The 137304-nt window shown below is 44.3% G+C and overlaps 4 protein-coding genes and 2 long non-coding RNA genes across 18 annotated transcripts; 2 read left to right on the top strand and 4 right to left on the bottom strand.

Annotated features, from left to right (window-relative positions):
* Positions 1–7066: 7066 nt before the first annotated feature.
* Positions 7067–14423, bottom strand: LOC108506108. Its single transcript, XR_001877677.1, has 3 exons — positions 14257–14423; positions 10139–10353; positions 7067–8653 (listed from the first exon to the last, which is right to left on the bottom strand). It is a non-coding gene; the product is annotated as an uncharacterized LOC108506108 (long non-coding RNA).
* A 2313-nt stretch (positions 14424–16736) lies between these two features.
* RAF1 (Raf-1 proto-oncogene, serine/threonine kinase) lies at positions 16737–84115 on the top strand. 6 transcript variants are annotated; one of them, XM_017832776.1, is made up of 19 exons: positions 16737–16915; positions 46017–46102; positions 63570–63785; positions 64664–64773; positions 65788–65890; positions 67384–67541; positions 68433–68531; positions 69949–70102; positions 71575–71634; positions 73422–73449; positions 73541–73668; positions 74630–74747; positions 75259–75343; positions 76343–76519; positions 77783–77829; positions 79266–79384; positions 80451–80582; positions 82037–82171; positions 83076–84115. In XM_017832776.1, exons 3-19 carry the CDS (start codon positions 63579–63581, stop codon positions 83214–83216), a joined length of 2001 nt encoding a protein of 666 aa, XP_017688265.1. In that variant the 5' UTR covers positions 16737–16915; positions 46017–46102; positions 63570–63578; the 3' UTR covers positions 83217–84115. The 6 variants fall into 6 exon arrangements, with proteins under 6 accessions (XP_017688265.1, XP_017688261.1, XP_017688262.1 ...); XM_017832773.1 differs by lacking the exon at positions 46017–46102 and adding an exon at positions 55806–55861 and having other exon boundaries at positions 16897–16915; XM_017832770.1 differs by lacking the exons at positions 16737–16915; positions 46017–46102 and adding exons at positions 46829–46909; positions 55806–55861.
* Positions 84116–86031: 1916 nt separating this feature from the next.
* MKRN2 (makorin ring finger protein 2) lies at positions 86032–96692 on the bottom strand. Its single transcript, XM_017832795.1, has 8 exons — positions 96598–96692; positions 95797–95925; positions 94346–94491; positions 93305–93609; positions 91764–91978; positions 90615–90725; positions 88502–88646; positions 86032–87984 (listed from the first exon to the last, which is right to left on the bottom strand). The coding sequence occupies exons 1-8, from the start codon at positions 96621–96623 to the stop codon at positions 87844–87846; spliced, it is 1218 nt and encodes a 405-aa protein (XP_017688284.1). The 5' UTR covers positions 96624–96692; the 3' UTR covers positions 86032–87843.
* Positions 96693–96764: 72 nt separating this feature from the next.
* Positions 96765–101168, top strand: MKRN2OS (MKRN2 opposite strand). The gene is made up of 4 exons (XM_017832783.1): positions 96765–96961; positions 97256–97305; positions 98032–98194; positions 100468–101168. Exons 1-4 carry the CDS (start codon positions 96765–96767, stop codon positions 100712–100714), a joined length of 657 nt encoding a protein of 218 aa, XP_017688272.1. The 3' UTR covers positions 100715–101168.
* A 2386-nt stretch (positions 101169–103554) lies between these two features.
* Positions 103555–114735, bottom strand: TSEN2 (tRNA splicing endonuclease subunit 2). Of its 8 annotated transcripts, none has more exons than XR_001877683.1 (12): positions 114654–114697; positions 113578–113773; positions 112663–112744; positions 111996–112032; positions 109422–109935; positions 109227–109304; positions 108639–108689; positions 107884–108049; positions 106196–106232; positions 104839–104979; positions 104336–104425; positions 103555–103886 (listed from the first exon to the last, which is right to left on the bottom strand). XR_001877683.1 is itself a non-coding variant. In XM_017832779.1 (12 exons), exons 2-12 carry the CDS (start codon positions 113749–113751, stop codon positions 103827–103829), a joined length of 1401 nt encoding a protein of 466 aa, XP_017688268.1. In that variant the 5' UTR covers positions 113752–113773; positions 114712–114735; the 3' UTR covers positions 103555–103826. The 8 variants fall into 8 exon arrangements, 6 of the variants coding, with proteins under 6 accessions (XP_017688268.1, XP_017688266.1, XP_017688269.1 ...); XM_017832779.1 differs by lacking the exon at positions 114654–114697 and adding an exon at positions 114712–114735 and having other exon boundaries at positions 104839–104950; XM_017832777.1 differs by having other exon boundaries at positions 104839–104950.
* Positions 114736–119142: 4407 nt separating this feature from the next.
* On the bottom strand, positions 119143–128752 carry LOC108506106. The gene is made up of 6 exons (XR_001877676.1): positions 128644–128752; positions 122503–122650; positions 121732–121809; positions 120941–121069; positions 120512–120621; positions 119143–119442 (listed from the first exon to the last, which is right to left on the bottom strand). It is a non-coding gene; the product is annotated as an uncharacterized LOC108506106 (long non-coding RNA).
* Positions 128753–137304: the final 8552 nt, after the last annotated feature.

The following is a 137304-nucleotide window of genomic DNA, read 5'->3' as shown; positions in this document are numbered from 1 at the left end:
CAGCTTAAGCCCATTCCCCTTGTCCTGTCACGCCAGGCCCTTGTAAATAGTCTCTTCCCTCTTTCCTGTAGTTTCCCTTCAGGTGCTGGAAGGCCCCAATTTGGCCACCTCGGAGCCTTCTTTTTTCCAGGCTGAACAATCCCAGTTCTCTCAGCCTTTCCTTGTAGCAGAGGGGCTTCATCCCTCTGATCATCTCACTGTCCTTGACTGTAAGACACGGCTTTACCCTGGCAGGGTGAAGCTTGAGAGAAGAGGACTCATCTGGCACCAAATCTTTTTAGGCAACATTTCGAAGGAGAACACCTTCTAGTAGTGTCAGTAAAGTAATACCAGCTATTACATTAATCTGGGAATGCTGGACTTAGGCCCTTATGGCAGCTCCAAGCCTCCCCTGAGCATGTTGGCAATCACCTGTGGGTTGCTCAGGTGATCCATGGGGCAAGCAGCAGATAAAGGCAGGGATGGACGTTGTGTAGCTGTGCTTCCCCTGCAGCCTTAGGCAGCTGTTTCCCATCTGTGAGAGGCACAGCTCCCTCCCCTGCAGGCCCTGGGTGGTGTTTCCATCCTCAGTATCCAAAGGAGCAGGGCTGGGAAGGCCACATGGATCACTGTGATCCTGTGCCTCAGCACTGCCGTGGGGTAAAGGCCTGGATGCTCAGTGTCTCCTTGGCATCCAGCTGTCCAGGAGTTTCTCTGCCAAGGGACACTCAGTTTGGAAATGTAGTTTCTGGACTGTCTCAAATCTGCAAACCTCATTCCTCTGGATCTTCTCTCCTCATCCCCACCTCAACCAAGCCCCCCCCAATTCCCGATCACCCACCCTTGCCAGCTTTCCTTTCCTGGTACCCTCCCAGAGCACAGGCTGTGCCAGCAGTGGTAGTGTACCCATAGTAATAGATGGTGTTAGGAGACTGTACTTCCCAGCACTGGAAGGGTGTGGGGCTGCTGGAGCAGGTCCAGAGGAGGCCACGGGGATCCCCCTGAGCTGGAGCCCTTCTGCCCTGGAGCCAGGCTGGGAGAGCTGGGGGGGTTCACCTGGAGAAGAGAAGGCTCCAGGGAGACCTGAGAGCCCCTTGCAGGGCCTAAAGGGGCTCCAGGAGAGCTGGAGAGGGACTGGGGACAAGGGATGGAGGGACAGGACACAGGGAATGGCTTCCCACTGCCAGAGGGCAGGGATAGATGGGATATTGGGAAGGAATTCATAACTGCAAGGGTGGGGAGGCCCTGGCACAGGTTGCCCACAGAAGCTGTGGCTGCCTCTGGATCCCTGGAAGTGTCCAAGGCCAGGCTGGATGGGGCTTGGAGCAACCTGGGCTAGTGGAAGGTGTCCCTGTCCATGGCAGGGGATGGAATGGGATGGGATTTAAGGTCCCTTCCAAGCCAAACCCGTCTGTGACTCTGTGATTCTATACTAGTAGTCTAGTACATTATTATTAATATATTATTAATAAAGTGATTTTACCAGCAATGTTTACTGATAATTTAGTAGTAACTTTATTCCAAAATGATTATAAATTCTATTTTTCGAAGTACCAACTTTAGTATTTTGCAATTCTCTTTTTCTAAAGCTGTGTTCATTTACCTTTAAATACCAAATTAAGGGCCGGTTTACTGTCCCTGCTGCCAGTCCGTGGCTCAGGGCAGCCCAATTAATCCATTTTAGGGCTTTCTCGTGCACTCCCGACACTGCGAATCTCCGCGTCTGCCACGAGAGGGAGGACGTGCCATGCGGGACACTGGGATCGCACCAGAGAAGGTTCCAGTTTACGGGGAAGTTGCATTAGTTTATGCAGAGATTCTATTTTAAATCAATTCAGCCAAAATCGGTGCAAGATGTTGGCTGACATTTGTAGACAAGTGTAAGAATAGCTTATTTTGGGTTGCCATAAACAGATTCCAAGTTGACATAAACTAAACTAAGAGTCTTTACAGAAGTGTTTATACCAGTTTAACTGGGTTGGTTGAAACCTCCGTGGAAGATTAACCAAGTGGGACCTTTGTGTTTGGATAAACACTGAGCTTGAAATGCACTAATTTAGCTTGGAATAGGAATGAAAACCTCTGGTTTATCTTCAAAAGTAAACTATGCACTATATTCATCATCAGCTTCACAGAAAGTCCCTCTTAAAGAAGAGACTCCTCATCTGTATTTGATTGTTGCTATTTGAATATTTTGCCTTTATTTTTGGTGCTGATTCTGCTTCATCCAGACAATCTCTTACCACTGGGGCATTCTGGGAATGCAGGGACACATCTGAAGACAAGGGAAAAAAGATGTTCTAGCACTTGGCTGCTTGAGAACTTTGCATTTAAAGCCCAATTTGTAGCAATTTCTGGTGTCTCTCTATAAAAAATATCCTCAGGATTTGTTTCAATGAGGTGCTGAGGTGTTGCTGTTTGTTTGCTCAGAGACAGGGGGAAATCACTTTTTGGAGTGGCTCAGTTTTGAAAGGTCTGGATCTGTACCACGTCTTGTGAGCGTTGTTTCCATCCCTTGCTCCTCTCAGTTAAGATCACCGTGTTCCTCCCTTTCCCACACTTCCTCCTAGGCTTTGTAATCTGCATTGCCCCAAGGAAATGCAGCTGTCACGATGGTTCAGAGATCAAAATTCAGCCTTTAATGTAGCTAAGGCTTGATCCATTAACTACTTTGAAGATTATGACCAAAGCCTTAAACTGGCATCTGAAATATGAAACTTCAGCAGGAGTTAATGAGGCCCAGGAAAGCTGCTCGGGAGGCAGCTCTTGTGTCCCACACGGTGCCAGAGAGACAAAAGAACCAGCACTGCAGCAGGAGTGAGGAGAGGGGCAAAGCAGAGCCTGAGACACTCCAAAGCAAGGTTAAAAATTAGTAATTTTAACAGTAAGAAGGGGAGTTTTGGCTACAATATTAGACAGACATAGAGGATAGCAAAGTCTGAAGACAAGAGTGACTGCCCGAGCTCAGATTCACAAGAAATCAGGCAGCAGCATTCCTTGTGTTCAGGAGTTACTCTGAGCAATGAAAAATACAGAGGGAGGTTGCCCTGGAAGCAAAAGGATGGACAGTGTCATTCCCAGGCTGCACAGGAGACACGTGGCAAAGGGAGACTCTAATGATGTGAGTGATGATAATTCAATTTATACTCTATGGGTCATGTCAGCCAAGAGTAAATGGAGGAAAATAACCCAGACTGTGACAACCATGTGTTCAGATCTGCAAGTTTCTTTTGAGGGGAAAAAAAAAGAACTTCAGTACTTAAAACTACTGTTAAAAATAAGTTGTACCTCCATGTTGACCAGTGCAGCACTGAAGAGCCAAAGGTGCACTTACTGTTTTGCTGAGCTGCAGGAGAAAATGAGCAAGAAGGAGCCATCCACAGTATCAGTTAAACAGGAGTCACTTCACATCAGCATAAAGAGTTGCTAAGATTAAGGATTGACCAGAAATAGTCCAGTAAGTTTCCACTGAATCAACATTTTCTGATGGAAAACTGTCCTGGCTGGAAAAATTTCAGCAAGCGTGACTTGTTACATTTAAAGTACCAGCTATCACTTCTCCATTCTAGAAATACCAAATGCTCAGGACTCCCAGCTTTTCAAGTTTGTTATCATTTGAAATGTAATTATGTTGTGACTCATTGGAACAGACCAAATGGCAGCAAATGTAAAGAGACAAAACTTGGAGATTTAGGTATTAGAATTGTCCCATTCAGCCTATACTTCATGGAGACTCCCATTGCAAAAATACCTTAAAATTTGGTTTTCAAACACTTACCACTACTTGTGCAATTCACATAAAGTCACCACATCTTGGTTGTACTCTCACCCTCTGAGTGAACATACTTCCATCTGAATGTTAAAGAGGACATCCTGAAAAGAAAGACAATTAGTATACATTTTGTATTTATTCATGAATAAACAAGTTTTTACCAGCTGACACAGTGAAAATGGTGATGGCCTCGTTCATACAACTACTCCTAAATTATCCTTCAGTCTTCCCCACCAAGTCAGGCAGGATTCAAAAAACAATGAATTGGAGGTGGCGGGTCATCACCCCATTGATAATGAGAATTTCTTTGTGATAGGAGGAGCACTGGACCTGAGGTCCAAGGAATTTCTTTCTAGTTCTGTGCCCTAATCTGGGCAACACTATAGATTCACTCAATCTCTGAGTTATAATGAACTAATCCTAGCAGAGTTAGTTCTCAGCAGGTTGTCAGTGCCAGAACAATTACATCATACCCAGGCACTCTGTAACCTTCTGTGAGGGGACAGCTCACAGATGACTTCCAAGAAATGAAGCTCTAATTTAGAATTAGATATTAACTGCTTGCTCTGGTACTTTTGTTTTGAGCAGGTATCCATTTGGCCTTGTTGTTTGGCAGCTCTGCCAGGCTTCACTCCCTGCAGCTGGAAGCGAAATGTGAAATGCAGCTTGATTTTTTATAGTGACTTTTGGGGGGTTTTGTTGCTTTCCTCTGGCTGAGGTTTAGGTAAAAGGTATAAAGCTCTGTGCTTGTTTCCCAGGCCTCGTCCCACAGCTCATTACAAACACACATCCTTTGGGCCATGGACTCCACAGCTCAATAAGCACAACTGTGACAATGTCCTTGATGCACAGCACCAGAGCAGCACAGCTGGTTGTGCCATGGCCATGGCTCAGCCAGGGCACAGTCACACAGGCTCCAGGAACACCCCAAACTGTCCTCCTTCATCCCCACGTGCAGCTATGCTCACTGATGAACTGCAGCACTTCCCATCCCTGCAAGCCAGAGACAGTTTGTGGTTTATGGATTGCAAGCACTTGGCTGCAGGAACTTCCACATGTTCTTTATGTCCTTGTAGTTGGAATTTTTAGTCTAGAGCCATGACATGCCAGCTCCAGCACAGCCTCAGTACCAGTGTACTCACCATTGAGACAAGTAGGAGTTAATGTTGTTAAAACGTTCTGAAAACACTTGTGATCCAGGATTTGAATAAAGTAATCTGAAAGAGTGGCTATGGATATCCAGCCCCTTAACCCCTCCATCCCGCTCCCCACAGCCAACATTAACCTCAAATACAGCCAGCAGAGGAATTTGCTGCTGCCTGTGTGCAGCTGCAGAGCTGCTCAGATGCCCCCATGCTCCTGGATCTCTAGATGTTTGTTTCCAGCTACTTGCAGATATTTTGCAGGAGAATTTGCTGCAGGGCAGGAGGGAAATTATTGTTAACTCTTTCCAGGCCAGTCTGTAATCTGACAGTGAGCCAGAAATCCTGGATTAATACCAGGATATCAGGGATTTGTTTAGGAGCTCTCACAACCAAACCCAGGTTGTTGTCCTATGGCACCAAACAAGGCTCTTGGCCTTGGGAGGGTTCAGTGTTCACGTGGCAAGTTGGCCCTTGTTTTGACTCATGAGGAGGGAGGGCAGGATTTACCCTCACTGGTCCCCTGGTTGAGCTCAAGTCTGAAAGTTTGCCACTGGAAAAGATGCTGGTGCATGCAGGATGCATGTTTTGAGGGAGACAGTGGTTCCAAGTGACACGGTTATCCTCAGGATACAGGTAGTGCCCATCAGTTTGATCCTGAGCCTCTGTGGATCCCAGCTCAGGGTCCATTCCTGGAGGGATCCAGGGCTAGCAAATGCCCTCCCCAGCCTGGATGTGCAGTGCAGCTTTCCCCAGACAAGCTGTGGACACTTGAACTAACATTTACAGATTGTTATTGATGTGCATAGGAAAGGAAATCTGGCAACAATGAGAACATGATGCGAGATCCCAGACTGACTTGTTCTGTCTTCGACAGAAGCCTGGTTCACTTCTCGAGGGAGAAAAACTTTGAGTCTGTTCACCAGGGAGTGAGTGAAACATCTATAAAAATAATCTTGGGAGAAATTTGAGTGTACTGGGTGGTACTGACATATCAGCACAGCATCCTATTTGTTCTGTTGGACAAGAAAACAGAAACATTTGTATTTTAACTTTATTACAGCTTTGCAGTTAGCAGAAGGCAATGTGTTCTTAGCTGTACAGCCTCATAAAAGCCATCTGCAGCTACACAGATGTGTGTTTTGCTAAAAAAAAAATCTCAAGTTTATCCATATTGGATCCTTGTGATTGGAAGGTCTTTTTCAGTTACTATTTCTGACCTCTAGTGATGATTCTGGGTGTTAGAAGTACCCCTTCACTGCCAAGCCCTGCACCATAGACAGGCTTCAAACCTGTATTAGACAACAAAGGAAAACACAAAGCTGTCCCCCCGTTCTATGTAAGTTCAAGTGGAGCAGTGTCCCCGAATGCATCATTTATCTGTTAAAGACATTTGATGGGTTTATTGTGGCTGACAGGCAGAGCATGAAGCTGAAGAGAGTGTTGGTAGGTACCACTGTCATTGAGGACATGCCCCACAACCTATTCAGAGAGGCTCCTTCTGTTCCCTTGGGATACTCCAGGAGTCACATCTGGCTGTGCATTCTCATGGAAACTCTTTCAAGAGCAATACAAAGTTCTTAGTCCACTGAAATTCTAGGGCTAAACTAGTGCAGCTTTACAAGTCAGAGGGTTTTATTTCTCCCTGCTGTGCAGCACTGCCCTGCTCCCGGGGACTGTTTGTGGTGTTCTGCACAACCTTTGGGAATAAGGGGGACAGCAGGTGATTTGGAGAATGGAGACCACAACTTCAGGGAGTTGTTACTGATTTTTCTGGCTCTCTGTGCATTCAGACAGAATGAGCGAAGGGCACAAATCCTGTTAGACCAGCCAATCAGTAAAAAATGGACTCAGACCAAGACACCAGTTTCAGAAGGTGAGCCCTGAGCAACAGAACCCCTCTCTGATCCTCAGTGCTGCCGAGTGCAGAGCTGTGCCCTGTGCTGCTCCACATTCTTCACAGGGAGATCCAGAGAAACTCCAACACATTGTGCCAGGTGCTTCCAGCTGCTGGAGATGCTGCCTTTATGGACCAAAAGCATCCAAGTTCCCTGCCCAGCTGGTGCAGTCAGGCTCAAGTCCACATTGCACAGCTCTGATTGTCCTGAGACTTCAGTGGTTGTTGGTTCATTTTTTCCCTCATCTGGAAATATATGAAATAACAGTTGTCTGTGTTGCAATCTCCGACAGTAGTGTCTTTATAGGATGACACCAAAGGTACAGATCTCCTTTAGGCATCTGAAGATGTAAGAATTACTAGGGCAGTATTGGAAAAAACTTGGTACAGTTTCATATCCTTCTCTGAAGGTTGAAAATGTCCCTTGGTTTCTTTTCAATGCTGGAAGGAACCCAGAAGTAAAGTAACCTGACTGGGGCTCTGGAATGAAAGAGTGGTTGAGCCACATTGAATTTGTACATTCACAGCACTGAATCACAGTGGATTTAATGATGATCTGTCTCAAACATTTCCCTTGAAGCTTTCTTCTGTATAGGAACCCCTGTCTCCTGGGGAAGAGCTCTCAGGTACTAATGATAGAATGCAGGGGCTGGAAAGTTTCTCGGTTTCAGTCCTTGGCTCTCTGTGTCCTGGGACACTTCTCTACCAGGTACAGAACTCCCCCTGGCAAGGGGAGAAAAGGGGCTCAAAATGTGTTAATAACGTAAAACTGTTGGAATACCTAAGTCTTGATTTGGTGAAGAACTGCACAGAAGAAATAGCTCCAATAAATACAATATTTTATATTTTATCCATTGGCTGAAGTGTTATACACAACCTCAGCAAACTCAGGCAGTAGCCTCTGAAAATGCAGGGTTGGTACTCAGTTTAAACCCTTGTTTCTATTGTTTCTAGCTTCAATAAATACATTCCTCTCGGGTCAAAGCTTTCTGTGCTTAGTTCTAGATCAAAGGCCAACTTTCATGTTTGAAAGACCAAGTGAAATGAGTTTTCAACTGTGAATTATTCAAAAGTGGGAGTAGAAAGGAAAGAGACTTAAATGTTGTGATAAAAAATTTTGCCCTCTGGTTACCAAAAATTCCTAATCAACCCCAGCCATCTTTCCAAAGTCTGGACTGAGGGGAACCAGCTCTCCAGTGACTCTTAATTGGCCTGGACTGGCTTAAGTTGCTTTGGGTGACTTTCTCTCCAGACATGGATCAGCTCTAATGGGGTTGGTGCAAACGTGGCACAAAGAGGTGGGTATTGGATTTGCCATGGTCAGCACCCCTGCACTGAGCTCATCTGCACAGAAGAGAATCTGGATGTATAAACCAAATAGCTCCTTCCTCCAGATGGTGCAAAAGCTCTCCTATCTGAGTGTCTCTACAGGAGGGGCATGGGACGAACAGGAATGATCCCAAACCAAACCTCTGAGAATGCAAAAATGAGTGGATTTGTAAAAGTCACGTTGCTCTCACTCACTCTACCTTGGCTCTGACTATGCACTTCCCCCTGCAAGGTAAACCTCAGCTGGTGCTGTTGTTTGCTCTTTGCACACACCATAAAGTATCCAGGATATGAAACCTGGAAATCCAGAGATGCAGGAACACCTCTCCGTTGAAGAGTTTTCTGATTTCATACTGCACTAAAGCTGGAATTTCACTCTGGTTTGGTAGCTGACCTCAGTACTTCCCAGTGCCTCTTTCACCAGTGAATGACCCTCTGTCTCTTCTCGATACTTGGCTGGAGACACAGAACTCCCCCAAATTGCCAGAGATGCTGGGCCTGAGTCAGCAGATGCCTTTGGCCGCGTCAGACTGCCTGAAAAGCAGAAAAATATGCAAAGCAGATCAGCACATTGCCGTATCTGCAAGGGCCCGGTTACCTTTATATCAAAAGCCTTAGGGGTAGGTGTCATTTGGAATTTAGACCCAGTCTGGAATAGCTCGGGCCGTTTAGGCACTAGAATGAGTCCCGGCAGTGCCTTTGGGGCAGCCCTGCCGGGAGCACGTGTGGAGGGCGGAGGCGCTCGGTGCCCGGTACCGGTGCCTTCACCGGACTGACATTGCCTTCACCCCCTGAACGCGGGGTGGGACCCTGAGCCGTGCCCAACAAAGGCTCAGCCCCCACGGCAGCCGCGGGCTCGGCACTGGGCGTGTTCCAGCAGCCTTTGGCACAGGAACCCCCGTGGGGAGGGCAGAGCGAGCGGCCAGCACTGCCCAGAGATGGGATGTGCGGGAAACCGGCTGGAGAGCCCTGGCCGAGCTCAGGGGACACCGTGGGGTCTCTGTCCGAGCTCAGGGGACACCGTGGGGTCTCTGTCCGAGCTCAGGGGACACCGTGGGGTCTCTACCTGAGCTCAGGGGACACCGTGGGGTCTCTGCCTGAGCTCAGGGGTCACTGAGGAGCACTGCTCTACTCTGCCTGGCTTTGGTTCCTTCACTAACAAGTCTTTCCTTGAGCTGCCAAGTCGGCCTGTTCCCCAGAGAGGTGGGAGGCAGGCAGGGTTCTCCTGACTCATCCTTCATAGACAGCGTTTAGAGATGTGTGACTGTAGCTCCTTTAACCCGTGACAGAAAGCAGCAGCCCTTGCCTTACTAGAAAGTCACCCCCACGGCTGAACACACGTGCTGCTGTTCCCTGGGCACCTTCCTTCTGTCTGAGGAACTTCAGGAATGGTTTGAGGTGACTGAAGTCCTGCAGAGAGACCCAGAATGTCCCCATTAGAGCAGAAGTCAGGTTTTACAGTTGTAGCCACCGTTAGAAATAACAGGCTGGCACTACCACGGAATAATCTAAACACTAAAATTGACCAGAGGCTTTTCATATCACAACTTGTTTTTCTGCTCTGTTCTTTGAGCTTAGAGAAATCTTAACTCAGAAGTTGCAGAAGGTTCCTTTTCTCATCTGTGCACTACTTTTGCAGTGGCTGTACAACCCGCCCATCCCACAATTTTTCATCACTGGAAGGCTTCACTTCCCACCTCCCGGTGTCTTTAAGGAAAGTACTGAGCAAGACCCAGAACCTCCCTAAAGTCACATTAAAAACCTAAAGGGTCAGTGGCTTTGTGTCGAATTGTCTGGCTCTGAATCTGCCTAAGAAGCACCGTGTGAGATGTCAGGTGTGGCCCTGATTGTCTTGTAATTCAAACAAAGGTCTGTCTGTGGTTGTATACCTAGAATATATGATTCCAATAAATAAAGTTCTTATTTTTACTAAGTTGTTAAATTCTTAGATCTGAAATTTAACAGCTGTTTTAATTTTGACTAGAGTTTCCTTCAGAGTCCTCCACAAAGCAGACTCACTGGAGAAGCTTTTGTAGCCCTCTGTACAAGTGGGAGTGAGCCCCATCTGGAGTCAGCCTCCATCCACCAGGAGAGAAACTCCAGCACTTGCTCCCAGCTGATAACAGGAGGAGATGGAGCCACATAAAACAACTGCACATCAAGGATCCAGTTTCAACCACAAAAAGTCGTTATCAGCACCAAGGAGTGTCTTTGTTCTCATCCTGGCTCTTGACCTGTATCATGAAGGCAAATATGCTTTAGAGCTGCTTTCCCTGCGTCTGTGGCCTGGGATAAGGAAGAAGGAACAGCTGGGAAAGTCTAAAGTCCTTGTTCTGAGCACGTCAGTTGAAAGCCTGGCCTGATCTCAGCAGGTGTGCCACACAGCCTGGTCTGGACTGAAACCTCTGGAACTGTAACATTTCACAACTACAGGTTTCTCAGAATCCCAGTTCTCCGTGTGTGTTTCCTGCTGCCCCATGCACTTGGGATGGTGTGTTGGCCGTGGTGACAGTGTAACATCCAATACTGTGTTATTTGATTAGGTTTATTAATGGCATCACAGCGAATTCATCAGTGGTCTCATGGTGGTGGAGAGAATAAAACCTACAATTCTTTCCCATGAATCCTCACTATAACTCAGATGTAACTGTGGACTCTGGAATCTTCTCCCTGATTTTGCCTCTACTGAGCTGCTGAATTGCTATTAGGGCAGTTTATGAAACCTAACAGTTTAGTGCTTCCTGCTGCACTCAGGAATGAGCTCTTGACACCCAAAACTATCAGAATCATCAGACTTATTCTGAGCCATCAGTTTTATGAGGTAAAAAACAGAAGGAAAAAAAAGAGTTCTTTCTCTCCACACTGATTTTACTTCTGCATTGTCTCAGGCTATCATTTTCAGATGCAGCCTTGTCCCAGACATGCAAAAAATGTAGTTTTCCGTGTAGCAATATGGTGTGATTGTTCTCTTCTAAGAAAGAGAGAGGCTGCTGATACTTCTCAATGATGTAATAGTCATGTGGGAGTTCACTGCCCTGCTCAGATTTGGTTCCTGGTTTTCAGTGTCCCCACTACAAACAATACATATTACATGGAGATTTCAAGGGCGTTGAGAGCCTGCGTGAGAAAGGCAAACAAAATGTTAACTATTGGATCGTCTCAGAACATCCAAGTGACCAGGTACAGAAATTTTTGTAAGAAATCCAGGATTTTGTTAATGTTATTTCACTTTGATTTTTGTTCAGTATTATACCTACAAGAATAAGGGCATATTTTAGTCAATAGGGTTTGCAGTTGTCCATCAGAAGATGAGATGCAAAAAGGGCTAGATAGAATAGCCTACTTTGGTTCTGAAAAAACCCAAAACTTCTTTAAGCACTGTAATAAATCAGCTAAAATTACTTTATTTGGCATAACATATTTGCTCATTTAGTAGTGACATATGGAGCCAGGATTCTTATTTGCTACAGATATCCAGGCATTTGCTTATCTGCCCTGCCCCACTCTTGTACCTGCACCTCTGAAAGCACTTGCCTCCTTCAGGCTTCTGATCTGCATAAACAACCATAAATCAATCCCCAAAATAGAGAAACCAAGTAAAACCACTGTAACAACACTCAAGAAGCAAGTCCAAATCAATAGCAGAGCTCCTTGGAAATATTCTTTGTATACATAATGCTTTTTCACCACTGAACTGATTCAGATAGTTTCCCTTCACACAAAAAATGAGATCAAAGGTAGTAGAAAGTACATGTTATAAATGAATGTTCAGTCTATTGGTGCATTCAGTTCATAAGAAATGAGGAGTACACTTCTTTCCCTCTGTGACGGAAATACTTAGGAAAGTAGATATTGAAGCATTTTGGATGATGGCATAAAGGACAGGCATGTTATAGCTGTGATGTGGAACTGCATTTAAAAATGTGTCAATGAAAACCATGTATTGAGCAAAACAGCTCAGGGAACTGGGTCTGGTTAACATTTGACAGATGAGTAATTTTTCTCTCCCAGTGAAACAAGAGAGAGGAGATCCCAACCTTCAGTCTCCAGCAAATTCCTCATATTGAAGGAATTAATGTGAAATGGTTTGGCTCTGCTCATCCTGGCACACTCTGTACTCAAAAAAAGAGAGACAAGATCTTCCAGAAAGTAACTTGAATAAAAAATGAGAGTCCACTTCTTTCCTTGGAGACCCCACATGTAGGTACTGCAAGTCAGACTGTGTGGATACTCTCATCCTCTCTCAACAACATAATTAAAATTGCTGTCTTTGAAGTTACAGGACTGAATAAAAACCTTTGTGGAAGGCATAGATAACCAAGTTCAAATTCAATTATCTCCATGTCATTGGTTTTAAACCCTGCCTTCTCCCCAGTACAGATTCCTACATTAAAGGTTTTTACCATGTCCAAAAACTAGAATAAGCCAGGGAAGCAAAGAGCAAAGTTCCTGCAGGGAACATGTCAGGGTAGGTAGGAAACAATCTTTCTCTAGAGATTAATTGTAAAGAAACTGTTTATTAGTGGCAGCTACACAGCACACAGATTAGGGCTTGAATAAAATAGCCTTGCATTTGAGAATACAAGAGCAGAACTGATGTTTACCCTAATGCATAGGACTCACTGGCTGCTTCACAAATATTTACATGCCAGGAGCTTAAGGCTTCTTGTGTGTCCTGCACTCAGGGACTTGCTGCTCCATATTTCTCGGAGACAGGAATGCAAAAAGCGGATGAATTATGACCAGAAGTGGTAACTCAGCCCTTACTGCTCAGTCAGCTAAGCAGCACCCCATTTTCTTTCTAAAACTGCCTTAAGCTGCCCTGGAGGCTTTCTAGAATATCTGGCATTCCCTGCCCAGCACAAACCCTTCTGCACATCCATCACACAGAAAGCACTGCCGTGTCCATGCAAAGCTGGACATAAACCCAGACCACACCGACATCTCTGTTACTGAGGTCATGTGTTAAACAAGTTGTAATACCTCAGAATCACACTCTGGGTCTTGCATTGTGGCCATCCATGCTTTCTCATGGAATATTCCTCCCAAGCAGGGCAGAGCCCCACTGGCTAAGCTGAGGGTCCCACATTTTCTGTCCTGTTGGTCACATCTGCTTGGGAGGAGGCACCAAGATGATCAGAGGGATGGAGCCCCTCCAGGGGGAGAGAGCTGGGATTGTTCAGCCTGGAAAAGAGAAGACTTTGGGGTGACCTAGTTGAGGCCTTCCAGCACCTGAAGGGAAACTACAGGAAAGAGGGAAGAGACTATTTACAAGGGCCTGGCGTGACAGGACAAGGGGAATGGGCTTAAGCTGAAGGAGGGCAGGTTTAGATTAGATATTAGGAAGAAATTCCTCCCTCTGAGGATGGTGAGGCCCTGGCACAGGTTGCCCAGAGAAGCTGTGGCTGCCCCTGGATCCCTGGAAGTGTCCAAGGCCAGGTTGGACGGGGCTTGGAGCAACCTGGGACAGTGGAAGGTGTCCCTGGGGTGGCACTGGATGGGCTTTAAGGTCCCGTCCAACCCAGAGCAGTCTGTGATTCCATGATTTGCCCATTCCATATTGTGTGCATTTCCAAGTGCAAGCTGGAATCCGGCATCTCTCAGTTCCTTCTTAGCAGAGATGCCTCAATCCTATCTTTTCCATGAGAGCACGGTGCTCTCAGAGACTGAGGAATGACTGAGGAATGGAACCAAGTTTCTCCAGAGGCAGAAACATTCAGGACACGGGAAGGGAAGAGGAAAAGCACCACCTAACACTTGTGCAGTGGGGAAGAGGGCTGCTGTGCCCCTAAGTCTGGATGGGCTTTGCATCTCACATCATCCCTAGAAAGGTATTTGGGGAAAAGACAAAGGTGGTGGCACAGGAAGCAGCTCTCAAGGAGAGAATGGGACTAACAGAATAATCACTGCAGGATAAAGGACTCCTGGTTTGCATCAGAGCTGCTGGAATAATCAGAGTTCTGAAATCATTATTACTGAAGATTTTGTCAAGTTTGTTTTCAGTTCTGTTGTCAGGTGTCCCTGCCCATGGCAGGGGGTGGAATGGATGGTCTTCAAGGTCCCTTCCAACCCAAACCATTCTATAATTCCATGATTCTATGCTTTCCAATGCCAATCACACCTCAGGCTGTGCTCACCTCAGGGGGCTCCGTGGTGGTGGATAGTCCAGAGCTGCTCCCAGTTGTCCAGAGACCAATCAACTCTCAGCATTCACTGAACTTTCTGCCTGGAGCACCTTCTCCAAACCCTGTGGATCAACCACAGAGGTTTCTCAGACTCCTGAGCTCACACTCCCTGACATAATCTGTGCACATCCAAAGTGTTGCAAAATTGAAAAAAAAATAACAGATCAGAAACTCCCTTAAAAAAAATCACTGTTACTGTTTTATCAATTAAAAAAACAGAGTAAGGTAGCGGGCAACAGGCAAATTGCCAACGGGAAAACCTTTGACTCAGCATTAAACCAGGACCTGAAGCACTTTCAAGTAGGTGCCTCAGACTACCAGCCAAGCAGCAGGGAGAGAAAGAGAAGGGTTTGGGTCACTTAAGGAAAAATTTGAATGAAAAGAACAATTCTATGGAAAAGTTGCATCGACGTGGGAGACTATGAAGTTTTCCACTTCAGCTATGCTTGAGGTGATGAGACACTGCAGCATCACAGTGGCAACAGCAGCTCCTAAACTGTGATATTCAGAATTGGGGGTAAATAATATCAGTTTTCTTTTGGTTCCTTTTAAGAGTTTGCTAATTGGGACAATGAAAATGAAGGGTTAACCCTGAACGAGGAGGACCAAGGAGAAACAAGGAAATGTGATACAAAGAGTGTCTGAAAAATGAGAGGAGGAGGATACAGGAGAATATAGGGTGTGTTTTTACAGTCTCTTCCCAGTTCATGCTCAGCAGACCAGTGAAGGAGAACACTTCCTGCCTCTGTGTGAAGTGTCATCACGTACAGCTGGCACAACTACCTCCAGTTAGGTGAGCAAATATGAAATACTGAATACCATCTTTGCCAAGGAAACATGCTCATGTTACATTATTTGCCTAAACCTCTTTTAAGTATGCCAGGAATAAAAATAAACCCCATAACCTTCCTTAGGCAGAGGAGAAAACTGACAGATAAAGTTGGTTGCTCCGTTCAGGATCTCTGCTTTACAGTTCCTTTACTCTGCAGTTGTTACTCATGCAGAGACAGACAAGCTGCCTTGTAAAAAATTCATTTTCAAGCAATGTCAGCGTTACACACAATGTATATATTCAGTGTCCTGGCTGCCCAGTTCTTCTCTGCAAGTGGAGCTCTGCTGTGGGGGTGTCTGTTGTTCCATGGCAAGCTCGATGCTTTCTGTTTTCCTTGATTTACACTGTCCTGGCAACAAACAATGAACTCTGCCAAAACATGGATAAACACCAAGGTGCAGTGTGAGGGCAGGGGCTGAGCGTTTCCCACCCAGCCACATGACCTTTATTCCCTGGAGGTGCTGCAGGAGCAGTGGAGCTGCACTGGGATGGGCAGGCTGAACTCTCCCTTCTAATCTGGGCTCTGCTGCTGACTCACCATGTCACCTTTGGGACAGAACTGCCTCCAAATTCGTTCTCCTTCCTTCAAGAGGCCGCATTCTGTTGGAGACATTAGTTACCATAGTTACAGATCCTAGAATAGTTAGGATGAAGGACTTCTCAATCAGATAACTTGGCAATCCTTCCTTTTGTTCTCTGCTACAGGGCCAGAAATGACAGAAGACTAAAAAGTAAGTTCAAGCAAGGTAATTAAAACAGATTTATTCCAGTGGCACAGCGTGGAAGAGTAAGGTAAAAACCTGAGAGCTGCTCACCAAAGGCTGGGTGGAAGATGTGGCCCAAACAGAACTGGGAGTTGCAGTTCTGTATTTATCAAACAAGCTATCATAACTTGGAAAATGTGAGATAAGTGCCAGCAGTGTCCTGCTGCCAGGCAGCCTATTCTTATTTATCCACTGAAGTCAACCTTGCTGACAGAAGCCCTTTTTAAAGGCAATCTGCTCTGTGCATGCCTGGCCTGTTACTGGGTTACCTCAGGGTTTTTTGTAAACCCCTGGTCTTGCATTTGAAATTCAGCTCACACAAATCTGTTGTAGGACAGACCTATTTGCATCTTTGATTTCTATTGACTTACTCCTAACCTTTCCCAGCTATTCTTTACATTTTGATGAACTCTTCTTGCTTCCTTTCCCAAGCCCTGCCGAAGATAAATAGAGGATTGAGACTCTTTGAGGCTGCCCAGCGCCAAGGTTTTGCTCTGGGCAGCGTGCTGATCATGGCTGCAATTCCTGGCTTGCAGGCACTTGGGATCCAGTTACATTTGCTGGCGTCAGGCAGACTCTGCAGACCACTGTGAAATACTGAATCTAAAAATAAAAGAATGAAAAAGTACAAACCCAAAGAGAGAGGGATATTAAAATTCCAGAAAAACTGTAGAAAAGTTTGGAAGAGGCACACAGGCAGTCCTGGGGGAAAACACTGACATACTGGGGGAGTTTAAATTAAGCCCATGGGTTTGCCTTTTTTAGCTCTGACACCCATGTGACACTCCAGGGCTCAGCCTGTGGGTCCAGGTATTTCTGCTCACACAGAGAATGCGTTGGAGCCTCTGGGAAAGCCAAACCATTCCCACTGTCTCAGCTCCTTGTGCCTCTCTCCCTATGAACTGGTAACCCCAGGTGCACTTGGCTGGGGAGTCTCAGTCCTCTGGATTTCTCCTTTGGATCAAACCCACCCTGGATGGTGCTGACTGGGAGAGGGAAGAGGTTCCGGGCTCTGGTGAGTCTCAGCAGGGACAGGAGGGGGAATGTGACAGCTTTTGCAGCACTTTTAATTGTACATATGGAAAATAATGGATCTGTGAATCCAGCCAAAGGGTCAGGATTAAATACGTGCTCAACCTGCTTCAAAAGATTAAATTAATGAGTCTGAGATCAGATAGAGAAGCCTCAGTGCTATTTCTAAAGGGGATTTCATGAATCTCATATGAAGAATTTGGTGGAAATTTCCTTATTTTTTGATGAAAAAAAATCTAGTAATCTTTGAAATTGTCTTTTTTCCATTTAAATATTAAACCAGCACAAGGTTTAATGTTTGCCAAGTACAAAGTTGCGTTTTGAAGTGCAAGACTTGTGCCTGCCCGTTCCTGAGCGGCCCCGTTCCATTTCAGGGCTTCGGACCGCCTGCCTTTGATTTGTTTGTGAAAATTCTTTCTAGATTTAATCGAAGCCTATTTGCAGGAGACTTTATTTCTGCCTCCTTTTTGACGCTTTAAAATGAATGACCGCGGAGCTGAGGTTGAGAGCGGCCGTGTTTGCAGAACAAAGTGTTATAAACACACCCACACCCACAGGCCGCGGGGCTGCCCCGCACCGCGGGCACGGGGCGGCCGCGCTGGGGCCGCGGGGAGGCCGCGGGCAGGGCAGGAGTTCCCAAACGGTGGCTGAGATTGTGTGTGTTAAGGATTGTGTGTGTTAAGGATTGTCTGTGTTAAGGATTGCGTGTGTTAAGGATTGCGTGTTCCGAGCGTGCCACGGTGCAGCCCTGGGGCTCCTCGGCGCTGAAAGCTCTGCCCTCCAGCCGCGCTGAGGGCTCAGCCCGAGCTCCAGCCCCGTCCCTCAGCTCAGGGCCCAGAGGCCGTGCCAGGGTTTGAAGCCTTAGGACTGAGCACCTCGGCCTGGGGTGTTCTGCAATTTTTAGTTTTCTTTCATTCCTGATCTGAGGAACAGCAGCTCACGCTGTGCTTTCTAAAGAAACCTTGAAGGGGTCTCCTGCCAGCATGAAGTGGGTGTTTAAAACTGCACGGGTGGTTTTTTTGGGGGTTCCTCCTAAGGACTGTAAGACAAAACCTCTATTGTCCCAGCTGTGTGACCCTGGAAGTATTTCACATGCAGCATTTTATACTATTTAATAGTACAGCTACAATGAAATGTCAATATCACAGAATCACAGAATATCCTGAGCTAGAAGGGACCCACAAGGGTCACCGAGTCCAAGCCCTGGCCCTGCCCAGGACACCCCAACAATCCCACCCTGTCCCTCAGAGCATTGTCCAAACCCTCCTGGAGCTCTGGCAGCCTTGGGGCTGTGCCCACTGCCCTGGGGAGCCTGGGCAGTGCTTTGGGGGAAGAACCTTTCCCTGAGATCCACCCTGATCCTGCCCTGGCACAGCTTTGTGCTGTTCCCTCGATATTTTAAAAACTGTAATGTTAGTTTATATTTCTTAATTTGCCTCACTAACTTTGTAGAAGAAATTTGGACCTATATATTTTAATTTACAGCAGACAAAAAGCTGAAGGAAGCATCAGGCAGGAATGTGAAGCTGTTTCCCCGTGTCTCAGGCTGCGTTTGTTCTAAACAAAAACCAACTGAAAATGAATATGCAAAATGCCTGTTACTTATGTATATGAACTTGGCAGATTCATTTATAGTTTTGCAGCACATCAGGTTTGCAGCTAAACAGTTGATTAAGTGCAGCTCACAGTGAGAGATTCTGAGGGTACAAAGAACATCCATCCACATCCTCTGATGGAATACAAAACTCCCAAGCTTTCTAATGACCATCCATGGTTGGACAATATCTGGCAGCAGGTCAGAAACTGCAAGAAAATCAAAAATATCCTTCCTTATCAAAGCCTATGTTAACCAGGACATTCCGCACAGGAAGGTCTGGAGTTTCTGCCTGACTCAGAATCATAACTTCTCTTAACTCTCTGTCTTGTGTGTGTCCAGGTTCTCCTTCTGTGTGTCCAGTTCTGGTGAAATCCTTTCTCTCACTGCTCAGTAAAAAGAAGTTGTTACTTGTGTTGGGTCACCCTACCCTGCCTGTTCCTGTACCTGACACAGAGGTCAAGGCAAAAGGTAGGAGACATGAAACACGGTTCCCCTTTTCCAAAATGGGAAACTGAGGCAGGGGCTCAGTAAGTTGCTCGAGGACACAGTTTCCACTAGTGGGAATCCAAACAAACTCACTGAGGCTCATGGAAGCTGTGAGAGAAAGGCAGACTTTTGTACCAGGAAGATCCAGTGTAACTGCAGGACAAAATGGTATCAAAGTAAAAAGATGTTTAGGAGCAGCAGAAAGGGGAAGTTCTAAAGTTCAGCAAAAAAGAATTGTAGAAACCTGGAAGGTGCTTGGCACAGTCCCAGAGCTGTTCCTATGCAGTGAGGAAACTGAGTGATAGGAATATACTTTAGCTGCTTTCTTGATCTTATCTTTTTTCTGCTGTACCTTCTAAGTAAAGATTGTTGTGCTAAAAGTCCCCTGCAAAGCCTGGGCATTGTGCTCTGCCTTTGTCACATGTCTCTGACAGCACAAACTGTGATCATGGGGCAGGATTTGGGGAACAGGCAGAAGTTGCTTCAGAGGTTTAACACAGATGCTTCAGGTTTCAGGGCTACAGCACTCAAGCTCTCTGTCCAGCATGAGAAAGGACAGTGGGTGCAGTCTTGGCCCCTCACAGCCCATGCTCTTAATTATTGTGGTTTGCCGGGGCTGCAAATGAACCAGTGATTCAGCTTGGAAGTAAAACCAGTGGTATCCAGCAAGTGGAAGTGTATTTATCTACTAGATGTCACAGACACATCCTTAACCAAAGCAACTGATTCACCAAATTTGAAGCACTTGCTTGAAAGGCTGGGCACAATACAGCTTCAAAGAAATACCTGGAAAATGCTTAACAGAGTAAAATCTACTATTTTGCTTTCTTAATTCCTCTTTTATCCATATGGATGGACAGACACACACAGAATCACCTTAGGGAAGAGACCCAGCATGAAAAGTCACAGCTCAAATAATCTGCTGGAAAATAATAAGCAAGAGAAATAGGGATTTTATGTTTGAAAACGTCAAGTGGGCGTGGTTGTACCTCTTGGATATATAGTGGATATTGTGTGTCACGTTCTCAAGAAGCTTTCAAAGCTGGCTCACTGTCTTGACATGCTTCCTGCAGCTCCAGCTGTTATCCTGGACTTTTCCTTTTGGTTGTAGCTAGAACTGCTCTACAGAAGTCAGCGTAGTTTTTGTTTACAAATATATATAACCCAGGTTACATATATGTAAATATGTATAACCCAGGTGTCTGTGCATTCATTTTCACTATTAGCAGCAGGTGTTGGGGACAACTTCAGCATGTGCTCAGACTGCAGTCCACGTGCTGCCAAAATTCCTTGGGTTTGGATGGTCATAGAAACACTGGTAATTCAAAACCTGCAGTATTTCCTGACCTCAGTACTGACCCTGCCCCCTTTACCTGTGCCTGTATTTCAGGCTCACATCACCAGTCTAGCAGAGTTAGAACTTGCCCTCCAAAGATCTGGGTCACAGCTCACTTTTACTGCTTCCTGAGGTCATGAACTAAGGTGGCAGCAGTGTTAATTTTGTGATGTCCTTTATTTTTTGCTGTATTTTAAAGAATAATTGCTGGAGCAAGTGGAATGTGTTGCATCTTGAATATTATTGAGGCTGGAAAGCAGCCAGAACAACCAAGGAGCAAAACTTCTAGGCAGTTTTCCATATCTACAGCAAAACTGAGGCTCCAGTGAAGTTATCTAAGGAATTCAGCCTGAGAAAAACAAATGGAAAAGGAATGACACAGATATAAGGGAAAAAAAGTGAAGCATTTTATGATTTTGGACAGTTTCCCGCAGAGTTATATCACTGCACTGCTATTATTCCTCAGCAAAATTGGAGTCAACATATTGTACTCCAGCAGCTGCACTCCCGCTTCATTCCCTGGAAACCTGGGGAATCAAAGTGATCTGGGAGAGGTGGATCAGACGTTATTCCCCACCCTTGCCCATTCCTACCACGGTGAAATGAACTCCAGCCAAGGACCAGAATGTTGTGGATACTTCCAGCCAGTATTTTAATTCCTTGGTGCCTCTTGTATGGTACAATTTGCTTCTTTAAGAACAAGGAGACTGAGTTTATTTAGGATGTTAGAAAAACTCCATTGCTCTATGAGCAGCAAACTAAAGCAGATTCACTGCACATTCATATGGCCTCATCCCTAAAGCACCTTTGCTCCCCACTATAATAAATAAGGATATCTTGACTGTGTTTCTCATTTCAGTGTCACCCCCATGGGCAAGGCCTTCATATCTTGTTGCTAATTCAGCTTTAGGTACATGGGGACTGGCCAGCCTGGAAAGCAAGCAGGAGAGTTGGTGCCTGGGTCCTTTCTTTCCTTCAGCTGAGGAATGAACATGGTTCCTTTTTCTGTCTTCAGTTGCTGACTTCCAAGAAACTGTAGAAATTTAATTATTTTTGAGACTTTGAGTCATGTGTCAAATATGTATGAAATTTGGAGCAAGAGATAGACTGAACCATTACATAAGCTTCCTCTCCTTAGGAAAGCACCTAATCAAGCTTGTTCCATGAAAACTCCCCACCCAAATGACTGGAAATGGATGTTTTTTACAAACACAGACCTGTGCAAAACAATAGCCACCAGAAGCCCTTTGCCCAGTGTCCTTTTTCCTGGCAGAGGTACGTGCTTGTGTTGGACCATGGAGCACACATTGTCCTCTGGTTTGAAGGAGTTTACAAGTTGATAGTAATGGCAAGTTATATTCCCAACTTCAATTCTACTGCATCCAAATCATTAACAGATGACCAATAATCAGGCTGTAGAAGAAAGAATAACAAAGTGCAAATGTAGTAAGGTTTCTTTTTCCCCAAAAAGTTATGTTACTGGGTTTTTCCCCTCTAAGCTCCAAAGCTATACTGCATTTCAGTTCACTGGCAGATATCTCACACTTCCTCAAAATCTGAAGCAGAAAGACTGGGATGAGTATTTGGGGCATTGTATGTTGGATTCCTGTGCCTGTAGTTTGGATTGTGCTGGGGTGTTCTGAGCTCCTTCCTCTGTCCAGGTGGGGGAACATCAGAACATTGCCTGTATTTCCTTCTAAGGACTCCATCATCCTCCTGGGAAAGCTGAAGGAGGGTGGTGGTGCCTTACAAACCTACAGTCAGGAGCAGCAGCTGCTGCAAAGCCAAAGGATGGGATGAGCCTTCCCAGGATGAACTGTGCTGCCTTTCCACTGCACTGCCCCATGTACGGACCTCCACTGCAGTCACACAGTTCTCCCACACAAGATGTGCTGGGCTTTATTTCCTTGTTAATCATTCTGCACAGGAGGTTTAATTGAGGAGCTGTTCATTTTGATACTCAGGCCGATATTAACTTTTGCAATCACTGAATACAGCACATTCAGCTTGACACTCCAGTTTAATACTTGCTCATTTTGATCCCAGAAGGTGTACAGTAGTCCCTGCTTAAAGAACCTCATGTCTGAGGATCCTTGGCTTGTTCCATCCTTGAATATTTCAAACCAGAAATCACTCTTTCCCCTTGCCTCGAATCTTTTTGCTACCCTGGAGTTATCAGTAGCAGGAAGTGTCAGGGGGTTAAGATAGAAACTTTCTTAGTTTGGAGGCTGCAGATAAAAATTCCAGAATTCTGTGGAAAGGTTTTATTCCATTCTATCTTTCCCCTTATTCATTTGCAGTACAAGAACAAAGTATAAGTAGTCCCATAAAGAATGTGGACTTTTATTGAGAGGGAAGAATACATCCCTGTGGTGCCTAAACACTCTGGTATGTGAAATGATTGTTTGGTTAGGAGAAGAAAAACAAAAAATGCAAAGTTTTGGCAAGCCCTGGCTTTTGCATGCCCCAAACCCCAAGTAGGCACCTGCACAAATATTGTTTGCATATAAATAAAACTGTGTACACAGGGGTGGAGAAAAAAAATCTAAGAGTTGAACCACTCTATAGAAATCAAGCCCCAACTCTCCCACTTTTACAGTATGTCGGTATTGAAATAATTTTTAAAGTAGCTGCATTAAAGGAAAAAAATAAACATTTTTGCTAAATGTTGACAGGTTCACACTCTGACACTGGGACTTTACAAGCACTTTTAACCAGTTGACTGAATTTTAAGCAGAGGTATTTTTAGCTGCACCTGTAGGTTGCTTTTGCTTTTATGAAGTGTCTACACACACCTCCAGCCTTCCAGCCACTGCATCCACATGTGATCAAAGCACCACTCGCAGAGAATCATCTCCCACAGCTCCTTGCCAACCAGCTGCGTGGAACAGATGATACCCACAAGATTTACAGTGTCCTTTTGTGTTCTAAAAGCAGGGAAGCTACAGGTGGGCGATGCAGGGCTCCTGCTGTTCCTCAGCAGAGCTCCCAGCCGTGTCCTCTGGGGCTGGCAAGGGATGTGGGGCTGTTCCTGAGCCCACCCTGCTTCCCACTGCTCACCAGGGTGTGTCATTTCCAACCCCACGGTGAACTGCAATGAGGGAAAAGTGCTTGAACTAAAAACATGTATTTATGCATACCAGGACAATGTTGTCTTAAGCTGAACTGAAATTGTCTTCCTGACCTCCAGCTCATTTTTTCTCACTTTTACTTCTTACCACATACATGGGAATAATTTTACTTTTTTTTACTAGGAAACTAGAACTTAATCTGTTTGTCTGCCAATTCACCAATACCTAAAACACCTGGCTAAAACTGAGTATCCTTCAGTAACTTTCATATGGAGAAGTATTTAACCTATTTTGTAGAAAATCTGTAGTGGATTTGAAATGAACCTGGTAGTTTTGAGAACTAAATGACATGGAACAGCTTTGGATACAGAAGTTTGAAACCTCAGGCAAAGGAAACAGTGCTGCTGTCCAGAGTAAAGGCCTTCTGTTATAAATCCCATCCTTTCTGTGCATTCCCAAAGCCAAACTTCAGGTACTTGGGATTGATTGTTTTTCTGGTGTCTTGTCTCCTTTCCCACCTGTGGGAGAAGGCAGAGGCCACGATGAAGGAATGGGCACCGGAACAGGAGCCAGAAGGAAGGAGAGCGTTTCTCCAAACGAGAAAAGGGAAAGAAGAGCTGGTAGTTTGGGAGTTTGTTAGTTTGTTATTTAGGTATTTTGGTAGTTTGGTATTTTAGTTCAACCCTTTTTTTGACCCATTGTCACTCCATGCTAATCTGCATTTAATACTGCAGCCTCTTCCCCACTTTCCCACGGGCTACACTTCTGAACAGCAGAATCTTTCCAAAGTGAGACAGTGGAAGACACTTTATTGTAATGCATTTGTCTGTGTGCAAAGTGCCAAATGCAAGAATAACCCCGATTTTGCACAATAGGGAAGAAAAAGTGGGTCAAGCTAAAGCTGCTGTACTGAATTGCTGAGCACCTGGAGCCAGTGGGGAGCAGCAGCAACTGCAGACTGAGGCTCTTGCCTTATTAAGTCAAGTCAACACTTGCTCAATGATCAGAATCTCTCCCAGTTTCAGTCTTGTGTTGGAGCTCAGAGGAGATTTCATGCAGACCTCACTGTTCTTATAAGAGCTAATAAACAGTATAAAAATGGAAGCATGAGAGATCTGTCTTGCCTGGGGATATTATTGAAACCTGGTTACATGTAAATTCATTCTTATTTGGTGATGGCAACTCCCAATCTGAAGTCACCTGTAGCAGGTGAAGAATTCCTTGTGTGTATCAGATATTTCATTTACCTTTGGGCAGATAGGAAGAAAAATTACAGGTTAGTTTGCTAGTTCAAAAGGGGGAAAAATGCATTGCAATTAGAGAGCCCATTACAGGCAGGAGATTAATACCTGCCAAGCTGCATTCTGGGATGCTGGGATCAGTTCCCAAGCCATCAGATGACATGCAGAAGATGCAGTAAGTGCAAGGCTTTGATTTAGAAATTATATACATAAATATATATACACACATATATTTTATCTGAGGGGAGATTGTAATCACCATTTAATCAAAGGTGCAGAAGCAACTCTGGTCTTCAGATTATATATTAAAGTTGGATACACGTTTATAAATCTTGTTTGTTGTTTTAAATGGTGGATATGGTTTTACCAAAATATATGGTTACTATCCCAAGAGAGCTGATGTCTTTACTGTCTGATAAATTGGTACCATGGTAGTTGTGAAAAGCATTTAAATACCACAGTTAATTTTACACACGGGCTGGAGACAGCTCTAACTCTTTGTGTGGAAACACAAGGTATATAAGAGACCCCTGTGACAGTTTTGTGTGCTCTTTGAACATATTGAGCTCATCCATTAAATAAACACAGCTTAGAAATAAGTAGGCAGATCTCGAAGCTTATGTGGCAGCTCTGACTCGAGCAACCAGAACCCAGGAACTTACCCAGTTCCTGCAGTAAATTTTCAAGCTGGGGGATGTACAGTCTCATGGCCATTTTATCTCTTCCTCTGCTCAGATGAACTCCTTCCACCCCTGTACTGAGTGGTAGGTGATGCTTTGAGAGTGTATGGGCACGTAAAAGAGGAGATTCCTGGAGCAATTTTATTCCTGAGAAAATACTACTAGATTGCATTACAGAAGTCAATGATCTTATGTACCGAGATTAAAAAAAATACAATTTGATAACTGCTTCTTTCTCCTACTGCAATTGAGGGATGCTCAAATTCATGATATGCTACTTTATTATTAAATTATTATTTTAAAATTTGTACAAGATTCAATTTATAAGATTCAAATCTGTCTAGAACCCAGATCAGTGTAGTTTTGTGTCTGTGAATGAATGCAGGGGGAATTTTCTCTAAAACTTTCTCTATGCTATCAATAAAAACCTTTCTCTGAGCACCCTCTGATACACAGGGCTCTGAGCTCATGTTGGGGGAGTTAAAGTAACCTGGTGCTCTGTTGTTTCCACATTGCTGCCCCTTTCTCCTGCACATCAGGAACAGCCAAGGGATGAGAGAGTGCAGCTGAACCATCTGAGACCTGAGCAGCTGCTGTACCAAGTGCTGCAGTCTAAAGGAAGTGTTTCTTCTGGCTCCAGAGGCCAGGGATGGCAGGAGAGCTCTGCAGCCAGGCAGCCCTCAGGTTCCAAATGCAGTTTGCAGTGCCCTGCCTGGCTGGTTAATGCCATTCCCACCTGCCAAATGAACCTGGGAGCACTAGCTGGGTGTGGAGCTGTGAGAACACCCCCAAACCTGGCTGAGTTCCCCCTAAACCACCCTTTCAGTCTCCCTGGCAGCTCCCTGGGTTTGATGGCTCTCCCACCTTGCCAGGGAGTGGCTCCCACGGTGTTTTCCAGCACCTTTCTGAACCTGCTTTCTCTCACAGGCTTTGTGTTGGATTCCTTCACTTACTGCCAAAAGCTCACAGGCCTTTCCTCAAAGTCTCAAAATCCCAAAGGAATGATTTGCCTGCCTTTTCTGTTCTTGCTTTGACCCGCTTCTCCTTGCAGACACAAAGCTGAGAGAAGGCAGTGCCAACCCCAGTTCCACCAGGATGTGCAAGCAAGCAATATTGGTTCGAGGGCTGGAGAATCTGTGCATTTCTGACTCACACCAGCAGATGCTACTCCTATTCAAAGCTGATTTGCTAACAAGGGCTTGTGGAAAGTTTGTTATTCACCAAAGAATTACTCAAATTCTTGAGTGCAGGCTAATGAAGAAGTACTGGTACATAAAGTTTTACATATTTAGGTCTTAATCAGAAACTCGTGCAATGTTGTCCAGATTCCAATGTGGTTGTTATACCACTTTTGTTAAGACTAAATAGATGCCATGGCACTGATATTCTGATCAGGATCATTGAAAATTGAAGGGATTACTGACTATAGTATTTATTTAGGGTCAAAGATATTACAGATGAACCATGGGGTCAGCAGGACCATCATTCTTTGATACAAGTGGTGAAATGTTTTGTGCTTCAAGTACCAGTGTAGCCTTCACACTAATACTTCTCATCCAGTGGCTGCCTCTTTTTCTGTCTTTTACACTCACCACACCTTACATGATTAACTATCAATTTATAAGAAAAATGTCACTTAATTCTATTGCACCCTGCCCGTTTGACTACGACAAACTGCACCATTCCCACCTTCCTGTATCCTGTGTCTCCAAATGTGAGTGGATGCATCCTCAGTAGAGATATTCTGCCTTCAAAAGACAGTTTTTTATTCTCCTGGTTTCAATTACACACTAAATTCTGAGATTATAAAAAGATATGATCTCATTGCTTAAGTGTCTCTGACCACTAGTGAATTAAAATTGGTTTTGCTTATTCAACAAGCAAAATGCAGCGTTTCACAGCTCTTTCGAACACACTTGTGGAATTCTTAATGCCATATTGGTAGCTGGTTGTGCTGGTTTTCCAAAAGGCCAGATGGGAAATGAAAACATACTGGCCATGTTACCAGAGCTGTGCTGGCCCCTCTTCTCTGCTACAGTAATCAGACAGAATATTCAAGTCAGTCTTTCAGCGTGTGTGTGGGAATTGTTGAGAAACTGGGAATTTACAGTGATGCTTGTCTTGTTTACAGCAACCCTTGTGCAAATGGTGACAAGAGACTGTCCAAGAAAAATGTATTTCACAAATCTGAGGGCAAATCCCTCTGCCCAGAGATGGAAATAGCCAGTAAATTCTGTGAGCAGTGGCTTCCTGACCAGTTTGTACATCACAAGCATCAAACCTCTTCCAGCATTATGTGTAGAGGGTGTATTGAACTCCCAGCAAAGGCTGTGTTAGAGGGACGTCTGCCTTTAATATTGTTACTTGTCTAGAGGTCAGTAAACCCAGCTGGAGTCATCTTAACCATGAATACCTGCAGTAGCCCCAGGGAATATGTACATATTAAAGCTGCTCTCCAGGATGACATTCATAATATCTATAATTTTAACTTGATCTACCTATACTAAAACTGACAGGGAGATGATGTGATCATGGCTTTCTTTGCATATATTGTAAGTATTCACATGAAAAAAGACTTATTTTGTGTCTGGTTTGAAGTAAGCACAAAGATAATACAAAACATTCAGATTTTCTTGTGTTCATATAATTTAACTGTTCAGAGTCACATAAGTTATCACTTGATGGGCCTTAAGATTCTGCTTCAGTGGAATTTATTAGACAATATCAAAAGCAAGAGAGCAAGTTAAGAATGAAACACAGCTTCCAATCTAAGTGCAGTGTTCAATGCTGAATTGTCCACAGAAATTGAAATTGCTTTCTAACGGGAAGTAGAAGATGTTAAATCTCATTCAGAAGTAGAAATTAGCCATTCACAGATCAAAATCTATTCATATGCAAAGACTATTCATCAGTAAATTGCAGCTGCTTTCAGATCAGTGTTAATTACTCACTATACCCTGAAAATAACTGCAAACCAGCAGGGGATGCTTATTTACATTTGTCAAGTTAATTACTTCTGTAAAAATGCATCTGTTGAATGACACTGATGAAGCTCATGATTTTCAAATTCCCTTGTCCTATACAGTTATTACTCAGAATATCTCCCTTCAGAAAAAGAACTCATCAAGAATCTTTTGACAAAATGCTTTTCCCTTGGAAAATGAGATTCAAACCCAAACGTTTTGCGTGGAAATCAATTTATTTTGGTGAAGCTTTTGTCAAGAAAGGTCTCAGTGTTCCAAGACAGTTTCTGGTTTAGATGAGACATCCCTTCGTTTCCAATTAGCAAATAGTTTAGGCCAACAGCTTGGGACAAAGTAAGTTCCAGGATTTTTCTCCTATTTCTGTGTATTTAAACCGAGTAAACCGGTTCCATCAGGAGAGACTGAAAGACTGATAAAAACCCAAACCCAGCCACCAAAGCTGGGTTAGGCTGTCCCACTTACTTCTGGCATAACCTGAGGACACAGCTTGTAGATTAGGACACAGCTTTACCCTTAATGTTTGTGCTGTTTTATTGACAAGCTTCAAAAGTGGTCTTGGCTTTATCCTCTAAAACTGCTTAGGGGGCTCTTCCTGCTTCCACCCTGTGATTAAGTAACTTCTAACCCAGAAAGAACTGTTCCAAATGCAGGTGAACTGTTACAGGACTCGAGCTGAGAAATAAGAGATATTCTATCATTACAGCTTAAATAAGTCTGGATTTCTCCTTTCAGAGAAAAGTAGTAAAAGAAATAAAATTTCCTTTAAAGCAGAAGCATCCTATTGAGCCTTTTGTATCCAGCACCACAGCAATCCTCATTTCTCAAGGGCTCTCAATTAGGTCTTTCTCTTCTAGCATTGTCCCCTTTTGTACTAAGCACGATCCAAAAGACCAGATTCCTCCTCTCTAGTATGCTTAGGGATAGGAAAACAAGTGGATCATAATTCATTTTCTCATTTCCTCTCATGGTCTACTCTTGGAGACATCATTAAAAAGAAGAAATTAAATCTCTTTTTTTATTTTTGGTGCATAGCATTCTGCCAGCTGTGTGTAGGCTCTCAGTGCTGAATAGCAGCAGAATACCCTCAACTATAAATCTGGTGCTAGTATTGCAAAATTAACCTCAGAAAGCACAGGCTGGGTCCCAGAATATCCTGAGGAAGAAAACGTCCACCACAGCAACAACAAAACCGAGAGAAGCCTACGGAGGGTGTGAGTGTGTATGTATTTATTTGATGATGTTGTGTCTGCACTGTTACCTGTTCCCCTAAATGTATGGAATGCCACTTGCCTCGGGCTACAGGCACTTCTGAAGCTGCCTGACCATACAGGCTGCCAGTCCCACTCCCTGCAGTCCCCTCTGAGCACACCCCTCACAGCACGGGGGAGCAGCTCTCACTTCTGCCCTGATTTACTCTTGCCCTTATTTCCATTCCTGGTCCTTGAGGGTTGCAATGAGCACCTGCTTTTACCACAGGCTTGAGCTGGTTTCTAGGCTGGAGTTCTCCAGGAATGCCTGGTGTTCTTCAGTCCAGGTCCATGCTGAGAGGGAGAGCAAAGCCCAGCTGACTGCAGGAATGACAGGGAGAAGGGCTGAGGGGGTGGCCTGCACTTCTGGGTACTTTCTGCTTCTTTTTTTCCTATAAAGGCTGTATTCATGATTCTGTTTCCCATTTAAAATCAGCTGAAAAAAAAATCATATCTAGTACTGAAAGCAAGCAAGGTCCATCTGCCTTGTGAATGATGACCTGTATCCCAGCAGATGGGGATAGCAGGGAGTCAAAGGAGATTTCCACAGACAGGGCTCAAAATGGTGTGAGCTGGAGCTGCTGGATTTCCAAAAGACAGGCTGGATCACAGAGCAGAATCATTCTCTGCCCAGTACAATCATGAGAATTAACACCACTTACTGTCAAAGTTCAAAGGAATTGGTCAGGGAATATCGTCTGTTCCTCAAGCGAGACAAGGTTATATTGTGGATGAGTCACATTGCTAAGGATACATGGAAGAATTTCCCTTTGCAGGATTAAACACGAAGTTGTTGTTATATGACTGGCTTCAGGAGATCAGAGCTTAATGGCAAGAAAAACTTGTATGTGGCCAGAGAATTCAAGATACATTCAAGATATATGTAACCTTTTATTTTGAACTTGCCACTGGAAATCTTCATACGCTTTCAAAAATAGATTTGGAAGCAATACTACTTGGTATTCTCCATGGTTCCTGGAATGTTGTACCTCAGTGGTGTTTAATTGTCTTTCCCATTAAAGATGAGTCCAAGTAAAAGAAAACTGCCTGTCACAGGACAGCTTGGAACTGAAGTGACCATCGCCTTTTTCTCTGGGGAACTTGCTGCTTTGTCATGGCATTTGCATTTCATACTTTTCAGACACTCACAATTTTGGATCAAATAGCCTCTATAAAATAATGTCAGAGGGTCTCCAACTACTGCAACATGACCTGAGTGTTCATTTCCCTTCTTTCACAGGCCATGGAGAAGACAGGGCTGCCAGCCAGGGAAGTGCAATGTTCATAGCATTGTAAGGCCATCTCAGTATGCTGAGAAGTGAGGAACTCCTAATTTTGGTTCTGTTTATGTTTTGGACAACAAAAGCAGACTGTTTATGCTACAAGTGAAACTTTTCCTAGGTAGACATGTGAGATTTTACAGATGTCTGGAACAAATGTACAAATGCTACAAGTGGTAAGGATGTGAAGAAAAAAAAACCTAAACTGAAATCAGAAGCAGCTTTTCCTAGTGGAAAAGGATATGCAAGTCTATGCTTTTGGAGAGCATGTCCTCCTCTGAGAAGTTTCTCTACTGGTTACTGAGCGTCTTTTTCCCCTCTTCATTCCCCATGGCAAAGAAGGGAGGCAGATGCCTCAGGTGCAGGAGCATGTTTCTGCAGGTGAGATGTTCTCCCACAGGTGTGAGGTTTCCTGGGCCTGCCTTCCATGCACACTTTGCCTCCGTGCCCAGCAGTGGAACAACACTTGTAGAGCTGGCTAGTGGCTGAAGGGAGAACTTTGTGCAACAAATCGTTCTGCTGTGGAGTAAATAGCTCTGTTTTCTATCTAGCGTGCTCTTTAATCCTTCCTCCTGTTCAAAGGGGGGGGTTTGTTGTTTTCTCACTCTTCATTAAGAGTTTCCAGTGTTAGTAAGCGTTGGAGATCTTTTCCTTGTCAGTATTCCAGTTACATCCAATGCTAGCAGGAATTCTGGCTTGTGAATGAGTGCATCCTTCACATAACCAGTGAACTGTGCCTCATACACAGTTGGAAGTGTTGAAAGACCAAGGGAAACGTGCCTGTTTCCACTTCAAGGACAGAGAATTGATGCATCAGGAACCTATGGACCCCTACTGAAGAAAGCATTTTCCAAATATGTTCCAAAATATTTGACCTGAGTTCTCATTACAGCAATACCCAGATGTCTTACGATGTTTAACTTATCTTTGCTTCCTCCTTTCTCACTGAGCATGGAAGTGTAAAGCAAGAACAAGGAGCCAGGGTGAAATTTGGAGGCTTTAACTGTCTCTAATGTCTCACAAGACAACCCCCGAGAGATTGCCTTTGCAGCTTGACTGCCCTTCCAGAGGCTCCAAAGCTCTCGGTGCTGCTTTGGGCATGGCCGGGGCATGTTCTGACCAGGGGTGGGTGGGCAGCCCCCAGAAGGGCAGCAGGGCTGGGGGCTCATGTGTGGGAGCTGCTCTGGAGTGGGCTCTTTCAGAGCCCTTCCCACACAGCCAAGCACATGGAATGTGCAAAACTGCAATTCCCCCCCAGTGTCACCGAGTCCTGTGACTTCCTTGAGTCATGTGAGGACGGGCATCATCTTGTGAGGATCTGAGAAGTTCCAGCCCCACTCTGGATGTCAGCCTCCGACAGGACAGGGTGCTCTGAAGTGCTGGTTCCCTCCTTGCTGTACCTTTAGGAGCAGCAGACACGGTAAGGCTGGGACAGGACACAGCTAACCCAGAGTGAGGGGTGGGGCTGAGAGAGCTCTGGAATTCCAGGGCAAGGAACCTTGAGAATGGTGGAAATTATGTGACAAATCCCCTTATCTCCTGGGGATAGAGAGGGAGAAGAAACAAATGAGCCTCCCCAGGGGACAGGGCTAATCCTTACACTTATTTCAGTGTAATCTCACAAGTTTGGTTTGATGCTTTTGAAGCTGCAGGTGTGGCTAAAGAAAGATGTTCCCTGTTACTGCTTCACACTTTTTTCTAACTGATTCCCACTATCACCAACAAGGTAATTTTGGCATTCTTGAAAATATCTCTCTTGCATTTTACTTAGAGCCAGTAAAGCATTTAAAATCTGCTTACATATATTTCAGTTACTCACCTGAGTGACTTGAGTCTTTCCTGTATTTGAGCCCTTCACTGCTTTAAACCCAAAGCCTTTCTAATCGTTGCTCATTATCATCTAAAATTTGCCATGATGTTGTTGTATGTATTTTTATTGTGCATTTTATCTTAAACCCACATGATTTCCTTATTAACACATAGATCTTTGAAGAGAATTAAATGGCATAAAGCATCACACTTGAATATTCAGGCACTCTAGAAGAGAAAGCTGGAATTAATGGAGCTGGATAATGAGTAACTTCAACAACCAGGAGCTACGACAGGCTCCAAAGCCAAATGAGGCCGTTGCTGAGCTCCTCACTGGAGGATGATGTGGTAGAAAGACAAAATAATTCAGAATCAATTTCTGGGCTCATTTAAACTCGAGAGCAGTTCTAAAAGATGGACCTGGTGACTCATGTGCAGCTCATAGCAGGGCCACTTTTTTGTTTGTTTTTTCCTAAAGGAGATTCTAAAACTTTTTTTTCTTTCCTTTTCTGGCCATAATCCATGCTGGCAGGAGCAATAGTTCTCTCCTGTGGTTTGAAATATCCCCTTGGCCCATGATCTCATGCACCAGGGCACACGGAGTGATGCTCTTTGCTGCCATCAGTGTGTACAGCTACTAATTTTCTTTAACCATTCACAGCTCAGCACTGGGGTGTTTTCCAGTATTTTCTAATGGAAGTCTCTGAAGTTGTTGTATTTTTTTTCTGGCTTCCTTAGAATTATTTTAGGATTATATTTTTATACTTCAGACTTTGGAAAACATTATCCTGGAGCGTATTGCTGTGGGAATGGGAGTGCAGGCTGGCAAAACTGCAATGCCAGCCACTGCCCTTTGCTGCACCCCAGATTTCCTGGGGGCCTTTTTTTGACAAGAACATGTGGTAGAAAAGCAACAGAGCAAAAATCCTTCATGTTTGGGAAGTCGTGAGGACAGAAGCTCCCGGTGGGATTGCTGAGCACTCCCCTGCCTGTCCTGTCCTCAGACAGGAGCAATGCAGTGGCTCTGTGATGGTGCATCTCATCAGAGGAACTTTTCCAGGACTGAAGGTCTTCCCTCCCCTCACACCTCTGGGATGCTCTGCCATGTTATGCCAAGGTCGGATTTTCCTGCCGTGGGATAGTCTTGGAGCATCAGGAGTGTAGGGATAAGTGCTGCCCCTGCCCTGAGCCCCTGCACTAGAGCTGCCCTTTAGGTTGTTTTGTGGGGTTTTTTTTCCTAGAGTTTTGCTGAATATAATTTTTTCAGGTTAAAAAAAATAAGGATTTATTCCATGTTGTCATTACATCACTCCATGTGACTCCTTCCTTTGGGGGCTATTTTTGTAGCCTGTGGTGATATCACTGAGTTCCTAGAATCAAGATGATGATAAATTTTAACACACAACATTTATTTATTTAGGGAACTTCTGTATTTTTTGACTGCAGAGTTCCTCATTTTACTTCTCTTTTGAGCCTGGCTTTCTGTAAGCTGTCTGTTTACCATGTTGGGTGGAGTCTGCTCTAATTTCCAGAATACCTGCATGGGAAAATATTATTTCTCTTTCCTCTCCCCATTCCCATTCTGTTTTTTTCCCCTCACGTATTTATTTATTTACTTACTTACCTATTTGTGAGAAGTCTGGGATGTGTGCTTTAAACTTGCTTTTTAAAAACATGTTGCACACTTCCATGGTGCTTTGTTTTGCCAAGTAAAGTGCTATATGTAAACAAAAGCTCTGAGTCCACCATCCTTTTATATATTCTATGTACTTTTACTCACCTTATAACACCCCAGATGTTTCTTTAATCCTTTAATACCTGTCAAGGATTTTCAAGTTATTTGCAGGATTTTTGTAAATACTGAACAGCTTTTTAACCCTGCAAATTAAACTAGATGCTTTTTCTGCTTCACTGTAAAAACTTATTCTAAGTATTTTAATGTCACATTGCTATTTTTTCCCCTCTGGTTTCTGGTGTTGGAGAAACAACCGTGTATTTATCCTACCTAATCAAACAAAGCTCAAGCACAGCAATACATCACTCTGCAGAGTTTTGTGAAGGAACAAGAGCAGCACTAAAGCTGAGCCATAACAGTTCTGAAAAACCCAGGCTGTCCTGGATTAGCAGATCAGGGTTCTGATAACTGGGGAACATCTGGAGAATAGATCTGGATCTAAATCTCGTGTCCTAAATACTTTTCAGATTAGAAGATGCACATGATTTAGACTGTAAGTAATGTATATCAGTGCTGGATTACTCATTCTGCTTGGTCAGACTGAGATTAGTCAGACCCTGCACTTAGGGCACATTTTGGAGACTGACAATCTGCCCAGTGGGTGTTGGACTAAGGAAAGGGGTCAACTATACTGTCAGGATGGGAATCAAGCACAGTCAGATCAGCACAGATCAGAAATAGGATAGGGATGAAAATGTCCTGAAATTACTTAACTAAGATGCTGTCACTTAAAAGTGACAAACTGTGATAATATTTTTGTCATATTGGCTGCATTTTGTAAAAGTAGAAATTAATTTAAAAACAACTGTCTATGTACCTTTTTGGTGGAAATTTGCTGCATATTTCTATAACACTTCATGTACTTGCTGCATGTAGTAAAACATTAAGATCAGTGTTTTAATATTTCAGAGATGCTTGTAAATTGAAATCTGGTTTAGAGCTTAAAGATGCTATTTTAGAGGCTCAACATAATCTACTGACTTTAATTTAAAAAAAAGGCTCTGGTGTTTCAAATATAAAATCATAGCAAGGTGAACACAAATCCCAAAAGGCATAGAATGCACAGAAAATGCACAGAAACAGAAAATTTGCCTCTAATTCAGGAAAACCTTTCATTGACTGCTACAACATTGGGGGGTCATAGCAGGGGAAAACACTTTCCAGTTTATTTACAGCACTTTTCCTAATCATCCATCCCTGGATTTGTGGTGCTTTGATAGGAAATGCCCACGAATGCCCAGCAGAGTTCCTACTTCCTGAGTTTGCCTAATTCTTACTCAAATCTTTTTAGTCCCTATGAGATGACTATCTAGACATGAGAGAGGTATTTGTCCTATGAAAATAACTTTATTTTTTCTGTCATCCTCTCCCCAGCTGAAGAGTCCTAATGCAGTGAGTTGCTCATCATGGTTTATATCTCTACAAATCCCTGCTGCTCTTTGCTGTTCCTCTTGATTTTGTTCCATCCATATTGTGGCACAGGAACAGACCTGTGTGCTGTGTTCCAAATGTGGGCACATCCTTCCTTTATACAGTGCAGCAAACACTCTCCTCTGCTTTGTTCTCATCTCTCAGCCTGAATTCCTGACATTGTTTCTTGTTTTAACCATTGCTGAGCACTGAGCTGGTGTTTTTAGGGAGCTGTTCCCTGTAAATCCCACATCTCTTTATCTGGTTGTCAAGAGCTGAAGCAGAACCCCTGACTGATAACACACCACATAGGCTGTCTTTGGCTAGACTGTTGCTTTGCATCCACTTGCATAAGATGTAACCTACTATTTCATAAGCTAATATTGTGCTTTTTCAATGTCGGTGTTTTAGTCTCAAGTATCTTGAAAAATGGTGTTTATCAGCAAACTTTCTTGCCTTCCTATTTAGTCCTGTTGTTGTTTTTTTATAACCTTTTGAAGAAGTCATATGGGCTTTCTTCAAACCAGGTAACACCTGTAGAGTAAGAGGTAAATTCATTATAATGTATGTGGAATTTATGAACAATAGACCAAAAAAACCATTTAACAGCTTCAGATCTGAACGTGTATAATAATATTGCTCATGTCAGCGCCATAAACAGCTAAGTCAGGAGGAATGGCTTTGGAGATATATTTTGCATATGCAAAAGATACTCTTTCTGGGATCACAGAGTTTCCAACTGCTCCGGCTGCAGTTTCACACAGCAAATAACTGGCTCTGTAGGCTGCTGCCAAACGGGGAGATTCCAGTCCCTGCACTACCCAGCCTTCCTGCTCCTTCCCTGGCCTTGCTCAAGGAGCTCTGGGGTTGTGAGATTAGTCATGAAAACATCAAACCCTGACTCACCCTGCGGTGTCATGACTCGATCAGTGTGAGAGGGGGCAGAAACGTGCAGCTGGGGCTCCAAGGGAAAAGGGAAAAGGCAGCAGGATATAATTAGGCTGTTCCAGGGACTGTGCCATTGCACCTCAGCCTGAAAGCACAGCAGTGCTCCTGCTTCTTGTTTAGAGAGGAGAACACGGAGGGTCACAGAACTTGGTTTCTCCCTGTAGCAAATGCTTTGATGCAGGGAGGAACTGGAACCTTTGACAAAACCCCTGAACTGCTTGTCTGCACTATCAGAGCTGTGACTTGCTTGGAGCACATCATCTGTGACGAGGTGGGTGCTCACACTGCTCCTGCTGGAAGTGAAAGCGTCTGGAAATTCAGCCAAAAAACGAAAGTTCTCTAATGAAATATGAAGTCTGACTCAGTCAATCTGTCTGACAGTGTTTAATTCTAGCAAGAATAATTTGCCAAACCTTTTTAGCTTAATTCCGGAGCTTCCATGAATCACAAACCCCCCTGCAATCTCCTAATCATGAGTGGCTGAGTGGAGCTGGCATTCCCGGCGGGAAGGCTCCCTGCCTGGCTGGCATTCCGGGTGGGAAGCTCCCCGGGTGGCACACACGGCAGGAGCGCAGGGCTGGCACAGCCCCGGGAGGGCAGGGCAGCGGCACAAGGCACACGGGGGTTGGGGCTCCCGATGGAATATCCATGAGAAATCACAATAACAAGTTCAGGGGTAAGCTTAAAAATAAAGCAGTTTAGGCTGTTGGAAGAGAGATGTTAATGTAACTGAAAGCAACCGAGTAGCATCAACAGCTTCCACGCTGACATCCCTAATGACAGCCATTGATTTTCAAGTGCTAATGAAGACCAAGGCTGCTACTGCCTTGTAGTAAATAGTTGTGGCAAGAATAGTATTTATATGGTTTATTGCTTTGAAAGTTTTCTACTGCATTAAGTTATTGTGAAAGAATAATTGCATATTCTCTCCTTCTGTGATGAAAGTTTTCTTGGAACTGCTATTCCTTGGATGAGGAATGCAGTATTCAATGTGAAAACTACCTATTTTTATAGGTAGTAGAAAATAACTGCTAATTTTAATAGCCTGCATAAAGGATTATTTATAATACTGCTCAACTTTGGCTACCTAGGATTTTATACCCTTGTCAAGTCTTCCTTTATAAACATTAGTTTAAGTATTTTTTTCAAAGCCTGCACAGGTTTCTGCCCCAGCAGAACAATCCCATTTACTCAGGATTAGTAAATTATACAGTTCTAGCTACTTCCAAGTGGTGCTTTCTTACCAAGAATTGAACTGCAAAGTAAAGGTAATTAGGGCACATTGGCTTCTTGCCAAATTCCAAGGCAGGCTCCCTTGGCAAAGCATCATCCCAAAGGTTTCGTGGGAGTTCTTCTGCAGCAGTTCCACTTTCCTCTAGGAAAAGCTATTTTATGGCAAAGGAGCCTTGGTGATTCCTCCCTCTTGCCTGTTCCATGATTTATTGTTGCATATCACTGCCCAGCAGTGGCACATTTTGTGTAAATTCCTTCCATTAGTCACAAAGCCACATAAACAGCTTGGAGCTTTCCTTAGAGAATTCTGAACTTCCTGCAAAAACAAGCATCAAAAAGCTACCAGGAAAACTAACCAAAGACTTTTAATCACTTGAGTATATTTCCTATCCCTAAGAGAAACCAGGATTTTCCAAGTGTTTAAGTTAAATAATCAAGCGAATTACATGGCCTGTATTAAACTAAATAAATCTATGACTATATTATATGGGCTGTATTGTGTCAAATATGAGAACAAATCTCATTTCTTACCCATACTCAAAGACTTCCTAGGATTGCTCCAGAAATGGGAATTCTTCTTTTATCTTTGGATGACTTAGATGTGAGATTTCATTGTGGTTTTCAAATGCAGGAACTCGCTGCCATCCCTCTTTTTGATGAGTGGCAGCTTCTCAGCTCCCATGTTTTAAACATAAAGCACTGGCTAACACATGTGCACAGTAACTCTTGAACTTCTGCTTGGTTTTTATCCTCCATCTCCAAATTCCATGCCAGATCTCGCCTTCCTACATCTCTGAGCTCTGTGAAGATGGGTAGAATAGCACAATTGTAGGAGTTAAAGGGGGAAGTGAGTGATTATACACAGAGTTATAAAAGAAAACGTTCTCAGGAATATGCTTTACTATGAAAGCACTAAAAGTCTGAGGTTAGACCTTTGTTTTTAATGGAAATATCCTGAACTCTACCAGACATGAACAAAGCAGGTGCGAAATATTATTTTACCTTATAATATATTTCATTTATGATAATATATAAGGCATCATATTTGAAATAGTATGGAAATTTGCTTATAAAAATGCCATTTTTATTTTGATCAAACTATGTTTATAATCCTCAATACTTATTTAAGAATAAGTGTAGTCGACCATATGTTATTCAATGCTAAACAAAGCCTTGGGAGAGGGGGGAAAAAGGCAAATAAGTTTGCTTGATTCTTGTCAGCCAAGAGCGTGACCCTACTCGAAAACTTGATAAATCAAAATCCTTTACTTGAGGAAATAGTTTGTTGCTTTCTACTGAATGTTTCAACCAAGTATTTAGTTACAATAGCTAATTTTGAAGTCCCTTACCCTGAAAGCTACAAAAAGTCAAATAATTTACCCACAGAGCGCTGGGTCAAACCATCTGAAGACCTCATGCACCAACATAAGATCTCTTTGGTCATACTGGTCCTTATTCTCAAGAGTAAGGCTTTCACAAGGGGAGGAAAAATCCCCCTTGGTTTGTTTTCCAAAGACAGCCTTAAAAGAGGTGTCTCTGTCGGGGTGTCCTGGGGAGATGTCTCAGCGGTTGATCCTCCTCCGATGCCTTGGAGTTCCACCCTCCTTGCCCCAGGAAAGGTTTGGCTTTACTGCAATTCCAGAACCCTCAGAGAGCACCCCTGCCTGTAACACTGCAAGGAACACTCTGGCTGGAATTAAGGTAATAGTATGGCACGTATGTAAGAATTAACAGGGGGTGTGTTGTGGTCATCACACCGCCATTGGAATTCTAAGTAAATACACATTACATACTGGCCACAAAAAAATCCTTATTCCTTTCCCTCCATCCAACGTTGTACGTGTTAAGGGAAAAAATACCCTTCTTTTCACTTGCTGTCTAGAAGCTGGTATGTGAGCACAGAACCAGTTACTCTAACTCACCAAGATGTTAGCAGTGCTCACTTTGTGAAAAACAAGGCTTTAGCGTGCCTTAGACTTTGCTTTTTTTGGTATTTATTTGGCCTTACTATCAAATGAAATGGATGTCTCAGCAATAATGTTTCAGCAGTTACTGAAGTTCTTATGTCACTGTTCCATTCCTGTGAAAGGCAGAAGAAAGGCTTACATAATCTGCTGCCAATGCAAGGCTTCTGTCTCCATCAGAAATAGGTTTGAAGTTAAGGAATGTCTGAATAAATTAAGCTGAACACATCTGAGTATTAGATATATATCTCCAAAGTATTAAAAATACGCAGGTACAGCCAGACATGTCAACACTCATTTCTCTGCAATTGCTGAGAGATTTAACAAATCTCCTAACGCAGCACACTGGGGTTCTGATGAGCTACAGCAAGAGACCTGTATGTTTGCATTCCTTTGACCTGATGTCTTGGCTAATTACTGCTCAGGTAATTTACTTGTTTTGCTCATAGCATTGTTTTGGGTTTTTATTATCTTGCAGAAAGAAATTAAAAAAAGTTCTTACAAAAATAAGACCAAAACGAACATCATCCTGGATTAGCAGCTTTATTCATAGTTGAGTTTTCTATTGTAGCAAAAGCAGACCCTGATGCATATTATCAGCCTGATTACCACTGTCCAGTCTGAGAAATGAATGTGCAACAACAGAAAAGCCTTAACAATTGACATGGAACATCTGACAGAAACATCCCCCACCTTTATAATCAGAGGCCAAATGAGCCATATACATATGCAATTGTTGTTAAAAATAGCACAGCTTCACTGGTGTATCAGCCCAGAGCTGCACTGGGGAACCCCCCCTGCCTCTGCTGGGGGCAGAGCTGTGCCCATGAGCCCAGGCTGGATTTCCCCCAGCACCTCAGGCTGGCCCTGATGCTCTGTACCAGCCTGCTTGGGACAACTCACACTGGCACGGACACCGAGCTCAGCTCAGTGACAGAACTCTTCCCTGCTGTCACGTTAGCACACTGCTTCTGAAGCTCTGTGCTTGCAACATGATTTTTAATTGTCAGGCCCCTCCAAGCACAAATTGCTGCCTAGCACATGGAGGTACAAAGTATCCCAGGCTGGCTCAAGCACGGCTGTATTGCCAAAGGGAATGCAGCCTTTGATCACCTATCTTTGTTTAGCTGAATGCCTGAGATGAACTTGAAAGACAATGGATAAATAGGCTTGTGCTGAAAGCCAGAGACCTTTTGTCTTTCTTTGCACAGATTTTTCTAACAGAACCCAGAACGTGAGAGTTCCATTTCTCTCAGTGCATGAATGTGTGCACATGGCTAAAATGGACTTTTCATTTGTCCTCTTGCTCCCTCCGTTGAACTCTTGAATGGTGCAGGTATTTATAACCTTAGACCTACACGCTAATTAGCCTGGTGTTACCTGGGAATAGCAGTTGGACAGATTCACTGGCTGGGCTGCTTCGGGCTCCCTTGTCTCCAAAATCTCCCTTGGATAAAAGCCCTGTAACTTCAGGGAGAATGAGTGTTTCTGTGCACAGTGCAAACACATGACAACGGGAGCAGAGCTATAAAAAAACCAGTTTGTCTTTTTTTATGAAGAAACATAACAAATGTGATTTAAGAAAGATAAAGTTTATATATTTTTCAGATATAGTCTGATACACATGTGCACATACTCACAGCCTCCCGTTTTACCTCCTGCTGATCCAGCACTCATGATTCCTCACAGAAAAGTGACATTTTCCTGTCATCCTGGGGTACATTATTGCAGTGAGCAACTTGTAGACAATCTAAGTATTGAACACAGCTCAGTTACCACACTAGAAGCTGTCCGTGCACAGGAAAAATCCTGCATAGCTGAAGGTCCCACCAAATCTGGCGATCAGTCCTTCCTGAGGCTCTGTATCAGGTGTAATTGCTTTGCTGCAGAAGATGTTTTTACTATATATTCAGCTCAGGTTCTTAAAATGTTTGTCAGGAAAGAGTTGTTTCTGCTTTGCTATTTTTAAACTGTAGTACCTAGCTCTGAATAGATTTTATTGTGGTTAGACTTTTTCAGAAAGTCAAAATAAACCCAATAAACCAGTCTGGTTAGGTTTCAAAAATAGAATACATGTATAAATCAAAGTGCTGTATTTATTGTCTCTACAGTAGGAATGACTGCTCAAGTATACACAAATTGTAGCCTAGATTTTTAATTTTTTAAATTGTTTTCTCCCCCTGTTGAAGCTCCAAGAGAGCTTGTTCAGGCTGAGTTTTTATTCACTGTGCAGGTGGCACCCATCAGGTCAGCATCTCCACATTGAATTTATAAAACATTCATCTAAAATTATTTTCGTGCTGTGACACTCTCAGTACACAGTGCTATAGCAACTGCCTTGGTGCGTTTGTCCTGTGCTCCTCTTTGAAGCTTCCTAAATTCTGTGTGTGACGAAAGGAATGTCGCCCAGATTCTCAATCCCTCCGTCGGGAATGTAACTGCAGCCCCTCCAACATATTTCCAGCTCTGGGGAAAACCACCGCGCCGGTGGCCTAAGAAAATACACCTTTCCCTCTATTGTCAGACACGATTTCACAGAGGCCACTTGGAGCCCCCGTGGCTTTGGGGATGTTTTCTGTCGGGTTGTTGTGGTTGCCAAACCAAGGGCCCTCAGGGTGTGGAGCAGCACGGGGGCAGTGCCCGTGGCTGGGCTCGGGGACAGCTGGGTGCGGGCAGGGCACAGCTCCGGCCACGGCACAGCTCCTTCGGACACCGGGAGAGAGGGAAATCCCGGGAGGGAGTCCCGCCAAGGAGTATCCGCAGTTCAGGAAAGGCACTGGGCTGCCTTGCTGGAGAGGAGTGGGAGGGAAGGGGCCGGGAAGGCAGTGCCCCTGGGTGTTCCTAGAAGCAAAGGGCAGGGCACTGAAAGTGAAGCAGCAGGACAGCTCTGCTGCCCCTGGATAACCGGGCACACACCGGATAGCTGTGATACCGGGAACTACCGGCTGGACACTGGGACAGGGCTTCTTGGAAGTTGTAAGAATGTTTCACGTAAGATTATCATGACATTATTTTTTTTTTCAGTAAGAGATTATTGTTTGCTGTTTATAGAGCTGCACTCCCAGAATAATTTAATTAGTGCAAGGCTTAATGAAAAGCTGTTTCAATTTTACTCTGAAGTGTTCCCACACAAACTGGTATTGAAAAGCTATATAACTGATGCTTTCATCAAACATTTTTATTGTTAATTTTGTAGAAAGACAGCCAAGAACCATGTAGGGATGAACACCTAATAGATTATAGTACTAGAGATGAAACTAGTTTTGGAAGAATATGCAATAGAGGATAATATTCCTCTATGGAATAGTGTAACTTTTTTAGATAAATATATTTCTTAAATGAAAAGAGTTAAAGCAGTGAAAAGGAAGAAGAGGAAAAATGAAGATAGTAACTTTAACTTAGATATAGAATGAAGCAGTGATCAGGTGAGGCACGTACTGCAGCCAGCCCAACAGCAACCACTTTTAGCTGGATATGGATAAAATCAAAAGTTGAGAATTTTTTTCAGGACAAACCAGCAAAAATAATTAATGTGAACAGACTGTGCTATGGTTTTTATTCCAGCAAAACAAATTTACTTATTCTTAACAGCTTTATATGTCCTGTTGTTATAAAGTAATTTATGCAATTTGAATTCTCAATGCATGAAAAAACCCAAACTATAAATTATATTTCCAACCCTCTTCTTTGAACACTTCAGTGACACAGGCAAATAATAAAGTCTTTCAGCCGAATGATAAAGTATAAATAGTTTATGCACGATCATAACAAACTAGAGATTCCTTATTTGGCTTTTCTTTTAGGTTGCAAATGCTTATGTTCAAGGCCATTTTCTTCATGGCCTCTGTACACTGGACTTCTTTTGTATCTAACTTGACTTAAACTAAGCAATGTTCTCTTAATCAAAAAAGAAAATCTCATGGGAGAATAAGAGAATGACTTGCAGCACATATCAACCTGGCATGCAGAGGGACAAAGCTTGGACTGTGGCTCAGGGGGAAGAACCCTGGATAAAGTGGCAAAGTTTCTCTATAGTAATCCTTGGCTTGAGGAGTCAGGGAGTAAGATTTGATACCCCAAATTCCACAATGAACTGTGTATATACATTTCTCCTTTCCTCCAGCCAGCATTCCACTCCTAATTCTTGCTACTCATTCTTCTGAGGCTCACAGCTATGTCATGTAATGAGGAGACAACTAAGTTACACCATGCCACTTCAAATATTTGATACTCTTGGAGAATCCCCAGGTAACGACAGTTAAGTGGGCTGGGAATTCAGGAATATTGCACGGAGCAAACTGAACCACCACAAATGAGGAAAGGTTTAACTTTTACGGCTCCTTTTCAGCAGCCAGAATTGAAACTCTGCTCCAAGATGCTCACGGGGGATCATCCCTCTCGTTTTCAGCTGCGAGCAAACCGGGGTCTGGGGAGCTGGGATGGCTCTGCCTGGGTGAGATACCCACTGGAGGAAAGGGAATGAATTCCCAGGCTACAGCCACCAGGCAGATTGCTCAAGATAATGGTTGCTGTCCCTAACTCAGCCTGGCCCAGCCCCCATGGTTCTCATTCCCCTTCAAATCACTCCTCAAGCTGCTTTTTGTACAGGCAGAAAACCCCTCAGAGGGTGCAAATGTCAGATGGGATTGTGTGCCTGGACAAATGGAAGTCCAATACCTGGACATTCACACCCCAGACATCTAAGCACAAGCACAAACCAGGTCAGACTCAGGAAGAATGGTGAGAATTTTCAGTTTATTTTGGAAAGTTTGTTCCATTTTTGTTTTCCTTCTACATTAGAGCTGCCTTGTTTCAGTCTCTTTGATTGGTTTCCTTGTTTGCTTTTCTTCTTATTTCTTGTAATTATTGTATTTCTTTGCATGTGCCACATTGTTTAACTCTCTGAAATTTGGCTTGCTTTCCTCCCGACCAGTGTTTATTTGTTCCAGATACAATCCTTGATCCTTCTACCCTTTTCAAAGAAACTTTATGAAAAGTCTTTATCAAAACCACCTCTTCTTGAGGTGGATGTCCCTCCTTCTTTTACCTCTTTCTTTTTAAGCTCCTCAGGGCAGGTACTTATATTTTACATTACAATATTTTAAGATCCTTTTGCATGTTTTTCTAAAGTCTGTACTACTTTCTACCACGTTACAGGGATTTGCTTAGTCCAAAACCATACGAATATTTATTGTACCCACTGCCTCCAGTTTATTTGTTTCTCAGATACATGGCTATGACTCCTGTTAAAGTCAGATAAATAAACAGTGTCTGTGCATCACAGGACTTCTTCAGTATAAACGAGACACTTAAAAGGAAAGTTACTCTATAGGAATTTGAAAAGGATGATTCACATGTTTAAATGTTGTCCTTGGTAGGCACTGTCTTGGTCTGGATTTGGTTTTCTGGGTTTTTTTGGTAGGTCTGAGCCCAGAGCAATGGGGAAGAGGAAAACAAGAGAAGGAGCTCTTTTTTTAAGAGCAAGGCTGAAATCTCCATGTGGTCTGTCTTGTGAAAGAGTGCTACAAAAAGCTTAAATATTTATTTTATAAATATCCTCTAAATTGAAGGCTTTATTACACTGGAATAAGTGGTAACTTTTAGAACATATGGGGATAAAACACTGAATCACAGCATCCTAAAGACACGGAAACTTGTGTTTCAGCCTTCCAGAGCTCCTGGCTGTCACCCCCATTTCAATCTCCTATTACTTGGCACCCACATTTCTTCCTGCAGGGCACCAGTATCTAAAGATTCTGTATGTTTGGAGATTTTTTTCTCATTTCGTGCTTAGGAGAGGCAAACCCAACAGTGCTGTTTTTTTCCTTGCCCTTGCCATGCCTCTGTGAGGTTAATGTGACTTTAGCTGGACTCAAGTCTTAGTTTATATCAGAATAAACCTTCTGCTGTAGAGAAATCCCAACTAAGGCTGAGAGAAGTTTGCTGGAGGCTCTTTTTAGAGAAATGCTTATTTAATTACCAATTAATGGAACTGACATGACTGTAAATGCAAACATGCATGCTCCTTAAGAACAGTTCTAGGAGAGATGTTCTCCTTTGCAGTGGCTGTCCTTGGGAGCTGCGTTTTGGGGTGATAAATCCCCCGTTCACCACTTGATGTGCCGTGCTGGACGTTTTCAAAGCTAAAAGTGAGTTCGTGGAGCACTGGGAGTTCCAGCCAGAGCCCTTTGGTATCCCAACTTTTCCATGGAGCCTGTCCCGAGTTACACGAGGATCGCTGCCTGACGGCTGTTCCCTGTCTCCTCCAGGAAAAGAGCTCGCACGCTGGTTTTTTTATTATTTTTTTTTTTTTAAATTTCTCCTGCGATCCCTTTCCCAGCAGCGCACACCCCACCCCTCGGATCGCACCGCCCCTTGGGGCGCGCTGCCCGTTCCCCGCAGAGCCGGGCTCTGCCCTGCACAGGTAGGACGAGGTGTGTGCCCTGCAGGACTGGGGGCTGTCCCGGGCCCACACCGCGGCTCAGGCGCTGCCGATGGCCCCGGTTAGTTAATTAATTCATTAATTAATTGTCAAATTCCTGAGGGGCTCAGCCGAGGCAGGGCTAAGTGGGAGGCCGGTCAGGGAGCTGAGGGGGACGCTCTGAGGGGAGCGAGGGGAGGCGGCACGGCTCGGGCCCGCTCCATCCCCCGGCAGCGCTCATCCCCCGCGCCAGGTCGGTTCCTGGGGCAGGCTGGAGGCGCGGCGGCGGCGAGATCCCCTCAGAATCCCCCCCATCCCCTCGGGATCCCGTCCCTCCATCCCCTCCCTCTGCCGCTCCCAAATGGCGGCGGCGCCGATCGAGCGCTCGGCGCTCCCCGGCGGGCCGGGGCGGAGCGGGCGGGCCGGGCGGCGCAGGACGGCGCGCCGAGCGCCGAGCGGGCGGGGCGGGGATAAATGTCTGCGGGGCGCGGGGCCGCCATTTTCTGTGAGCGCCGAGCGAGCGGCGCCGGCGCAGGTACGGCGAGGCCGGGCACGGCCGGGGGGCGCCGGGCCGGGTGCGGGCGGGGAGCGCCGCGGCCGGCACAGGTACGGCCTGGCGGGGCCGGGCAGGGGCGGGGAGCGCCAGGCCGGGTATGCGTACGGGCGGGGAGCGCCGGGGCCGAGCGGGGCACAGCGCCCGCGCTCCCTCTGTCTGCGGGTCCCCTTCCCGCGGGGCCGCCGCTCCGCGCTCGGCCCCGGGCGCGCTGAGCCGGCCGTGAGGGCGGGCAGGCGCTCGGCCCCGACAGGCGCCTGGGGAGGAGCGGCAGGAGCGAACGGGGCGCGGAGCCCGTGGCGGCAGGGTCGGCCGGAGCGAGGGGCCGGGCCGGGCCGGGCCGGGCCAGGGGAACGGGGCTGCGGCCGGGCCGCCGCCTGTCAGCGAAGCGGAGGGGCTCGGGCGGAACATCCGCAGCCCTGGAGCTGTGCCCGGACTAGGGCATGAGCGGGGGGAAGCTGGAACACCTGGAGCCGTGCCTTGTCCAGGGGAGATGAGCATCCCGCAGACCGGGAGCCCTGTCCTGTCCCTGAGAGGGAGAGCAGTGGGCATCCCTCGCACCGGGATCTGTGCCCTGTCCAGGGGGAAGAGCAGGACGATGAGTATCCCGCCCCCCTGGAGCCGTGCCCTGTGCAGAGGGGATGGGCAGGGGGCACCTGGAACAGCCGGAGCCGTGCCCTGTCAGGGGGATGGGCAGGGGGATGAGCATCCCGCCCCCCGGAGCCGTGCCCTGCCCACAGCGGTGGCTGTGCTGGCCCGGCCTGCTCGTGTCCAGCTGCAGCTTTGTCCCTCCTGCGCTTCCAGGGGGCTCCCTGACCCTCCTGTCACTGCGATCCACAGGCTGCTGTAGGTTGTCATAGGTGAGCAAAACAAGGATCTGTAGTGGAGCAAAACTCAGATTCCTCCAAAACCAAACCAGCTTAAAATATATGAAAACAGTTTTGTACAAAAGACTTATAAGATGTCTTCTAATGCTTCTGGAAAAGTCAGCTCTAGATACTGCCTAAAGGATCACTGCATAGTGTCAAACCAGGGTGTAATTTGAAGGGTATTCTTGTTCTTTAGGATATGTCTGCAGTGTTGGTGCAGAAGGAAAGACTGACATGGGGAATGCGAGAGTTAATTTGAGGCAGTTCAGTTAAATCTCTTCTGTGGTCACCCATTCAGAATGGAAGTGGCTTTAATTTGGTTTGTCTTAATGAACATTTTCTGTAGGCAATCCCTAGGGCTACAATTTATCTTGAAAGAGGTATGGATCTGGATGTGTGTTCATGACATGGATAGTTAATGTAGTAAGCAATTTAATGTTAGATTATTAAATCAGAAGTGAACCAGCATAGTTGAGTTGGAGCAGCAGTGCTTTCAGAAACCTGAAATGTGTTTTTCATATGGTTTGTTGCCATACTTAATATCTTCAGGACTGGACAACTTATTGTGCAACACTGCTGACTAACCTGCTTTGAAAGAAAATCTGGAAGTAGCAGAAAAAATAGCTATTTTTTTTTAAAGAAGATCTAAAACTTATTTTCAGTTGAATCTCTTTCCCATTTTTTATTCTTACCACCACCGCATTGTTCAAATTACATATGAAGTCATTGCTGTCTCAGGGCCTGAACTTACTATGACTTATTAAAATAGCTCATATTTTATAAACCACAGACATGACCCACAGAAATCATTGGTCAGCACTTCTTGGTAAGCTAAATCAGCACTAGTTTCTTCTGGAACATATACTGCCCTCCTCCCCCCACATTATTTATGTGGCTCCTTCTTTACTGTTGGGAAACCGGGAGCTGAGGAAAAAAGCCCAAGTTTTCCTTATTTGAAAACACGTTCGGTTCAGAGCTGTTGGTTGCAAAGCTTCTGTAGGAGATGGGAACCAAGAGCTGCTGGGTTGGATTACTGTCTTTAAATTGCTTCCCCGTCTTTGCTGTTGCCTCACTTAAACACCCCCCGGATTTTTCTCCTCCTCCCTCAGTTCTGAAGTTGCTTGTCCTGCCTCCTTGGCCAGCTTGGCCAGAGGGAGGGGTTTCCTTGGCCTTGACCTGGGCTCCTCAGGTGGGAACGTGCTCCTGCAGCACACCAGGGGTTTGTGCGGTGGTGCCCTGGCTGATGGAGAGCAAAGAATTCTTCCATCCTTTGGCTTCCTTAGCCTGTGGGAATTTCCTGTTCTTCCTACCTGTGCCTCACTGTTCACTTGGAATGAGGTGATAACATCCCAGAGCTGCTGGAGGAGAGGCAGGACCGTGGTCACCCAACACCAGCTGAACGTGGCTTTGTGCAGGTGGATTTCCAAAACTTCTGTACAAATTCAGCTTGAAACAAGTGATGGAAAAGGATTATTGTTTTGTATGAAACAAGTTTCTGGACCACCCACGTTATACAAATGTGTAACGTATGTGAAGAGAAACAGAAGTCAGCCTTCTATTTCTCAAAGAAACATCAAATTGCATAAGTCAAAATTACCTTTACTTGGGGAAGTAACAAAAAAATCTTCAAAACAAGGTTGAAGCTTGTGGTTTGCCAAATTTCAAGACTGGTAATTTAAGCATGAAAGTTTCACATAAGTTTAATTTGTGAACAGATAGGCTTACATCTACATTGTACCAATTTTGATTGATTTTGTGTAATTACTTATGCAAAACCCTTCAGTATGTTCTGATCTGAAATACACCCACTGTGTGTTGAATGAGGTGGTGGAAACACTTGGTCAGCTCTAGAAATTAAGGGAAAGAGGAGTTGATACAATCCTGGGAAATCAGGTAACTATGACAAACTAACAAGGTGTTTTAGCAGTGAGCTCATGGCTTTTAAGACAGCATGAAGCAGATACAGCTTATTCTGTATGGGTAGTCCATGCTTAGCGATGTTCTTATTTTTTCTGGAAAGAAACTCTGTTTTGGCCCCAGTTCTGTGAATAATTCTCAGAGCTGTGCTGGCTCTCGCTGCATGCACTGGGTTTTTGTAAACAAAGATTTTGCTTTGAAAAGCAGCTGGCGCACGTTTATTCCCTGAGTGACTTGAATATTGTGTTTGTACTATAAATGTCATCTGTTTTACACAAAGTTGATTTTATTGCAGCAGTGTGTACTGACCTTTTACAGTTTAATAGAATATGGTCATCTTGTGTACCAAAATGGTGCAGTGCAACAGCACATGAGGGTAAACAAAGCGCCGTTCTTGAGGCACTGGGAAAGGAGAAAAGTGTAGACTTCAGAGCTAAGAATGAGAACTGACAATTAATAAGTAGAATGCATACATAAGCAAGTATATTTTTTTCAGGGTTTTAAGTGACACAGTCCATATGATTGAATTGTGTATTTTGCAGTGGGTTTTGCTTGCTTATGGGGGATGCCAACCTTTCTAGAGGTAAAATTTTATCGTGCAGAAGCTGGATTTGTGCAGAGCCAGCGCGGTGGGTTTGTTTGCAGGTGCAGCTGTGCCTGCCCTGTCTCTCCGTGCCTGCCCTGCCCCTCTCCGTGCCTGCCCTGCCCCTCTCCGTGCCTGCCCTGCCCCTCTCCGTGCCTGCCCTGCCTCTCTCCGTGCCTGCCCTGCCCCTCTCCGTACCTGCCCTGCCTCTCTCCGTGCCTGCCCTGCCTCTCTGTGCCTGCCCTGCCTCTCTCCGTGCCTGCCCTGCCTCTCTCCGTGCCTGCCTTCCCTCTCCGTGCCTGCCCTGCCTCTCCGTGCCTGCCTTCCCTCTCCGTGCCTGCCCTGCCTCTCTGTGTCTACCCTGCCCCTCTCCGTGCCTGCCTTCCCTCTCCGTGCCTGCCATGCCTCTCTGCTGTGCACACTCTAAATGTGTCCTGAGTGCAGAAGGGAACAGAGCACAGTTAAATCACAGCTCAGTGCCTCTGACTTCAGGCAGAGCAGTTCTGGAGTTGCCTCGCAGCAGTGTGTGCCTGTGTGAGTGTGTCAGTGTGTGCTCTCTCTGCTGTCTGGGGTGTGCAGGCGGGCCCTGGCTCTGCCCCTCCCTGCTGGAGCCCCTTTCCCGCTGTGGGTGCTCAGGTTGGGTGCCCGGTGCCGTGCTGCGGCTCTGCCGATGCCGCGGTGATTGCGGGCCTGTTCTCCCTCTCTCTTCCATTGTTCCCTTCACGTTCAGCGTTCACTGCATATACGCTGCATACCTGCTCTTGGTCTGACCCCCCAGTGCTTCAGTTGTGACAAACAGCTGCCAAGAGGGCGGTCATTCCTGGGGCATTCCGATGGAAACACGTAGGATCGGGGCAGAGCAGTGCAGCCCTTGGTGTATTTTTAGTTCCCAGGCAGAGGGAGATTGCTTCAGTAACTCCAGCTGGGTGTGGCGTGGGGTTAACCAGATTAATCAAAGCTGGCTCAGGGCTTCAGCCTTTAAAAAATGGCTCAGAGCCCCCATTAGAGTTTTCTGTTACATACATTTTTTTTTTCCCTACAGACCAAGCTGGAGTTTTGAAAGCAGGGGTTTTAGGAGCCTCGAGCTGAGGGATCAGCAGGAGGGAGATGCAGGGTAGTGCACAGCTAGAAGAAAGATGTCTCTAATGCCTTCAGATAATGGGAAAGCATTTAAGGTGTAAGTTCCTTCCAGCCCAGGATATTCTATGATTGTATAGATTGAAAAACTTTTAACATGACTAATGTTCCCTTTTCTGTAATGTCTTTTATTTTGCCAGTCATTGATTCCAGTGTATGTCCCTGTCAGCTCTGTCAGTAACTGGTGCCAGTTTTTGGATATTCTGCTTTCTTGTTCTATTCTCAATCATTTCAGAGTGTTTGCTCAAAGTCTAGTCATACTTTCAGTATTTTCCAGTGGTCTTTTCAGTTTATTAGCACACTACAAAAGGCACTGCTCTCTCTTTATTCACTTGCTTGTGTAGAATAAACTATGTGTGGGATTTTACATAAGAGTTTCTTGGTGAAACTGAAGGAGTGTAATGAGACAGGTGAAGGTGCAGGTACTCCCTTTGGTTTGCACGGAATTTTTACACAAATGTACGAATACAGAGGGACAGTCTTGCAAGATAATACAGCAAATGTAGGGAGGACCATTAGATTGGAAGCTTCAGTGGTGGAAATGTTGCTCAGAAGAAAAAACACTGATTAATCATATTTTAATTTAAAAAAAATTCCTAATTTATTGTTCCCCCAGAAATGCTAGTTACATTATTTCCAAGGGATTTTCATAGAAAGTACCATAGTTAAAAAGTTTCTCGTAGAAGAAAAAGATGGATTTTTATTCCACTTAATGTGAAGCTGAGAGAACCTGCAATCACCTCTCAAGCTTTCAGTTCAAAAGGTGTATTTTGATACATAGCAATTTGGTGGTTTTTAAGCTTTGGTATAGAAAGTGTGCTAAGTTTCTATGAAAGTTGATCATATTTGGTACATAGGATATAACCCCAGCTTCACATTCTAAAAAAAAACTTTTTTTTTTTTTTATTCCTGAAGTTCAGAATTTATCTAGCAGTTGTTAATTCCAAGGTTACTGTTGGGTTAATATTTTCTTCATTTCAATAATTTCTGATAGAATTTGAATTCCTTCAGATGTAATCTACTGTGTAACCCCATTAAAATATTTTTAGTTTATTAATTTATTTATTAGGAAAATATTCTCACGCATTTCTGTTGTAATTTAATGTATTTGGGTTTTTTTTTTGTAAAACCTGTGTTGTAAAACTCATGCATTAAATATGGCAAAAGCGTCTCAACTCTCCTACTTTTGAATTTGCATGAGACCTGTCTATAGTTCTTCATAGAGACAAACAGTACAGGGGCCATTCTGTGCAAATAGAAACATCTCTTGATTATTCCAGCACTTTCGGGTCTGAAGACCTCTTAGATGAGGGAGAAGAGTGTCAGAGCACCTGTGCAAGCAGAGTGATGCCCTGCTGTTTCCTAGCTTTGCCCTCCCTGTCTCAGTGTGCAGTGGCTTTGGGAAGCTGTGTCAGTCACTGCCCGGGCTGAGCGGGCACAGACTAGTGGTGGGCAGGGTCCTGCTGTCCTTGGGCCTGATGGCACAGTCTGGCTCAGTGGGAGTCAGGCTGCGGGGCAGGGATCTCTGGGAACCAGCAGTGCTGCTGCTGTGCCCCTGCTCGGGGTGTTCCTGCTGGGATAGCTGCTGTGGGTATTGGGAAGGAGCCCCTGCGGAGCTGAGCTGTGCTCGCTCAGGGGAGTTGGGGTTTGGGCCATCTCTGGAGGATGTTTGGACTCCAGGGAGTAGCTCCCAGTGTGTTGCAGCCAGAAGAGGCAGCAGAGTGTGCAAGGCTTCAGTTCCACGCTGACGTTTGACAAAACTGAAGCATGTCCCCGTGCCATCAGCCCCGTGTGCTGGGTGCTGCAGAGCAGGTGTGCACTGGGCAGGCAGTGACTGCTGCACCAGTGCCCACGGCAGGGATACCCCGATGGATTTGGGCACAGAGACAGGGCACCGCTCACTCTGAGCTTTCTCAAACCTTTGCAGTGACTGTGACTTGTTCACTGGCAATCAAGAGGTTACAAAAAGAGAGCCAGCTGATGTTGCAATCTAAGCACTGGCCCTGCAGTGGAAAGACTTTGGCATGTTCACTAGTGCTATTTTTACCTATTCCAGTAAGATCTGCCCTTGTGATGTTGAATTACAGGACAGTACCTGCAATAATTTTGTTTTACAGAACTGCTGTATGTTCTGAAGAAAATTTTCAATAACACTGTTGGGCAGATTGAGCCTATAATTGTCTTACATTGAACATATTTTTTCTTTCGTCACCATAAATAATACTGCCACTGTGACTGCAAGAGATTCTTTCACTTTTGTTTGCATATTTTATGTCTGGCAGAGGAATTTTTTTTTAAATTTTGTGTTCCTTTGTATATTGATTGTTTAGTCTTTCTCAGTTTCTCATGTGGAGACTCTAAATAGGCAATGTGGTTTTTAAAGGTGGGGATTAACAGTGTAGCCCAGGAATAAGTGTAGTAGGAGGTTTTTGTCACAACTTCTAAAAGGCCTGTCTGATTTTGATAAATTTCTAAGTTGATGATTCCTTCACCCAATAGGAAATCAATGTGTTTTTTTCTGGGAATAGGCTTTCAGCACTGCCAGTGACAAAGTGGTGTATTTACCAAACTATCTGTAGTGAAAACTGGAGGAAGCAGCAGGAGTGCCCTAACAGTGTAACAGTGGGCTCAGCTGTAGAGGGATCACATACAGATGTTAGATGTATTAAATACAGTGTTGTTAGGTGTGTTTTCTAAAACCATCGGCATCTCGTTCAAAAGTGATCGGCAACCCTGAAGCACAAACCCCAGGCTTTTGTTCTGCCTGGGGTGTTATTTGTTATTCAGGTGTGTATTTGTAGCAGAATTTTTCAGAAGCCATGGTTTGAGCCCGGAGTGGGATCAGCGATAACCTGTGTGAGTTCAGCATTCCCCTCCCAGGACACCTGCTTCCCTTGCTCCTCCTGCTGCTCCACAGTGCATCTCAGGTGGAAATCCTGCAAGTAGGCAAACTTCCTCCAGACCAGAGTCATTTCTGCTCCCTTGGCTTTGCTATTGTCTTTGCTGAACAATTGTCCATCTCAGGTTTAATTGAATCTCACATCTGCTGTAACAGCTGGTGTTTTTGACAACTCTTTCACTTAAACCCTCCTTGTTGCCAGTTCTGTTAACAGGTGTCCTTACTGATTGTTTTTGTCGTGTGTCTCATCTGTCAAGAAAAACCTGTGATTTTTCCTCCCTCGTGACTATTGCTTTGGTTGCAGGTAAAAACATTGTACCTGCTGCTTCTTTAGCCCATCACACTTGTTTTATGCTGTACCTTCTCTTCTTGATTTGTGTATGAGATTCTTTTTTCTTCTGGCTGATTTTACAATAAAAAATGCTTTGTCTTCTCATTCTGTAAACTCTGTACCCTTCCCCATCAGTTTTTTATCCTCTCTTTCATGCACCATTATCTGTCATACTGACTGGATTCATTTGCTTCTTTTGTATTCAGTTACAACTAAAGATTTCAGCTTTTCCTCTGGTGTGCAAAAGACAGAATTCCTTCCTCCCTTCTCTGCAGTCTCCCTGGTTTTCCAGGGTGGAAATCATATTCACAATATTTTGTGTGTCACATTCCAAAATGTTGGAGAGAGGTGCAGAGGTGGTAAGCAAGACAAATGCACAGTTCAGACTGCAGGTAGTTTTTAATTTTTAGATGGCCAAGTGGCTCAAGGTGAAGGTCCCAAAGCATTCTTCTGCTTTCTTGTTAGTCTTAGGGAGTTTACTGTCTTGGGTAAAAGCAGTACAGCTTGTTTTTATTCTTTTTAATTTTTTTCCCATCTGCTCTATCCAGAAGGGAGGGTTCTTCTAACCAAAAGTGAGCTACAGTATAAGATCTGTTGATTTTTTTGTTACATGTGCTTTCTTTGATTTCATCCAAAGGCAGATGTGAGGAAGCTGGGACTGCTCTCACAGTGGTGCTTATGTGCACCAGAGAGCCTTCAGAGGCTCAGCTGCTCACTGCTGTTTGTTTGCTTTGTATCCAAGGGGTGTCCCCGTTTGTGAGTCAGCAAGGTGTTTCTGTGGGAATGAGGAATTGATGGGTGATAAGACAGTTTTCAGCTTAATTTTTACTTTGGTTAGTTTTGAGTTGTAAATGATCTTTACAGTGTTCTTCAATGAGAATGGCATTCTGTTGAACTGGGTGGCCTTTGGTTGTCCTGCAGTCTGGCCTTGGACATTGTGTCTCCTTGCAGTGAAATGTGGTGTAAAACACTGAAAGGCTGGAAGGCCCTGAGAACTCTGACATAAGAAGGATGATAATTTAACTGTCATTGATGTAATTCACAAAGTAGTTTTTTTGTTATTAATTTGATCTGTAGTGCATGTGTATAAGTTTGTCTGTGAAAATAGTAAATATGTTCTGTTTTTGTGTTACCTTCCACAGATGATGTGCTTCGTCCTTTTGTTATAGGACTTCATTCACTTAAAGGAAAACTAAAGGTATAAATAACTTTCTCTTGTTTTCTTTCCCTTCCTCCTTATCTTGCCCCATTATTTATTCTGAGGTGCCTGGACCTTTCTTGGGGGCAGGGAAACTTAGCCAAGCTCTGTGCATGTATTCCTGCACTGCAGCTAAAATTTCCTTTTTGGTTTTTTTTTTTTGAAAAATACCACAAAATTGATATGGTACCTACAGTTGTTTCAGTGTTTGCTTTATCAGAAGTGTATATTTAACTTCAGCTCTTACTTTAGTCAGTCTCCATGGATATTTTCTTTGCAGGGGAAGAGCCCTTAGTTTAGAACTTTAGATCTTGATATTTGCCTGTCTTCTCCAAACAGCATTTGCCTTTCCACACAACTGCAGATCTATTGGGAATAATCCAGACCTAATGTAAATCATGTCTGTGGCATTATCTTAGAACTCTTATCTACGAAACTAAAAGTCTGTTATGGCACTTTGTTAAATAAATAAAAGCCCACCCAAACCAGAGTTGTAATTTCTTGGATGTATTTAGTAAGATAATGTAAGATGGAGTTAAAATGGAGCATAGTTTCTTTTTGGAGGCTTTCAGAACATAGTAATTTAGTAAATATTTGACATAGTCTAAGTAAGTTTACTTGTATACGGTCTTTAATTTTTAGGTACATCCAGTTTTTATTTGCCATTTTATGCAGGTTTCTTTGCAAAATCAGGTGTATACAAACCAATAAAATAAAGTTATTAGAACTGTCCAGGCAGTTTGTAGCTAAAATACTCAAGTTAGTATCACGTTAAATTTAGTTCCTATTGCAGAAAGATATATTCAGCTATTCCTTGGTGCACTTTATTTTAAAATATAAGGGAATGATCTGTTTTATCTTCTCAGGAAGATATCTCAGGGCCTTTTCAAACTTTTCTTGATGTTCTTGCCCCTCTGCTGCCTTCTCCTCTCATCCCTACATTGTTTCCATGCCCAGGCTCTTGGAATCCCAGTGTTGACCTCCATGTAGCACTGCTGGTTCTGGCCCGTAGCCCATATTTAATAAACTAAATTCATCAGCTTAAAGCTGCCCTGAACCAGCTGCATCACTGCATCCTCTGCTGCCTGTCCAGGTCACTTAGCACTGGCTGTGTTTTGCAGTGGTATTTAACATGCAGGGAACTGTTGAGTTCTGCCCTGGCCGGAGCTCCCCCTTCAATGATTCCCAGGAGGAGCTGAGGTTGTGGAAGGACTGGTGTGTTCTCAGGGCTGGTGTCCCCAGTGTTGCCTCATTTTCTACACAAGGCCAGGAATTCTTTGTGCTGGGGTTCTCAGTCCCTTGTTCAGTCCTTGAGAACTCGTGTGGGAAGGGCATTTGGATTGCTGACCTTTGAGTAACTTTTTCGTCTTTGCTGTAAAGTGGACGAGTTCCAGGCGACTGCAAACGCAGTTTGGGGCTTTCAGCCTTGAAACAATTGGAGCATGAGCAAGGTCAGAATGCAAATGGCATGGGGCCGAGAATGTATGTGCAGGTGATGGAGAGACTTGGGGCCAGAAATGCTTGTCCAAAATGTCTTCTCTGTGTAAAGACAGAACACTCAGAGCCCCACTTCTGCAGTGCTTTAAAGGGCTGTCTTTGTAAATCTGTCTTTGGAGGATTCCCGTGGGAAGAATTTAACATGGTGAAGAAACAAGAAGTCTAAGAGTGTCATATAATGTGATTCTGATAGATCAGATCTAAGAAAGCAGTACTCGGAATGCTTTTTGTTTCTAGCAGTGTGTTTGAGTTTATGAAATTAATAAAGGAGGATGTTTTAAGTATCACTTCAGTGTTAATAGTTTTCATGTTAAGGGCACATTAGGTAAAAAATTACAAAATATTATATAAAGAAAAAGCAGAGGTTTTACTCTTTGACATAGAGTTCTGGTGCTTTGTTAGCAAAACTTCTACAAAATGCTTGCGCAACACTGGTGTACTTTCCTTGCTTCCTTTTTCCTTTTAAAGGTGTTTCTGTGGCAGTTTTATACACTTCTTTGTGAATATACATGATCTCAGCAGCTGTACTTAACTACAGTTTAAAAGCAGTCTAATTGCTTGGAAAAAGCTGTTGCATTTTTCTTTTTACCTGGGATTGCTTTTTTGCCTTGGGAAAGGGAAGGATTTGGATTCTCTGTCTCTCTTTTAGATAAGGGTGTTCAGAGCTCCTGTTTCTCTAAAGCAGGAATTCAGGGTTTGTAGGGAAACTCAGAGCTCCACATTTGACCTTCATACAAATGTCACATGGTAAGAAATGGGTGACTGAAATGGGAATAATTTGTGTGGAAAGGATAAACCAAACAGATCTTCCTGAAAAGTGCTTGGAAAAAGTAGCCTGGGGTTGTTACAGTCAACAGAGAGAGCAGGCATGGGGTGGCCAAAGGTGCAGATAGTTTGGTGGCAGAGCCCAAAGTACAGCCTGCTAGAGCCAGGTTTGCTTTGGGCTCTGCTTGTTAGCCAGAGTTCTACTCTGAAAGTTATTTTACATACAAAAAGACATTAATCTTGCGAATCAATCAGTCTGAAAGCATGTCAGGCTGAGAGTTGTATTGCTTGTGCCCTCCCTTCCAGAGAGCCCAATTGTTGGAAAACCAGTGTTATTTTTTCCTTAAATACTTCAAAGTTACATTGGCAACATGTAAGTAGTGACTAAGAGGGGAATGGTTGTGAGAAATAAAGAGAAAGATGAGAAAAATACTTCCAAGATCAGAATAGCTGAGGCTGAAATTGTATGTGTTTCTGTACTGGTTGGTTTTGTCTTGTTTTGAGTTTATGATTTTTTTCCTGAACACTAACATTTCCTCCTGTTAATTTTTAATTTCTGTCAGTTGTGCTAGGGAGGAGTTTGCTTTTTTGGCATCCGTCTCCTAAAATGAAGGACACACAAGGGAAAAACACCAGCCTTGGAGATGTAGGACAGTTGGGCTTGGGTTGTTAAACTGATCCCAACTCATGCCCTGCGTTTATGTTAACATGGATCACAGCTTTATTTATTAATATAGGAATGTGTCCATGTTTATCTTCTACTGCTCTAAAAAGCTACTTAAAAAAAAAACACCTGCTATATATCATGATAGATGTTTGGTGTGGGTTTCTCTTTCTCCCCAGACAATGGGTCACCCAAGCAATATTAAATCAGTCAGTAATTACTATATGGGAGGAGAAAAGGCCACAGTTAAATGTATTATCTTTTTGTGTGTGATGTTTTTGTGTCAGAGAACACGGCTTATAAGCAACTTTCCAAGCTTATATTTACTGACAGAAATGTTAAGTTTTAAATGGATTCTGGGCTGTGTTCTGTGACGTTTTGCCTTCGTAGATGTATTTCATTAAACATGAGTGTGACTTAATTGTGTGGATAAAAATGGCAGCACGTGTGTATGTTGGAACTGTTCTTACATTTTTGGAAAAGCTTTTGGTGTTCGTTTCAGAATAAAAAGAAAGGGCAAGGTACCTAAGAGAGGAGTTTAGCTCTGTAGCCTGTGAACTTTCAAGTTTTGGCATTTCTTAGGGAGGAAGACTGAAATTTTTAACAGTTCAGACTAAATACTTTTTCCTAGTCATGGAATATGTTAAAGTAACTGAAAGTACCTTTTGAATTTGATGAGTGACGAGCATGTTGAGTGGGTTGAGGGACTGATCTCCAGGAATTTGTTCCTGTCAGATGTGCACATTCTGTAGCCCTTCTGTGCATTTGGTTTTAATGCTTATTCAAAGAATTAATTATCAGGATCTGTAATTACACAAAAAGCACTAATGAAAAGTGCTATCTTGGTCACAGTGTGCAGTATTCCTGTAGGACTTGGAGGAATATATGACATTACTTTCCTCCTCAGACTGAACATTTAATATGAAACTACTCAGTATCAGCTTCCTGCAGTCCTGGATCTACAAGAGGACTCACATGCTGCAATATCTTCAAATACTCTTTGAATGCTGCAGTTGCAGTTTCCAGTTGTGGACAGGCTGGTTGAAGTCATTGTTGTGATAGTGAAGAGCTGCAGGAAGAAAAGTTTTAAAGGAAAATTTTTAGAGAGATGCATGAAAGCATTCGACTGGCATTGGATTATTTGAGCATGGCATAAACATTAATATCTGGTAATGATTATGTTTCAGAAACGTGCTGGCAACTCATTTAAAGGAAGGAAATATAGTTTTTCTGGAATAGACAAGCTAAGAATAATGTATTTATAAAGGCATCATTGTAAAATCTTTCCTCCTTTAAATGAAATTATCTCTAAAACATACCACACAACTTTTCACTGGTGTGCATCTTGGGGGATTTGGAGTAAATGAATGTAGTTTCAGTAAAAATGCCTTTAATCAATGACTGCTTGGAGCAAAATACCCAAAGTAAATGGACAAGTTGATGCCAGGGCACAGGTTCCAGGGCTCTGAAAGGTGAGCTGTGCTCTGCCCAGGAATTCTCTGTTAAGGTGGACTAAAACCTGTGTCCTGTGGCATAGACTGTTGTGTTCTGCAGTTGTGCTTGGTTCAGTGTTCAGTGAACCAACTAGAAATGGTGTGTGAATGTGCAATATTCTGTTGTGTCATTAAATGTTATTTTTTAGTCTGTTCAAAGCTGGCCGTGCTAATTCTCTTACCTCACACCCATGTATACTGTTGTTCCAAATGGATGGGTTTGTCTGTATCCATATAACCTTTAAGCTTGCTTTCTACCAGAGGGCAGGGAAAGGTGTAATTCATGTGTGAATTACTCCCTGAGAAGCAGCTTTTGTGACTGTCTCTGTTGTACCGTGCTAATAATTTGGAAGAAGGTTGGAGCAGCGCCCATGAGCACTGTGGGCACTGCAGTGTGCTCAGCCAGGCTGTTCCTGCAGAGTGCAGAGGTGCTGGAGAGGCCCTGGCAGCTCCTGTTTCCCCTGGGAGGTTATCCCTGAGCTGCTGTGGAGCTCAGCAGCAGGACAGTTGGGCAGTGCTGTTTCCTATCCAGCTCCACTTTCCAAGTGCAGGCCCCTTCCTGTGGGTGCCAGGGGCAGGTTTAGCACCTCTCCATCAGAAATTCCCTGTCTATCCCATATGAATATCTGGCAAACTTCCCTTTCTTTTCCCTTACTCTCCACCACGTGCAGGTTTGTGTGCGCTCCAGGTCTGAGCTGGTTCTCCTCTCCTCCCCTCAGCAGGCTGTGTCTGTGTGCGGTGGGCCTTCTGTGTTTGGGAGAAGGAAGTACCTTCTTGGGTACCAAACTTACCTTTGGTCAAAGCACAAGTTTGAACTTCTTGTTATTTCCTGTTCTCTCAGGAATTTTTAAGGAAATGTTGGCAGCATGTCAAAATATTAAATAGGCTGTAACATTGGGGCGTTGTCAACTTGCATCAGCAGTGACAACAAGGAGGATTTGATGGCTGCCCTGCCAGTCCTTATCTCAACTTCCCAGTTTTGTCTCTTCTTATTTTGTCGCATGTGTTACCTGGAAAGGTGAAAAAAAGAAGTTTTCATGGGGAGTAAGTCAAGAAAAGGAAAGAGAATGAGCTGTCTGGGTTTTACCTTTCCCCTCTTACCTAGCAGTTTCTCTCCACTCAGGTTTTATTGCTACCATCTAACTGGCTACTCCTTTAGCTGCCATATGCATTGAATGGGTGTTGTAACTGTACATACCTTTTTTACCTTTCTGATGCCTAACAGTATGAGCTGTGAGGTGTTGTTCTTGCAGTTGCTTATGTGTGGTGAACTTGGTTGTGTTCCTCAATTTTATCTCCCCTCCTTTTTTCAGAATGTCTCTCTATCTTGCTATTCAATGTTCCCTCTTTACATCACATGTAAGACTGTTGTCATTTATGTACCACAGATTTAAAAATTAAAAAAATTCCAAGTGCCTGCATTCTGTTAGATTTCAGTTGGATGTTGACTTTTAAATATTACTTCCATTTGAAGGTTTTGAGCCTTTTCCCAACTGACCCTGCTCAGTGGATGGTGTTGGTGCAGGAGTGACAAGGATGGCTGGAGGAAGGCAAGGACGTGTTTGCTGTCATTGTACACCTTGTCAGTGAAAGAGATGTTCAGGAACTGGCCTAAAGATCCCCGTGAGGGTGGCAGGCACAGAGCTCTGCTGCTGCAGAGTTTGCATCTGATGGGGGCTTTGTAGAAACCAACCCCTTCTCTGGAAGTTTGTGTTCTGTTTCCTTTCCAGCTACTGGGCAGACCTGGGGATGGGTCTGGAGCAGTGTTAAGGACTGCAAATCCAGCTAAGGCTTTTCAGAGTTGTACTGTGAGGGAAGACGTTCTGAAATTCAGTTTGTCCTTCTGGGCCTCACAAAGTGGACTGGACTTGACACTAGTGGAGATCTTTTTTATCCAAGAATTCCACTGTTTTACCTCTTCGGTTGTAACAAACACCACTGTCTTTTCTCTGACATAAGCATGAGTTGGAGGGTTCAAATAATTTGCAATAAAAGAGGTGCAGGACCACACATGGAAAGAGGCTGGAATAGCTCCTGGTGGGTGTTCAGTGCGGAGTGTTGGGTGTTAGGTGCTGTATTAGGTTGTTAGTGTTTGCAGGAAACACTGTAGCTCTTTCAGCTAAGTCTTTCCTGCACCACGAGGGGATGGAATTAGGATTGCTTGGAAGACCTTCATTTTGGCATGTCCTGACTGCAGTTCTTCTACAACTTTCTGATCACCTTTCCTAGTGGTGATCAGGAATGTAGATGGTGTGTGCAACCACTGGCAATGACTTTGGAAGCAAGCTGCTACCATGGGAAAAGGTGTGTGGATACACTGCATAGTTCCAGCATTGCTTTCACAGGTGTTTGTAGAGGGGTGCAGTTCTGTGGAGGAAATAAATTACTGTCCCCTTTTCCGTGATTATTTTTTAATTGTACTTTGCAACGTTTGGTAATAAATCTGACTACTTGGAAGTTTAGAAAGGAGGGCAGACTTTGTTTTTGCTTAGTTTTGAATAAGATGCCTTTGTAGTATTATTTGGAGTTTGAGCTGCATTGCAGTTGTGATGGCTGAGGAAAAAAATGTACCATGACACCTTTATCTTTGTGTGTGCTAAAAATGTACTGTGTGCTGATTTGGGAGTGTGCAGGGGGTTGGTTGTGTCCTTGCACTGGGAGAGGTTTATAGAATCCCAGAATGGTTTGGGTTGGAAGGGACCTTAAAGCCCATCCAGTGCCACCCCCTGCCACGGGCAGGGACACCTTCCACCAGCCCAGGTTGCTCCAAGCCCCTCCAACCTGGCCTTGGACACTTCCAGGGATCCAGGGGCAGCCACAGCTTCTCTGGGCAACCTGTACCAGGGCCTCCCCACCCTTGCAGTCATGAATTCCTTCCCAATATCCCATCTATCCCTGCCCTCTGGCAGTTAGAAGCCATTCCCCCTTGTCCTGTCCCTCCAGACCCTTGTAAATGGTTTCTCTTCATCTTCCCTGCAGGCTCCTTCAGGTCCTAGAAGGCCACAATGAGGTCTTCCCAGAGCCTTCTCCAGGCTGAACAGTCCCAATTCTCTCAGCCATTATTTATGCTGAAATGTAACTGAGCATAGTGTGTGTGAGGGCTGAGATGTTTTTTATGCTCTTCCATACTATGTGAGTTGTGACAGTATTAAAAAAAATGAAAAAATATTGTTGCAGTTTTCTGATGCTTTCCAAAGAGCTGAGGTTTGCTGTCTCGGGAACCGGAAGTACCACGGCATAGCAAAGGACGTTGTCGTTTTCCCTGACTCTCCCAATTTTTCTTCCCTAGACCGCACCCATGGAGCACATTCAGGGAGCTTGGAAGACTATCAGCAATGGGTTTGGACTCAAGGATTCTGTGTTTGATGGCCCCAACTGTATTTCCCCCACCATTGTGCAGCAGTTTGGGTACCAGCGCCGAGCCTCTGACGATGGCAAAATATCCGACACTTCTAAAACCAGCAACACCATCCGCGTGTTCCTGCCCAACAAGCAGCGCACCGTGGTGAGTCTTGGGCTGCCTTTATCCCAGGAGTGTCCTGTCCCCACTGCTGACACTGAGATGTGTGTCTGGCTCCAGGAATGCCAGGCTTCACAAAGGGTCTTGCTGTGACTCGGGGTGTTACCAGTTGGTTCATTCTAGGGGACATATTTTGAAAGCACTGTATCTGTATGTTTGAGAACTTGTATTCCTCTGCCTCAGTGCTGGGAATTTTCCAATATGCACAAGCTGCATCCTTTGCTTACATAAATCACGTTAAAAAGCAGTTGTTGGCTGGCCCAAACAATGTCTGTAGGACAGTCTTTCCTGTCACCGTTTTCCTCACTTGTATGCCTACAGTCAAGTGTGGTGGTTAAAGCTGAAGTGAAACTTCTTGAGGGAGCGCTTCTGTTCAGTTTCTTGGAGCTGAGAGTACTAAAAATAGTCTGACACAAAGTTCCCTGAAATCTAAATTAAACCTTTGCCTATACTTCACGTAACTCTGTTTGCCTGCATTTTTATTTACTTCTGTGGGCTGCCTACTTGTATAAAATCCCGTTTGATAGAAACTTAGGAGTTGTAAGAAACCAAGAAGTTTATGAAATGGCTTCAAAACTTCCTTTGCAGGAGTACACAATAGGTGGAGATGTGGCAGCAGATGTGCTGGCCTGGCAGGTTGGCTTCATGTGCAGCGAGTTAAATTGGAAGGCACAGCACTTTTGTGGTTACATCATACAAGTAATTTTTGCTTATCTGTTTGTCCAAAGTAAACAGCTGTGCAGTTTTACTGGAATTTCTCAAGAAAATGAGAAAAAAGATGGCCTTCCACTCCTGGAAAAGCTTAAAGAAATTCTGCAATCCCTGATAAAGGTTTTGTTGGCTTTGTTTCCCTTTGGTCACAGGTGAATGTGCGAAATGGGATGACCCTGCACGACTGTCTGATGAAGGCACTGAAAGTGAGAGGGCTGCAGCCAGAATGCTGTGCAGTTTTTCGACTTCCTGAAACGAAAGGGTAAGAGGAGAACTTTTCAGCTAGAGAATAGGAAAATCTTGGGTTTGGCATAGCAGCAATAACGCTCTTCTCTGTGGCTGGTTTCTTTTGAAAGCACAGTTTGGTTGTGAACTCTTCTGTGGTGCTTTCGTTACCCTCCCCTGGGGATAATCCTTCAGCTTCCAGGGTATTAACAATTTTAGTTTGGTTTAAAGCTAAATATTGAAAATACTTAAAATGGAGGGGTTCACTCAAGTGCTTGGAAGGTCTCACTGAGACTTTTGTCATGCTCTGGAATAAGTGATGCCTCCATATTTGAGGTGGATTTCACTGCTGCATTGGGAAACTTCAGTGCTAATGATTCTTAGCCAGCTTAACTGAATGTCTCTTTGTGCTCAGTTTGGAGGCTCTGATTCCTATACAACTTTCCAATGTTTGGTTTTAAATCTCACTTCAGATGTTCCTTATTTTTTTGTAGGACTGGGGATGCTGCTATTAAATACCAAATGATTGTTTTACAAGCTGAGGGAGTGAAGGTATCTCATGGCATTAGTACACTTAACTTCACACCTCGTGAGGCTTGGGCTTAATGCTCCTTGGAAGCCTCAGTCACGAGGCAGGAATTTGTGGGGTTGCCTCTCTGTGGAACTCAGGGCGTTCTGGGGTCACCAGTAGCTTCAGTGCCCAAGCACTTTCATGTCACTGAGTCTGTCGTTCGTAATTCCTTATGTTTTGTTTGCAAGAGTGTTTCTGTGACTCCATTAAGACTTCCAAGTGTCTTATTTCAAATAACATATATGTAAAATGTCTTAAATGTTCAAAAATGAGCAGAGAGAGTGGTGACCCGCAGCGCATTCAAAGCTGCTCCCCATGTTTGAAGTGAGGGACAACAGGGATGTAGCTCCTGTAAGAGGCTGGCCGTGCTTTGCTTTGTATTTTTCAGTTTACTCAAGAAAACTCACACAGCACAGATTGTTGGTTAGGCCAAACTTTTTATCTCCTAAGGAATTTTGTTTTCTCTGTTTTCTCCCTCAGAAAAAAGGTGCGTTTGGATTGGAACACGGACGCTGCCTCCTTGATTGGAGAGGAGCTGCAAGTGGACTTCCTTGATCATGTTCCGCTCACTACACACAACTTTGTAAGCTTTGCCTTGTCTGTATTTTGATGTAAATTGTATTAATTGAACCACGGACTCAGTCAAAGAATGTTTTGGGCATTAGACAGCTTTTGGCTTCCTAAGCACAGGGATTTTCAGAAATGATGATTGATTCCTTCACCCCTGCTCCCTGCAAATTAGACTGGCTAAGTATCAATTTGCATTGAAATGCCAGAATTGTATTTATTTCATTAGTGATTCCTGGGTGTCAGAGACTCTGAAAGCTCACATTATGCACACTCTTCAAAGGTCTGATGATTGCCATTTTTATTTTATATAAATACGTATTTATGTAACTGTTGTATTAAGATATTGTGTCTTTAAAGTCCAGAACTGTGAGATAATTTGCATTTTCAGTCTCTGACTCATCAGTCAAAAAAGGCTGGATAAGTTCAGGACATTTATTGGACTGATGGTATTTGTACTGAATATACAGGGAGAGTGTTAATTCTGCAGGTCGTGACATTGCTCTGTGAGCTAATGCTGCCCTGTAGTTTGACAGAGTGGTTTTTTGGGGGATGAAAGGCTAAAGGCTTTCAAGCTCCTTCTCAAAAATGGATTATTTATTCAATAATAAATAAGGCTTGTGTTTTAGGGTTTGGGTATATGTGTGGGTTTTTTCTAGCTCTTCCATTATTTCCTTCTTCATGGGAAGGAACTCCATTCCTCTATTTTAGCCTGTTTGTTGTTTTGTTGCAGAAATATGTTGTGCTAAGTGGCAAACCTGAAGGATTGTCATTTCCACCCATTAGAAAGGTTAGGATTGATTTACAAAATCTGAAAGTAGCATTAATTCTACTTGACATTTTTAGAAAACTACACAAAAAAAATCATCTACAGTTGGTCACCAGAAAATGAATATTTTTCTCCAGATCTGAGAGGAGCTCAAACTTCAAGATTTCTTCCCCAGTATGTTCTGGAGGAAGAAACCCTTTGGTTCATTATACTCTTTTTTCATATTGCAGAAGCTTCAAGAGAAAAATGTATCCTGCCATTTAAGAAAGTAGAAATTCCTTAAGCTATTTTATTTACTAAGGAACTTATTTCTTATGCAAGGGATATTGGTTAGTCATAAACATACCCCAAGGGTTTTGACTAATAAAAATAATAACGAAGTGGTCCTTACAATCAGATCCTCCTTCCTCCCTGGGGTTACCAAAAACAAACAAAAAACCCCAGTTCTTGGCCCACTGAGCTCTTTCACCTTACTGGGCAAAAAAATTGCTTTTGCGTTTGACAGAACACTTTTTTTCTTTCTTTTTTTTTTGTAAACAAAGCCCTGAGTGTTTCTGAGCTTTCCAACCAAACTGGAAATCTATGCAAGAATATCCAAGTGCAGTTTTCAGTTCAGTAGCAGTCTGGGGGCACTGATAACAAATAACAGGGTGCTCATTTCTGCCAGGCTCTGCAGATCCCGGTGGGGGTTAATGAGGAGCAGTCTGTAGCTGGGATGAATGATTTGGGGTGTTTTCCAGGCTCGGAAGACCTTCCTGAAGTTGGCCTTCTGTGACATCTGCCAGAAGTTCCTGCTCAACGGCTTCCGCTGTCAGACCTGTGGCTACAAATTCCACGAGCACTGCAGCACCAAGGTCCCAACCATGTGTGTGGACTGGAGCAACATCAGGCAGCTCTTGTAAGGACTGTTTGTTTTTAATAGCAGCCGGGATTTCTCTGTGACAGACAAACATTTTTTTATCTCTTATCGTGCTGATAAATTTGGATGGTTGGGAAGTGGATCAATATCCAGGATTGTGCATTGATTTCATGAAACAACCAGCAATGACTGTCTGTTCCCAGGGAAAGAAGGCTGTTTACATTCAAGGCATTTTGCTCTGGCACTAAATTTTAATATTCTGGGACAAGCAAACAAATATCCTGAATGACCCTCTGTTTGAACAGTGATAGCAATTCCTCGCATAACACTTTTGTTAGGAATAAAAAAGGCCGTGATTCAGTTGGGTTTTAGCTGTTGGAAGCATTAGCGTGCAGAACTGCACAACTTCTGACACCCTGCTGAAAACAAATAGGATGGTGAGAAAACAGATGAAGAATAATACATTCCTAGTATTGCTTAAAAAAGGTTGAAAATCATTGTTAGAAGTCCTTTCATGCAAAAGTGTTAAAACCTGGAATCGTTTTTGTGTCTTAGTGATTGTATTTTTTTATAACTGAACTTGCTCATGCAGTTATGCATTTTCTCATACTGACCAGTTATTAGAGCGTAGGATGACTTGGTGCTACCTGGGTTTAATGGAACTTGAAAAACTTGGGTCAAATACTCTTTCAGGAAAATCTGAAGTCTCTGAAGTTTAGAAGGAACACATGGACATTGTCTTTTGGAGTCTGAAGGCAGAGGTTTTAGTCGTACCACAGACAGGGGGAAAACATGATGCAAAAACAGGAATGTGTTCATGAAGTTCATTATGCTGCAGAGAAACAACCCATTGAAATTAGAGCTTTAAAGAGCATTGTACAGGAGGTAGTGTAGCAGTTGAAGTTGTAATTGTTTTTGTTGATATTTCAGATTGTTCCCAAATTCAAATATCAGTGACAGTGGTGTCCCTGCACTACCTCCCTTGACAATGAGGCGGATGCGGGAGTCTGTCTCCCGGCTACCTGTTAGGTAAGATAGTATTGCCTGTCGTTTCTGCTTTGGGAAATACACTTGTTTCAAAACAGTCAAAACCAACAAAAGATCCCCAACTCCTCAAAAGCAGAAGGTTGGGATGAATGTGCAGGGTGGCAACACCACTTCCTCACAGATAATATGTAGTGTCCTTTCTTGTTCTTGAATTCAAGCAGACCATTGATTTGAGATTTTATATTTTTAATTTTCTGTCTTAAAATTGTAAGGAAGGGTTTTTGGAGACCTTTGTTTTTCTGCCTAAGAAAATTCAAGGCTCCCTTTTGGTATTTTTGTGAATGAATTTTATTTTATCCCATCAGGCAGTACGGTGCATCGGGGTTTTTGTCGTGCTGGATGATTTACATACATTAAAATAATGCTGTGATGTTGTGATGGTAGGAGTTTAAAGAGAGAACAGTGAGACCTGAAAATTGCTCCTCCTAAAGAAAATTTTGATGCCTCAAGAGAACATTCTTGTAGTTTTAAATGCTAAAATAAAACATGCATTCATTTCCAAGGGGCCTGTCTCCTGATCCTAACTTGTGCCTGTATTCTTTTCCTTGAAATTCTAGAGGCTGAAGAGGGCAGGCTAGCTTTTGTTTTTTCTGCATCTCTTTGAAAAATCTTGGCCTATTCAGGAATGAGGCACAAAGCACATAGTTGACTTGCAAATGGTTCTATGTATTTCTTTATTTATTTTAGTGGGAACTGCATCAGAATTGATCTTTGCCATCTCATTCTATTTCTGCTGTTGTTAAACAATGACTTACTAACTTGATAGATGTTTTTAAGCTTTTTTGTGAAGACTGGCTGATTTCAGTTAAGATACATGTGTGTTTTGGGATAAATATGGTTTGAGTGACCTTAACTGTGATTTATAACTTTCTGTGGAACTGGATTTTTGTGTTGGCCTCCTTTTAACTGGTGTAGAGTTTCATGACTTCCTTGCTGGCTGTTCTGAGCAAAGCATTGAACAGTCTTGCAAACCTTGACAAATTCAGGGCTTAGCTCTTAAGCTGTACATTCAACAGTCTTGAAATGAGCAGTTTGTTTAAGTTTTACAGCCCTAAATGCATCTATCAGAGCCAGTATTTTGTCAGCACATTAAATGTGATTTGATGGGGATTGAGGTGAACTGTGGCAAAATTCGTAATGGCAGAAACAGTCTTATGTTAAACACGCTAGTTTTTGTATATGAGCTGTCAAGAACTTTGAGTTTTTTCAGTTTATTTCCTAAGTTAAACTAGGAATGATTCAGCTGACCAGACAGTGTAGTTGGTGTGAAAGTCCCAGCTTTTTCTCTGATTGGAATTCTGTGTATATTGCTTTTGGATAGGTTACACTGAACAGTGTTTTTCAATTGCTAGTGGGGAAAAAAATAACCACAACTTTCCCTTTCTCTCTCTCTCCTCAGTTCCCAGCACAGGTATTCTACACCTCATGCCTTCACATTCAACACCTCCCATCCTTCCTCTGAGGGCTCTCTGTCTCAAAGACAGCGATCCACATCCACACCAAATGTCCACATGGTCAGCACTACAATGCCTGTAGACAGCAGGATAATTGAGGTAATTCTGGGAGGAGGGAGCAAGTAGCATAAAGTTAAACTAAAACTCTGAGTGGCCATCTAATAAGTCACCGACTGGGTTTTCTTCTTTGCTTTCTGTCATTAGCTTACTGTTGGCCTTAGTTGGCTGAGTGATGTACAGTATAGGTGACACATCTGCATAGAAAGTTAATAATTCATTCTTGCAGTCTATCAACTTTGCTGAACTGATAGGCAGATTTTTGGTGTATGTCAGGATGTGGTGGAGCTTAACAATTGAGTTTTCCAGATCTGAAGAGAAAATAAGCTCAGCTTTGCTGAAGAAATGCCTGTTAGGCATGTCTAAAAATGTTCTTTCAAACTTAAAAGTCTGGGTTTGTTGTGGGGTTGATGTTTGTTTTAGGTCAGACTACAGGTGCTGTAAATCTGGGTGTAGTTCTTCGACTTGGAATACTCAAGTCAAAGCCTACTGGTGATATGTTTTGTGTTATCCCTATAGGATAACAGTGATTCTGGGTTTGTGGGCTAAAGCCAGCTTATCTCAGGGTACTTCTGCTGTTACTTGCTTCAAGCACCTTTTTCTTTTATCTTCCTACCTTGGACTGGGAGTAGTGAGGGACAACTCTTTGAAGTCAGGCCTAAAGTGGTTGGGGTTTTGTTTAATTTTGCTTTGTGATAACCCTGACAAAATGAGGGTGTGGTGTGCAGAAAAGGCTGGCAGAAGGGAATGCTGAGCTGCAGGACCTCAGACAGAGCACTGTTTGGTGGTTTCTTCCTCTGGAGTAGTTCAAAAACTCTTCAGGCCAAGCAAAAGCCTTTGACTGTGGAGTTCAGGTGCATCTTCAGCTGCTAGTTCAGAGCCCTCTGTGGCATGTGAAGGCTGAAGTGTGCTGCAGAATTCCTGTGGCCCTTCGGGAGGGAGGGACAGTGCCCTACAGCCCCAGGAAGTGTTTGTGGTTGGAAGCTTTGTGGCCCCTTTCTCTGGGGTTTCCTTAGGCTCACGACCTTTTTCAGTGCTTCAGAACCCTGCTGACCATCTGTGGTGGCACCAAACATGATGGAGCACTCAAAGAGAGATGAATTACCTTTGCAGAGTGATGGGACTTCAAGGAGACGTTGCTTTCTTTATTCGTTATCAGAGCAGTAAAGACAGAAATGCTTTCTGTTCTGACTCTTCACGTTATCACAGGGATTGAGTAAAAACACTTGGTGTGTCTTAAAGGCTTTTCCAAAAGGGTCCCAGAGCAATGCAGAAAAAAGGGAGTAGAGACCTTTTAGTATGTCAGGAGAAAGATCACCTTAAGGTGGTTTACCAGAGGCAGGTGTTAGTGAACTTTGATTTGAGCAGGAATACTTATTTGAAAATTTTACTGCACTTACTTACCATTTATCAAGCAAATTAGGTTACTTTTTCTTTACTTTAGCCTAACATTTTAAAATTATTTTTTATACTTCCTCTGTTCTTTTCTTTTATCTCTTACCATGTTGGCCTAGAATAACAGCCTGAATGCTTCTCCCAGTTCCTGGTGCAGACGGTTTTGTTTGAGGGGAAGAGTAGGTATTTTCTTGGTGCCTTCTGTTTTCTTGTGATTAACAGGATTGCTATAACTTGTAAGCCATGGCAGTGTCCACGTGAAGTGTTTAATCAGTGGACCTGATTGGATGGAAACCTTTGTAGCATGTTTATACCTAAATATCGAGGACACTAATTGGAAGAGGCAAACTGATGGAAGAGCTTCCTTTCTGTTGAGCTGAGTGGATTCAGAGCACTGTGAATTGGAGGAGCCTTCTATTAGAGATGCCTTTGGTCACACAGCCCTTAAAGCAGAACCTTCTCAAACACATCTGTTGTGTGGCTTTTTCCTTCTGGAAACTCTTTATATTGACTATAACCATACAGAGCCCTTAGACTAAGAACAGGTACCGTTTTTATTTCACATGAAAGTAAAGTTGACAGACTACAGCACTGTGTATGGTGTTATTTGTTTTGGGGAGAACAACTCCAAGAAAGTGGGTTTGCTTCATTTGCTGTTGGATTCATAAGCAAAGAAGAAAATATTCAAATCAGGGTTGAAGTTCAAAATACTTTTTTAAAGTAAGAATTAAGTATACATAAGTATGAGAACAGTTGAAAATTCTTTAGTTATTCTTTAGCCAGCTTAATTTAAAGCAGTTACGTTCTCAGGCTGATGTACAAAACCCACCACTTGTTATTAATTCAGGTTCTGAGAGGTTTTTATTGTCCTTCAAATGGACAAAGTAATAATTGCAAGAGTTTATTGATAGTTTATGCAGATTTTAATCCACTCAGGTGTTGAGTGCAGGAATACTGTGCATAGTCAAGCCTGGGAGAATGCAACCAATTGGCTAAAATTATGCATTTCATAAATGAATCTTTGCTAAGGATAATCTTAATTTGAAACTGTACAGTGGAATGTAGGCTTGTTCTGTCCTTCTATGAAATCTTACATTTATTATTCTACTAACTAGTTAGTTTGAATTGACTTCTGTTAACTCTGACAGTATTTAACATTTCTGTAGTGCATGTTCTTGCTTTGTACTTATACAGTCCCTGGATATTTTACCTTTCCTGTATGTTCTTTGGGATAATCCCTAGCAGGTGAGAAAAGCTGTGCAGTCCTGTTTGTCAGAGCTTAGTTTTCCTTGTGCATGGCTGTAGAGTTGTGTTGTGCCTGTGGCATGAGGTGAGAGCTGTCACACTGTACCAACAAGTGCCCTGTGCAAACCCACGCTTTCAAATGCCAGACTGGAACCTGGGGGGAGATGTCCTGGGAACCAGGAGGTTTTGTATGAGGGCATGAATTGTAGCCTTTTTTTTTTTTGGGGGATTGAAATAGTAGAGTAGAGGTGTTTTAAAATGTATATTGAATTGGAATATTTTAGGCCTTTTTTTTTTTTTTTTAAATTTTCCTACTTGTAACCCAAAACCTGTTTGGGAACTTGTCCCCTGGAGAGAGAGGCCATCCCAGGAGCTGTCCCAGCCCTCAGACACAAGCATGTCCCAAGTGCAGGGGGGGAATGCAGGCAGCATTGATGGTGTTCTTCTTGTTCTGTGTCTTTTTTTCCCTCCCACTTTCCTTCTTTGGTAGTAATACCCTTTAATATGCTGTGACTCTTTTCATGTTTTGTAAGAATTCACAAATTGCATGGGTTTAGCATACAGGATTGTTATAACTAGGAAATCACCCATCTTTAGGAGGGTGTTGGCCAATATTGCACTCAACCAAAACCGGCAGAACCAATTTCAACACCATTCCTACTTGTTCCTTTGTGTGCTCTCTGATGTTTATTAACTTCATTATCCATCTTCCCTGTTTTAGGATGCAATTCGAAGCCATAGTGAATCAGGTATGTTTTCAAAAACTTAAATAATTTCTAATACTATTTTGATTGTTTATTTTCTTGTTCATTAATTATTTTTCTTGTTTCCATATTTAAGCCTCACCCTCTGCTCTGTCTGGAAGTCCTAACAATATGAGCCCAACTGGCTGGTCTCAACCTAAAACCCCAGTCCCAGCCCAAAGAGAGAGAGCTGCTGGATCTAATACACAAGAAAAGAACAAAATTGTAAGGGTGGTAATATTTGTTTTAATTTAAAAAAAAAGTTAGATTAGACTGGGAGTAGGGGTGTGGTGGGATAAATTTCTGCTCTTAAAAGGCATTAAAAGCTGCTGGTAGTGTTGGATTGCTCTGCTCTGTGTACGTAGTAGCAATATAATTTGAACTAATTTGGGAATGATCACTATTGCGTTGGGTTATAAATGCTCAGAACAAAGTGTTCTGCACTGAAAATGAATTTCAGACAGTAGTGTGAAATTGTTTTCCAGTGCAGATTCAAGGATTACCTTTTAAATCTTCAAAGGCTGCATCTTTTTTATTATTTTTAGTATGTTTAAGGTTAGCCTTATTATCACTATTATCCCTGTGTTGCCATAGCTTCCATAGAAAGTGGATATTAATAGTGCCTTCATTTTCATGGCAAGTTAGTCAGAATGGCTGAGGGAGAAATAGCTTTAACAAAATGCAAGTTTTCCCTCAAATGTTTGATTTAAACTTAGATGATGGAGGGGGGAGAAAGAATAGTTAGAGTAATAATTAGTTATATTTTTTTCAAAATGCAAGTACAGTTGCTAAGTGGGACTCAACAGTTGTTACTCACTTGGACATCTGACATTTCACTCTCATCTTTTTGTTTTATTCCTTTTAAACACATAAAGAGTTCGAGAATTTTAGCATTGTCATTTTGAAGAAGCCAGTAAGATTCTTAAGTATTTCAAATGGCTTTAAATAGTTGATTTTAAAATATTTGTTCTTCTTAAGATCTAAGATTAGGGTTTAAGTTTCTAGGGCGGAACTGAGGATAACTTTTTAAAGCAGTTCAAGCCATCCAAGAAAGTGGATGAGGAGAAAAAGAAAAGTCCAGATTGCAGGACAAAACCCTCAAGGTTTCAGGTCATATTTTTTGTGTGTATACATAATACATTTGATTAAAAGGTAAGAGTAAAAGCCGTGTCAATTTTTGTTCCAGAGGCCTCGTGGACAGAGAGATTCCAGTTATTACTGGGAAATAGAAGCCAGTGAAGTCATGCTTTCCACCAGGATAGGGTCAGGTTCCTTTGGAACAGTTTACAAAGGCAAATGGCACGGTGAGTTCTTGACTTGGCACCATCTCACAGTGTTGATGTGGTGGGACAGCACTCCTGAAAAAGAGAATTTAATGATGCTCTGCGCTTTTCTACCACCACAGGTAGTGGGTGAGAAACAGTAACTTCCTTACTGTAGCAGCACTGAAATTAAGGCAAAGAACAGACATTAATCAGACATTTCTGTCATTCACGAGTTTTCTGCTCTTCCCAGATAGAAGATTTATCCCTCCCCTTCCAAAATGGAGTAGTATCTAAGTCTAGAAAGTTTGCTTTTTAGATAAAGTTTTGTTAAAAAGGTTATATATATATATACATATAAACATTTTAATATTTAAAGTTAATTATAAAAATGCTGAAGCTGGATAGCAAAATGTTGACTTACATGCAAATTAGTAGAGGTGTATTGTACACAAATTAGGAGTTTTAATTACACTGCATATTACTGTTATTTTGGAGAGGAGAAAAAAAAAAGCTGCATTTTTAGTAACTTTTATGGTCAATGTATTTTCAGGGGATGTAGCAGTGAAGATACTAAAGGTGGTAGATCCAACCCCAGAGCAGTTCCAGGCTTTCAGAAATGAAGTGGCTGTGCTGAGGTGAGCTGGGGTTTCACTGCTAAACTCCTTTATTCCAAGGCTCTGTGTTTGATTCCCACCCCTCCTTTTTTAAGCCTTTTTGCCCAATATTCTGTGTTTGATAGATGCAAAAAGCAGATCTCCAGAGAAAAATGAAAACATTTATATTGACAATTCTGACTGTTGCTGTGAGACACAATCACAGCTCAGAGGCTTTCAGGGGTTCTTTGCTGCTTCTGAAAGTTGTGTTTTCACCTCAGTAGTGCAAACACCCAGAATTGTTCAGGTCACCTCCGGCAGGAAAAGGTGAGAATTAATAAATTCTGCCATAATTCTCACCATCAGAGGACTTGAACTCATACTTGATACTTTTAAAATTGCAGCATAAGACTTTTTTTTTTTAATGCTTAAACATGTACATTGATCTGAGAGCTTTTTGCTTTGAAATACTGGTTTTTTTAGTGTTTGAATAACTATCTGTGATGTTCCTCCTGAAACTGAATTATTTAGATACATAAAAACCATCTTCTCATCTGGTAATTCCTTCAGTTATATAGACCCTTTAGTTTCCTCTTGACATTAATTTTTCTCTCTAAAGTTGTCACTCTTGCACAGCTTTCAGGACTATTCTGTTGTTCCAGTAACTCTTTCTAATACCACTTGCAAACGTGAATGTTGGCCATTGATTTCAAAACACTCAAATCTTCATGACTTCTTTTCCTTAAATGTTGATTTTATATAACTTCTGTAGAACTAAAAAGCAGTATTTTAACTAAAATTTTAACCAAAAACCCAGCTGATTTTATTAAAAAAATATAAATTGGCAACCCTGGCATATTTTTATTATTTGTAAAACCAAACTTTAGTCACATATTCAGCTTGGAAAAATTTTGCAGGAAACTCATGTTTTTTGGCCTCCAAAGCTGAAATACGTTCCTTCAGCCGGAATCCACTTTTAAAGGCCTTTGAACACGTTTTTTTATGGAGACACTGATTTCCCTGTCTGCTCCTTTCTGTTAGGAAGACTCGGCACGTGAACATCTTGCTCTTCATGGGCTACATGACCAAGGACAACCTGGCCATCGTGACCCAGTGGTGCGAGGGCAGCAGTTTGTACAAACACCTGCACGTCCAGGAGACCAAGTTCCAGATGTTCCAGCTCATCGACATCGCCCGGCAGACAGCACAGGGCATGGAGTGAGTGGGATGGACAGGCCTGGCCTTGGCCTTGGAGTGGGGTTTGCCTTCCCTTCCTCAAACCCTGGCATGGGGAGGCTGTGCTGGAATAGGAACGGGGCAGAACGGGCTGTGCAGCCTCAGCTCAGCACTGTTGGGGGCAGCTGTGCTGCTGTTCAGTCGTTTGTCCCTGGGGATTCTTCAGATCACAGGGTCAGGGAATGGGTTGGGTGGGAAGGGACCTTAAAGCCCATGTCATTCCACCCCCTGCCATGGGCAGGGACACCTTCCACCAGTCCAGGTTGCTCCAAGTTCATCCAGCCTGGCCTTGGACACTTCCAGGGATGGGACAGCCACAGCTTCTCTGGGCAACCTGTGCCAGGGCCTCCCCACCCTCACAGGGAAGAATTCCTTTCTAATATCCCATCTATCCCTGCCCTCTGGCAGTTAGAAGCCATTTCTCCTTGTCCTGTCAATGTCTGCCCATAGAAATCCCCCTTCCTCCTTTTTATAAGCTCCCTTCAGGTCCTGGAAGGACCCGTGAGGTCTTCCCAGAGCCTTCTCTTCTCCAGGCTGAACAAACCCAGCTCAGTTCATGTCACTTATCAGTCACCTCTTCTGTATTTTATCTTGTATAGCTTGAGGTTGTTATAACACACTAAATAAGATCCTGTTCTAAATATACAATTAAGGGGTTTTTTTCTTCCCCCTGTTGCTGTAACATTGCAGAGTTTGACAACCACTAATTTATCCTGCTGGTAGTTCTGTGGGATGAGGGAGTGGCTGTTCCTACTCTGCAGCTCCAGGACTCGCTGGGATACATCCTGCAGATGTCTGAGTTGACTGAGGCCCCACCTCACTGCTCTGCCAGCACTTGTTCTGATGCTGGGAGCACACAAGGGGCTGTCAGTGCTCATGCATTTTGTGCATCAGGACCCAGGTTTCCAGTCAGACCCCAGCAAACTGGGGACATGTAAATGGAGAGGGTTTGTGAACAGTGCCCTTAGCACAGGGGGCAGATTTCCTGCACAGGAGGCCAGCCCCAGTTCTGCAGGGTGAGTGTGAGTGATGCCATCCCTGTGCCCGAGGTGCTGTCCTGCATTCAGCTCATTGTTTAGAGTCTCCTCCTGGTGACCAGAAGTGCCCTCATCCTGTCCCTGGACTCAGGCCAGAGGGGTGAGCAGTGGTTGAGTGTGCCATGAACTGCCCTGGAGGCTGGGGGTCAGAGGAAAGGCTGTTTGGGAGCAGCTTTGGGAATGACACTGCTCTGCTTTTCTTTCACAGCTATTTACATGCAAAGAACATCATCCACAGAGACATGAAATCCAATAGTATCCTTTCTTAATGGTCCTGCCTTCAGTGGGAGGGTGATTTATTGGTAATGGAGCTTTTGGGGGGATTGAAATAGCTGTGTCATAAATATATATATATATAAAGTAATGAGCAATTCCTACCGATGAGCAAGAAGCTGCTTTTTAGGGAGGACTTCCATAGGACACATGTGCTTGCTTTTCATACTCTTGGGGTAAAGATGTGCAACAGTTGGGCTCCCAAAGTGTCTTGTTTTAGTTAAATGGTGTTCGTGCAATTGTCTGGTACCCTGGGACAGGCTGCATCTTCCCTTGATGGGAGCAGTGCCTGCTGATCTGTGTGTGCACATGTGGGGCTTGGGACTGTTTCTCATGTATTTTAATATATTTAGAACACCTCATGTGACTGCCAGAAATGAAGCCAAAAATCTTACTTTAAACTCAAGAAAAGGCAGCCTTTTACCACTATATTTTGTGCAAAAATACAGATTTAGTCATGCATGTGGAGTAAAAATGTTGTGAACTGATGTCTTTTGCCTTTGAAAGTGCCTGCTTTTGGAGTTGCCAGGAACAGCAGGAATTGTGGCTTCCTTCCATAAAATCTGAACAGGATGTTTTGAAAATGTCATCATAAAAAAAATATGCCAAATTCAGTAGTTCCATAATGGGGATTCCCATTTTCAGTTAAACTAGAAATAGAATCATGTCAGTGTATAGGAAGTCAGGAGTTCGTGATTCCTGATAATGATTTTTGTGAAATAAATCAACTCTGCTTCTGACATGGAAATTAGAGTCAGTCATGTTTATATTTCCAAATCATCTCTTTGAACTTAAAACATTCCTAAGTGAAATTGTTAAATGATATTTTAAAATAACCCCAGCAAAAAAAGTGCTGGCTATCAATCATAACAGGCAAATCTGTTAAGGAGATAATTACAAGTAGTACAGAATATTTCCAGTTAAAATAGTTACACTATGGTTAAATCTCAGGAGATCTGCCAGAGAGCTTTATGTAAATAGATTTATTTTATATGTACTTCTACTTGTAGGTTTGTTTGGTTTTTTGTTTGGTTGGTTTAGGGGTTTTTTTTTGAGTTGTGAGACCTCTGTGCTGTTTCCTTTTGTGTCTTGTGACACCAGTTCAGTATTTAGGTACCTGCAGGCATTGATGGTAATTAGCACTGTTGATTTCTGTCCTAACTCACCATAAAGATAGATGTACAAATAATGCTGAAACATCTGGTCTGGTTTAGTCTTAAATGTTAACATTGTAAATATGGATGCCATAAACTGCTTTTCCTGTGTTGAAGATAGAGCTTGCAGCAGGTTTAAATAAAACAATCAGCAGTATTCTTGGATAGTGGCTCGTGTTTGTGATCAGCAGACACTTTGTAGCCACGTCAGAAAATCCAGAGTGGTTTCCTCAGTTTTGCAGAGTTTCTTTAACAAGTCTGTAGATATATTTCTGCACGAAGGCCTCACAGTGAAGATCGGAGACTTCGGGCTGGCCACGGTGAAGTCGCGCTGGAGCGGATCTCAGCAGGTGGAGCAGCCCACGGGCTCCATCCTGTGGATGGTGAGCCAGCCCTGCCCTGCTCCAACCTGCCTTTGGGCCTCTTGTGTTCTGGCAGCTGGACACTGTTTGACACCTTAAACCTCAATGAACGTGCTCTGGGTACTGTGGAGACTCTCCTTGCAGTTGTAGGTTGAGTTAAGATTGAAGCACGGAGTGCTGGAGTGTTCACTGTGCAAAGGGACACCAGGCACCTGAGGTTTCTCCTCTGGAGTGTTGGAGGTATTTAAATACTTAGGGCTGTCAGTGTGCCAGGAAGTGTCCTTTAAAAACATCAGGATGCTTGGCCAGGATTGGTTTGTGCTTTGTAAAATACACACAACACCTGAAACCAAGTTACAAGAGCAGAAATGTTTTTTTTTTTTCTTTTAGAAACTTATTACAAAAAGCCAAATTTTTTTACAGCTTTCAGTAAAAGGATTTAAAACTAACCCAGTGGATACCTGAAACAGATCTTGGGGAAAAAACCCTGCATATTTGTTCTTTGCAGGTTTTTTCCCTTTTTAATCATTTGTAGCCCATCTTTGCTGAGCTGTCATCACATAGAAGGGGAGGTAGTTTCCGTTTCCTTGCAGGTTGCTCTGATCCCTTACTGGGGTTTTGTTGTGCTATTGTACTTCAGTGCTTTGCTCAGTAATTCTGGGGGACTTCATTAGGGGAAAAAAGTCTCAGTCAATGGGAAAGTTATTTGGATTGTTTCTCTCTGGTTTTGTTCAGTCATTCAGAGTTGTTTCCTTTAAGCTCTTCAGCTTCATAATTGTGCTGTGTTTTGCAAAGGTGCTGCAGTGCTCCTGCAGCTCTTCCCTGCTCTTCAATCTGGGCTGTTTCCTACTTGGCTTTCATGAAAATGTTTTGATACAGATGTTATAAAATACCAAGTCTGTATTGGAATTGTGTGTTTTCCCCCTTTAATAGGGATACCTGTTTAAGAACTGATGGATAAAGTCTCAGGCTCAGCTCTCTGAGCCCCAGCACTGACCTTTTGATGGCACAGTGCCCGCTCAGCCAGAGCCTTGCTCGTGTGCCCTCAGTGTTTAACCCCCTCCTGCTGTGTTTGTCCCCTGCCCAGGCCCCCGAGGTGATCCGGATGCAGGACAGCAACCCCTTCAGCTTCCAGTCAGATGTCTACTCCTATGGAATAGTGTTATATGAGCTGATGACAGGAGAGCTGCCCTATTCCCACATAAACAACCGAGATCAGGTGAGGAACACGCTGGGACCAGCATTTGATTTCTGGGTATTGCACATTTTGCAGGATAAACACAAATGCAAAACAATTGAAATGTTATTTATAACCTGCCTTGTTTCAGCAGCAAATCTGTGTTACTGAATGTTGATTCAGTATTGACAAGGGACAGTTACTCAACGGAAAAAAATTGGTTTTTATAAACATTGTAAGTGCCCTGTGAATTTATTCCCAGGTTAAAGCTTTAGGTACCTCAGTAAAATCTTGGTTTATACATTTGCATTTACGTGAACTTTCCCTTTTGATGTTAAAAATGTTGTTCTTGTGTCAGGTTGGATTCTGTGCTTTTTACTAAGGCAAAAAAAATAGTGCCTATTGTCAGACCTTTAAATATGGAACGTTGGTGTGATTTAGTCTTTCCTGAGCTGTAGTCACCCAACCAATAATGGTAAAGAAGCACATTGAGGCCAGAACCCCCAACTGTTCTCTTCCCATGAACACTTCTCCTGGCTTAGCCAGTGTAGAGCCAGTGCTGCAGGGCAGGAACTGTGGGATCTTTGGGAGCTGTTTTGATGATCCTCAGTTGTGGTTTGTGGTTTTGGTTGCTTTTTATAAAATTAAGATCTTCTAATGAGAAGTGTGTGTGTATGGAGATTATGGGGGCAAACAACTAGATTTTAGCCTCTATTAGTGACTCTTATAATCTGTAATAATTCACAGTCAGTGTTGTAAGTAGAAGAGGCCACTTCTGTTAAGCTAAGGAAGTTGTTTCTTATTTTAAGGTTGTCTACAAACTGGGCCATTGGAATATGCTTTAAATCATGATATTGAAATTATATGCAAGTTTCAATAACCATCACTGTTGCAAAACATGCAGCAGCTGACCCTCACATAAGTTTTCAGGAGGGACAGAATATTTCCAGGAGAAGAACACAAAGACATTATTTAGGATGAAAATCCTAAACAATGACCATATTAACCTGGATTAAAACAGAATAAATATTTTCCAACACTAATAACATCTTTTATTGTTTGTCTCAAAACAGTCCATTTCCTTTTTTGCTGCATTAGTTGTGATTAGTTCTGATGATCTCTTGCAACTGGCAGGCAGCTCCTTTTACAACATGACTTCAAGGTTGGACTTTATGATCTTGGAGGTCTTTTCCAACCTGAATGGTTCTGTGATTCAGAGATCCCTGAACATCAGGTTGTCACTGTAGACTCAGCAGAAGGAGCTCCCATGTCCATGTCATGGAGCACCAACAGCTCCTTCTCCTGCTGAGCCTTCCAAAGCCCAGCATTCCTGGTGCAGTCCCATCCTAGTCTGCACACAGTGGGACCATCAGCCTGGTTAACTCACTGGGACAATCTGCAGGGCTCTGGGCTGTCCTTTGGTACTCAGATTTAATCACCACCAGTGAAACCACTTCCCTGACTTTGGTTTGTGCTGCTTCCTTGTTGTTCTGCAGATCATTTTCATGGTTGGCCGAGGTTATGCTTCCCCAGACCTCAGTAAACTGTACAAGAACTGCCCCAAAGCAATGAAGAGGCTTGTAGCAGATTGCTTGAAGAAGGTTAGGGAAGAACGACCTCTGTTTCCACAGGTAAGTGTGTTTTGTGCACAGGAGTTTCAGGCTATTGTATAAATAGCCATTAGCACACAAAAGAATCTGCTCAGGTGAAAGGTTTGGGTTACATGAAGTGCAGCTTGGTTCATATTTTTGCCTTTGTTCATAACCCAGCTCCTTTGGCAGTTGGTATTTCGGTTCTGCAAAGGTCACGAAAAATCATGACTCATGAAGCTGAGGCTGTGCCAGGTGACCCACTTTAGAGAGAAGCAAAAACCCACCCTAACACAATTAAAATCAAATCTGTTTCTCTGTATACATTTTATTTTAGTGTAGGTTTGAGAGAAATGAGAGACAACTCCTCCTTTCCTTCCCCCCAACTAAAAACAAGCAAACAAAATCCACTGGGGGATGGAAATTCATGTAGCAATTTTTGGTATTTTTACAAGGGATACTTTACCTTTTTCTGTCACTATGAGGATGGGGAAGGTGCTTTCTTATTAAATAGCTGGAATTAAATATCAGCAGATTTTGGAAAAAGAACTTCTTGCTGTTTTAAACAGCTTGTTGTTTTAAAAGTTCTTTCCAACAGTTCTTTGCAAACAGACTGTCAGGCAGAAAATGCAGTTCTTTCCCTGTTACTCTGCTGGGATTGCACAGATGCTTGTAAATTGACTGAGAACTAATGGAAAACCCCTTCCCACCCTCTGACCCTTCCTGAGGCTCCTCAGAGCACAGCCTGGCTGGTAGAGGTGGGTTATTGCAGCTGCAGTGTTGTGTTCAGTGCCCACAGAGCATGTTGGCTGCTCTGCAAGATAAGCTTAAAGCCAGAACTGAATGGAGTTGGAAAGGAACTGAATGAAGGGATGAATGAAGGTTTAAGACTGACCTAGGCAGAGCTGCCTCTCTGAGCAGCCCCTAACTGGGTGTGTTCCCCCAGATCCTGTCGTCCATCGAGCTGCTGCAGCACTCCCTGCCCAAGATCAACCGCAGCGCGTCAGAGCCGTCGTTGCACCGCGCGGCGCACACGGAGGACATCAACGCCTGCACCCTCACCTCCTCCAAGCTGCCCGTCTTCTAGGCCTGCCCCTGCCCTGCTCGGGGACAGGCACACAGGGACACTTGTGCTCTCCGTGCCTCGTGCCCAGACCAGTGCCAGAGGGATCCCTGGTCCCCTCGTCCCAGCAAGCTGCTAAGGATCCGTGCTCAGCCCTCCCGGCCTGCTCTGCCGTGCCCTGGGCAGGGCCAGACTGCAGATCAAGAGATCTATTACTGTTTTTTTAATAGATGCACTTGAGCCTTACTTTGCCCACGCCTGGAAGCAGATGATGTTCCTTTGGCAGTGGTTCTGGACGGGCTGGATCTGTGCTGAGGGGGCGTTTTCCACAGCCAGGGTGGCTCTGAGGACAAGGTCGTGGTGCTCTGATTGCCCCATGCCATGTGCCACCTCGAGGTGGGGGAGCTGTGCCTGCAATGGGTCTGCAAACAAGACTGAGGGAAGAGGAAATAACTCTGGAAATCAGCTCCTGCCCTAAGAGCTTCATCAAGCCAATGAAATAAGTTAAAATGCTAATTCAACACGAAATAGTTTTGCAATAGTTTTGCACATAGAAGAAAAACTCTTGCAAAAGAATGGAATCTGTTCTGAATTGTCCTGCTCAGAGAAGGAAGCAGCCAGTCATGGTCATCCTGAGAAGCCTCACAGCTGACTTTGGTACTAAGGACTGTTCCCTGCAGCCCAGGAGGTGGAGAGTGTGGAAGCACAGCCTTGGGGCTGGCAAAGGCTGAGGGACATTATCCGTCTGCATCCCATCGGAAGCTGTCGTGCAAGAGATGCACTATCAAGAGGAAACTGAGCATATACAGTTTTTCTTGCTGATTTGGGGTTTAATTTTGTTTTTATTGCTCCTGAGAAAATGCATTTATTGTAAGCCAAGGTTCCTCTGATTATCTTATTTTAATAAAATAAATTAAATTTTAGGTGTATGATTCCATGTCATCATTTAATGCACTACTCCATAGTTCTGACTGCTACATCTAGACTTGGAAAACTCAGAAAATGATATTCTGAGTACTTTTTAAGAGAGTTACTATGACAGGTAATAGTGCAAGTAAAAACACACTTGATACAACAACCTCTCTTTCCCATCACTCCCATGACAGGACAATTCTTACTGTAATAATCCTTCAGCAGCATCTACTCAAACCCACACTGATGCCTCTCAAGCTGTTTCACTGCACCAGTTTTGCTCTGTTTTCTCTTGTTTCTGTAGGGGGAAATGAGGGTTTTGTCTTGGCTGAACTCCCTGGATGACAGAAATAGGTGCTTTAATCTAAAAATCGTGGTTTTTTAAATAGCACTCTGTTTAAATATGTTTATTAGGGCAAGGATGGAAACCCAGATGGTTGGAATGGAAGTCTGGGATTTTGCCTTTCTCTGTGTGCACAGGGGAGTGGGGGCCCTGTCTGAGCAGGAGCAGTGAGTGGTGACTCAGGGGCTGTCACCTCCACCCCAAATGGTGTCAGTGGGGACAGCTGCTGTGTCCAGCTCTTCTCTGTAATGACCAGACAGACACTGCAGGTTCTTGTGTGCAGCAGCAAAACCCCACAAAGTGCTTCTGAAAGAGGGACTTGAGCCAGACACAGAAATAATATCTACACTGTCTGGACTTATGTTGCCAGTCTTCGGGAGCGAAGATTTGGGAAAGGTCATTAACCCTTCGAGCCTGCGCAGTGGATTTTTTAGGTGAGACACAGCGTGCGCTGAACTGAGCCCACCCTTTAATCCTGAGGTTCATCTGCCGGGGCCGAGCAAGCTTGGACAGTGGCAGCGAGGTCCCCAGGACGTAGGTTTGTTTAGAGTGACCTTCTCTTAGATGGATTGCCTTACAGGGCTGAACGAGCTCCATCTGCCCGGAGGGGTTCCCTGACCGGGAATCGAACCCGGGCCGCGGTGGTGAGAGCGCTGCATCCTAACCACGAGACCACCGGGGGACTTAGAACATTCCATAATGTAACAAGAAAGGTGGAATATTGATCCTTAGAGTGACCATAAACTTCGCTTGCTAAAAAGTAAACTGAGACTTGAGGGAAACTGCTCCAAATGGTTCTGCATGGGTTTTAATAATACTCTTGGTATTTTAACAGCAACTCTCTCTTATGTAATTTATCGGTAATTTTAACTTCATTATCAAAAGCTTAAAGAGGGGGAAGAAAAAACCCACCAGAAATGCTTGAGCTGCTTTTTACTTTAGCTCTAATTTCCCAAAAGAAACCATTAACTCTTGATTTTTAAAACAGATTCTGTGACTCTTAAAACATTTAAATATATTTGATAAATAGGCTTATTTTAAGTAGCACTTGATGTCCAATTAAATGAAAGCTCCTAATTTAGAAACTCGGACCTTTTAAATCTTACTGCTCTTTAATTTAAACTTCTGTCTATGTTGTCCCCAGGTAGCTTTGGAAGACAAGTTGCCTTCTTAATTTCAGATCACTGTTCTTGGGGCAAAGTCAATCAGGAATGTCTTGCTTAAGGTAAAGAACATCCTTTCCATTGACTTTTTGGATGTATTTTATTTCTCTGTGGAAAAAATATGTACAGGAGCACCTAGAAACAAATTTCAGTGGGAGGGTAAGGGCTGTTGTGAGTATTTTGAAGTAGAAAGTATGTTTGGGCAGGTGCTCTTGAACATTCATCTTATTGTATGACATCTCAGTGATGATTTTCCTTCATCTTTGTAATTAGTGATGACCAGTTGTACTAACAGGACTTGAGTGAGACCTTTGCTGTGCCTCCATGGGCCAGTTTTGTAAAGCAGCTGAGAATTGGTGTTTGTTACAGACACAAGGCAAGGCCTGACTCTGCAGTAAGTACTGCTAGAAATTAACTCCAGGGGGAAATATTTCTGGGCAAGTTCCATTTCCCAGGTCAGAACAGAGAGCAAACCTGGCATGTTCAGTCTGGGGGAAGTGTTGGGCACAGAGAGGGCAGTTCTCCCCTACACAGGTGCTGGGCTACCATCCAGGGCTTTCTCAGCTCCACTTCTGACCCAGAAAAGCCAACCAGCAGTGGATAATCCTGGGGTCACTAACCGGGTACCACTGGCAGGTGTTTGAATCCCAGATTAAGGTTCCTCCCTTTTGCCTCACACCCAGGGGAGGTACCTGGGTGTTCCCACCTAACCCTGAAGGAACATTATCCACTGACCTTGGTGGTCCGTGGCTCTTCCCCTCCCCTGATGGATCAGGAATGTCACCATCACTGACCCATGGACATGCAAACTGCACCAACCAAACCTCAGCGCTGGACCCACATGGGGTGAGATCTTTCTACTTTGATGCTTCCTTTCTCCTTCTTTCTTTCCCTTATACACTTTCAGAAGTGTTACTGTTATGCCTTTATGTTGCTATATTAATATAGATAATAACCAAACTGACTCCATCCCTGCTTTCCACTTTAACTGAATCGTTCTAAAATAAACCCTACATATATATATATGTGCATATACACACACATATATATATTTATAGATGCTGTTCGTTCATTGTGGTTTCACTCTAATCCCAAGGGATGTATTTAGAGAACCTGAGCTCCCCTCCCCTGCAGGGGCAGTAACAGCTCAGGTGTGTTCATGCTGTGACTCAGCAGCCACTTCACCTATGTCCAGACACAATTCTTAGTTTAACTGCAAAGTTCATGCAAATGACTGAGCAGAATCAACTCTGTGTGTCAAATTTCACAATCTAACTCCCTTTGCAGCACAAACATGAATGCCATTTTTAACAAAACCAGAATTCAGTAAACTCTGTTCACTCAGCAGAGATGTGCCTAAATCCCTCACCCCTGCTGTGCCTCCGACATCGCTGGTCTTCCTCTGGAAAAGGCAGATGGAGACAGAGAGCAGCTGCAGAGCCACTCCCAGTTCTGGGGCAGGACGGTGGATCTGATTACTGACAATACCTTTCTCTCATGCTGCAGTTTCCAAGCTCCAGTTTGTGCTGTAAGTTCAATTTAGCTCTGCCTTGTGACACCAGTGTTGCTCTGCTCGAGTTTCTGAATCAGTGCAGCTGCATTTGCTTTACAGCAGCTGCTCCAAGAGCCACTTCTTGCCTCCCTGCACTTCAGTTTGCATAAAACAAGGGTGGGAACCCAGCTGGGACTGTCTAGGAGAGCCAGGCCTTGTCCAGCCCCACTCCCAAGACATCCACCCCAAGAGTGCAGTAAACTTTATCCTGAACTCTAGGTACTGTCTGAGGTATAATGTGTAAGGTCTTAAATCTCAGGTCTCCTTTTTAAGGAGAAAAATGTACCTATCCATTGTTCCCAGTGGGTTTTGTAGTTATACATTTAGTGATTTAGTGGAGAAAACAAAAAAATGCACCCAAACTCTATTTAGCAACAGTTTTTACCAGCTTAAGCTTTACCTGGCACTGTATTTACACTACCACTCAGCTCACAAGACAGCATATGTTGGGCCAGAGAGGGAGAAAACCCTCTTGTGATTAAGGGATTTTTTTTTTCCATGCAGTCAATTTATTTTTTTTAAATATATTTTAGTATTTTTGTTGCCATACAAAAACTATCTGAAAACTTCACCGGGACTGCACAGTAAACCACAGGGCACGTTTGTTCTACCTGTGCTGCAGAGGGTAAAGGCAAGGCTAATCAACAGCTGCACTGCTGTGGGTGGAGGGCTGTGCTGCGTTCACTGGGCAGCAGTGGGGTCCTCCTCAGCCCCCGAGAGGTGCATGAACAGCTCCCCCAGCTCCGTGACCTGGTCCGTGTCCGGCGCCGCCCGGCTCTCCCTGTCCTCGATAAAGTCCCACAGACGCACCGAGTTGAAGAACTGCAACAGAGAGAGATGTGCCTGAGCAGGAACCAGCCCCAGAGCTGAACTCTGCCCTGGCAGCCCTTCCTCAGCAGAACAGCCCTGAGTTGGGACTGCAGAGCTGGGTTTGTGTGGTGAGCTCAGGGTGACGACCCCTCTCTGCACGAAGGGGGGAGTGGACACAGCCAGCACCAAATGCAGGCCAGGACAAGTTTCTGAGGAGGCTTTAAACCTTTTTAGCTGCCCTTAGGGCTAGCTCTGTGCAGGCACATGACATGAGCTTTTAGCAGTGTGGCTGAAAGCTGTAAGAGCAGAATTGCTGCGAGGAAAGGTGTGCCCTGAGAAGGACTAGCCGAAAAAACAGAGCAAATATTTTGCTGTTAAATGAGGTGCATTTTCCTTCCCCTAAGAACAAACCTTTGCCCCAAGGGGCATTGAGAGGTGCTTTTTCCGCTTGTCCTGCAGGGCACAGCACATTCCCAGCAGCCCCTGCTCCTTGCAGAGGGTGCCAGAGCAGTGCCCCAGCGTTGCTCACCCGCACTGTGCCCTCGGAGCTCAGCTGTTTGCGGGGTTTCTCGGGCTCGGCGCGGGTGCCGTCGGGGTACGCGTGGAGGTACAGACACTTCCCGCCAAAGGGGCACGTCCCCTTCCCTTGCTCAAAGTACTTGCAGGGCTTTTTCCTGATTCAATGAGAAGAGAGAGTTACTGCCTCCAGCTGGGGAGGAAGGAGCTGCAGTTCAGTCCCCAGGCTCAGCCTTAGTGATGCTTCAGTTCTCACACCCAGAGCTTTGGCCTCCCCTTCCCTCAGAGCAGCCAAAACAGAGGGCAGAGATCACTGAAAGCAAACAAACACATAAAAAACCAGCATCATAAATCAAACAGACAGTTTCCTTTTAAGCTGTGGAAAGTGAAGGATGTTCAAAGAGCACCACAATGGGCCAATCCATTGCTGTTTTTCTAGGATATCTCTTCTCCTGCCTTTTCTACCACTACATTTTTAAGAACCAGTTCCCCTCCTCATCTCCTTTGACAATTCTTTGTTAATTTATGTTTCCTCATCTTTGTTGTTCACCCAAGGTGTCCAGGCTGCACAGCAACTTGTCACAGGGTTGATCTTTGCACAGTTTGTACAACAGTACCTGGGGGGGGTGTGGATTGTTCTACAATGAAAACAGCTGAAGAGGAAACTACAGGGAAAATGCAACGGAACTTGTTAATATGAAAATAGTGATGGAACTGATTCCTAAGACATAGATGCAGTCTATCCAATAGCAACTACATGGAGCACAAAGATCAACCCTAACAAACAGAATACCCAAACACTCAAACAGGTTTTTCCAAACTTCCAGGTTTCTTGGTCTGACTTTTTTCATCCTGTGTTGGCCTGACTCCAGCTCTTGGCTTAGACTCCACTTCAGCAGCATCTTATTAGCATTTTTTCATTCCACCAACACCAAATCCTCAAATTAAACTAACTGCCAAGAGCTCTATCCGTAGAATTTCTGTACCAAAGACATTTTACCCATAACCTGTAATATATTAGTCTTAGCTGAGCACTTCAGCAAAGCCTCTTTTTACACCCTCTCCTATACAACGGTTGACAAGAGTCAAACTTGACTTCCAAGACCTCCTACACCTCTACGCAGTGGCACAAAGGCTGACCCTGCTGGGAACAGGGCTGTTTAAAAACTGTGCTGAGGCTCTGGAGCACAACTGACCACCTCAATCCAAAGTCTTTAGGAGCTAAAATAAACCAAACCAGTGATGGGGGATTGAAAACAACCCCTATCTGAAGAACTGCAGTTTAAGTGCTTAATTTCATTCAAATATTTTGCCTACTAGAAGACAAGATGCTGGGATAAGTGTTTCATGGAGCAGCACTGCTTTCAACTCTTCTGCTGAGCTCTACAGGTCTTCAAGCAGCTGAGAAGCTGCAGCCACAGTAAGATGGGTCTAAATAAGGCCCATTTTTTCCTGTACTCCTGTTTAAAGGTGGATGCATATCACAGAATAAAGCTGCAAACCAACAGCAAAACTGACCAAGCTCACTGGGGTCAGGCCCAGCTCTGCCTGGTCACCCTAAAAACAGGGAGCAGGAGATAAGAAATGGTATCTCCCTGCTCTGTGAACCACAAAGCCCTCACACATCCCAGGCAAGCACAGCTCTGCAGAGCTGCTCCAGCACTGCCCTCTCCCCATGCTCCCAGTATCCCTGTTGGACAATATAAGGAATGCAGTCCTGGAGTATCTGCCATTTCCAGCAGACATTACAAAAGCTCCATGACTTTTTATCCCATATTGCAGGAGACTATTACATTTTCCTTCCCTGTTTGTTCTCAGTAACCAACAACAGTCCAGGTGATTGTGTCTGAGGGATAAACAGAAGCCATGTAAAGCCAATTCTGGCAAGTGAGCTGAAATAACTTCAACACTTCAGAGCACAGTGAGGTTGAATAATTTCTGATCTACAATTACAGGCCACACCCTTTCATGGCAGCCACAAAGTTAAGCAGAGGAGTGAGCAGAGATCAGGAGTTCTCTGGACAATGGGCTGGAATTACCTGAAGTTTAGAAACGCAGGCTCAGTGATTGACTGACCCTTGGTGCATCTAAAGAACAACACACAGAGTGTGTGTTACTGAACTTACCCCACTCCCTGCTTAAAGGCTTCAATCAGCTCATTCTTCTTCTCCTGCTCCTCCACCCAGTACACACTGGGGATGACAAACTCGGAGATCACTCGGCACTCGGGGCACGACCTGAACAAAACAGTGATGCCTGTTACCTCTGCTGCTCCCAGGAGGGACACCCTCCCTACATGTGCCAGCAGCAGCGTTTTCCGAGGGAAGGGGCTGGTCTGTCACTCTGAGGCAGCAGCTCCTCCTCCCACGTTAGCACAGCACACTTTGGGGTGCATTGCTTTGGAGTCTCACTTGAAATCATCCAGCTCAGTGCAGTCAGGGCTCCTGTTTGGTTCTGGACTTGAACAAAAGCAACAGGTATTTCCTCAACGCACAGAAACCTGTATTTGCCAATCCCAGCAGATCAGCAGAAACAAACTGTCACTGCTCTGTGAGTGCTGCAGCCCCCCTGCAGCAGGAAGCCAAACCAGAGGAGAAACACAAATGAAGGTGTCTCAGCCTTTGGAAATGCAATGAGCTGACGTTCACTTCAACGAAAGTTGTAGTAAAAGTTGTGGAGAAAAGTCTATTTTGGCAGAAGAATGAAAATATTTCCCATCTTTTCCTCAGCGTGTTGGTAACTTAAGAGAGAGATATTCACAAAAAAGGAAACTGATTGGATGTTTTAAATTCTCTCACCTCAGGAGGAACATGTTTGGAACACATTTTTTATTGAGCTAGAAGATGAAGGCATTTACTCAGACACAGATAAAGGTGTGATTAGTGGGACCTTTACCTGGAGTAAGCCACAATTTAGAGAAAAGTCCCATAATGAAGCACCTACATAGGAAAAGGAGTTGCTGTTCTTGCACACAGGTCACTGTGAGGGGCAGAGGTTAACGAGGTCCCAGCTGCTCCAGAGCCCCCGTGTCTGCACTCTGCCCCAACAACATGGACAGGGCCAAACTTTTCTCACATAGAGCCAGAGCATTAAGTGAACTGTTACCCAAGGACACCCCAAGTGTCCTGCTACTCTTGGAGACAGCTCTCATAGCCAAGTCTTGGTACTGGCCAGGCCAGCCCTTGAGCTCTCTGCTCATATTTCCAGCTCCAGAATCCCTGCTCAGCAGTTTCCTTTGAAAGCCCCTCAGTGGCAGGGCCCAGAAGAACACTCACTTGATGATGGGGTTCTCAAACTGCTTGGCACATCTCCACTGCCGGATGCAAGACAGGCAGTAGGTGTGGGTGCAGTTGGACAGGATCCCAAACCTCCTCTCCGAGGCCGATGGTTTCTCGTACACCACCTCCATGCAGATGGAACACACCTTGTCCTGGCTGGCCTGGAAGGCAAAGGCCTTCTCCATGTCGTGCTCAAACGTGGCCATGCACATCTGTGGGGGACAGAGGTCAGTGTCAGTGCACTCCCTGCCAGGCTGGGATAGAAGTGTCTGAGGAAAGGGTCTGTGACAGCAAAAACACACAACACTCACTAAGGGCATCACTCCTACCCATCATCATTTCATTTCAAGAACATTAAATCCAATCACTTATTTCAGCCTTCAATGTTCTCTGCAGCTTCAGAACTGTCAGAAATAAGGATGCCTGAGCACTCTTCATTTACCCCTTTCTGTATCTCCCATGGAACAGGTATTGAATCATTTAATGCTTCAAACAGCTCGAAAAAACATCACATTGAGAGTCCAGAACAAGTGCCACACTCAGGCTGTTACTCTGATTATTATTAAGGCCACATTCACTCACTGGATATTAAGTTTTAGGCAGTTAAGGCATTAGGCTCTTATTTCAGGCTTTCCTCCAGCACTTCTCATCCCCACGGTGACAATCCATAACCACAAGGTGAGCTGCTGCTCATACCTGCACAGTTTTACCTCTTTACTTTTCAAAGGTCTCAGGGCTTGAAAAGTAATATAAATTTACAAGACTTCAAACTATAATCATAATGACAAAGGACACAAAACAATTCCCCATTAGTAGCACGTCTGACTAGTGCAGTTCCTCATCCAGCACACAGCTCTGCTTCTGAGAGCACCTGTGCCTGGACACTGACCCAGGCACCAAGCAGCTCCTGGGAGGAGGGAGCATTCCTGCAGCAGCACATCTCAAAAGTACACACAGACTGCACAAACCCTGAGCTTTTTAACCCCTTGGATTCTGCTCCTGCTCCTCGCTAGCCCTGATGTAAACCTGGTAGCCAGGAAGAGGAACAAGCAACCCTTCAGCCCATCCCTACCCAGCCAATGCCTCACCAATGCTTGCAAGTTCAGCCCCAAAATCTTTGTGCTCCCTCCCATGTGTCCCCACTTGCCCGTGCCCTGGGTCCAGCCCCAGCCAGGAGCAGGTGCCAAGCTGCCCCAGCAGGGCCATCCCAGAGCACAGCAGCCCCAGTTCCTGTCCCAGTGTCCGTGACACCGAGGCACCGGCTGACCCGCAACGGGCATTCTGGCAGAGTTTCAGTGTGCTGGGAGAGGGCTGCAGGCCAGTCTCTGACAGGGATGGAACAGGAAAGAACGAGGTGATTCTTGCATCACTGCTCCCAGTTAAGCCCCAGATGCTTGAACACACCACTATTAGAACCATTCTCTAGCTGGATAAGCAATACAATGGCAGCTCTTTGGGACTGGCTCTGCTACAAAACACTGTAGAGCCAATACCCAGCCCTGCAGTGAGCTGAGCCCCCCAGGGTGCCCTGTCCTTACCATCTCATGGGCCCTCCTCTGCTCGGGGTCGTGGGGGTGCAGCACGTGGAGGCCGCAGATGTCACACAGGTCCCCGTGCAGGTACGGGCAGCGCTCCCCGACGGGGCACGGCCCCCGGGCCGAGTAGGGGCACAGCTGCCCCCCGGCCCCGCAGGGCACCTCGGGCCCGGGCTCTGCCAGCCCACTGCAGATGGCCTCCAGGTACGAGTGGGGCTTCACCTCCAGGCTCTCCGCAGGCTCACTGCAGCTCCCCCCGTCCCCGGGGGCGCCCGGTGGCGGCTTCTCCTCTCCTGAGCCGCACAGATCTGAGGGGACAGACACAGGCACTGCACGGCCCAGGGCACTCCACAGCCTCTCCTTCCCAGGAGCAACAGCTGCGTTTGCTTTTTTAAAGTTTTCTTCTCAATGAAATCTCATCTCTAAGCTCCTTCTGCTCACAAATCACAGGAATGTTCCCAAATTACCTACTGAAAAGTTCAATTGCAAGATTTCTTCAGCTGCTTTCTGTTTACAAATAGACTAAAAAAATCACAGAATCATTTAGGCTGGAAAAGACATGTGAGACCATGCAGTCCACCCTGTGCCCGATGCCCACCTTGTCCCCCAGCCCAGAGCACTGAGTGCCACGTCCAGTCCTTCCTTGGACACCTCCAGGGATGGGCACTCCACCACCTCCCTGGGCAGCCCCTGCCAATGCCTGACCACCCCTTCCAGGAAGAAATTCCTCCTGATGTCCAACCTGACCCTCCCGAGCACAGCTCGAGGCCGTTTCCTCTTGTCCTGTTGCTGATTGTCTGGGAGCAGAGCCCGACCCCCCCTGGCTCCACCCTCCCATCAGGGTGGACAAAATCCCTCAGGGAGCTCAAAGCCAATCCCTCCACAGGCCACTGGAAGGCAGGACAGGCACGAGTGTTCCGAGGTAGGAGACTCCATCGGGCAGGAATTCTCTGTAGCTGGCCATGGAACTCAAATAATCAAAGGAGGACACCCCCCCTCCCTGCCGCCCAGCCCCAAGGACAAGCACGGCGCCCTCCCACTCACTCCTGTCCCTGAGCACCAGCGTCCTCTTCTCCCTCCTGCTCCGGGTGCCGGGGCCGTGCTCCGGGGGCTGCCGGGGGCTCAGGGGGGCAGCGGGGGGAGGCGGGGCCGCGGCCCCGCTCGGGGCCGGGAGCTTCACGTGGTCGTACCTGGGACAGAGAAGGGGGTCACAGCCAGCACAGGCGCTGGGGACAAGCACAAGGGCAGCTCAGGACCGTGTCCAAGGGGCTGAGCCTCCGGAAGGGTCCCGGCCGTGTGTGTCCCTCTCCAGGGGCACCGCTGGCCCCGCACGGGCCGTGGCGGGTGGATCTTGTCACCCCCACACCTCCCCACTCCCCAGGCAAGCAGCACTGGCCCTGTGCAGGAAGGAGCCACAGTTCAGCACCTCCTGCAGGCAACAGCACCCAGATCTTGTGCTTCCCCACCACGGGAGAGGATGCGGAATCTCCACACAGGAGATAAAGGACTTCTGAGTTCCTGAAGGACTCAAAACGTCCAGTAAAACCATGGAAACACCCTCCAGCAGCAGAGCAGGAGCACCCCGGGCAGTAAAGGGGCTGGTCCAGTAAAGCCATGGCCATACCCAAATGCTACAATATTTTTCATGGGAACAAAAATATTGCCCATCTCTGATTCTGGTGCTGTGCTGAGGACCTGCAATGCCCACAGATACTAAGTGCCCAAACTCCAGCAAAACAGCTGGATCAGAACCAACCCCACTTTGCAGCCTTTTGAGTGACACAGCCCCCAGCCACGTCCCACACAATTCCAGGGCAGCTGATGGGAGCTGTGGGAATCACTGGTGTCCAACCCCCTGATCCAGTCTGGCACATGAACCAGGCAAAGGGAGGGAACTCTACAGACAGATCCCTCTCCCAGGTGCAGGCACCTCTGGGAAGGAGCAGGGCACATCCCTGCTGTACCAATGTACCAACATCAGCCCCTGCACTGTATTTCCCAGAGCATTCCTCAGGGAGTTTTAACACAAAGGCTCCAGGGAAAGGTGTGGAACTGCTCAGCTTTCCAAGGGGGCACGAGGAGGGGGCTGTGCTCCAAGGCAGAGCTGGAATCCCAGGAATTGTAACTGGGATGTACGTGGAGGTGGCTCGAGCACAGCAGCTCCCAGGCTCTCCAGGGACATGGAGCCAGCCCTGCTGCCAGAGGCCATTCCATGTGCAGCTGCAGCCCTGCTTTGGGCATCCAACAGCTCTTCCTGCGGGGAGACCTGGATGAAAAACACACCTGAAACCTCAAGTTTCACTTCTACAGAGTAAAACAATTGCTGAAGCCACACCAGAGCAGAACTGTACTGCTGGATCCAAAAGCTGTTTGTGGCTGTGGCAAAGCTCGCGTTCAGTGACTGGTTTAACTCCCCTCGTGCTCCTGTCCCCGCTGTGCCCCCCAGGGTGTGGGGTGGGCGGGAGCAGTGCAGGGAGCCCGCCGTGCCGTGTTACCTGCAGCGGGAGCCATAGGCGCACTGCCCCCGCTGGTAGTACTTGCAGACGGTGGAGGACTTGCTGGTGGACAGATCGTGTGAGAACAGGCACTTGCTCCCCTCCCGACACACTCCCTGCAGGAAATACCTGTGGGGGAGGAGACGGCTCAGGGCGGGCCCTGCTGGAGGGACAACACAGAGCACCCTGGTTTGGTTAGGTTTGGTTTTCCTAACAAGATCACGGAGGTCTGAAAAGCCAGCGAGTGCCCCCTGTGCCCGATCCCCGCCTTGTCCCCCAACCCAGGGCACTCAGTGCCTTGGACACCTCCAGGGGTGCGGGCTCCAAACCCCCTTGGGCAGCCCCTGCTAATGCCGGGCCACTCTTTCTGTGGAGAACCCCCCCGGTCACTCGGACGGGCCTTCCTGCCACAACCTCGCTGCTTTCCCGGTACCACGCCGAGGGAGGCGGGACTGGGCCGGGGGTGAGGGGGTGTGAGGGGCGAGCCGGGGGGGTGAGGGGAGTGAGGAGAGTAAAGGGAGGTGTTGGGTTGTGAGCGAGTTCCAGGGGGGTGTGGGGGAGTGTCAGGGTGTGAGGGGGGTTCGAGGAGGTGAGGAGTGTTTTAGGGGTGTGGGGGGAGCGAAGTTGTGAGGGGAGTGTGGGTGTGTGAGGGGCTGAGGGGGTGCTCTGAGGGGGACCCGGGGGGTGTCCGGCCGGGCCGGGCCGGGCCGGGGAGGCTCAGTGCCGTGTGGGGGCTCCGTCCGGGCCGTGTCCGCGTGTCTGTCGGCGTGTCCGTGCCTGTCTGTCCGTCCCCCCTCTCACCTGCACGTCACCTGCTTGGTGCTCATGGTGCCGCCACTCTGTCCACCCGGCTCGCTCCCCGCGCCGCGCACGCGGGTTCCGCGGGGCGGGGGGCGTGGCCGTTGCCCGGCCCCGCCGCCACTGGGCAGTTGTTCCCACCCGGACGCTTTAGGCGGAGGCGCGGGGCGATGGCGCTGCTGCGCGTGCGCCACTGCCGCGCGCTCCTGTACTGCCGGCGCGCGCCCCCGCAATGCCCCGCGTGCGGGGGGGCCTTGGGGGCCGGCGGGCTGCCCTCGGCGCCAGTCCGGCTGAACTGCCCCTTCCGGCACGGACACGGACAGCCCCGCGCGTTCCTCGTCAGGCCCACCCGAGGGTCATTCATGCGGTGACCGCCAGGGGGCGCCAGGGAGCTGGGGGGAAAGGCCGGGGGAAGGTCAGGGAATGGGAATGGGAATGGAATAGGAATGGGCAGGGAATGGGCAGGGCAGGGCAGGGAATGGGCAAGGCAGGGTATGGGAATGGGCAGGGAATGGGCAGGGAATGGGTAGGGAATGGGCAGGGCTGACCCCTCCGGAGCGGAGCTGCCGTGCCCGGGTGTCCCTGCAGCCCTGCCCCCCACCCGCATGCTGGGATGTTCCCGAGGGACGAGCCCTGATCCAACACTCTGCTCCTGTTCCAGGGGGTACGACGGGAGCTCCGACCTGCACGTGGGGATCACCGACTCCCGGGGTAAGGACACCGTGTGCCCAGAGCCGCCCCCTCACCCCCTGTGCTCCTGGGGCCGGCCCAGCTCGGAGCATCCCGGGCCTGGCACAGCTTTGCTGAGAAGCCCTGGGGGGGCTGCAGGGACCAGAGCTGGGAGCTCTGCTGGGCTCCTCCAGGAGAGGGTCACAGAGACCCTGGAAACATCCCGAGCCCAAGCATCTATCCCACCTTGCAGCAGACACAGCTCCAGTGAAAGTCATATCCCACATTCCACATGGCACTGGATGGAATGGACAGGTGCCTTCCACCCCGACACAGGGAAAGGAAAAGCCAGGCCTACTTTAAAGAAGTTACAATGAATTAAATATGGGTTTTGGTAGTTCTAAAAATACCCCTAATTAAAAACAAACATTTTAAAAGCCACGTTAAAAATCCTACTGGGTTATCCGCAGAGTAGGCCCAGCCTGCAAAATGTCACCTCAGGTGTTTAATTAATATAAAGATGGTCTAATTTGGGGGTTAAAAATGAAGTCTGGTTGTGCTTAAGTTGCTCTTGTTACCAAAAGGCACCTGAAACTCAGAGCAAGTTTTTGGTGGAAGCCGGGCCTGCAGTTCCTACTGGGCACTGATGGGAAGCTGTGGTGTAACCAGCCTAAGAAAGAACAGGATTATGGAAAACTCATAGCTTTCATCCCAAAACATAACCCCCAAAAGGCTGTTTGTGCAGTGCCAGCCTGTTATGTGTTGCAGGGGTGGTGTACAACTATGACCAGGAGGGTGTGCACAGGGCCCACTCGGGGTGGGAGCAGTGCATCTGCATCCCCCTGGTCCAGCCACACATGGTGGAGCTCCTGCAGCAGTGGGATAACCTCCTGGAGGAATTTTCCGAGGGAGAGGCCTGGCTTCCTCACAGGTATGTGGCTTGAAATGTGGGTGTAATGGAGTTTTTAGTCTGGGATGATAAATGGGGCTGGACCCCGGGGGGCTTGTGGATCATCCAGAGCCTTGTGCTCCTTCAGAACACCCATTTCCAAGGCTGGACAACCCTGTCAGCCTGTCCTGAACCTCCCTGGCCTGGCTAAACACAGCATTCTTCAGTTTTAAGTACAAACTTATGTGCTGGAACATGAAAGCTCTAAAACGAGTTTATTTCAGGGAATTTTGCATGAAACTCCCAGTTTAATGAAACATCACCTACCTGCTGCTCAGTACAAAGGGCCAGGTGCCATTCTGGGATTATTTTTCAAGGTTTCTGCAGTTTTAGGTGTATTTGCATTTAAAGGCTGACCATGCTGGGATTCTTGCCCAGATCTGACACCCAGGTGACATTCTGGTTGTCAGTGGTGAGAAAGGGGCAGCAGGCTCATTTCCAGCTCTTCCACCTGGTCCATAACATTGCTCTGGATGGGTAAATACAGAAAGGCATCCTCACCCTTTGAACTAAGCTGGTGTGTCCCACCAAGAATATGCAGCCCTGAAGTGAATGCTCAGGTCAGACATGCCCTGTCACATCCCCACACTGCAGCTCTCCAGGGAAAGCCCTGGGACTGTCCCTGGGAACAGCCCAAGTAACACACAGCCTGCCTGGGTGCTGGGGGTGTGTCACTTCACAGAGCCATAATAGAAAAGAAACCCCCCCACACCAAATTAAAAGCATTTTTTAGCAATTCTGTACATGCTGACTATAAATTTCAGACCTCATCCATCATCTCCCCAGACCAGGAGATGGAAGACTTTGATTTGGAATAGAATTTTTAGATGTTTACAGGACTTGTAAAACCAACAGGATTTGTGTTACTTTTACAATTCCCAGTGCCTTAACAGGAATACTAAAATTGGCTTGGTGTCAAAAAACCTCACTGGCAGAAGGCAGGCAGATGTTTTCATCTCTTCTACAAGCTTTTCTTCACTTTTCTACCATCTCCTGACACAGTGACCTACTTTTTCCACAACTAGACCAGTAACCACTGAACTGCTGAAAACTCTTTTAATTAACTCCTCTGGTTTTCAGTGGACAGGAACTGCACTAAACTAATCCTGTAACAACTCTGGGTTCAGGCTGAGCCTAGTTCTGATTTTCTTGATTGCTTGTCATTTACTGGAGGACAGTGTAGAACAGCTGCAAAGAACTGCAGCCACAGCCAGGACCAACAGCACCTGCAGTGACTGAGAGGAGCTGGCTCTCTTGTCTGGATCCAAAGACACTCTTCCCAAAAAGGAGGAGCTGAGCTTTGTTACTGAACAGGAGCTCACAGGTCACTCCATGTGCCCTGAAACCAGGAGAGCTTTGAAGAGAAGAGTGAGCTCTGCTGAGCTGGGCTCGGGGTCACTTTTCATAGCCACAGTCCTCAGATCTTGCAGAAACCCCCAGGGCTGACAGGGAATCCTCCCAGAGACTCCCTGTGACAGCACAGACCATGGAGCCACTGAGAGCACGAGGCAAGGAATGGGTCACAGGGCTGGGGAGAACAAGGGACAGGGGGCCAGGCACTTACAGAAGCAGCCTGAGGGTGAGGCAGGTGGCAAACAGGAGTCTGAGCAAATGCAGTTACACAGGGACAGGGGGAAACGCAGCACAGTGTGGTGAGAGAGTGGAGTAAATGCAATCATTGAAACTGTTAGTGGACAACATGAAACATTTGGGAGAACACAAGGAACATTCTGACAGTGACCAGATAAGTGCTGTAATGTCCTAGGACAGGGTAGCAGGTAGGTTAAAAAAAGAGGAAAAAAAGGCAAAAGCATTTTAAATGGCTGTCACTCCTGTTCCATTAGCATTTCTATCCTTGCACAGTTGGCACAGATCACTGCCAGTGGGGTTTGACTGGCACATTGTCCAACAACTGTATCAGCACATCAGCGATGGAAGGCACTGGGTTTGAAGGAGCTTCCACGTTACCACCACATGTGGGGCCTCACAGTTAACACTGGGGCTGCAGGAAGGAGTTTGGAACAATACAGGGAAGAGCAAAGGTTTAACAAGAGCCAAGTCAGCCTAGAAAATAAGAATGCATTACTGCCACGTCTTGCAGCCTCTTAGTTTTTATGCCTAGAGTTCCTGGGCTGGAAAGTACAGCTGGTGATGAATGGAATATATTTAACCATCAGCATGAAGGGAAGCTGGGGATGGTTCCTGGGGAGTTCTTGGCTCAGTGGTAACTCTTCCTAAGGAGGTGTTTTCCCCAGGTATGACGAGCAGGAGCACAACTGCTACACATTTGCCCTGGCCTTCATCAACCACGTCCTGAGCAGGCAGGGGAAAGAGCCCCTGAGCAAGGGGGAGTTCACAGAGAGGTTCGTGCTCCCCCAGAGCAGAAGAGCCTCCAGGTACCTCACCCTGCACCACGAGCTGGCACACAGGGACTGCTACATCGTGCCCCTGCCCGAGGGGGGACAGAGCAGCAGTGCTGAGCATGATGAGCTGCTGTACTGAATCAGCTGCAGCAGGAAACAGGGAAAAGCCTTAAGGCTCCAGATCTCAGGGGTTAAGGTGCAGGATCTAATTAGTTAAAAACACAGTTAATTTTAACCTGAAGGATACTGACCTTGTTCATTTGAGTGAAATGATGTATCTATGATGTACACACTACAGAGAGTTTCTGTGGCAACTATTCATATGCAAAAATGTTTTCTTATTTACATTCACTGTGTGCTCTGCAAGGACACTTCCTACCAGAAATTAAGACTGCTGTGTAATTAAGGGGTTTAGCAAATGAACTATGGTATCTTCAGCCATAGCAAACCAAAATGGTTTTTTTCTGTCACATTTGATTATTGACAAATGAAAAAAGGGAATATGTGCTTCTGTGCTGCTGAAATCCAAATGCAGATTCACTACCTGCAAAGTTATTTTCCTCTGATTACTAATAAATACAACAACAAAGAAATCTAGCCTCTTTGCCAGATATATTTAGTTTTCAATTTACATTTTGCATGTTTATTCTTCAAACCAAGACAGATGCTTAGTATTAAGAGATATTTTAGTGTCTTATCTGTTAGTAGTTGTAATAATCAACAGACTCCTCAGAATTTATCTTGGAGTTAAAACTACAGAATTAAAAAAAAATTTGAGTTAGAATGACAGAGTTCCTCCAACAGCACTTTTACCTGTTGTGCATTACACAGAATGTATGCTGAGCTCAAAACTGGGCAGTCCAGAACTTTGTGGAATTTCACTTAACTTACATTCTAGTTTAAGAAAATAATTTCAGCTTTTTTCCCTTCTAATTTTTTATGAAGTAAGCTGGTTTTGGTCTAGCTGCAAGTCTTGTTTTCTCAGAGATGGAGAAGCGTTCATGAATGTTTGGGGGTTTGTTTACCCTTTTATACACACAGACCCCATTAACCCTGTCCCCCCGTGCTCTCCAGCTGCACACACCACATACACCACACTTCGCACGCCTCCCCCTCTGTGTTCTTCCACTTCTTGCCAAACTTAAAACACCCACAGCACAAGTAGGGACAACCAGCTTGAAATGCACTGTCCTGCTGCTGTTGGAGACCTGTCCACCCCCTCCCAGTGCACAGCACAATCCCTCAGCCAGAATTTGGCTCACAAACAAATCCTGGTGTGCTGTTTCTGAGGCAGAATCCTCACTGAATTTAAGTACTGTATGTTAGGTGCTAAATTATAAATACAGTGGCAAATGATGCAACTAAGTTATTTGATCCACCAGCACTGAAACATGAAGTACAGTCCTCTGCAGCTTGAAATAAAACACCTTGACCCCTACATCTAACACCTCCACACCTGTTCAGCTTGAAAAAGCTTCTGTGCAATTCACATTTCATTTTACGTCCTTCCAGTAGGAGTCATATTAAATGAAAGCAAAGACGGGAAGATTTTCCACTTTGAGTTGTATGGAGTTTCCAGCATTTGTGACATGGTTCTACAATCTAAACTGCCCAAATAAACATGATTGTGGGGTTGTGTTTGGTGGGAACAGGTCGAGGTGACACGATTTCTACCAGACAAGGAAAAGGTCCTGTGCCCAGAAGGCAAAGCCCCTCTTACAGGGAGTGAAACCAGCACAAAGTGTGTCACTGCCACCAGCTCTGATGTGTCCTCACTGTTGTAGCAAATGTGTTCTCACAAAACCTGAACAGCATGGGGAAGCAGGGAAGCCTAGATGGAATTCAAATTCCTGAATGAAGCAGCAAGGCTTAAAAGGCAGCACAGTTGATACTGAAACCTCCTGGCTCTGCTTGAAAGCAGCTCAGCACCTGCTGGGTTGGTTGGCTGGTTTGTTTTTCCTAATGTGCCTTAGCACTAGTGAACATCAGCATTAGGAACCTGCCTTCCAGATGATTAAATCTTGCAAAAAAAAGTTAGAAAACAGCAGGCACTAGTGTAGCAAATTTCAGCACTGTCCTATTCCTCACTCCATCCAAACTGCAGTTTATCCTCATCTGCTATATGACATGATAGGCCAGGACAGAGAGAGCTACCAGTGCAATAGGAACAAAAATAAGTGTATAAACTGTTGCAGGTTCTGGATAAAAGGGAAAAAAGCAGTGATGAATGTAAGACTCACACTTGCCAGGCTAGAGGCACTGAGTTCCTCTCACTGGCTCAGCAAAGCTGTGTTATTTTCTGCACAGTAAGTCATCCTCAAGAGAAGAAAGGGCCTCAGCTGGGCTGGGCATCTTGCTGGCACAGGGCAGGATGAGGCCCTTACTTTAAAGGGAAGAAAGACATCTTACCCAGATGGAGAAAGGTGCCCAACACCTCACTTTGCTGTTAGGTGCTTAACCCATAGAATTCACTAAAATCCCTGCACATTCTGGGAAGAGTTCCTCAATTGTGAGCTGTGATTGTGAAAATAAGGTGCTAAATCCCAGGGTCCAGGCACCCAATCACAACATGTTACAGTAATCAATACTGCAACAACCAAATCTCTCCCCAAATCCAAACTCCTGCCATTTCCTCAAGGCTATGAAGTCAGGTTTTGGTTGAGGAAAGTTACCACTGATACTCTAAAAGGTTATTTGATTCATTGTAATTACTGCTGGGTTTTAAGCATTAAATTTGAGGACTGTCAAGTTTAAGCCCTCATTTCTGAAGAAATGTAGGACCCTGTGCTGAGCCTTACAATTCCCAACTCTGAACAGTCTAATCCCTCATTGCTCAGGCATTTGGCAGACATTCAGGAGTCAGACCATTCAGCTCTAACGCCTTCACCTGCCAGAGAAGTAAAAATTATTTAATATTAACATTTAAAATAGCAACAAATATTAATATTTAAAAATTTAAATGTTACTAATTACCACTCATTTTATACTTTCATATTTTATTTTTATTTTCTGTTTTGAACTGGAACACAGCTTTAATTTTTCCTCCCCTTCATATGTATCACTATAGCTCAGTTATGTTTTCCAATACAGCACTGTCCCCAGTAAACACAATACACCTCACTTAAAAAAGCATTTACACAAACCAACTGTATGTGTAGACAGGAGCTGTTCTGAGGCAATGGGTCATCATGAGATCAGGTAAAAAACAATAAGAAGCAGTTTTAAAAAGTGACTTTTTCCCATGCAGTCAGTTAAGCTTCATCTTGCTCACTGCGCTCGCGGGAAGAAACCCAACGACTGACAATCAGTTCCTGAAATAAAACCGGAATTATTATGGAAAAAACCCCAAAGCTACAGATAATCAGTGAGGGATGGCAATTAGGTCTCTAAAATTGATGTGTATTATGTGACCACTGAGAAATTATAGTAGATGACTGTGTTTCTTCCTGACATGAGCTGGTCTCACACATATTTCTCCCTTCATTTTTGAACAGTCTCCACAGGCACCCCCGTTTCCCCATGCAAATGCTTACATTGACAGTAACAGCAACATTAAACTTTAGATCAGAAGATGTGAAGTTTTTAGAGAGCCTGAAATGCCCATCTCATGCCTTGGGGCATGAAGGAATCTAATTATTTTATTGCAGCTGCACTTGAAAAATCCAAATCAAGGCAAAGAGGCAGGGACAGTTCTCCCAAGGAGCTGTGGAGCTGCTCCATGGCAAAGCCACCCATGGCACAGAGGGCAGGAACTACTCACCTGGACCTTGATCCTCTTCATACACTCTGGGCTTGACATCTCCTCTGCAGTCATGTCAGAGGGTTTAATCAAATAGCAGAGCATCAGCTCCTGTTGGCAACCAGCAAACACACACAGGAATTCAAAGGGATTATGGAAGCACTGTGCTCGAAGCTCTAGCACAGAGGAAAACAAGCTTCTCTTTTCAAAAGAAAAGCCTGGTAGATGGAGAAGGCTTTAAAAACAGAAGTGGCATCAGGAAACAAGTGTCCCTCAGGTCTTTCTTCTGTTCCTCACACAGCTTTTAACACTCCTTCAGGCACCAGAACTTTAATAAGCTTTACAGAATTCATCTGTAAAAAGCTTTAATAAGCTTTACAGATATTGACCAAGGAAGCTTGTTTCCCCACTGGCAACTAAACGTGTTGTTCAGCAGAAGGATTCTCTTCCCAGCCTCACTCCAACTCCTGCTCCTGGGAGCTCAACTGTCCCGTTATCATGTTAAAGCTGTTTTAAACACTGACCTTGGAAGCATTAGCAGTTGTTCTGTTGAGCCCAGACAGGGACATCCAGCTGAGAGGTCTGCGGAGAGATCCTTGGAAATCATCATCCACCAATTCAGCAAGGACAGAGTAACTGCACAACAGAGCACACAGCACAGTCCACTGAAAGAAATTACCATTTTAGCAAGAAGATTTAAGAACTAGAGGCTAAAAACTGGTGTTAAACAATATGCCAGCATAGAGGCAGCAAATTGTGAAACTCCAGTCTCTTTCTACAAGGAAAAGAGAAGAAACAATGAAGTTGGGAATATGCCCAGTGGCACCTGCCGTCCCCACCCTGATGTCTGGAGCATTCTCTTATGAATGCCAAGCTGACATTTTTAACTAATTTATTTTACCTCACTAGCTAATGAATAAAGACAATTATCATCCCTTTAAAATTTCTTCTCCTGTGGTAGTTTGGTCTGGGCCTTCCTTGGTGACCAGTTTGTAACCAAGGAAGGGTCCAGATTTACCCAGTTTTCCCTACGATTTTTACGTAAGCCAGACCATAAGAAGAAAGGAGGAGAGGCCTTCGCTCTCTTTTCCTTTTGGCGGCTTGGAGGTGCAGGTTCCCTGCTGTCGGGTCTGCCGTGTTGGGGAGTGAGGCCTGGTTGGGCCTTGTCGACCTTGGGAGGTGGAGGTTGCCGGCGATCGGTCCAGAGCGACGCTCCGCTGTCCCAAGGAGAGTAGTGAGCTATTTCTTTGCTAACTTTTTTTAGTTGCTAGATATTGGGCTACTAATTGGGATATATATATTTTATTTTGGTTTTGTTCCTTTTCCCTTCCCCCTTCCCTTTCCCTTGGGAAATTGTATATATATTTCAATTGTATTTAACTGTAACATAAGTGTAAATATATTTATATATATATATATTGCTTTAGCTCTCTCTCTCGTTTCAGTTTTTCTTCGTTGTTTTTCTCCCTCTTCTCCCTGAGGTTTGGGGGGCGGGGGGGAGACTTCTTGTGGTAAGGTTTGGAGACTTGGCAGGGAGCCAGCTTCAAACCATATCATCTCCCAAATTACATAAGTTACCCATACCATATATTTTCCAAAGTCAGTTTTACTTATTTACTTATAAATCAAGTTACTTTCCTGAGTGCATTCATCATACAAGTGTTAAATATGCTCACTGCAACTTCTAATTTTTAATGTCTGTTACTTAAATTCAATTAAATCGTGTCATTTAGTACCTCTGCTAAAAGGATTTTCACATTCCCAGTATGAATACATCCAGCAATATATTCTGAGTGATGAATATGTACTTAAAGCAGTGAGAATGTGTGAAAGAAATCTAATTTGAAACAAAGAAATTTGACAGAAACAAGAATGTCAAACCTGGCATGATAGAAGGGGGGGCCTTTTCGATACAGCACTGAAATGGAAGAGAAACACCTTAGTTTGATAATCACAGAGTTCCCATCAGAGTTTAATACCCGGGTCAATCAATATTGTCAAATGGTTTCTAAGTTTTAATTACACAAGACGAAACTTCAATGCTTTTGAATCCTGCTCAGAATTAAGTTGTTCCAGCAAGAGTAGAGAGAGGGAAGAGACAAAGAAATGGTGGAGTAGGTAAAAGATAAATCAGAAGAGCCAAAGGACAGTTTGCTGTTGCCGTGGGAAAAAGTTTGGGATGGAATTTTTCTGCAACAGACTCATGTTTTTGACATTGTATTTACAACAGAAGCTGAGGCACTGGAGTACAAGTAAAATGACAGTAAGCCATCACATTTCTGTTCCAAACAAGTATTTTCCACAAGTTTTAGGAGAGGCACAGGTTCTTCCATACTGCCCACCAGACCCTCTAAAAGGTCCCTCTTCATACAAGGTACACAAGACTCCTCCCAGCTGGACTGATGTCACTGAGTTAAAGGGTTACATTTCCTGTCTTCCCTTTGCCAGGGGGTTGTAAGAGGGGACTTTCTTTAACTAGCAGAGCTTTTCTTACACAGCTTTCCCTGTCAGGAGGGGATGAGCAGCACTTCATTCATGACAACCATGACTTGAAAATTATCCATTATCACCAACTGTAGTAATACCAACTCTAAGAAGGTGCTTGCACAGAAGCTCAGGACTAAGGCAGAACTCCTCCAAACCTTAAACTACTCCACTTCCTTGGCCTGGCACAAATCCAAAGGCAGTGAGTGACCAAACAACAAATTCAGGCCAACACACAAATGAAAGGTGAACCAACTCGTATCAATTTCTCTGTACATCAGGTGATCAACAGCAAAGCCCCATCCACAACCCAGGGTGTAAGAACAGCGAGGATGAATTCAGCCAAAGCCACTCACTATCTCAAGGATGAGCTCAGCACAACCCCCAGAATGTACAACTACATCAGCAGCATTAAAACACCTGCTGGTTTGCAAGCAATCATTAAAAAACACCTCCCTTAATGCACATTCTCCTGAAATGACAGGCTTTACTGTACCGTTTGTGTGCACATGAGCTAAATGTAGTTCTTGAACTACTTAGCAAGGGATTTTGGACAGTACTAATAATTTCTGTAAGATTAAACTCCCAACCATTAACAAAGAAACAAATCCATTCTCCCTCTATCCAAAAAAAGCCCCGAGAAAAACCACCCAGAGAAACAGTCCTAGCAGTAAGTTCAGCACAAGTCCAGCTTCTATTAACTGGGATGAATGAGATCCATGGACTTTGTGAATTTGGATCTGGATTCAAACCTGTTATTGTAGGGACTGTCATGTTGACACTGCAGAGGGCGTTTTTAGAAGGGGATGGAAGCACTTGGGAAGGGAATTCCAGTGGAATCCTGCGGGAATTATTAACCTCATGAAGGCAAACAACAGGCCTCTCAAGCTGCCTCTTCAGCTACTGACTCTGGGATGGGATTTTCCACTCACATCCCAACTTTACTGCCAACCCACAGTCCAGCCAAAAACGTCTGTTGCCAAGGGCAGAGGCTGCTGCAGTGCCTGAATTCCCCTGTGGCACTGCAGCCCTGCCCTGCCTGAGGAGAAGGGAGGTGCAGATGCTCCAGGTGAGGAGGTACTCACAGAGGTCGGTGCCGTACTTGAGCCCCACCTTGGGCACCCAGCCCCTGCTGCGGAAATAGTGATAGGCCATGTAGGTGGTCTTGAAATCAGGCTTTGCCTCGCTGAACACCTCCCACAGCTGCACGATGGTCAGGGGCTCCTGCAGAGCACACACAGGGCACTGGGACTGCACAGACAGACACAGAGCACCAGGACAGCCAGACAGCTGCACACAGCGGGGGCTGCTGGCAAGGAAATACGGAATCCCTAAATACAAGACTTCCAGAAACCTGCTGCTCTATTTGGTGGGTCTTTTAGCATTTCACAATCAGTCCCACAATGCCCTTATCTAAAGGAAAGGCTGATCAATCTCAAACTAGAAGCACAGGTTTCAATTATTTTGCCATGACATTAACAATAGCTTGTTATACTTGGAGATTAATGCTTAAAGCTCCAAAGAATGTTGCCATCTCAGGTATTATTTCTCCCTTATTTGCCCTTCCCATGTTTCCTGCCTAAACTATAACAAAAAACCTTCCTCTGCAAAAGGACTCTGCTTAATTATATTTGTCTGGTTAAACTTAAAACTTTCAGACCGGTATTTCATAAACAGAAATACCATTACTTACAAGAAAAACTTGCCAATTACTCTGTTTAGTATTTCCTCCTCCAGAATTAACAGCATAAATTACTGCCATATTAACTAAAAATTTCAGACCAAACTGTATCCAGACTAATGGTATCCCCAGTAACCCAAAATTAATCCAATCTCTTACCTCACCATAATAAATACTTAAACATCCCAGAGCATACACCAAGAAAAAAGCCTGAAAAAATAAACAGAGTAAGTTTAACTAATATCTCATTTCTTCCTGTGGCTTATGTTCCATGCAAGAACAAAGGCTCAAATTAATTTGATACAAGAGTCCTCATGTCACGAGACTTGTGATCATGACCTTTACGTTTCAACAGATGCAGAAAAATCTACAAGCTACAAACCATCTCTGCCTGTGCTGTACGTTCCTGGGGGCCTGGTGTTAAAACTAATATATTTAGAGGTAGCACAACTGAAACAGGATTTATTTAAACGTTATATTCCTGGTATTTTTACACTTAAATCACTGGTCTCTCTGCCAGTGGGATTATTCATCTAAAGTAAATGGGATTGGACCCTAAATATTTTTAACCATATCATGTAATTCTTGCAGGTTATTAAAAAGGAGTTTAATGACTAAGACAATCCAAATCCTTAGGAGACACAGGAGAGCCTTGTACTTTGGAAAGAGGTATTAAATTATGTTGTAACATAGATTAATGTCTACTTTTTCAGATTAAAAGCAAACCAACTTGTACTTGGAACATACCTCTTCCAAGCTGAGCTGTAAATATTCAAAAATCCTAAATGGATTTTTTCTACATACCAGTTTCTCCTTCTTGACAAGCTATAAGAAAAAAAATTACTGTATTATTAAAACTTTTAACTGGAAAAAATACTGAATTCTGAAAACAGCACTGATGCTAGAGATTTTCTAAAAGATTGGGATACTCTTTTTCCTTACATTTCCTTGTAAACAAGCAGAGTCATCTTCAGGACATAAGCTCTCTTCTTCTTCTTCCTCTTGCACCAACACATATTCTGGAGCATTTTCCTTTGCCTCGCCCCCCTGCCCAGCCCTTTGCTCAGGGCTCTGCTTCCCCTCACAGCCACAGAGCACAGGAGCACCACCCTTCTGGCAGGACCCTTCCTCCAGCCCTCTGGAGTCACCTTGTTCCTGTTCCTTAGAGCCACACACAGGGCCCATCCCTGCATCTCCTTCCAGACAGGCTTTCCTGGAGCCCCCATTCTGATCCTCAGCACTCAGGGCTCCTGCACTGCCAGCATCTGCAGAAGGTTGCCTGGAAAGTTCAGTATTTTCTCTATGTGGGCCCATTCTGTTATTAACGGTTTGTTCAGCTCCACCCTCCGTCAGCTCCAGAGGTTTGGTGTAATTTTCAAGGATTTGGGTAACTGAGCAGTCATCAAGGCCTTGCTCTTGCAAAACACTCCTGGCCCACTGAACACGTCGCTGGTACCTGGGAAACAGGAGAAATGGGAACTTGGAGGGCATTGCATCCTTTAATTAACATTTTTAAACAGGGCCCTTAAAAGCAGAGGATTCAGCACAGTTCACAAGCAAATCTGAACACACCCCAACAACTGCTGTGCAAACACAAGTGTGCCCAGTGCAATGGGGCTCCAGATTTTAGGGGTTTGGAGGTGACACCACTGAGCATCAGGATTCTTCCCCTCCTCTGGTTTTGCCTTTTAAATTTGTGTGGCCTAAACACCACTACTGAGCCCTGCAAGGGCTACACAAGGGACTGTGTAGTTTCAAGAAGCAAGAACTCCACTGGGCAAAAAGTCCCTTCTCCCATGGGAGCCCTAAACCTGAATCCCCCCAAAAATGTCCTGGTAGCAGAACTTGCAGGATTAAAATATGCAACAAGACTTTGCATACAGAGCTCTCACACACTTCATCTATTTTACAGATAACAACTGAGAGCAGTAGCTTCAAAACTCTGTTCTAAGTACCTTTCTGTCCTAGTTAGGACAGCTGAGACCAGTTCATCACTGGATGGGTGTAACCCAAAACTGTGTATTCTATACCCTCCATGCCATTTCCCAGAAACTGTTATCAATGAACCATTTACACCCTCTGCCCATAGAGCCTGACTCCTCAGGCTATAAATTAGGTGCTAAGAGGCCTGTGAGATAGGAGGATGCTCTTGTCCTCACACCCATTAAGGAACTCCCCGCCCTGAGGGAGGTACTGAGCATTCCTGCCTGAACTGGAGGATATATAATCTTGGAGTCTTGGAACATTTTTAACCACTCGTGGGATCCAGAGGAAGACTGCAGATCACCGCTCTCAACCAGACTGCAACAGCACTCTCACCAACATGTTTTCCCCTCTCCTTTTCCTTTGGATTCAGGGGCCCCAAAGAACACCACTCTGTTCATGCCCCATGTTATTTCTCTTGGAAAATAACATTAATATCCAGTTGAAGACATGAATCTTCCCTCTGTGCAGCTGCAGGGACCTCAGGGCTGCTGTCCTTCCTTGAACCTGGACAATACTCTTTACTTTCCTGAACAAAATCCTAAGGCAGCAATTCCAGACCAGGTAATGAAGAACTACAGAGATAACTAAATGCAAATTTCACGTGTCAACACAAACACAAGTCCCTGTGAAGCCTCATAATAAAGCTGTACAATTCAGTGCTGTACTCTTTGTTATATAAACCAGACTCCTCGTGGTCCTATGATTTAATTACCATAGAAGTTGCACTTCCAGATCTCTACCGGAACAGATCACGATGCCTTTTGAGCACCAATAATCACACTTGCACTGATGCTGAGGCACTGCTGGCACATAAAGCTGTCACAAGACAGACTAATAAGAATGGCGAGTATTTCTGTGAGCAGTAGTAACTGTACTAGCAGTAATATTGATACTGTTTTTCTTATCTAAAATCGAGGACTGAAGGAGCATAATTTTCAAATTTAAGTAAATTTTTTAAAATTATCATAAGATTGAAACAAACTGAGTAACCCACCTGCACATGCTTAACAGTTCATCTACTATTTAAGCAAAATAAAAATATGGTCCAACACTCTGTTTTGCTAAGTGGACAAACTAGCAATGTTAACTGATAATTTATATTTAAAAAGTAAAATATTAGTGCATTATAAAAATTCAAGAGCTGCTTCAGTTTACGCTATAGTAATTCCTTAAGGAAGTGGAAGTTGTTTTAAAAAGCCTACCCCAGAAACTTGTTTTTCTCCTCCTCAGCTAAGACACAAGTTTATTATGATTATTACGATTAATCACCCACCCTACTATGCATGTACTCAGTCTTGGCCTCTATTCAGCAATCAATACCTGCAAGATTACATGAAAAACCACACTGAATATCCCCCACTCTATTTCTAGTTCTTCTAATACGATTTATAAATGAAATAATGAGAAAAGAAATAGAAGCAAATCATCATTTTTACAGCCAACAACCTGGAAACCAGAAAGAAAAAAATGTAAATCAGAATAATATGTTTCCTAAAAGCACCAAGAATAAATTAAAGCAAATTAACTTACTTTTGAGATGTAATTATAGGCATGTTTGTGTTAACACCTGTACAAAGAAAAACCATACATTGTTTCATCAATATAAAGATGTTTTTGTGTGGTTTTGGTCACTGGGGCGATCTGCAGCCTGACAATTACCCCCATTCTCAGTCTTCAAAGCCATTTTGGTCCCACTTGTATTCAAGGACACAGCAGAACCAGGAAAGGTACAGAGGTAACAGCCTGCACAAGAGAACAACTAAATACACCTTTTTTTCTCCAGCCCACAAAAAGACAATGATGAAGGGATATGAGAAAATCCAGTGATGCCCATTGAGACTTAACTGTCACAGGAAAGATGAGCAAAGAATGACAGTATAAACAACCAAGAGCAGACTGGATGCAATTGGCCACAAGCAGATTAAAAACTTCCCATATCCTTCCCTCATGATTTCATGGACATTAAAACCTACAGATTAAACCCAAGAAAAACTGGAGAGTTATCTGAAAAGAAGCCCAAGGATCCCTTTACTTACAGACTTCCCAAGGAACAACCCCAGGAAGGCAAGGAGAGTGCACTGAGGAGCTATGACACATTTCCTGTTCCTGGGTTTTTCCCAGGCATTCCCCAAGTACCAGAGAGGGGGAGAGAGAGATCCTTGTGAAGAAAAGTGAAGAACTATCAGAGGACATTTACCTTGCCACTTAGCAACCAGCAGAGGGTCTGAAATGCTGAACACCGGCCGACTTCTTGAAAGGATTCCTTTTCCAAAATAGCCCTGCAAAGGAAAGGGAAAATATCCTTATTATTTCTTAACAAACAGATGAATTTATTTCCAAATTACAATATGTGGACTGCCAAGACCACACAACTAAAATTCACAACTAAACACAACTAAAATTCAGCAGCATTTAAGCTTTGCCTAGAGCTTGTTTATCTGCTGGTAACTGGTATTAAACCAGTATTAAATCAGTATTAAACCCCTGCACTGAGAGATTTAACCAGGTATGGTGGTTTAACTGGGAGGGTGTCTGGTCTTCTCCTCAATTCTAAATATTTGTCAGGCAACATCTCCAAACAGACATTTCAAAACGAATGCAGGAGACACCACCTGTGTATTGATGCTGTGACAATGCATGATGGAAACCAAAGAGATACTACTGCACAAGAATGGTGCTGAAATGGTACTCAGGCATAAAAGGAGTAATGTAGCTTATTTTACACAGGAATAAATCACTCTGAAGCTAAAATAATTACAGAAGCATTTATAAAATATTAATATTCCAACCTCCTGGGCTTTAAAAACAAGAAAGCGCTTTTAAGAAGTTACATAAAATGTTGAAAGGAGACGTTAACAAACATGAAGGCTTTGCAGCTGTTTTTTAGGTCACAATGTCGATTCATTCAAAATATTTATTTGCTTGGATAAGAAATACTATTCACATTTGATCCAGAATATATGTTTTGTACTGATTTCAGGAAAGAACTGAGATACAGAGAATCACACAAGGCTGAAGGTGCGGGAAAACATAAAGGCAGCAGATTTTAACCAGTACTATGCTTTACCTGCAATTAAAACACTAAAAATACTGTGCAAACAGGGTGCAGCACCTTGTTATAGAGCTGTTCAATGTCCTCTGGGTTCTTCACAATCACGTTGTTGTTGATGATTTCAGCCTGGCACATTCTGAAATCCTTCCCACCCACATCCACAGGGAAGGGACCCTCGTAGGACTCAAAAACTCTTCTTTTCCTTCTTGGGGGGTGAAAAACTGCTTCTGCCATTTCCTGATGTTAATATTTCCTCCTAAAAAGTGGAAAGAAAAGCTTTAGTGTTTAGGTTTAGTGTTTTTCCATATTTCAGCAACATTCCCTTGGCAATAACAAATTATCAATGAATCCTCCACCATAATACAAGTTTAATTCTGAAACTCTTACACCGTACAAACACAGGCACTGATCTGCTGGTGTTCTCTGTTCATCTCTGTCCCTAGACTGGGGGGGATGGTTCTCAGCCAACAGTTTATAAAGAGAACTTACAAACAAAATACTTATAATTTTTTAAAATTTATAAGTATACATCTGTATATTTATGAATCTATATAATTTTTATATATTAATAAATCTACAAATTTGTGCATATATATTCATATATTTATCAATTTGCAGGTTTCTTAAAGGTCATAGAGGAAAGAGTTTACAAAGGAAACTTCAGGACATAAACTGTGAGTTTCTGTTATGCTGTGAGCGCTTCAGGAATAAAGGAGAGGAACGAGCAGAGGAGCAGAAACCACAGCACTCAAGTCTCTGAATACGGAGTATCCTGAACAGTCTGAGCAGAGGGAGCGTTTGGACAACGCTCTGAGGGACAGGGTGCGACTGGCGAGTGCCCGGGTAGGGCCGAGGTTGTTCTGGATGGTACCGGCGGGTCCCCCCAGCCCTGACATTCCCTGGCTGAGGGCGGTGCTGCAGAGGGGCCGCGGCCGGGTGGGTTCTCCCCCCTGACCCGGGCCCTGTGCCGAGGGCCGCGGGCGGAGCTGCGGCTCCCGGAGCGCGGGGACCCCGCGGGGCCGCACCGGGACGGGCGGGACCCCCGTGACCCCCGTCCCCGGTGCGGGCCCTGCCGCGGTGCTCCCAGGGTTGTCTCCGGGGTCTCGCCCCCCGCCCCCCCCTCTCCCCTCACGCACCGGCCCCGCCGCGCCACGGCCCGCGCGCCGCCAGCCCCGCCCCCCCGCGCGTGCGCACCGAGCCCCGGCCTCTCGCGCGCTCCCGTCCCGCCGCGGCCGCGCGCCCGCGGTGCCGGGGCTGAGGGGAGGGGGAGCCCCGGGGCACGGCGGGCTCCGGCTGCGGGTCCCGGGCTGCGGGACCCCCGGCCTGCGAGCGAGGGGCGCGGAGCTGCTCCAGGCGGGCAGAGGCAGGAGGGGGCTGCCCGGTGCCCCGCCCTGCAGCGCTGTCGTCCCCGCCGGGGCCGCGGTGATGTCCCTGCCGATGTCCCCGCCGGTGGTGCGGTGATGTCCCCGCCTGTTGTGTGGTGATGTCCCCGCCGGTGGTGCGGTCGTGGTTCCGCCGGGGCTGCCGTGGTGTCCCCAGGGGCAAGTGAAACGGCACTGCGGCTCAAACACCATAAAGTGCGGGAAGGTGACACTGTGTGGAACACCCGGCCCGGAGCGATGAGCTCGGTGCTGGCCATGGGACACGCGGGGATGCCATTGCACCCTCACGGTGAGCTCGGTGCTGGCCATGGGACACGCGGGGATGCCATTGCACCCTCACGGTGAGCTCGGTGCTGGCCGTGGGACACGCGGGATGCCATTGCACAGCGGGGGAGGTGAGGCACAGCCGGTGCTCCGCTCGAGCGGATGGTTTGGCTCCGTAACAATGCCTGTCGCGGCTGTGGCTCAGGAAGCACCCGGGATAACACAGCCCTGGCTGACCCAGGGAACCAGGGCTGTCTCGGGAGGACCTGCTCGTGCAATCATAAAAACAGGTACCTGAGTACAATGCAAAGTGTTTTCACTGCTCAGTGAGGAGCAGACATCCCTTCTTCTGTTTTGAATCACAGCTTGAGCCTTGCCCATCAAACCCACACAACACCTGCACCTACGGTATAACTGCACTTGTTTTGAGGTGACACTGGGAGGTACCACTGTCACACACAAAGAGGATCAAGCCAGTTTGGCTCCAGGGACACAGACTCTCAGTAGATAATTCGGATTCCCAACAGAGAGATCAGTGAGCTCACTGGTGAAAAGTTGTAAAGACACATCATTCTTATGAGGTGTTTTATCTCCCACTGCCATTTTACAGGCAGACCAGTGAGTCATGGGGCAGGGAATAATGGTTACAAGGCCACACAGGAAATACAGCACAAACCATGAGAATACAAGCTCGTGTTCTTACGGCTGTTGCCTACAGAGGTTCACTTTCAAGATGTTAATTTATTTTGAATGCTGATTCACATACAAAGTGTTGAAGCTAAACCACAGAGGGGCCTGTTGTATTCCTGTCACCAAAGTAGAGAGAAATGCTCTGATAACTTCAGGCTCGTTCTTAGAGTTGTACCATTAAAATACCCAGTGTTAAACTATTGCAGGTAACAAGATGAAAGCTGGCATCAAAATTGTTATTCACTCAAAATTCCTTCTGAATTTGTCAAATCAAGCCTCATTTCAATGGAAGTGGAGTTTATCTGTGCTGGATATATCTGTATTTTCTCCTTGTGCAGACGTTACTCTGAGATGTGCATGACAGGGAGAAGGAGACAAAACACAGAGATACAGGTCACTGGCTTTCCTTCACATCTCCTTATCTCTGAGCAGCCTTGAGAGGGACCAGCAGCATATGCCAGTCACTCAATTAACTAATCACACCCCTGTTCCTTCAACCCAATATCTGCTCCCGTTTCTGATGATAAGCCCAGACTGTGCTGCAGCCAGAACTTGCTATCTGAAGGACAAGCTCCCTTAGACAAGTCATGCCACATTTCTTTTAGAATATCAATAATTGTACAGACACTTTCACAAATGTCTGCAGCTCTCTTTTTGTGATGAGCCGGTGTTTGGGCAGCACCTAAATGAGAGGCTCTGAACAGCAACCCTCAAGGTCAGAGTGAATCACAGAGGGGCAGAAATATCACACTGCTGCCAGGAGCCAAGGCGAGAGGGACAAGTGATCTGTGAGGAAAGACTGAAATAACTGTCTAGAAATGGTAAAATGGGCAAAAGAGACCATTGCAACGAGGGGGTCATGCATTGTTCTGCATGACCACTGGAATATAGGAGGAGCAAGGGGGTCACACTGCAAAATAATATTGTACCTGTGAGGTGAGGATGACACTGAGGAATCGTGCCCATCACTGGGAATTTTAAGAGCAGGTTAGACAAACATCTTCCAGGACCACTACAAGTAAAGTTAATCCTGCCTCGAGACAGGGGACTGCACTAAAAGCCCTGAAGATCCCTTTCCTGGGAATTGTCAGGGTTTGTTTTTCCTTCCAGGAGTGTTCCTGCTCTCTGCAGTGCGGCAGAGAATCCATGGCTCTGTGCTGCCCTACAGAGGCTGAACACCTGCAGCTTTTGCCAAGTCATCTCTCAGCTTTCCATCCGTGTTACAGTCTTTCGGTTCAGGAATGTCATTCTGAGAACAGACTATTTGGTGTTATCTCTGGCTGATTCATTGCTCTAACGAGAGTTTTCAATTGCTTACTATTTCTTGAAACTCAGCTGAATTAGTACATTATTAAATTAAGGTCCAAACCAATGTCAGCTTTCTGACAAGCCTAATATGACTCTCTAAATCATGATGGTTGGAAACCTTCCGTTCTAGAAATGCATTGCCTTCAACTCTGACACAGTTGTCTTTGCTGCCTGATTTTCAGTGGTGTTGTCTGGCTGTGTCCCATTGTTTATGTTGCCTCCCCTAGAAGTTCCATGCTATATGGATATAAATATGTTTATTCTATAGCATAGTCCCATGTGGGACATGAGTGCATCCACAGGAAACCCTCTGAGCTGGCAATTTCCCAGGAGGAAAATGCTTCTGCTCTGTGTTGTTACGGGATTTCTCAGGCAATGGTGGAGTAGAGCTGAAAACCAGTTACAGTGGCAAGACATGCTCTCCCTGCCAGGCTTATTAAACTCCTCCTGTGACCACACACGTGGTAATTTCCTTTCAAATCTGCATAACGTTTACGATTTTGTGCTCTCAGCCTCTCTGTGGTTTGTGTCCTTCCACAGTGACTGTTGCACTGCAGAGTTCATCTGGAATTATTTGTATGAAACACTCCATTTATAAAATAGGAGTTCATTTACTATTACGTTAACTAATATTTAACAACTGATATTAAACAATTATCATGCTATGGAGTTTCTACTCCATAAAATTAAGTTGCCATATGCAGGGAATTTTGTTATCCAAGGTGATTGTTTCCTGGATGCTTAGGAGCTTTTACAGGGAGTTGGAAAGTTAATTCTCAGTCCTATCTCAGCCAAAACATACAGGCCAGGTACTCTTTAAATACATATTTTACGTGCTTAGGCTTATTAAAAAAAACAGAAATGTCAGCTTGTAAAACTCTTTGCCCATGTAGCACTCTCAAGAAAATTAGTCATAAAATCATAAAAGAATGATCTATTCTTGTAGTGTCTTTAGGTAATTTTGGAATCCATGCCAAGAAAAAAGGTTTTGCATAGAATCTCATAAAATTCAAGTAATGATTTGTCATTATAATAATTTCTGTCTCTGGTTTTGACAGAATGTGCCTGTGAAGTTTTCTTATCCCATACTAGTTATAGTCCACAGAAGGAACATGAGGTCACTCTCCTTTTTAAATAAAGCCCTTTTCTTTCTCACAAGGTGATTTGGACAGTAGTGGGAAGATGGACTGTAGTTATTTACATTAGCCAGTTCCAGTTTCCCCAGACTGACAGAAATTCCCATGGAAATTCTGGTTACATTAACTTTGACAGAGATATGGGACTGTTTTTGGAAACTTAAAAAAAAAAAACAGCTAGGGAATACTTTTCATTTTTATTAATATGCAGTATCTTAATTTTGTTTATTAAAGAAATAAATCAAGGTTAGTTTCTGCTTAGTTTCAGATGGTTTTCACAGGAGACAAAAAACCCGAGAAGTCAGACAAATATTGGCCAAGCATCAACCCAGTAAGGAATCCCATAATAGAAATCCCGAGGTGGACAGCAGTAAAATGAATAGCATGAGAAAAGAGAACATTAAATATGAGTATGTTGTTAGCATACTTACTTCAGACTTGGACAGTGCTTTTGTGTTCTTGGAGATTAAACACACTTGGATGAGGAATTGTTGTAACAAACCCTCTGATCCAGCTGCCATCCCATCCCATCCCATCCCATCCCGTCCCAGCAGGTACAGCCCGAGGGCTCTCAGAGACATCACAGGGCACAGTCACTCCTTGTCCTTTTGGGCAGCTCCCAATTTCTATTACAAACTACATGAATCTAAAAATGATGTGAACATTCATTTTCTCTGCATCAAATCTTTCAGCCTCCCCAAAGTCACTTCTTTCCTTCTCCCCATGGAAACTAATGCAGAAAGTCTGGGCTTGACATTCCAGGAGCAATTAAGGGCACTTACAGCCCCTGAGTTTTGCCCAGCCCTTGAGCTCCAGCATCAGATTTATTTATCTTTTGGTGATGAAACATTTGTTCTTTTGTAGGTCATTAGTTTTTCTGCTTCATCAATCCCCTGGGTGAGTTGTTAAATGATGTACAGCTTCTGTTTTGTCAAATTCTGACTCTCGCCTTCACCTCATGTGGCTGAGCACTGTGCAGGGCAGTGAGAAGCAAGGACAAACCTCCAGGTTCGGGGAAGACTATCAGTAAAAGTCCATTTTTAAATTGTATTTCAACTGGAAAGAGAACTGTCAGAGTGGGGTGTCTCCACTAGGTGTCCATGTTTCAGCAATTTTCAATTAAAGCTTCAGTGACCGCAGCAGCCCTGTGCAGAAAGCAGAAAAATTGCTATGCTCCATTGAGAGATTTTCATGTTAGGGAAGTGTGCACCTGGGCCTCTGTCTAAAAAGGCACCAAATCTAGCACAAAACACTCAAAACCCACTTTTCACTTGCACCTCTTAGGCTCTCAAACAGGTCCTTTAAGGCTGGCAGACTTTTTACATATTGATTGTTGTCTCCCTGATTGTTTACAACCTTTCTTTTCCTAATCATTTTTCAAATTATTCTGTGTTTTGTATTAACTTGCAGTTAATATAAATAGTTGGAAAAAGCTTTTTTCCCCCTAGTTTCTCTATTCATAGCTCTGTGTTGCATTCAGCTGCGTGCAGAATCCTTAAAACAGTGGCTCACATTTTTAGATCCGCCTGCATAATTGTTAAATAATTGCTTTGCTCATTACATTTCTCTTCAAATATTGATGGCTAATGTTTACCTACTTTGCCTGAGTATCTAATGGGTGTTGGAAGGAACAGTCATGCTCCTGTGCATGTAAGTTTGTGCTCACAATTTTAATAAAGCTCTAGATTTGTTTATTCAAGATGCAATTTTTGTGATTTCCATACCCATTCATTAATAAGAGGTCGGAGAGCAGCTATTTCATTCAAATACTCGGGAATTCCAAGGAGCTGAAATGAAGGCCTTATTTGAGGTTATTGAATTCTGTTCTAGGCATAACCCAGCAGATTTTTTTTCACTGTTTTTCTTCTGGTTTTCCAGGCATTTTCAGTTTGTTAAATGTAAGGATAGAATAGATTTGAGGGAATGCTATGTGCCAGAACATTTTAAGGCAGGTTCCAGCACCGGATGCAAACTAGGCTCTAGTGATTTATAATTCTCGTAGATGTGAGTGTAAAATCTAAAACTGAATTTGACTCCAACACTTTTACCTCATTTACAATATTAAGAAAACAGAACAGGTTTTTTTTATTACATAAAAAAATGAAAATCTGGTGTCACTCCGTTTAATTTAGACCCTGCCTGGTCCAGGAATGTGCTTTAACATGGCTGTCTGCCTTTAAGCACAGAAACAATCCTACAGGCTTCAGATATTACCTGAACTGTGTCTCAGAGCTCATCCTAAATGCTGTCCAGGTTCATGTGTCATAGCCGACAGAAGGACAAAATAACAAGGAAATCAAGATAAAGGCCTAAATCATCACATTCTGAGAATGGAAATAAACAAAATGAATCAATTTGTTGCCAAAAGTATATATGTTTTTAAATAAAAAACCCAAACAAAACCCAACCAAACCCAGAACATCCTCTTACGGAATATATCCCAGTCTTGAATATTTACTTTCCGTTTGTTTAATAACAGGAAGAGGCTTGTAGCTGTTTTATTGAGTTTTACATGTCAGCATCTAAATATTCTGATGGTATTCTTAAAACTTTTACCAGGAAAAAAACAGTGCCATGGCCTATACTAGGAAATGTTCTGTTTATTTTAAATGCATTTATGAGCACACAAAGGCAAACAATTACCTGTCATAAACCAAGGGAGCAACTCATAATGGCTTGGTGTCTCATTCGTACTTCTTTGTGTAGTTCTTTGGCTCATTTGTTCCTGCCCTTCCTGTGTTCTGTTCCTCACCTCTCCCTGTACCTTTTGAACTTAAGTGTAGGTTAAATCCCTTTTTTCATTGCCCCATTACTTGCTGGGCTCTGCTTCTCCTGGTGTCTCAGCCATAAGAAATGTTGGGCTAAAGGTTCATCAAGGCTCTTTTTCTGGACCCACATGACAAGGATGGTCACCAGCATGGAAAAGCGAAGCCTGAAGCCCAAGGGCTGATTTTTAAGTACATAATCCTTGGACTGGACTCTGAACGAAAGAATGACAAACAGCTTTCAAAGATCATTAAGCTTCCTACAGAAGTATTTTAACCTATCTTGGCCTTGCCTGTTCTATTGTGGCAACTCCAGTAACTGCAGTAAATTTTGGCCTAATCATGTTAAAAAAGAGATAATTCTGTCAGTGTAGGATAGACTAAACTCTGTAAACTAGGCTAGTTTTCTCTTTGCCTAACTATGGGCTTGTTTAAACAGTGAGTAAGCTACAAACAGCCAGCCACTGGATTCCCTTGGATCAAAACTGTGAGCACAGGAGTGCTTCCAATCCAGGTTCCAGTTAAAAAAAAAGTAAATAACTCATAAAAGGAAGTGCAAACAGTAGGGAAATCTTGTTTGCATCTGTCAAGCTGTGTAAGGGACAGTCAGACTGGAAAGAATGGTCAGATTATGAGGCGCTGGGTGGGCTTTGAGGACATCTTACATACTTGAAGGAGTTGGGGAGGATGTGTGATCTCCACCTAGTTGTTCTGCATCTTCACTGTCTGAGCCACACCAGGGATCTCCTGCACAGACACCAAGTTTCAAAAGTAAACTCTGGGCTCGGAGCCCCAGGCTTTGTTATCACATCTACCTCCTGATTATTGCCAGGAAAAAGAGATTCAGCACAAAGCTGGGATCATTACCACTCCCTTAAAAATGACTGGTCTCACTGCCACGGGGGGAAGGGGAAAGCGCAGTGCTGCTGAGCTGAGGTTGGTCACCAGTAGTTTATCTGGGAAACACCTCTCACAACTCAGGTGACTGTGACCAGGTATCGCTGGAATGGGCAGGTCAAGCATGGCCATTTCAGATCATGCAAATATGGACATGCTGTGCCAGCTAAAGTTGCCTTTGTAGGATGAAACCAAGTCTATAAAATGGAATTTAAACACTATTTAGTAGTGAGGGCTTTGTAAGCAAGACGTATTTTAGAAATCTGAGTGCGAAAAAGGAGATGAGACAGAAAGACTTTCTACATTATGTTAAGAATTGAAAAATATTAACCCTGATCATGAGTGTGGTCACTGAGAGAAATGTCTGTTATGTTAATTAATATTAAGATGTTACTATGAAGATATTATTAAGATCATATTAAAAACATGAGCGAATTAAAGAGGCTGGCACAGGACAGAACTGGTTGGTCAGGACTTTTCTGGGCAGTACGACCAGTCAACAGTGCTTCATCCCTCAGAGGTTGAAAAATCCCCTCTGCTCACCTGCAGAAAGAGTGGCATTTTGTGTTTCACTTCCCCTGGAAATGGATGAACCAATACAGAAGCGGCCATATTGCAGAAGGCTTGGTCTTCACTGCTCAAAATGCAGGATAAATAATGGATAAATGGATAAATAACTGTTGGACCTATTCTGAAGTAAAAAGAGGAGACTCAGCACTTTGTATTTATCCTGGTGAAACTGTGCTATGACCCAAGCCCTCCCCTGGAGCTGACCGTGGTGTGTTTAACTCAAGCTGAAGTGCTTGGTCTTCCCTGAGCTGTTGTCTCAGGGTTGCTTCTGCACATCAGCTGCCACAAAATCCTCACCATATGTTTCTGCAAGGTTATTTTCACACATGATAAAATATACAACAAGCTCCAATTCTTTAGCTTCTTCCATAAATCCAGACCAGAGGCGTGTGGCCAAGCAACATGGGTGGCTGTGTTGGAATATGAACACCACCGTGGCTGCACTGCAGCAGGTTATGAAACCTTCTGTGCAATTTATGACGACTGGATTTCGTATCACAAGGGAAGAAGTTGATTAACAGTCGAATGACAACTGGATGTCGGTGTTCAGGTGCGTAAAACAGATACAAACATGCAAATTATACACATATAATTGAATGTCCCAGAAATACTGCATAGAAACACCCCATTTCTCATATCTTTTCTCTGACAATAGCAGGTAGAAATTACAGACATAATTTAATGATCTAAAATGTGTTGGCTTTCAACATTTGTCGTATTTCATATAAGTGATTTTCATCCTGTTGTGTCCTGAAACACTAGAGAGAAATGAAGGACGTTTGAATTAGCACTTTCAACCTGCCACAGATGGAAAACTCCATCTATAAATGGATATATTCCATTCATTGTATTACAGCCACAGAGTCCCACAGGAGAATCACAATTCTGCAAAATGCCTGTAGGGCTCAGCATTATGTATTTGGTTCTTGGATTAGGGGAAACACTTGTAACAGAGAGCATCCTGATGAATACACCTCTGAGAAGGCTCATGTGGATGCCTTTTAAAGTGCTTAAAGTCTGGAGCAACTGACATGTGCTCAATTTGTTCTAGATATAATTGTGTGAGTTTAATGTGCAGACTACCTGGAACAATGGGATAAAACCTCCTGGTTTGTCACACTATTGTCCACTGGGGTGTGCTGATCCAGAGAACTGAATCCTCTGGGGAATGAGAAGGGAATTCCACCGTGAACAGTCTCCAGGACTGTGTATTTTGGATTTGCATTTTGCTTCTGTTCTTATGATGTGCAGGTTGCTGTCAGGGGGTGGCTGCAGTTTTGGACCCTAGTTCTGCAGTCATATAAAGAGATGTTTGGTACATTTAACAGGCCACAGCCATGTAATGACATCTGAACTTCACTTCTTATATTACTGATGGCAAAAAACATCCTCTTTAGCCTTCAGATAGAAATTTCTGTGCTTCCTCCTAAAGAATGTTCCAGTTTAAACCACACATGCTTTTCTTACTCTTTTACCAGATACTGGAGGTCTTTTTTTTGATACTTTTTTCCTGAAAACTGCTTTTTTAGCTTTTTTTTCACCTTGAGGTGTGTGTTTTCCAGTTGGTTTTGCTTACCAACACAAGCATTTTAGATATATCTGCCTTTGCAAAAAATGTTTTTCTAGATCTTTTGAACCGTGGTATAAATAACAATATATTTCTGTCCCAATAACATAATTATTCTCATTCTTAATGTTCTTCATTCAATTAGCTTATAATAGCTACTGTCTTGCCTCAACCTTTCCTAGGGCAGGGACAGTTTTTCAAATGCAGCAGGAAAATAGTATCTTGTTCCTGCTCGAGTCCTTAACACTGTTTTAATGCAAATATTGTGGCCGTGTGTATAATTTTTTTTAGTCACTCAGTGGAAAGTCTTACAGGTCCCGAATTAGAAAAAGTTTTGTAGAGTTCATATTACTAATCTATGGAATTTATACCAAAGGTGTTGAAATCACTTACGCTTTTGCTGACTCACTTCCCCCAGGGATGGCTGGTGACCTCAGAAATGCCCCCACACGAGTTCAGGGCACGTAATTGCCATCTACAGCATGAAGAACATACTGAACTCTCAACTCTGGTTCATCCTAAAATTTTTTGCCTAATATATCTTAGTGGTGTGCAAACCCCAGAGTCTATTCCAAAGGCCATTTTCTTTTACAATCTGCTCTGACTCAGATGCTCAGTTAGTGTGGTATTTACAAAATATCTGTACCACCGTGAATTTATCTTGCCAACAGAAGTTAAATGGTTACATATTAAAAAGATTTTATAAGCACGATATGCCACAGTAAACATTAGTAAAAGTTGTTCTAAAACTATTTCTGTCTTTCATTGGGAAACAATTATTCAGGCTTGAAGGGGAAGACTGCTTAGTAAAAGGAAGGAGAAATAAACATTCTGAGGTTTTAAAGGAACTCTGCTTTGCTGATTAAGTGCTTTTTACAGAAATGCAACTAATGTTTCCTTCTTTTATAATTCTTAAATCGGGCCCAAGTGCCAGTAAATTACTTTCTTTGCTGTGCGTGGAGGTTTATTTTTAGTCACAAGGCGAGTATAGACAGCAGGCTGAAAATCAAGCTGACTGCACACTAAGTAAACTACCACACACTTGAACTCTTGGTGTCAACTCATTCATCTCACTGTGGCTCATCTCAGTTTTCTGTCAGAAACAACTTTTCAGTAGCCATCTGCCAAGGCTCTGAAACTGCCTTACATCTGAGCCTGTGCTTATCTTCTGAAAGCATCAGTTTTAAAGCTCCAAGATTTTACTGGGGTTGAATTTTGCAGTACTTCGAGACTCACAGTGGAGTTGGAATTTGGTGTCCTTGCTGTCAATCTGAGAGCAGAACTGCTTGGCAAGTGGTGCTGTTCCCTGTGGAAGTGTGGTGAGTGCTGGGCACAACCACCATGCTGTCCTTTTAGAACCAAAATACCAGCCTTGATGTGTGACAGATAAAACTGTTCAAAACGAGTCTCTCACTAAATATATAACATCACCAGATGACGACCTGCTAAGCAGGTGACAAAAGACAGAATCAGATTTTTTCAATGCCTGCTGGGCTGTTTGTGCAGTTTTTCTCTAAATCGAGGGATCCGAGAGATCCAGCTTTTAAATGAATGATTTTCCTTTCCTCTTGTGTTCACCAATGCTGTTTACCAAACTATAGTTCATGCTGAGCCACTGCTTTTCCCTCCTGTTCCCATCTTGTTGAATCAACACACCAACAGAGAAAGCAGTTCTGGGATGGTCAGCCTGAAGTGTTTGCTACACCATTAAGGAACAGAACATTCTCTCTCGTGTCATCTGGCTTTCAGCAGTGTTGAAAGATGGAATCAGTTAATGCTCAAGCTCCCTGAGATCCATACTGGTAAATATGCTGTTTGGTTTCAATTAAGTGCACCTCCCCCCTGAAAATGAAACTGCACGCAGTGCTGCTGCTTCAGGAGAGCTGGATTCTGGTCACAGCAGCTGACCAGCTAAAAATCAATTTTTTTTCACCCCTTCTCATACTGTAGAGGTAACACAACTCCAAGCAGTGAACTGCTGATTATAATTCATCTCCTGAAACTACAAACAGAATTGTTTACTAAGTTTCAGTCCATTACAGTGACACAAAGCCATTGGAAGTGACAGATGGGTCACCGAGGGTGGCACAGCACGGGTGAATTTGAGGGCCTCATCTGACCTCTAGAACTTTTTCATTTTGGACACATGGAACCTGTAAGACTCTTATGTCACAGAAGCCAAACTAAATTTGCCAGGCTCGTACTTGGCAAAAAAAAAGGTTTTTGCAATGTCTGTAGTCAGTGTAATTTCTTATACACATAAATATGTCTCTGTTGTCCTCAAACACCCAATAAAGTCAGACCCAGGTGTCAGTCCTTGTTGCTCACTACAGAAACCATACAAAGAAAATATCTACGGATTCTGGAAAAATCACAGGATGTGGTAGTGCTGGATGCTGCCTGTCCCAGCAGCAGGGTCAGCCAGTGGCAGCCTGGTGGCACTGAAATGGGTTGAAGAAAAGTCTTGCGACTGCAACCCATGAACACAACTCACTGCAAGACTGGGGCAGGATTGCAGCAACTCCTGCAATGGGTCCAAGCCCCTGGGAGAACAGTGTCTGATTGAAAAATGACTGGCGGTTGGCTTCGAATACTTGGAATAAATAAAACAGCAGCTCCTATTATGCAAGGTCTATATACTTTCCTCACAGACTTTCACAGAAATGCCACATTTCTGACACCTTTCCAGCAGCTGTTTAGAGACACCCTGGTCTAGGCAGGCAGGATGTGAGACTACAAATATGAATTCTGGGTTCCGTTCCCTGTTCTGACATGCATTTGACAAATAACACCTCAGTTACTCACTACCCCTATTTGCAAAAAGGATTGAAGCCACTTACATACATCTTACTTTGATATTAATAGACAATAGCACTGTTATTTAAGACTTATTATTTTTATAATTCTTTTTAAGAATCCTTTAAAGCAATTCTTTTACAAAAATTCATTTCAAAATTATTATGTATTCATAGCAATAGCAGTATCTATCTAAATGCAAATTCACTCCTTCATCCTATTAAGTATCTATAATGCATATTTAAAATCTCTATAAACCTCCCTACTCCATATGGAATATTCTGGTCTCATAGGTGAGCAGCAGGAATTTGAAAAGTCTTTCTAATGCACATTTATTTTTTGTATGCAGGTTGCAGCAAATTGGAAAGGCCCAGAAAATGTGGATTAAAGTAAAACTGCTCTTAAGGACAGGATTTAACTGTTCATTCACGTCTTCAACTTGGAACCAGCAGTAATGGCAAAAGTTGAGATTCTGAATGATAGAAAAGCCCATCAGGTATATCTGATTAAATGGGAGTCTTGTATTTGTTCAGGTAACATCAATTTTAGAGGAGCTGAGGACCATAATTTGTTTATGAGAAATCATTCTATCAATTAAAAGGTGACAGGTATTAAAACAACACTAATTCCTTGCTTCTGCCTTCTCTTGTTTCTGATTTTACACATTCAAGTGACATTGAATCAGAATAGATGAAATAAACTCATGCTCTGTTAATCAAAGTCTTCTCATGTAAGTCTGTACCTATTTTTATGAATGGCAAATTAAGCACCCCCTAATGTGCCAAAAAACCAGCAAGGAGTTGTTAAACTGTATCAGACCCCAGGTAGGTCTAATTTAGTAGCACTATTCCAGAGTGACCTTTCCATTTGCTTCAAAGGAAGATGGGAAAAATGAATGTCAAATGTTGCACTTTTGCAAAAGCTTCTGTCTTTGCTGGAATGGGAACCACGGCTGTGGAAAAAAAATGTGAAAAGTCGAGAGCAAGAACTAAACTGCCTGGGTCTGAGCTCATTCTCAAGAGGTTATAGCCAGGTTACACTGAGTTTCAGAGGGAAAAAACCCTCCCCTTGCTGCCAGCTCTTAAGCCATGGATTTATTAGGACAGTGGCTCCCCTCCTGACAATGTCACACAACCCAAGATGGGTTTTGGAACTGTGGCCTGAGACCCCCAGTGCCAGCCCTGCTGCTCCTCACACACACATGATCTGTTCAGAGGGGTGCAAAACAACCCCACATGTCACAGCTGCTGGAAGGCTGAATGTTATTCAGGTTATTTCTACCTCTCATTTCTTAAATAAGAGGTTTAAGGTTAGGAGGGTTCTGGAGCTCATCACTGTAATTTAGACTGCTGCACAGAGTATCTGTGTAGATAATCTCACCCCTTTCTTCCACATATCAGAATTTCAAGGCAAATGCATCTGTTTAGTCTCTGCCACATTACTGCAAAGTTAAATAATGTCAATGTACATAAATAACTTCAATATATGTACTTTGCTACTTACAATATAATAACAACACCTATTTGCACCACAGGATGCCTAAATTCAGGCTGATAACTGTGATGTGAGAAGCACAGTCCAGAGGTGGGACCCGGATTACATTTCTGGGGGGGGGGGGGCAGCATGTATTCAGAATTAGCAGATTCTAATTAACAGTGAAGAAAGGAGGTAGTGGGCACCAACTTATTTCATGAGGAAAACAGGAATCTGCTGTATCTTATCCTTGTATAGCCAAAACAAAAAGGACATACCAAAGCAGGAGCTTCCCCCAGAGATACCTCATTATCCGTGTGTGCCACTGAATACAGAGACCCAGGGCCAGCCAGGTCTGGCCGTGGGGAACGATGTTTTAGTGACATCATCAGCACACAGAACTCTATGGAAGCTGGGGGGGTTGTATTTTATAGTTGTTTGCAGCCAGTTTTAGGAGCACTCCCAGCAGCAGTCAGTTTGTATTGGCAATAAAGCCAGCCCTCCAGGAGGAGGGGAAGCGTCACTGCATCAACTGCACTGGAAAATAAAAGCAAGCACAGCAGAATGAATATTTTAAACTGGCCAGGAGTGATGTTAATATCATTAATTCTAGGAGGCGCTTTTCTTCAGACAAGTGGCCGGAAACTTCATTTTGTGAAACTGGTGCTGCAACGTTTACAACCATAACAAGAGGTGATAAAAAGGACTTTCAGCCCACACAGAATAGTTTTCTAGAGTAAAATTCCTGGCTCTCTTTAGGTCTGTAATGACCATTAATATCAAGTATGTCCTTAGCATAAACTTTCTCATGGTCCTGAAGTAATTTCCTCCCTTCTGTTAAAATTGAGACAATTGCAGAGAACACTGAAAACAAACCCTATCTGAACCATCTCCCAGTCTGCCTTCGTGCAGTGGATGGGCTTTAAGGTCCCTTCCTCCCCTCCAACCCAGACCAGCCTGTGACTCAATGATTCCCATGACTTTGAAGACATGGGAAGGCCACCTGGGCAAGTGTACAACAATCCCATTTTGGAGTTGCACCAGATCTCTGCTGTTCATGAACCTCATGAGACTTTGCCTGGTGCTGAGATGAGGTGAAACTTTTGCTGTCTTTTTCAAACACAGCCCTATTGCAGCACTGCAAGGTCCTGTTGCATCAACATGAGGTTTCAAAATATAGTAAAACCAACTTGACCCTCAATTATTTATTTATTTGGTGCTGATGTCTCAGAGAGCAGCAGCATTCCCAACAGCAAGTGGATTCCAAGCATCTGTCCTTAGCTTTCCAGTGACCCTAGGGAAGCAACCCATAATCCACATATTTTAATTGCCAGAGGAGTTTGTGGGCTGTGGAGGGGTGGGAATGTGGGCAAGTATATTTCTGGATCTATAATTAATCCTCCTTGTTGTACGAGTGAGATTTATGTGACAGCCTCGCCACTGTGAGGATAAAGGAGTTGTTATACAGAGATGGGGAGGTCTGTAATTTGAAGGAAGAGAAATATAGAGCAATTTCTCTGTGTTTAATAAACCAGGCATATTGGCAAGGCTCTCTTACAGTCCAGTACCATGCTGCTAAGAATGATCCTTTAGTTTTCTACAGCCTGAGGATTGTTCCAAGAGTGTCCCTAGAGTTTTTGGCTCCTGAGATCAGGATTCACCAAGAATTTGGATTAAAGACTGTAGCAGAAGTCAAAGCTTGCTAAAGTGAGGCTTCTAGGTCTTCTGACCACGGATGTAGCAGAAGCAGATGATACCCTGCTCACCTCTGCTCCTTCCCAGAACACCCTGCTGCCAGAATTCACTCCCTAAGGAGCACCAAAAGGAAGGAATGAACTGTTCTGCCACAACTTCTTTTCCACTTTGGCCAAAGCAGATAAGGTATAACGTGGTTATTATTTCATGCAGTCTCTTTTGAAACTTAGTCGACTTTTAAAACAGTATTGCTTATTTTAAAACTTTTCCTGTGCAAACTCTTCAGCTTCCTCCAGGATAATTCTGCATTAACAAGTCTCTGTATCCCATTGCAGAACAGACATGGACACTGACAGAAATCAGCGCACCAGAAACGTTCTTTTGCCCCAGCTGTTCCTGCACAGGCTGCCCCACGTGCACACCCAGCGTGTGACCCGAGCCCAGGGTTCCCACCCAGGGATCTCCTGACAGTTGGGTCGGGTTTGCCTCCATCCCTTCCTCTTTCCCCACTCTGCTGCAGGGCTGGGGCCGTGCTGAGTCACCACAGCACATTGTTAGTCAACAGGTTTCACTTACACAAGTGCTTGTAAGAGAATAATTTCTAGGTGCTGTACGTGACACAGGCCAGTTGCAAAAGATAATCCCCTTCTCTGGTTAGTCAGAATGCAGCCATTTCTTTGCCTGTATTGTTTGGAAGAATAAGGTGACATATTCTGTGTATTTAAACTGCTGGGGAAATTGTAAAGAAAAGAGATTTGTGCTTTGTTCCCTCAGCCAGCATCCTGCCATCCCACTGATTGCCTCGGAGCTCAGGCTCTGTTCAAGTTACTAGTTTGGATGCAAAGCTCCCAAGCTCCCCTTAACACAGTTGCATACAAATAGCTATCATTTGCTAAAATGAGAAATTATTCCATTTCTTCTCCTGTGAAAGCTTAAAAATTGCTCTAGAAATTCTCTGGCCAATATATAGTTATCGCTAATCATCATCAGCTCAGCCATGGTGTTCTCTGCACCTTCTAACGTGCAAAACTTCAGGGTCCAAATTCAGCGCTGGTACAAATGTCTGTAGTTCCCAGGAGAGTCTGGGAAATGCACCACTGGCTGTGCTCCTTACAGAAAGCTTTCAGAAACAGTACTGTGTTAAACTACAATAATCCCAGTACTTAACCCTAATGTTAAAAAATAAGCTAAGGCTGGCACTGGTGAACCTTGCTTCACAAAGCAGGTGTTATTTTTGCTTCATACAAGTGGTATGTTACTTGTAAAATGTATTGGACACAAACCAAGAGAACTTCCATGTCAGCAAAGCTACTGACCAGTGCAAATGCAATAAAAGCTGGGCAGAAGCTGCATGGATTGCTCAGCACTTTACAGAAAACAAATTTGGTTTATTCCTGTTCATATGCCAAAGCACCCAGGCAATTCTGGAGCCCTGTTGTAGATTGGCTCAGCACAGATCAGGAATGAATGGCTACAAATTCTGAATTAAATGTGCCCTACGAGTGCCTTTCCAGGTTGGTGCCTGCACACAAGTGACTTCTCAAACAGAGATTGACAGTCTTGCTGCTAAATCACACTGTTCTGTAGGTAAATAGACTCAATTCTCCAGAGATTTGATCTATCTCAGTATAAACAGAGAAGAAAATAAATGGGTAAGACAAAACCTGAGTAGGATTCCAGAAATCCAGCCATTCTTTTCAAAACCTTGGAGGAATATGAGGGAAGCAGCAGCTGATACAGGCCGTTGATCCTACTGACTGCATTTCTTAGAATTTCTACTGGGAAAATAAAATAAAAAGTCTTTCTATCAAATATCCCAAACTTCTGGGTGGTTTTGAGATAGAGACAGGGTACTAAATCTGGAGTATATGTCTGGAATCCCTCTGTCAAAGATGTGGCCGCCAGTCACAAAAGAAAACAAGACAACTCTGCACATATCCTGGGGTGACACATGTGCAGCCGTTTCCAGGACTAGGCTGAAAACATTCCCCTGTCATTTTGGAAAACATGCTGGTCAGTGCTGGCTCAGACCATGGACCCAAAGACAAATTCTTTAACATAAAGGACCCTGTGCTCTCCTACCTCAGAGCACCAACTGCAGGAAAGGGTTCTCCCTCAGAGGTGGTGTGGATGGCACAGGAAGTTTAAAATCAATCGTCATTTTGTTGAATTAGGAAAAAGAACAAATATTTAGTGAAGTAAATGATACTGTTCTCATCCTCATGAACAGAACAGTGACACAGAGCCATAAATTCAATGGTACTCACTTTTCAATATCTGGAAAGGTTTTTCCTATTCAGAGGCAACCATAAAACAAAGTGAGATTTCATGATCAGCCACCAAAAATTCACAGGCCTTCAAGACAAGGAGGCAGGAATAGAAGCCCAGGGAACAGAGCAGCATTTAAGAAGTTCATAACTGAGTGAAAATGAAGAGTCAAAAACCAAGGCAAGGAGCTGCGGAGTTGGTCAAAATGTAAGTTCCAACACAAATTTGGTCAGCATTTTTAAAACCTGTTTGTCTGAATACTGCTGAGATTTCAGAAGGGTGACAATAATTCTTCCTGCTGGGATTCCGTTCACGCATCTGCCTTAACCCACCTGAGCAGGAGGGATTTCCCTCCCAGCCCCTGGCAGCTGGCACGTGCCCTGCTGGCTGCGAGCTCGGGCTCTGCTGCCCTCCCTCCGGGGCCAGGACAGCCCTTCCTCTCCCTGGGAGCAACCAGGCAGCTGCCCCTTCACCTTGGCTGACTAAAGTGTGGGCAAAGGAGGTGCCCAGATCACCTCCCTGGACACGGAGAGCGCGGAGGGAGCTCTGGGCTGGTAGAGCATTTGTCCCCCGGTGAGTGGCTCAGACAGAACATGCAGCTGTGAACATGAGTCACAACTGCAACCACCCGAGGATGTTTAGGCAGAACACACAGCATGTGACCTGGGCCCAATTACAGCTGGGAATTCAGATTAAAAATAAAAGAGGAATGAGAACATTTGTCACAGAATGTGACTCCGTCCTCCAAGGAGAGGGAAATTTTCTGACAGGGAATAAAAACAGCATTTATTTTTATTAGAAGTGCTTCTGTTTCACTAGTTTTTTCTGACCCTCAGAGTATTTCTCCCTCATGACTTTGGCTTAGGGAAGCAATCTGTGAAACAACACAGTGTATGTTCTTTCTCAGCCTGGGAAGAGGGAACGTTTTGCCTGTGAGAAGCTGCCTGCACCTTGCACTTCTGAACAAGTCAAAGAGCACTTGGATCGAGATTCTTTACAGTAGATACGTGTGAGACTGAGATACACCTGCCAAACCGGGTCAGAACAAGGAAAAAAATGACATATTTGTTGTCTGGAAGAAATGTTTGGGGGGTATCCAAGCTGGGTGTTCTAAAGGGATTGTCCATTTGGAGGGAATTGTCCCTCAGGAACCCAGAAATGAACCGCTCCTGTGTGGATTCAAGTCCAGGCAGGGCCTTGCTCTGTGTTCCCCTCATTCTCCACAGAACTACTGAGGAAGGAAGGTGTGTTGCCCTGGAGGTGACAGAGTGTGACACAGATCACCTGTTGGAAACTGCCATCAGACTGGGTTTTGGGGATTTTTTTTGCTTTGAGTTCTCTGTTTGTTTGCTGTTGTTTTTTATTAATGCCCATGTCTGCATTGCTGATTTCAGAACGGGCACAGGACCATGAGTGACCTCAGGACATACAGAGCTGCCACCAAACCCTAGAAAGGGCTGTTGCAGTCCCTCCAATCTCTCTGCTGGAGCACAACATCTCCTCTGCAGTTAATCACTCACTGACTCCTCCATGGCCAGACCCTCCGAGGGTTTTGGTTGGGTTCTGCTGTGGTTACACATTTACCCAGCCTGTGCTCCCCAACTGGACAATAATCAGCCATCAGTACAGCCTGTGAGTCCCAAAGTTCTCTCGCTGATAATTTCGTCACTTCTTTATCACTGGCAGGGCCCCAGTGCTGTCAGTGTGGCAGGAGCTGGAGCAGTGGCATTCTGCTTACAGATTGTCACTCCACTATTTTGTCTATATGCATAATCCTACACAAGCAAGCCAAGGAATTCTGCGAACTCAGCTGCAGCACTTGGGCTTTGCAAAGCTCTGTAAATACGAGTTCCCAGAGAAGAAATCCAAGAGCACGTTGTGGCAGGGAAAAATATGTTTTAAATGCATATAGTGAGAATTACTTAAACAGTTCATCAATCAAGTGACAAACAAAAAGTAAGATCTTATTTATAATCCCTCTTTGCTTTGGGTATAGTAAAAGGTTAGTAGATGGCAGGAAATTAAAACCATATTTTATTTTTCCACCTGCTTCTCTCTATTATACCATGGCCAACTGTGTGTAGTCTTAGTACATTCCATAACAGACCCCAGGCAGCGTGGCAGCAACAATGAAATATCATTATATTTTCTGGGAGCGACTGCAAAAGCTGATGGGAAGATTGGAGGCTCACTTCAGCTATAGGTTATTGCACATATTTTTCAGGTAACTGATAACAGGGAAAATAACTATGCTGAAAAACAGATAAACACCGATTTCTTTGATTGACTTCAGGAACTGATTTCCAAGAGCGTTGAGTCAGAAGAATGACTTCTTATGGCTCTATTTTCTTTCTTCACTTAAGTGTTGAAATCAATTATCTAAATCAAAGGAAATATCTGGTGATTATTAGGCTGAAACCTTCAGCCTCTGCTAAACTAGTCCAATGTGTGTTTTTGTCACATTTTCTGTTACTTTAAAACAGAAATAGCACAGAAAACTCTGTAAAATAAAGGATTTGGAGCAGGACTGTATTTAACATGGTGCCCACCGTTACTCCAGGTAAAACAATAATCAAGGAATTCAGAGAAGCATTAAAGAGCACTTGGGATATCAAGGTTAGATGTCACCATTTAAGGAAAATGAGGTGGAGGGGTTGGCAAAGGACCTGAATATCATCGTTAGGAGCAGATAAATAGAAGGAAAGTGATGGAAGGGGACAAAAGATCTTCTAATCCATTCTCCTGTTCCAAGGCAGGAGCTGAGTCTTGCACTATTCCTAGTAGGCTGAAGGGGAAAAACAGAAGTTGGGTAGAGTAATCTGAAAGAGTGGCTGCTGGAGAAGAGCATGTATGTGTAGTTTCCTCTTTAATTTGAGGTTTATTTGAGGTCAGATATACAAACCTTCGTGTAACTGCTGTACAGTAGCAGGTGCAGGCTGTCCTCCTGCACCATCTCTGGCTTTTTCTGAGCAAATCTGGGAACTGCACATTCACACAGGTAGTTAAACATCCAGGCAGACTATTTGGGGGGTTCTGTGGGTAGCTCCAGATCTGAAAATGCTGTTACCAGTGAAATGGAAACAACCCAACACATGGAAGCTGCGTTAAGGGAACCCTTTGATGAACACAAATCCCTTGCAGCTCCTGTTATCACAGGACAGAGGTGAGGACATTTACTTAGTAAGCTGTTCATTTCAGTGACTAAACCTTAGCTAAGGAGAACGGTATGGACATTTATATATAGAATTAGCACTTCTCCCTCTAATAATAAAAACCCAGATCATTTATAGGGATAAGCATGGCAGGACTATTTACATGAGCAGCAGCTGGTGCTCAACTCAACCTGTTCTTGGCTTATTGTATTTTCTGCTAAATGAGCTACTTCTCACATTTGAATACTTTACTACACTTTAAAGAAAATTCTGCCTTGTAGACCCTTCTCCTTCCGTTCTTGGATGCACCCACTAAAGAGTTTCCCCTCACCCACCCATAGTTTGCAAACACTGCTGTTTCTTCCAGCCCTGATTGCATGTTATCCCCATGGCAAATGCAGTTGCCTAACAGAAACAAACATTAAGAAAGCATTTAATGTATTGCTGCTTGTCCACTAATAGTAAATGCAACAGCTGGAAACAAAGAGGGGAACTGTCACCTGGAACAGCCAGTTCCAAGCACCCAACATTTTGGGAGATGGTCCAGTGACATGCATGATGCAACCTAAAACAGGCCCCCAGGCAAGACTAGATCATGCTTTGGAAAGGCAAATTTGAACCCTTTCTCTAGGATATTAAGATAAATATTGCCATCAGATCGTGTCTGTATTACAAACTCAATCTGCTGCTCCTACAGTGATTTCCAGATGGATGGATTCATACTGAGAGCTCTAAATTCAGACTTAGGGTGCTCTTTGAGATTCTACAGCTAATTAATTTTCCGAAAAAGCTGAAAGCCCTTTTCTTGTGCATACAGTGCAGATGGATGGCAGAGATCCCCTTCCAAGAATCTTAGCCTGTGTGGAGCTGAGGGTGTATTCTGTAAAGCAAAGCTCAGCCCTTTGGGTGTGGCTCTGCCAAGGCCACAGGCACAGCCAGTGACAAGTGTCCTCAGTGACAGGAGATCCCTGTGGCACTCGGGCACCCCCAGCACTGCAAACACACCTCAGTGTGGGTAGGAGTCCACACAACCTCACCAAAGTGGAAGGGCTGCGTAATAGAGGGACATTTTAGATTTTTTTCTGGGCAGACGCAACATTTCTTGTGCCTCAGGTTTCCTTTGCCCAACACAAAATAATTGTGTTCTGGTTATTTGACAAGTCTAACGGATATGAATGTGAGAAGGGAAAGAGAAAAAGGAGTAAATGGCATCAGATTTGCTAGGTTCCATGGTTACAGGATATTATTTAGTTATAGAAGCAGAATCCTTTAAAATTTCATGCATTAGGTGAGAGAAACAGCCCTTCTGTATATGACTGGAAAGAAGATATAGGGTGTCACATTATCGTGGAGACTATGATTTGTCTCATTTTTATTTAGTCATCTAAAATTTACAGCCAGAGCCTGTAGAAGGAGCAGTATCTCCAGAGATAAAGCCATACCCAAGCCTGAAACATTGATCTTTGCAGGAGATTAATGCCATGCTGAACTCTCCCCATTGCAGAATGAGATTAATTGGATGTTTGGCTTTTGGACAAACTTAAATTAAGTATTAGGAAATCAAGCCATAACATACATGCACATTTTTGCCTTGTAAATAATAAAATAGTTAGAAGAGAGGACCTAGAGGGAACTTGGAAATTCATTCAGAAACAGATGCTGGCAAAAAAAATAACAAACAAACAAACGAAACTGAGGTTCCTTAGTGTAACTTAAAACATCCTTTTTTTCCTACATAAATGAAGCCCTGCTAATTAGTCAAACTACCTTTCCAGTGTCTGGTGCCACAGTTTTTTTCTGCAGCTTTTAGATCATTAATGTCCA

This window comes from Lepidothrix coronata, unplaced genomic scaffold (assembly GCF_001604755.1).
Source record: "Lepidothrix coronata isolate B3197 unplaced genomic scaffold, Lepidothrix_coronata-1.0 Scaffold205, whole genome shotgun sequence".
In the NCBI taxonomy this organism is placed as follows: domain Eukaryota; kingdom Metazoa; phylum Chordata; class Aves; order Passeriformes; family Pipridae; genus Lepidothrix; species Lepidothrix coronata.
This window is presented reverse-complemented; position numbering and strand designations above follow the sequence as displayed.

Bases quoted from the DNA above. Each gene is read 5' to 3' on its own strand.
- RAF1 (XM_017832770.1), top strand. From the start codon at position 46,849: ATGTCTGCGGGGCGCGGGGCCGCCATTTTCTGTGAGCGCCGAGCGAGC. The intron at 64,774-65,787 runs GTAAGAGGAGAA...TTTCTCCCTCAG, and splicing joins CGACTTCCTGAAACGAAAGG to AAAAAAGGTGCGTTTGGATT. The intron at 76,520-77,782 runs GTGAGTGGGATG...TTTCTTTCACAG, and splicing joins CAGACAGCACAGGGCATGGA to CTATTTACATGCAAAGAACA.
- MKRN2 (XM_017832795.1), bottom strand. From the start codon at position 96,623: ATGAGCACCAAGCAGGTGACGTGCAG. The intron at 95,926-96,597 runs GTGAGAGGGGGG...CCTCCCCCACAG, and splicing joins ACCAAGCAGGTGACGTGCAG to GTATTTCCTGCAGGGAGTGT. The intron at 91,979-93,304 runs GTAAGGACAGGG...TGTCCCCCACAG, and splicing joins AGAGGAGGGCCCATGAGATG to ATGTGCATGGCCACGTTTGA.
- MKRN2OS (XM_017832783.1), top strand. From the start codon at position 96,765: ATGGCGCTGCTGCGCGTGCGCCACTGCCGCGCGCTCCTGTACTGCCGG. The intron at 96,962-97,255 runs GTGACCGCCAGG...CTCCTGTTCCAG, and splicing joins ACCCGAGGGTCATTCATGCG to GGGGTACGACGGGAGCTCCG. The intron at 98,195-100,467 runs GTATGTGGCTTG...TGTTTTCCCCAG, and splicing joins GAGGCCTGGCTTCCTCACAG to GTATGACGAGCAGGAGCACA.
- TSEN2 (XM_017832779.1), bottom strand. From the start codon at position 113,751: ATGGCAGAAGCAGTTTTTCACCCCCCAAGAAGGAAAAGAAGAGTTTTT. The intron at 108,690-109,226 runs GTATGTTCCAAG...TTATTTTTTCAG, and splicing joins TACAGCTCAGCTTGGAAGAG to GCTTTTTTCTTGGTGTATGC. The intron at 108,050-108,638 runs GTAAGAGATTGG...CTGTCTGTGCAG, and splicing joins TAAGTATTTATTATGGTGAG to TCCCAGTGCCCTGTGTGTGC.